The 144,179-nt window shown below is 36.9% G+C and overlaps 7 protein-coding genes and 1 long non-coding RNA gene across 15 annotated transcripts in view; 4 read left to right on the forward strand and 4 right to left on the reverse strand.

Annotated features, from left to right (window-relative positions):
• Positions 1–23,907: 23,907 nt before the first annotated feature.
• Positions 23,908–29,125, forward strand: LOC149703739 (uncharacterized). The gene is made up of 5 exons (XM_089867172.1): positions 23,908–23,963; positions 24,076–24,650; positions 24,822–25,600; positions 25,799–26,435; positions 29,064–29,125. Exons 1-5 carry the CDS (start codon positions 23,908–23,910, stop codon positions 29,123–29,125), a joined length of 2,109 nt encoding a protein of 702 aa, XP_089723298.1.
• A 13,919-nt stretch (positions 29,126–43,044) lies between these two features.
• Positions 43,045–71,805, reverse strand: LOC149703740 (uncharacterized). Its single transcript, XM_089866983.1, has 2 exons — positions 71,573–71,805; positions 43,045–46,082 (listed from the first exon to the last, which is right to left on the reverse strand). Exons 1-2 carry the CDS (start codon positions 71,587–71,589, stop codon positions 44,660–44,662), a joined length of 1,440 nt encoding a protein of 479 aa, XP_089723109.1. The 5' UTR covers positions 71,590–71,805; the 3' UTR covers positions 43,045–44,659.
• On the reverse strand, positions 56,882–58,417 carry LOC149703741 (uncharacterized). The gene is made up of 4 exons (XM_089867059.1): positions 58,314–58,417; positions 57,462–58,243; positions 57,150–57,395; positions 56,882–57,062 (listed from the first exon to the last, which is right to left on the reverse strand). The coding sequence occupies exons 2-4, from the start codon at positions 57,479–57,481 to the stop codon at positions 56,882–56,884; spliced, it is 447 nt and encodes a 148-aa protein (XP_089723185.1). The 5' UTR covers positions 57,482–58,243; positions 58,314–58,417.
• LOC149703742 (uncharacterized) lies at positions 63,404–71,693 on the forward strand. Of its 2 annotated transcripts, XM_089866985.1 has the most exons (8): positions 63,404–63,468; positions 66,314–66,573; positions 66,644–67,215; positions 67,286–67,357; positions 67,424–67,531; positions 67,598–67,757; positions 67,813–67,988; positions 68,071–71,693. In XM_089866985.1, the coding sequence occupies exons 3-6, from the start codon at positions 67,028–67,030 to the stop codon at positions 67,605–67,607; spliced, it is 378 nt and encodes a 125-aa protein (XP_089723111.1). In that variant the 5' UTR covers positions 63,404–63,468; positions 66,314–66,573; positions 66,644–67,027; the 3' UTR covers positions 67,608–67,757; positions 67,813–67,988; positions 68,071–71,693. The 2 variants fall into 2 exon arrangements, with proteins under 2 accessions (XP_089723111.1, XP_089723110.1); XM_089866984.1 differs by lacking the exons at positions 63,404–63,468; positions 66,314–66,573 and having other exon boundaries at positions 66,614–67,215; positions 67,813–71,693.
• A 2,576-nt stretch (positions 71,806–74,381) lies between the features above and the next one.
• Positions 74,382–84,971, reverse strand: LOC149703743 (uncharacterized). The gene is made up of 5 exons (XR_016381932.1): positions 82,714–84,971; positions 78,781–79,072; positions 76,519–78,687; positions 76,265–76,458; positions 74,382–76,115 (listed from the first exon to the last, which is right to left on the reverse strand). It is a non-coding gene; the product is annotated as an uncharacterized LOC149703743 (long non-coding RNA).
• A 13,436-nt stretch (positions 84,972–98,407) lies between these two features.
• On the forward strand, positions 98,408–101,246 carry LOC149703744 (uncharacterized). Its single transcript, XM_089866991.1, has 2 exons — positions 98,408–98,509; positions 99,783–101,246. Exon 2 carries the CDS (start codon positions 99,902–99,904, stop codon positions 101,231–101,233), a length of 1,332 nt encoding a protein of 443 aa, XP_089723117.1. The 5' UTR covers positions 98,408–98,509; positions 99,783–99,901; the 3' UTR covers positions 101,234–101,246.
• A 260-nt stretch (positions 101,247–101,506) lies between these two features.
• Positions 101,507–103,034, forward strand: LOC149703745 (uncharacterized). Its single transcript, XM_089867173.1, has 2 exons — positions 101,507–102,519; positions 102,869–103,034. Exons 1-2 carry the CDS (start codon positions 101,507–101,509, stop codon positions 103,032–103,034), a joined length of 1,179 nt encoding a protein of 392 aa, XP_089723299.1.
• Positions 103,035–136,648: 33,614 nt separating this feature from the next.
• LOC149703746 (uncharacterized) overlaps positions 136,649–144,179 on the reverse strand; it is a 7,863-nt gene continuing 332 nt past the window's right edge. For 2 of the 7 annotated variants that reach the window (XM_089866993.1, XM_089866992.1), the window contains 3 exons: positions 137,657–144,179; positions 137,488–137,584; positions 136,649–137,221 (listed from right to left, as the gene is read on the reverse strand). The exon at positions 137,657–144,179 is cut by the window's right edge. In XM_089866993.1, the coding sequence (XP_089723119.1) occupies positions 138,502–141,741 (3,240 nt within the window). In that variant the 5' untranslated portion in view covers positions 141,742–144,179 and the 3' untranslated portion in view covers positions 136,649–137,221; positions 137,488–137,584; positions 137,657–138,501. The remainder of the gene's footprint in view (positions 137,222–137,487; positions 137,585–137,656) is intronic. The other 5 variants (XM_089866995.1, XM_089866998.1, XM_089866997.1 and 2 more) reach the window with 5 other exon arrangements.

Consider the following 144,179-nt stretch of genomic DNA (forward strand, 5'->3'; position numbering starts at 1 on the left):
TTCTTCCAACGGAGTGAACGATGGTGAATCAGGTCACCAATCGAGCTTATACCACTAAGGGTAAAACGGGAATGTAGAATTCCGCTTAGCGTTTCACCATCCCTATCCCGAATAAAGCGATTGTCAAAAATCGGAAAAGAGAAAACCGTTTCCCGAAGACATAGGTCGAGGGAAATGGTCAATGGTGAGAGTTGCCACGTAGTTAGACATGTGTTATATACCGGGATGGAGCAGGGTGTTAGAGGTTCCATCATGAAAAGGGTACGTATCGTAGTAAAATTGGGAAAACTAAGTCGAAGTAGTGAGTGCGCAATGTCAATATGAGGGGAATCGTTGGGATTTCCTTCAAGTATATTAGCTGCTTGAGCCAACCGAAAAGCTTTCATTTTAGTGGCTACATCCACCAGACCTAGTCCACCAAAACGTTTGTCAAGAGTAAGGGTTTTAAAGGATACCCAATGAACACCATCCCACATGAACCGGGAAAGGCGACTTTGTGCATCTCGAACAAACTCAGAAGGGGGGTCAAGAACTTTTAAGCGATGCCACAAAACAGAGGAGGCCAGCTGATTAATAATAAGGACCCTGCCATAAACCGAGCATAATTGTCTAAGACGGTACCACCGTCCTAGTGTGCGTTGAAGACGCGTCAAAAGTTCCGGCCAATTTCTATCTTCATAAGAACGTTCATTACCGAGATGAACACCCAGGAATTTTCCACCCTCGGCGCGCCAAGGGATATTAAACGGACAATCTAAGCGAGTGCGCCACGCGCCGCACCACAAACCAAAGGATTTAGCATAGTTAACAGAAGCACCTGAGATTTTACAATAAAGGTCTAGAGCGGAGCGTAATACCTGAAAATCTAAGTCTGACCGGATAAAGATGTTTAAATCATCCGCGTACGATGCGCATTTATACTTCCTGTGGCCTTGGACAGCACTGCCCGAAAGCTTATGCCGAATATGTGCAAGAAGAGGTTCTATTGAGAGGGAGAAAAGGAGACCAGATAATGGGCAACCTTGACGGATCCCACGACTAAAAGAGATTGGTGCTGAGAGCGAGTTATTAACTCTGAGTCTAAAAAAGGCACCTGTATAGATGGCCTTTATCATGGCAATAAAAGAGGGTGGAAAACCAAAGCGTCGTAGCATTTCGAATAGGTAATCATGATCTACCTTATCGAAGGCTTTCTCAAAGTCAATGTTAATTATAGCTAGGGTTTCATTAGATTTATTGGCTAGGTATAGTAGATCTCTGAGGGATGCCAAAGTTTGAAAGATTGATCTGCCAGGTATTGAATAAGTCTGACTTGGCCCTACAACAGAGCTGATGACTTCATTCATACGTAGCGCCAATAATTTAGTGAAGAGAGAGAGGTATAGCGCTTTTGAAGCTATAGGAACATTGTCCTACTTTGGATGGTTTATCAGACGAGTAGAAAACTTGGCAAAAAGTGGATTGAACTCTATGAAATGTTTCCTAAAACATTTTGCCCTTTGGGCCAGATGCTAAATCAGAATTGCATTTAATTCCAGGGAAATTTTTATATTTAAAGCAGGATCTACATATATCATCCCAAAGTATTATCCACGTTTAGTATCTGTTTTACTTCTACTTAACGGAAAGGAATAATAGTAGAACATTTCTTTCTTTCTGTATGAACTAAACCACAAGTAAAATAATCTTACTTCAAGTTCCTATGTAAGATTTTTTGCCGTAGCCTCTGGTTCTGAAAGTTCTGACGTTAAGCTTTTTAAAGTTCCCAACGGAGCTCGCGTGAATTGAGAGATAAAATTTCTAAAATATCGGCCACGACCATTGAGTTATAATATATGTATTTCTAGAGTTTTTGTTGAATTTCCACCTCGCGTACTCGGATTCGTCGAATTTCGTTACTTTATCATTAGTCGTTAGTCGCCTTACGTGGGAAGCTTAAAAGAATTTCCCACGATTTTTGCGGGAAAGCGCCCCGCAAAATCGCTGCAGCTTGAGTTTGAAAATTAGGCTTAGGAAGAAGTAAAGCGCGAAATATGAAAGTTAGGTACTTGAAAAACAGTAAGTGGAGCCTAATAAATAAAATTTCCTATTTAATAAATGGAATATTGATCAATTTCTTATTAAATACGTGTTTTTACTTGGGAATTATATGTTATTAGTTATTAAAGTAACACATAACGTGAAAATGTATTAAATTTTAAAATGGGTCGAAAATGCTCAGTATAAAAGGATGTCAACACTGGTAGAAATCAAAATGTTTTGTGACATAAGTATATACGTTAGAAAATTAATAAATATTGAGATAGTTCAACCCTTTTTGAACTTTAAGATTAAGATTACCTACAAAATATTCGGAATTACCAAAACAATGGTGTCAAACCATTAATGGAACTGAATGGACTTAAAAAAAAAAGACATTTGCCGTTATCATTTTTGTCAAGTTGACTATCACGAAAGCTCAAAAATACATATACTATATCGGTTAATGCAGTACCTTCTCTGTTTTTACTCGAATCTAGCAATTTACTTCCATTATCATAGCGGTTTCTAAACATTTCCTATCTATATTAAGAAATTATAGCAGACGCCATAGTAACAAATATGTGTTTTTAAGTGAAATAGATGGCGCCACCACCTAATGATAAAGTTATCCGTCCGTCCCATAATTTCAAAAACGATGGTCGCGCGAGCGCGAAAACCCGATATCCAAATAGAACTCTAGAAGGATATATGTTCTGTACTCAATGGCTACGACCGAGAACGAGCTTTTGAAGCAGCGCTCCACAGCGGTGGAGAGTGAAGTAAAACAGGCTTGGTTATTTTTTTATCCGAGTAAGTTCAAGCATGGAGGGTTCATCCAAGTGCACGGTGTTTGCGTTTTTTATGGCAACGGTGTATCGTGTGGAGTGCAAACGTTTTTAAAGAAAGCCGACGGAATTATATTTTTCTGGCACGGAAATACTCTGAGTTTGTTTTGATAGCCTTTTATCAATTTCTAAATTAATACATTTACACCCAATTCGTTATTCGTAACTTGCTCCACCATAACGTAAACTCCGATCGTCTTATAAGATATCCGTATCTCTATTGGCTGAGTAACTCACCACAAGCGGACCCAACCTCCAATCCAAAAGTTTCGTACATTTTTTATGGGGGGTGGAATTTTTTTAGTGAGACCCAGCTTTCCGCGGCTGATGTTAGTTGGCGCCGAGAAAAAATGTTAGTAGAGAACAAGTTGGAAAAACCAAAATTTCACCTCTCCGAGTCAAGAGTAGGACTACTATTACAAAAATTATTAACCTAGATATAGAATTATTTCTCATTTTTTGAAGTAAAAATTTACGAATTACTATAGCAGTATCCCAAGCATAGCGAATATACAGTAAAGTAGACGACATTTTAATTCCGATAAAGGTATGTCTTGGACACATGGAAATCAGTCAGTGGAAAAAAAATTCTGTTTAAAAAGCCCCAATTGTTTACGCCTCAACTGTTAACCCTATATTCTCATAGCTACATTCACAACTGGTTTGCAGCATAAACACCATTGTCTCGATTCACCTCAACGATACTCTTGAGTGTTAACGTTCAAACTATCACAAAAACTGGACTTGTGGTTAGACCCAATGAAAGTTAATGCGCACCTTAACAAGAATGTAAACTCCGTAGCTACAACCCGATTAGCCCTTTCACCATATAATTGCCACCATGATGCTTTCTTCTATTAAAAAATCTGATCCTTATTATTTAGACGTGTATTTAACTTTCGGCTCACTCTGAACCGTTAATGTCTCTTCATTTCAGACACGAAAATAAACACCCATAGTTTATTTCACCTAGGGCCTCAATAGTTTACTGAGTCCTTTAGAACAATAGGCCTATTACGGATAATACCCAAAGTCTAAGCTTAAGCGTTCTTCTAATAATCACTAAAGCAAAGGATTGTTCTATATAAGCTGTAGTATAGCTTAAGTAATATATAAACAGCCATTTCAAATAATAAAATTAAAAAATATCCTTGGAATATCAAAATGAAACAGAGCTTTATAGCTATAATACAACTAAAGGCATCGTAATTACGAAAAATATTTCAACATGTTCACTTTATATTATGGAAAAAGGGAATATTAAGCTTTGGTAGGATTTCTTTACACATAAACACAAGGCAAACTGCTAACTCAGCGCAATAGTGAAACAACGGACGGACACACACAGACAATCACAAGTTGGGAAAACCAAAATATTACCTCTCCGAGTCAAGACGACTACTTACAAACTTATTTACACAGATATGGAAATGTTTCTTAAGTTAAAATTTATGAAATATTAAAGCAGTATACAAAGCATAGCAAATATACTGTAAATCAGACGACATTTTACATCCAATAATGATATACTTGTACACATTAAAATCATCCGATGGGGGAAAAACGGGAAATGAAGAGATAAAACTTTGGAGGGATATTACCTTTACGTGTTTGTAAAGGCCCAATTTTCTACTCCTCAACTGTATGCCCTCTATGTTCAAAGCCATATTCACAACAGGGTTGCCATGTAAACACTATCCTCTCGTTTCACCTCAACGATTTTCTTAGTTTTGTCAACATGACTGTTAACGTTACATAGCACCAAAGCTTATTTGTGGCTACACACACTGAAAGAAAATGCGCATCATAAAAAGCATGAAAACACGAAGCTATAATCCGATTACGATCAGACCTTTCACTGGTCTGGGCTGCGTTCAGCAGAGCTCACCAAAAAAGACAGCGGATTTTGGAAATGTTTACCGGTGAGCTCTGTCGTCATAGCTTTTCTCCGGTCATCCGCGTTTTATAAATGACGCTAGCGCAAAAAAGCGTGCAAGGTACCAAGGCTTAACAAAAATTGTATGATAAAATATTTATAGAGATAAATAACAACTTTTATAATTAAAATTAGAAACTAACATGTCTCTTAAAATTCTCGCGTGATCAACTGATTTCACGCTAATTAAATAGCTATAGTCCCATCAGAATCATCAAGCTATTTGTATTAATTCCTCCATGGTTTTTTCGCCAAGCTGAGAACTACGCGTTTTACGTCACGTTATCCAAAAAGCTGACTATTTTCTTTGACGACCGCGCTAGCTCAGCGCTGAGCACCATGACGTCTAAATTCATAAATACAATCCCGTTATGTAGGACACTGTTCACAGCGATGGGCTCTGCTGAACGCGGCCCAGTTTTCCACCATGATTATAAAATTTAAGCCTAATTATTTAAAAGTGTATTTAACTTTCGGCTCACTCCGAACCGTTAATGTCTCTGCATTTCAGAAACGAAAACCAAGCGTTTACTTTTTGGTTCACTAGGCCTATTCACAAATAAAAGTTCATTTGACCAACATAGTAGCGTTGCGCTTGTATTCACTTTAGAAAGGATTATGCTATAAACAGATCTAGTATAGCTTAAGTAATATATAAACATCCATTTTAAATAATAATATTTAAAACAATCTTTGGAATATCAAAATGAAATAGAGCTTTAAAGCTACAAAAGTACTAAATGCATCATAATTACGAAAAATATTTCCACATATTCACTTTATATTAAGGATAAAGGGAATATTATGGTTCTGTAGGATTTCTTTACACATCAAAACAAAACGAACTTCTAACGCAGCGCACTACTGTAACAACGGACGGACACACACAGACAAAAACATAGGCTGCTTTTTAACTCTTTCCGTATTAATTTTGAATTGAGAAACAAGATTATCTTAAATATTAAAATAAATATAATTAATATTTAACATTTTCTTCGTTAGTTATTCGCCTTATTGAACGTTACATCGTTTTAAAAAAGAACAATTAAACATTCTTGAGAGACTTGACTAATATTGGCGTTTGAAATGAAGCATACGCCGGTTGCTTCGCCTTACTAAAATAGGTAGTATATAACGGTGTCGAACTACAGTTAAAAGCAAGAACAACCGCAATTGCGAAAACCTTTGGTGGACACCCCACCTTAGGGAGGCTAGACGTTTCTCGTAACCCTAGCTATTCGCCGCGTATGTCTTAACCTTAAGGATGATGTTGGAGTAGAAGCCAGGTGTGCAGACTGGTGTCCATGTGGGATGGACAAAAACAAAGACCAAAGGATGGTGGTGTAGAAGCCAGGTGTACAGACTGGTGTCCATGTGGGATGGACAAAAACAAAGACCAGAAGATGGTGGTGTTAGAAGCCAGTGTGTACAAACTGGTGTCCATGTGGGATGGACAATGACCAGAAGATGGTGGTGTTAGAAGCCAGTAAGTACAGACTGGTGTCCATGTGGGATGGACAAAAACAAAGACCAGAAGATGGTGGTGTTAGAAGCCAGTGTGTACAAACTGGTGTCCATGTGGGATGGACAATGACCAGAAGATGGTGGTGTTAGAAGCCAGTAAGTACAGACTGGTGTCCATGTGCGATGGACAAAAACAAAGACCAGAAGATGGTGGTGTAAGAAGCCAATGAATACAGATTGGTGTGCATGTGGAATGGACAATTGACTTGTCAGATGAAGTAATAGTGGCCAGTTGAATTGTGGATAGCCTGAACTTTTGAATTTTCCGGAAACTGTGAATGCGGTCCGGAAATAGCGAACACATTTGCTTCGATTCGGAAACTGCGAACGCGCTCCCCTGGGATGTAAGTCAATAACAAGTTGGGAAAACCAAAATATTACCTCTCCGAGTCAAGACGACTACTTACAAACTTATTTACCCAGATATGGAAATGTTTCTTAAGTTAAAATTTATGAAATATTAAAGCAGTATACAAAGCATAGCAAATATACTGTAAATCAGACGACATTTTACATCCAATAATGATATACTTGTACACATTAAAATCATCCGATGGGGTAAAAACGGGAAATGAAGAGATAAAACTTTGGAGGGATATTACCTTTACGTGTTTGTAAAGGCCCGATTTTCTACTCCTCAACTGTATGCCCTCTATGTTCAAAGCCATATTCACAACAGGGTTGCCATGTAAACACTATCCTCTCGTTTCATCTCAACGATTTTCTTAGTTTGTCAACATGACTGTTAACGTTACATAACACCAAAGCTTATTTGTGGCTACACACACTGAAAGTAAATGCGTACCATAAAAAGCATGAAAACACGAAGCTATTATCCGATTACGATCAGACCTTTCACTGGTCTGGGCTGCGTTCAGCAGAGCTCACCAAAAAAGACAGCGGATTTTGGAAATGTTTACCGGTGAGGTCTGTCGTCATAGCTTTTCTCCGGTCATCGGCGTTTTATAAATGACGCTAGCGCAATAAAGCGTGCAAGGTACCAAGGCTTAACAAAAATTATATGATAACATTTTTATAGAGATAGCTAACAACTTTTATAATTAAACTAACATATCTCTTAAAATTCTCGCGTGATCAACTGGTTTCACGCCAATTAAATAGCTATAGTCCCATAGAGCTATTTGTATTAACTCCTCCATGGTCTTTTCGCCAAGCTGAGAACTACGCGTTTTACGTCACGTTATCCAAAAAGCCGACTATTTTCTTTGAAGACCGCGCTAGCTCAGCGCTATGCGCCGTGACGTCAAAATTCAAAAACAAAATCCCGTTATGTAGGACACTGCTAACAGCGCTGAGCTCTGCTGAACGCGGCCCAGATTTCCACCATGACCATAAAATCTAAGCCTAATTATTTATAAGTGTATTTAATTTTCGGCTCACTCTGAACCGTTAATGTCTCTGCATTACAGAAACGAAAACCAAACTCAAGCGTTTACTTTTTGGTTCACTAGGCCTATTGACTAATAAAAGTTCATTTGACCAACATAGTAACGTTATGCTTGTATTCACTTTAGAAAGGATTATGCTATAAACAGATGTAGTATAGCTTAAGTAATATATAAACATCCATTTTAAATAATAATATTAAAAAAAATCTTTGGAATATCAAAATGAAATAGAGCTTTAAAGCTACAAAAGTACTAAATGCATCATAATTACGAAAAATATTTCCACATTTTCACTTTATATTAAGGATAAAGGGAATATTATGGTTCAGTAGGATTTCTATACACATCAAAACAAAACGAACTTCTAACGCAGCGCACTACTGTAACAACGGACGGACACACACAGACAAAAACATAGACTGCTTTTTAACTCTTTCCGTATTAATTTTGAATTGAGAAACAAGATTATCTTAAATATTAAAATAAATATAATTAATATTTAATATTTTCTTCGTTAGTTATTCGCCTTATTGAACCTTACATCGTTTTAAAAAAGAACAATTAAACATTCTTGAGAGACTTGACTAATATTGGCGTTTGAAATGAAGCATACGCCGGTTGCTTCGCCTTAATCAAATAGGTAGTATATAAGGGTGTCGAACTACAGCTAAAAGCAAGAACAACCGCAATTGCGAAAACCTATCGTGGACAACCCACCCTAGGGAGGCTAGACGTTTCTCGTAACCCTAGCTGATCGCCGCGAATGTCTTAAACTCAACGAGGACGATGGAGTAGAAGCCAGGTGTGCAGACTGGTGTCCATGTGGGATGGACAAAAACCAAGACCAGAAGATGGTGGTGTAGAAGCCAGGTGTACAGACTGGTGTCCAAGTGGGATGGACGAAGACCAGAAGATGGTGGTGATTAGAAGCCAGTATGTACAGACTGGTGTCCAAGTGGAATGGACGAAGACCAGAAGATGGTGGTGATTAGAAGCTAGTATGTACAGACTGGTGTCCAAGTGGAATGGACGAGGACCAGAAGATAATGGTGATTAGAAGCCCGTATGTACAGTTTGGTGTCCGTGTGGAATGGACAAACACCAGAAGATGGTGGTGTGAGAACTCAAGTAGAGGAGCTATTTCCGTGACTGTGAATGCAGTTCGGAAATGGCGAACACGTTTGCTCCGATTTGGAAATTGCGAACGCGGTCACGTGGGTGTAACAACAGACACACAAACACACACACAAACAAACAAACAAACAAACAAACAAACAGACACACACGATCGTTACAGAACCTCTCCGTGACATACGTCACTCGGAGAGGTAACAACAGACAGACAGACACACACACACACACACACACAGACACACAGACATGCCTGTCGATTTTAGAACCTCTCCGTGACATACGTCACTCGGAGAGGTAACAAATACTGCTTTTAACCCTTTTCGTATTAATTTTGATTTGAGAAACAAGATTATCTTAAATACTAAAATAAATATAATTAATATTAAACATTTTCTTCGTTAGTTATTCGCCTTATTGAGCGTTACATCATTTTAAAGAAGAATAATTAATCATTCTCGACAGACTTGACTAATATTGACGTTTGAAATGAAGCATACGCCTATTGCTTCGCCTTACTCAAATAGGTAGTATATAAAGGTTTCGAATCGCAGCTTTAGGTAAGAACAGCGCAATTGCGTGAACCTTTGGTGGAAGCCCCGCCATTGGGAGGCTAGACGTTTATCGTAACCATAGCCGATCGCCGCGTATGTCTTAACCTTAACGATGGTGATGGAGATAGAAGCCAGTATGTACAGACTGGTGTCCATGTGGGATGGACAAAAAGACCAGAAGATGGTGGTGTTTAGAAGCTAGTATATAGAGACTGGTGTCCATGTGGGATGGACAAAAAGACCAGAAGATGGTGGTGTTTAGAGGCCAGTACGTAGACTGGTGTCCATGTGGGATGGACAAAAGGTCCAGGTGATGGTGGTGTTTAGAAGCCAGTATGTACAGACTGGTGTTCATGTGGGATGGACACAAAGACCCGGTGATGGTGTTGTTTAGAAGCCAGTAAGTACAGATTGGTGTCCGTGTGGGATGGACAAAAGACCGGATGGTAGGGGTGTTGGACAGACTATGGAGTAATAGCATGAATTTATTTATTAACATGAATATACATGTGTATCATTAGCCTTTCTATCATGTTATTCAGGGATGGGAGGGACCTTTCTATTACATACGCGTTTAACGTCATCGCGGTAGCCAATCAAAATCGAGACACCTGGAAGTTCGAACAGCAGACGACCAGTTTAACAAAATTGTATGAGGGATACAATTTTCGGTTAGGTTTATCAAACTGCGTCAACTGAATATTAAAAATGATCGCCGATACGTGAATAAATATATCAACACGATATCCGAAAGTGATATTGATCTTTTAAAGGAAATTATAAAAAGTGCCTGCAATGTTTTTCCTGAAACTAAAAACTATTGGTAAAGTGTTAAGCCTTGGCCATTAAGAAAATTAATGTAACGTAACGGTTGAAAATAAACTACTGACATTTGAAGTCGTGAGAATTGATGATGCTGGTTTTTTTGCTGTTGGAGGTAAATTAATGCGGTAGTTGATCAATTTACAAGCATAATTAACCTTTCGCATGACAAGAGCATTAGCTTTTAAAACAAACCGGCGGAAATTCTCTGACGTCAGGCAAACTAAGCCCCTCCCATCCCCGAATATGTAGTTTAACTAGTCAATGCAGATATATATTCATGTTAATAAATAAATTCATGGTAATAGGCATTGTAAGTGGAATCCAAATTTCCAGTCCGGAATTTGGGAAAACGTTTGCTCCGATTTGAAAACTGCGAACGCGGTCCCCTGGGGTGTAAGTCAATAACAACAGACTGACACACACACAGACAGACAGACACGTCGAAATTAGAGCCTCTCCGTGACATACGTCACTCGGAGAGGTAAAAACTTTGGGTGTTCAACTACCATTTACTTTACAGTAAATACATTCGGCCTAGCCTTGGGATATCAAGTTTTAGGAACACTCGAGATGAGACGTTCATTAGAGAGAACCTGACGCACAGTACCCTCATTCGTTAGCTGGAAAGCTATGTCCTTTTAGATCATCTCCTTTTGGTAAAAGTAATAAAATGCAGTTGACTTTTATTTTATTTATTTTTTTTTAAGTTAATCTTAGTAAAATTCGTTTGAGACTTTGCGCAAAGTATAACAATGGTCAGAAGTGACTTCCAGGGCGCCAACTCTTGCAGAGAAATTTTTAATAGGAAAAATAGGATTCGCCAGGCGAAACTATAGGATTTTATAGGACCAGATTCATGAAATTATAGGATAATATAGGACTCTTAAATGACTAGTATATAACCAGAACCGACCATTTTTAATGAAATACTGCTTAATTTTTCAATTAAAATAGTATACAATGCCTTTGCACTGCTAAAAAAAATATCACCAACTATATCACATACAGGGCTCCCACCAAAACCTCAAAAATAAATAGGGGAAAAAAGGGACTTTTCACGATAAAAATAGGGTAAAATAAGGACCTAAATTTTAAAAGTAGGAACCAAAAAGGGACCACTGGTAAAACAAAATGATATCTATTCTGTGAAAATATCACAAACAGACAGTTAGGAACCTATTACTCTTTTCAATTTTTTCGACAAAATAGGATATTATTTCTGACTTTCTTTTGTTTATATTCTAATTCTAAGGGAGCGGTAGGTAAGACTTGATACTGGCTCAAATGTATAAGGAAGGTTTTCTGATTAAAAGTAACTATTTTCGTATCATGTTTACTGTTTTTTAAAAAATCCACTGAACTAGAATTTGGGCCTTTACGGGGTTCGTAATTTTTGGAATGAAATTCCCTGACTTTTCCAGGTTTTCGCTGACTAAGTTCCACAATTTTCCCTGACCATTTGCAATAACGTACAAGGCGAACATATATGAAAACCAGTCTAAATTCAGTCGAATAATTTTTTCACGAGTTGTTATTGTTATAAAAATTAGCCAATTAATTTGTTTAAATTTAACATTAAGTAAATCATAAATAACCGGAGCGAGCGAAGCGAGCTCCGCAAATTTGGGGCTCTGCTAAAATCTCAGACAAGACATTTTCTGAGGTTTTTCTTAAGGGATTATAATTAATTACTTCAAAATTCTCAAAATATAGGACTTTATAGGACAATTTGTGAAAATATAGGATAAAATAGGACACTTTCCAAAATATAGGATTTTATAGGAATTATAGGACCAGTTGGCGCCCTGGACTTCGGTGAGGAATTATATTCCGAAGAGGATATTCATGAGAAATTAGTTTGTTAAATTTAAAGGGAAGAAGACTTATATAGTCTGGGAATTGTTTGAAGTAGTGGTCGATGATCAAAATTACACTTAATGTCTATTATGACAGCGATCACTTAACAGAAAGTGTGGAAATACTAGAAAACCAATTCCCAATTACTCGATAAATATTCGAATCAAATTTTCCAACTATTCGATAGTCGATTCGAGTACTCGAGACTCGGCTCGATACTCGATAAGGGAAAATTTCAATTTTCGAGACTCGACTTGAAACCAAAAATTCAAGGCTCGCACAGCCCTACTTGGAATTGCAACGTCTTTAACCCTGGGCTTTTTATTTTGGTTGTGGAGGAATTTAACCGAGGTCTGGCTGCTAGTCTGTTTGGTTTCAACATTCTTTAATTTTACAGTTTGTAGCCCCTTGTCTCTTGCAATTTTCACAATTTCCCGGTTACACTAAGTAGCTACAGAAATGAGTTTCTTTGAAGAAGACTTCATGTTGATCCGTTATGAAATTATAGCGTATTTGTTTTGCAGACGATTCGTACGCTAAATGTTTCGATATGTCACGAATCACGATTGGCTAAAATAATTTTTGACGCGCCCTTATATCCCGGTATGCCCTTCTAACGAACGCTGTTTCGGCGAAAATTATAGCTGGTTGTTGTCTAGATGGCGGGATGTGGCCAAGCTACCGAGTTGTGGTCTACATGGCAGGTTGTAGTCTAGATAGCGGGTTGTGGTCTAGATGGACTTAATTTCTCTAGTTGGAGAGACTTAAAGGGATATATTAAAATATATTTTATAATTTTTTACCTAATTAATCGCAAATGAAGTTCAAATTTAAGAGATCGTGGATCCCCAAGCGGAATATCGCCGAACTAGTGTTTTACGTCATTTTGACGTTTTTATTTTGCACCAAGCCCCTACCTTCCTTCTCTTCTCTTCTTATCCTAGGGGTTTTCCTACTGCAGTAGCCTCCATATTTTAGACTATCCTTTGAACATAATGGCTTCTCAGTCAGAGAACATAAAAAGAGCTAGATTAAAGACCCTTCCTATGGAGAGGCTGGCGCCATCTATACTTTAGTTTTACAAACATAACACTTTCTGTGCTAGTTTCCTAAGACTTCGTTTTTAAGTGTTTTTCTAAACGGATTAATCGCGATAATTGTATTAGTAGCCTTTTCATTCGGTTAGCTATTTGTTAATATTGAGCCGCTAAATACGGGGTAAGCTAAAAATAAAACCTGAGCTTGACATTTTTTTTATTAATTTCTCCCAATGTAGCAGACGACAAGATTCCCTCTTAGTAGTTTAGTACTTTCTTCCATGATACTATAAATAGAACCTACTGTTTCTAAGAGCACCAATGAAATTTATGTACCGCATCGACGTAGATACGGGTAAAATATGGCGGACGGTTTAAAGTTAGCCGTTACAGATTCAAATATTTAAACCCAATTATCTCTTTTTAAACGTTTTTTTTTTAAATTTTAGTTTTTCCTCATGTTTAAACGGGTAATTTTCTATATAAAACCGCGTTAATAATTTGTGCTTCTTGGCTAAACATGGAACTATCCCTTTAAGAGGGTTTCCACAGCCCCTGTTATTATGTTCTCCGATGTATATTAATTGAACTCTCACTTAAAATAACATTTTTGGAAATTTGTGACATTTCTATTTTCAAATTTTAATCAAAATCTAAATTAATTTTCTGTATAATTTAAAGTAATGACTTCACGCCGTAGGGCCGGACAAATGGCGTTTTTTTGTTATGGATTTTGAATATTTGAGGGATTTTTTGGACTAAGTTTAAGATTTCATTCTTAATTTCCTCATGGAAAATATTTAGGTATTTTGGGTTTTCGACCAAAATGTACGAGCTTTTGAAAAGTGTCCAACCCCTCGCTTCACGCGGTAATATTTCATGCAAAACCAATTTATCAGTCATTATGTAATGATTTTTTACATTTAACCATCGATTTATTGAAACTGAAAAAGAAATCCTACAATAAACGCCGCTTCAGTCTGAAGGATAACATTTTTCAAAGAGAAAAAACTAAGTCCATCTAGGCCACAACCCGCCATCTAGGCCACAACCCGCCATCCAGAGCACAACCCGCCATCCAGAGCACAAAACGCCATCCAGAGCACAACCCGCCATCTAGACCACAACCAGCTATAATTTTGGCCGAAAAGACGTTCCATGCCCTTCCCCCTAGTTCGAGATTCTCTAGAGAGAAAAAAACTTTGGAAAGGGGGTAGACAATTTCAGCCCTTCAACATAAATGTTTCCTTATCAGAAGGCTCCTATTGAAACTATCACAGAAAATAACTTCGTATGTGTTATTTTACTTCTGTTAATATGAAGGTAAGTTCTTAGTAACATTCATTTGTTCGACGCCTACATGGAAGGAATAAATAGAAATGTGCAACTTGATTGATTAATGTCCTTTGTGTAAAACCACTGGTTCCTTTAAAAAATTTATTAAAAATTACGTGGCCACGTGACTTTTGTACCTCCTTCGAGCATTTTCAAACATTTTTGTCATTTGTTTGGTGATAAGAACTTGACGCTTCATAAGCCTATATTTACAGGTACTAAAAATTTGTCACGTAAGATGTGACGTAATCATCAACAAATTCACCCCAGGTGGCTCAACATGCGATAAAGTCCCCCTCTCAACGCGTCACCCCCACCCATCGCGGAGGAAGGAAAGGGGTAAACGTTTGGCCTTTAAATCGCTAGGCTAGCTCTAATCTCTTAAGTGCAGTTTTCCGATTAGTTGTTCCATTCATCTATATCTATATAAATCAAAGTCCTGACTGACAGACTGACTGATAATCAACGCCCAGCCCAAACCGCTTGCCCTACAAGTCTGAAAATTTCCAGCAACGTTACTCATAAGTAGTAGGCGCGTACTAAGAAAGATTTTTCCAATCCGCCGCCATCTTAAAAAATGGCGCCCAGAAATGTAAAAAATCTTCTCTATGCAACAAAGTCCGCGCTTTTCAATCGCTTTCAAAAATATTTAGTACACTGGTTTCCTTTAACCTATAGACGGGCTGAATGGTCTTTGGATTCGATTTGTTACCATCTTTTTAAATGGCGGCCAAAAACTTAAAAACCCTTTTTTATGGAATGTCCGCTTGAAAAGTAATAAAAAATGTCCCTAGGGGCTGACGGGCAACGCCGAGTGCCTTCGCTCCTAGGGTGCTACACAAATATTAGTCAGCAATAAAATCTACCCATTCTTTATATCATTTTGATGGAAGTTCTTATTTCACGCGAGTAACAGCTAGTTTCCTAATAACATAAAAGTGGCCCAGTTTAAATAATTCATACCGTGCCGATTCCAGCTCGAAGAGTTTCATTGGTAGAAGATGATAGTGACGAGTTCATTTAATCAGAGAACTTGTTAACTATTCCAGATATTTCACAACGTAAAATTCTGTGGGAAAAACAGTTATCGTTGCGTAAATTAATTTAAAATTATTTTTAAATTAGATCGAATGTGTACTTCTTGATCCAAACAGAACGATCAAAAGGAAACCAGTTGATAACGTTTTATGCAATTTTTAGAATATTTCGTGTAAAACCAGCCTGTTTATATAACCACGTAAGCCATAACTAGCATTGTGACTAAAAAGGTACACGCCTAGCAACATAAGCCAGAGAAATTCGTCCTTGATGCAGTAACAGTTAGTGCATGGACGAAGAATTTATTAAATGGACGGGAACTATTCCCTTTTCACTGAGAAAACCTCATGTTACAAATAGTAGGCAGCTCAAGAAATTTGAAAAGTATATCAAATTTATTTAAAGTTTCAAAATATTAGTTTGTTCATGTCAACTAGGTATGCTGTCCCCATATATACGCAGTTCCCAGTAAAATGAACCGTTATCATTTGCAGACTAGCATTACGAATTTTGGGCATATGCTTCAAGATAAAAGCGCCATCTTTCACTCAAAAGTAAATATAGAAACGTTTTATCAAACGGTTTGAAGGCCTATCTGTTTAATGAATTACGATACTGTAAGTAATATCTGAACATTGTGGGTTGTAGTTACTATAAAATAACATTAGTTATTGAGACTACCTTTAAAGAACTTAAAGGTTTTTCAGCACGTAATGTGACCCTTAACGCATGTGTATAACCTCCTTTCTAGAGCTTCATGCAAACGAGTGCACAGCCGACTTGTGGAACCCCTTAATCGCGGGTTTTATTTTTGATAGATTTTTCATGAGAAAGTGAGTAGTATCCAGTTTTAGAGAGTGAAATTTTAACAAACCGGAAATAAACCTTGAAGCATGTGATATTTTTTGGACCAGTCCGCTTTCGGAATCAAGTGTCCGAGGTTAGAAACGAAGCATTTATTACTAGAACACGTCGGTGTGACCGTACGTGCTGTTAACAGCTGCAGATCACGATCGAATGATGCAAGTAAAAATAATTATACGCAGCAGCGTACAAACTTTGAGAGAACCGTTACGAAACCAAAACAGTACCTCTCCGAGTCGAGAAAGCTATCTAGAAACTTATTACCTAGATATGCAATTATTGCTCTTTAAGTGATAAATAACTACAAGCATTGAAATGAATGAATTATTCAAAGTTGTATTCACAATTATGTCCCCTAGTTATATCTCAACTATATTCTTGGTTTAACATTATGACTGTCCATACTAAAGCTGTATTATCTCTACCCGCATTAAAAGAGAATGTTCTTTAAAAGAATGGAATCTGCGAAGCTAGAACCCGATTACAATTAGACCTTTAAGTAACGCGATATAGTTGTCGTTATGACACTTTGTTCTATAAAAGACCAAAACCAAAAGTAATATAAGAAACCTCCCTTCGGGAGGAAAGTATACAAAGGCGAATCTTTCCCGATACATCCTCGTACCGCGAATGTCCCCGCGCACTTATACGGCCGTAAACAAAGTTTAAAAAATAGGGCCGTGCCGCGTAGAGCGTAGGAATACATTCTCTGATCTCGCGATTGCGTCGGCTGCTTAAGTTAAGGCAATTTCACAGACTCATTTTAATTTTAAACTCTTCCAATGAAATAATTCATGCAGCATTTTTAGATTTTGATGATAATCAATCATTAATAAACAGGCAGTGACTCGATTATAGGATTTTCATAGGTATTTGCATAAAATTTGATTTACCTTGCCAAGGTATATCACTAACACTATACATAGATAGATTTTAAAATGGTGTTATTATCTATCTCGAAATTTTTTTCTTGTATTCATAATTTTCATCTTCTTCTTGGCTTCACAACAAACTAGATTTTCGTTTCGAAATAACCGTATGTGAATATTTATTAGCAAAATCAAGAATCTTCTTAGAAGATTCTTCTATTTCTTTACAACAGACAGCTAAGCAGACTACACTAGTTTGAAGCTCTTTTTCCTCTTTCCCTTTCCAACGACCATATCAAAGGACTAAGATCTACCGTACCTTGTCCATGAGCAATAGAGTTTGAATATGGTATTTGGTGGTTCGAGGATGTCTCGCGTGTTTTAACGTTATGCCTATGGCGTCTTGTATACTTCCCTCCCGTAGGGAGGTTTCTTATATTACTTCTGCCAAAACCTATTCATTTTTATATATTTTTTGAAAATTCCATCAATAATTTTGAGCCCAACTGAACATTTTCGGTCCTCTCTTTGCTTGATAGACTGGTAGTGTTTCCTTAATTATTTTTATAATGAAGATTTTGAGTGCAAATTAAGAAACTTCTTAGCTGAAAATAAGTTAAAAAACGTTCGTTTCATCATCATTAAAGCTAAATATCTAATGATCTGTTTCGAAGTACAGCTTATTTTACATTACCCATATAGTTCTATAATCATAAATTATTATTAAATCAATCACAAGAAGTTAATTTACCATCAAGTGCTCACGACTCCCACACTCTTCGTAAACGGCCCATTTGAGATAGTAACACTTTTTATAAGAAATCATTAATATAAATAATTAAAAAAACTACGTAAATTAAGCTGAAGTTACCACGCCGATCTCTGGTGTGAACCTCTAACCGTCTTTTCGCATTTACCATTTCTGAATAATGAGACGTCTGACTCCTCGACTGTACGCCGAAGTAGGTGCGCGTGAGAGCGATATCCGGCTGTACGGCCTGTGCCCTCTTCTATCTTGACTGTCGTTCTCATATGTCTTCACAGGTGGAGGGTACACGAAAAAAAGTATGGTTAGAGTCAAATTGAGGGGAAATCCGCTATCACCTTCGAGTTCATATTGTGAAAGAAAATACACTGGCGCCATCATGTGTGTTTACAGCGCCTTTCGTGGCTTTGGACAGGCAAAAAAAGTTCTTCGGATGACTGGTTATGCTGTTGATAGTTCTGGGAAATAAATAACATTGGCTCTAGCTATGAAAAAACTCACTGTTTTATACAGTATTGTGGCAATTCTCAACTTTTTGTCTAATTTGAATGTTTGATGGACAGATGTATGGAAGCCGAGTTATTGGAAAGTGGATATAGTCGAAATATTTGATTTTGAACACTGGTTTTAGGGTTGGCGTTGGGGATGGAAATACGGGAGATGTGGCTCGAAAGAGAGTCATTTTCAGGATAAAAAGACACTTTTTATAAAGGCTGGTTTGTGTTTTTAAATGCAGTTGTTGAGAACATTTTGTATTTTATAATAAATATAGAGCAGCAATTGGTTTTCGGCTTCGAGATGAAAGACTAACAAATTGTCTCTAGCCGTTCAAAAAGAGAACATACAACCAGAAGTGAGATGAGACTAGAAGTGAAGGGATCTAGCATTGATAGTAGATCCTGGCACTAGTGAACAAATTTGAGGATTTTATGCCGCTTCCCACGCGCTAAAACTAGAGAGAAAAAAATTGGTCGAGTTCCAAAAACATTTCCTACCCCCTTCCCCTCAACCTAAAGCCGCGGATCACGGACGCGGGTGCTGGAATCTAGTTCGGCCGTCTACCGCCACGAGCGTCTCACGTTTTGGAGGGAAAATTCAGAAACCGCTACCAGAGGGCCAACCGTTCGTGTGTTATCAAGAATATTCACTTTCGCCAAGTGAAGAATTTGGTTAGCTCAGTACTTCTGGTCTCATCTCACTTCTGATACAACTAAGAATGGAAGCTAGCCCGATCAGACCTGTAACCGAGGCGATCTAATTGCTGCCATGACTCTTGGTTCTATCATAGAGGATATAATATAATAGAAGATCAGACACTTGATGACTTCAGTTCTCTTTATTTTTTTGGAATACGGTACTCTGTTTCTTGGTGAACTTTATCTAAATATCACTCACTGCCTCCATAAAAGATATACAGTAAAGCAGATAATTAAACTTCTCACACAGAAGTCAATCAGGCAATGAAAATTAACCAAAGTGAATAATACAAATTTGGCAAGATATTTCTTTAAGCATTGGTAAAATTTAGTGTCTACTCCTCTACTGTATATCATCTATTGTCCTATTTAAGACCTAATATTATTATATTTTAAATATTAATTTGTATTTAATATTCGGCTCACACTGAACCTTTAAGACCTCAAAGAGGACACGACACAACGCCATTATTGACTTTGGGCATAGAGTGTCTTCAATTATGAATCCGATCTGAACCGATTTAACGCAAAGAGAGGATTAAAATTAAGCATTATTTTCCATTGAATCTAGCTAAAATTTAATCTTCGTTTAGACTATTTCTAGTATATGTAAATTGAAACGTAAACACCGCAACTGAAATATTAATTTCTAAAGATGTTTTTGAAATATCGATATGAAACAGAGCTTTATAGCTACACAACAACTACATGCTAGGGGGAAACCACTTGTTTGAGGTTTGCTTGGTTTTATTTATTATCATTATTTTTTTTTAATTTCCTCTTCTAAAAGTATTATTTTCAATAGTCTTGGAGTAACGCCTACTCTACCGTGGTTCGGCAGTTTTCGGAGGTGCAATGCTACCAGACCAGGGCCGGAAATACGAAAAAGTTCTTATAGGACACGTGTCCAGTGACCCTCTGTTTGACTGGAAAATTTATAGGACATTAAGACTGGAGTGTGCAAACATAGTGTCGCTCCTCCATAGTTAAGCTATCAAAACTTTGTAAAATTTATTGATCAAACTGTCCATTGGCCCCCTTAGTTTTTTAAAACATTATGACCCTGTACCAGACCCTCGTGCTAAACACTTTTCCCCTGTATTTTTGGCCTTTTTGGACTTATTCCGTTTTCAATGAATATTCGTAAACGATATATTTTTATTTGTGGCGCAGTTTAATTGGCTTAATTTAAACTACTATTTAACTAAATTGGGAACCTTATTTCTAAATGTGGATGAAAATAATATGATGATTAAAATATGGCATAGAGGCTGCCAATTTAAAAATTGTGCCTTCTAGTTATCTGAGTATGAATCAGGCGATAATCAGTTACAAAAACCATTGTTCACGCGTTCACGGACGTGATCGAGTTAGCAAAATCTTCTCTCCGTAAATGGCTGCTTAATGGCAGCCGATCACGTGATCATATCTTTCCCGCGTTAAACGCCGCAGAATTCTTGAGAAGTAGGCGGCAATCGAATGGACCAGTACTATTCGGGCTTGTATCTGCGCCATATAATTTGGCATCGATACTCGCTTTCGGTTGCTCTGCAACTTAGCACTTAATAGCGAAGTATACATATACTTTTTATTTATTACAATTTAATGAAGTCTCGAGAAAAAATAGAAATCGGTTTTAGTCTATACATTCTATTGAAGTCACTTGAAGTCTTTATAAATTAATCAAAAATGTCTTGATTAGAATCAAGTCCTAAAAAGTATCGATAAGACTGAGGTTATCACTTGACTGAAGGATCAGATATTAACTTTTCTTTTTAATTGAAACTTAAAGGCATGCTTAAGAAAAAACAACGTTCCATTACCGTTTTCCGTTGAAATAACTTATTTTACAGGTAATCAATTTCAAAAATTTACTTATCTCGGGTTTTCGGGCACAATTCCATTCCCCCAAAACATTTTATCATTACATTACTTTTGAGAGATAACGTGTCAAAATAAGCTTTAAAACAATAGAAAACTGAATGAGCGGTCTGTTTAGCCATGAGCAAAACCTTCAAATCAGTGTTGCTAATGTTAGAAAGTGGATTTTCCCACTTCCATTTTAAAAATTTGCCGCATTTCCCACACCCCCTTTTTTACAGTCATATTTATCTGGACTATTTTATCATACTAAGTTTAATATGGAATATCACTCCGCATGGCTTTGACAATATGTACAAATGCTATAAAGCTTTAAAATTCTCAAAATATGCTTCTTTTTTTTCAGTGCCAAACTTAAAATCACCGAATTTATTTCAAAATGTCGCTTGAAATTATTAAACCGGATAAAATTTTCGAAAATGCACTAATTTTAACTGTGCAGTTAAAATTAGTGCATTTTTGAAAATTTCGCACTATTAACCCTTGAACAGGAAAATTCCGACATTTGATTGATTTCGGAAAAATATTACTTTTTCCCCACAGAGCCTAAAACCAAACCTAAATCTCCCACGATGTGGGAAATTACCCACACATTGGCAACACTGCTTTAAAAACTTACAACAAGCACACTTTCGAGACATGTTCTGAACAAATTAGTGCTTAACCCGCTAATAGTACGACCACAGAGAATTGATGTAAACTGTAGTTGAAATATATTCATGTGCGACCTGCGGCACTGAATGGTCTCTAACCATTGTTTGAAACTAGAGAGAGAAATAGTGAGCAGCATTAATCATGTCCTGGGCTATGAGAATGAACAGTATGACTGTTGACTGAAGTACACTAGACATTACATCATTTTTCATAACCACGAGTAAAAATCTAACTGTCCCTACTTAATTTTCCGCCATTGTTTTAAAACGTATCCACTGCGAAGCATGCCGGGCACAAATGAGGGAATGTCATACACGTACTCTCTCAAAAGTGATTAATGTAATGATAAAATGTTTTGGGGGAATGGAATGTGCCCGAAAACCCGAGATAAGTAAATTTTTGAAATTGATTACCTGTAAAATAAGTTATTTCAACGGAAAACGGTAATGGAACGTTGTTTTTTCTTAAGCATGCCTTTAAGTTTCAATTAAAAAGAAAAGTTAATATCTGATCCTTCAGTCAAGTGATAACCTCAGTCTTATCGATACTTTTTAGGACTTGATTCTAATTCAAGACATTTTTGATTAATGTACAGAAGTCTTTGCGCGTTGCGTTTTTCGCACATATTTTACTATATTTCAAAAACTATTCAAGCTAGCGCTCTGGAATAAAGTGCGTTATAAAAGTTTTGCATTCCTCTTTCATATTTTATCCGTTCCACAGTTTCCTTTGCATACTTATACCGGAAACCAGAAATGTCAAAATTATCAACTTTGAAAATATTGGATTCTCGAGGATATAAATGCGATTTTCGGATTCCTTGGGGTCGATTCATATTTGAAAAGTTTTCACCAAATTCAATTCGGATGAATAGGTCACGAGTAATCAACCTTTATTAAAAATATGGCAAACTTTTTTAGAGTGGCGATAATTCATAATCGAGTATCGAATCTTTGTCGTAATAATGCTTGTTAGATGTTATGGCACTTTATGCGTATATATATGATTGGTCTTGTGGCGCAATACTTTGAAACAAATCAGACGTTCATTAAAGGGATGGTGAAGTGGAAAATAAAGTAATTTTTTATTGATTCTTCTATAAGACCAATCTGCATAGTGAAACATCCAGGAAATAACAACGAACGATTGAATAAATTTTTCGCGAGACTTGAAAAAATTTGCGCGATGTCACAATTGTGGCGCGAGTCATGGAGCGTGCCACGAGAATTTTATTAACAAAAAGGCACGGCGTTACGCGATTGGTCGGAGTTCCTTTTATGAAATTATTCTTAAAATCTTAACCTAATTTGAATATTAAAATCAATGGGAGGTATTTCCTGAATTTTTCATTATGCATACAGCATACTGGTCTCATGATTAGTAGAAGAATCCATATAAAAAAAAACACTTTAATTTCCACTTCCCTCTCCCTTTAAGAGAAAACTCGCGTCTTTTGACGAGGAGAAGCGGTTTGGAAATATTGTTATTTGGGCCATGATATCATAATATTTAGAACTCATAAAAATTACGTCTAGGTCTTCAGCCCGACTCATTGCAGCCTAGTGAAAATCTCAATAATTTTATTTGGGCCATGATATGCTAGGAACGTTCGCTACGCAACGAAGCCTGGGGTTGCCTATAGCCTCCCGCGTTTAGCGCAAATATCAGGCCATTGAAAGATTTTTATTTTAGAAGCAGAAATAGGGATCAGAGTAATCTGGGCGCGCGTTAAAGTCCCGGACCCCCTTCCTCGGGACGGTGGGATATGAAAGAAGAGGCGGGTTATAGCGACAGAGGTAAAAAGAAATTACGTATTTTTCGCCGTCCCAGTCAGCAACGTCATAAAAACCTAGTTTAAGTGAGCCAATCTGAAATTTTAAACTTTTTATTACGTGTTGGAGGGAGGGGCTCTATACTGGGCTCTGATTCGGACTGAATTAAACGCTAACCGTTCTCTATTCCTACCTCTAATATTAAATCTATCTCTAATGAGGCTTAATAATAAAACCGACCGCAACCAGTGCCATCTTAAGGCAAGGGCCAGGGCCCCGCGTGAATTGGGGGCCCCAACGCTTCGAGGCAATATTAAGTTGTGAACAAACTTTCTGACCAAAATCTCTGCGAACCCCCTTTCAAAAGAGTTTCATAGCCTACACTAAGTACCATGGCTACAACCATCCTTCTCAGATGTTACCGTCAGAGGTGGATGTGTTTTGTACTGTAAAACCCCTCTTGCCGCGTCCCTCAACCGTTCCCTTACATCGCCTAATGTTTTGGCCTGTCAGTTTAAAGTTGGCGACACACTGTTTATTGTCATATGTGTTTATCGCAGTCCTTCTGCGTCCTTGGACTTCTTGAAGATCTTACTAGCGACGATTGAGAGGGCTGCCCGGTTGGCGGACCGCCTGCTTATTTTGGGGGACTTTAACTCGCCGTCGATTCATTGGCCTACCTGCACGACTTCGTTGGGTGTACGATCCGTGGAGTCTCGTCTGCTCACGGTTGTCACTGGCTGCCGTTTACGGCAACACGTCAGTCTCCCCACTCGCAGCCGTGGCGAGCATGTGCCGTCACTTCTGGATTTAGTCCTTACATTTGACTGGGATGTGGTGCATGGGCTTACCCATTTACCCCCTTTGGGTAAGGCGGACCATGATGTCCTAACCTTTTCGTTCCCAATCGACAGTGCTTTGCCGGCTCCATGCCCTCCCCCTGACCGTTTCGCGTATGGTCGCGGTGACTACGAGCTTTTTCGGGCCGCTCTACTTACCAAGGACTGGGATCGTGTGCGCCTGGCTCCCACCGTAAATGACATGGTTGAGCTCTTCGTGGCTCATGTTCTTGCTGCTCGGGCGGATAGTGTTCCCCTCATTGTTGGTCGGGTGCCCACACGCTCTGGCCTTTGTCGTGAGCCTTGGTGGTCCGCCGGTACAGAGAAGTTAATTTGGGCAAAGCGCGTTGCCTTCCGGCGCTACCGTTCATCACCGATTACGGCACATCGTCATGTGTTTGCACGCGCGCGTAATGATCTTACGCGTCATATACGTTCCGCTAAGTTCCGGTATGAATCTTGACTAGTCGCTGAGATTCCCGTCAATCCCAAGGCTCTTTACTCCCACGTCTCGCGTTCGCTGAACCCCAGAGCTCATCTGTCGGTTGTCAACGACCCTGCTGGCGTTACGCTTCGGGACCCCGCTGAGATTGTTGAGGCCCTCAACATTTATTTTCAGTCGGTCTTTAATCCGGAACCCCACGAGGAGGCGGTTTATCTTGGGGACTTTATGTCCCGCGTCGCTTCTGACGAGACCGCGCTCCAAGTCGAAATGGAGCCCTCAGATTTGGGTTTGTCCTATGTGGAAGTTCGCCGCTACTTGCGCCGTTTGCGGCTCGACAAATCTCCTGGCCCGGATGATCTTCATCCACGGCTCTTGCGCGAGGGTGCCACGATTTTGGCTGCGCCCCTGTTTCAACGGTCAATTTTGTCGGGTGTCGTTCCTGCTATTTGGAGGAGGGCAAACATTACGGCTATCAAGAAGTCACCCTCTTCCTGCTCGGTCGCGAATTTTCGGGGCATTAGCTTGACCTGTTTACCGTGTAAACAATTGGAGCTCTATGTCCGGGATGCTCTTGTCTCCCTCCTAACAGCCCGGGATTTCTTTACGCCTGACCAACACGGTTTTTTGATGAAACGGTCGTGTTTCACAAACTTGTTGAGCACCCTTGAGAACGCCTCCCGTTGCCTCGATTCGGGAGCCTCGGTCGACTTAATCTACCTTGATTTGCGCAAAGCTTTTGACACGGTTCCGCATTCGTTGTTACTTCGGAAACTAGAATGGCTTGGCGTGCCCTTCACGCTTGTGACCTGGATTGCGGCCTTTCTCCGCCATCGGCTTCAGCGCGTGGCTGTTCGGGGTGTTTACTCCTCGTGATGTGAAGTGGCCAGTGATGTGCCTCAGGGTTCGGTACTGGGGCCCACGCTCTTTATTGTTTACATCAACGACCTCCCGCGTGCTATCCGACACTCGTTTGTGAGCCTGTTTGCGGACGATTCCAAGGTTGGACGCGGCATTCGCACGACCGCTGACTCTCTCGCACTGCAGCGGGACGTGGATGCTCTCGAGGTGTGGGCCAGCTCGAACGGCATGAGTTTCAACCCCACCAAATCCGTGGTCCTGCATTGCGGAAAAAATAACCCTCGCTTTCAGTACCGTTTGGCGGGTAGGCCAATTGCGGCTCAGTCTGTTGTGAGGGACCTCGGGGTTATGTTGGCTGGTGGTATGGTGGGGGATACCCATAGTAGGGTAGCGGCGGCCCGTGGCTCCCGTGCTCTTTACATTTTAAAACGCTCCTTTTCGCATTTTAGCGTCAGGTCATTCGGCGTCCTATATAAAACTTACATCCGCCCTCATCTTGACTACTGTTCAAGCATATGGTCTCCCCACCTGGTCAGGGACATTGAGAATGTTGAACGGGTCCAGCGCAGGGCCACAAAACTTGTTTCTGGCCTACGAACTTTGCCCTATCCGGAGCGCCTCAGACGGCTGGGCCTTATGTCCCTAGCTGATAGGCGGCTGCGTCAGGATTTGGTGGAAACCTTCAAATTGGTCCATGGCCACTACGACGTGGATGCCACCGCGTTCTTTACCGTTCGCTGGACTGGGAGGAGAGCGCCCACTCTTTCCAAGTTCCGCTGTACGTCCCTACCTCGGCGTGTCTTTTTCACGCAACGGGTAATTAACTCGTGAGAGAGAGTATAGCTGCCAGTATACGGATAAGATATCCGTATAAAGGCGGCATATATATGGAGCCCTAGGCGTTTACCCCCACCCCATTTATTGCCCCCTTTTCTATCTATGTCTTTCCTCTAGGTTGTGCCGTGCTTGAGGGGTGGGGGGCATAACCATTGTCATGCCCCCTAGTTGTGGCGGAAGATCTGGTTGATTATTACTATTTGCCAAGTGTGTATCATGCCTGAGGGGGTGGGGGGTTGGGAGGAATTGGCAACGTCACGTGTCACGTGATGTTGTTGACGGAAAATTTGAATTTATTTTTAGTGTATTGGTATGACGTCATGTGACTTGGTGAAGGCATTCATCGTCCATAGTGTTGTTATTTTGGTGCATCTTTAGGCTATTGTATACATTTAGTGAATGAAAAGGTACAAACTAAACTATGATGATATTCTAGGTGTACTCGTGTTTTGTATTGTTATTATTAGGTGTATCTTTAGGATATTGTGTACATTTAGGATATGATTTATTGGTAATTCTATAAGTTCAAGTAAACCCTTTCTACACCATCCTGTAATGCTATTCTCCGTATGATTTTGAGGTCTCTCCGTGTAGGCTTATGTTGTACTAAAGAACTAGTTTTAATTGAGATATGGTTTACATTGAAAAAGGGTACAAATTACACGCGGTTCTAGGTGTAATCATGTTTTGTTTTGTTATTATTAGGTGTATCTTTAGGATATTACGTTCATTTAGGGCATGATTTATATAGGTTCAGTAGGCCCTTTCTACACCATCCTGTAATGCTGTTCTGTGTATGATTTTAAGGTCTTTCCATGTAGGCTTATGTTATACTAAAGAACTTTATTGAAAATTAAGCTACGACGCGGTACTACAATAGGGTGTTATAGTTAGTAAACGAAATACAAGTTTAGAACAATAGTGCATTTTAATATCATAAAAGGGGAATTACGACAGTTTTTACACAATTTGGTATTTGGTAAGTAGTTAAAATGAAGAAATACTGTTAAAAAGTCAGAAACGGCGATTTACGCTAGTTTTGATAACAAACAAATTTACTAAAATGCAAAATATTACTAATAAAACATCTGAAAATACTAATTACATAGAATAAGCACAATTAGGTAGTTATTAAACTAAACAAACATATAGGATTGACTAAAAATTATATATTTTCCTACGCGCTAAAATATTGATATACAGTTAAAATGGGCAATCATTACTAAAGAACATCCTTAGAAAATACGAATTACAATGGTTTTAAATAAGAAACAAATTTACAAAAATGCAAAATAATACTAATAAAACATCAGAAAATACGAATTACATAGAATACACGGCGAATAAGCACAATTAGGTAGTTATTAAACTAAAATGCTCATAGGATTGACGAAAAAATATATTTTTTCTGACGCGCTATACACGCTAAAATACTGATATACGATTAAGGATAAAAATATGAAAATATTACTAAAAAACGTTACGATAATTATCATAAAAAAAAATTACACTTATACAAAACAATTCAATACTAATTTTTAAACTAAAGTGCTAATATATACTAATTAAAAAAAAGCTTACTAAATGCACAAATATTACTAAAATCGCTGCGTATTCGTTAAAATGTTGTTACATGTTAATAGTTGAAATACAAAAATATTACCAAAAATTATACTTTAAATATTAATTAAAATACTGATACTGGGTGTCTAAAATTTATACAAGTAACTTATGTTAAAAAAGTCAATGATTCTAGTTAATATAACCGTATGGGGCAGTTTTATAATCAGGAAGTATTCTAACTTTATCCACTACGACCTGATATGTTTTAGTCTGAGTGATAGTGATCAGAGTATGATCTGGAAGACGTCTGATTTGTGGGCCAATAGGAACTTGAACCGAGTTCAGTAGAGGTTCACCTTCATTGTTTACCCCCAGTAGATTCTTCATTGTTTCAAAATTTATATAATTTTCAGTAGAGGCGTTTAAATAAAATCCTTTAACTTTAATAATGTTGGTTTTAGTGCCTGTTTTAGGGTCGAGAATGTCCATAGAATAGTTCTTTGGTCCAGCACTCCCCCATTCACAAATATACGCATCTTGTCCATAAGATTCTAACTCATTTTTAAGTTGCCCCAAATAATCGCCTGTGGGTAGCAAATGAGCGCCGTCTGGTGAGAGGTAGACTAAACTATCAGTGTCATAATAAAAACAAAGGTCACCGACCTTTTCAAGATGTTTTAGTAAATGTAATCGCGCCATAGCTGTTGTGTAACAAGCGATAACTACGTTTGTATGTTTGTGTATGATCTCGTTTTCGAGAATGTGTTCGTATTTTACGAGTACTGTGTTTTCGTTAATTGTTAATAGACTTTTAACCTCTATATCAGGATTTAATATTAGTGCGTATAATTTGTGGGCATCTTTGATTATTTCGGTAGAGGTGTGTCTTGTTTTTTGGCCAAATTTACCCCAAAAAGAGTTAAGCATAAGTTTGCTAAGACATCTGAGACCTTCATTTTTCTCTACTTTAGTGATACCCAGTTCTACACCCTCTTCGTCTTTGAAGCTTTTGACATAGTTCTCCTTATCTTCTTGAGTCTGGCAATCTGCTGGAAAGCCGCTAGCTAGGGTTTTATACTCTAAAAAGGTATTAACATAATCTTTAAACAGTCCTCCCTGTTCTGTTTTGGGGTCGTACTGTGTCACTTTGTATGACCAAGCCTCGTACATTCGTGTGATTGTGTAACCATTCTCTACTGCATGACGTAACTCGTCGACTACCCATGTGCCTCTCAATTCTCTTTTTTCAGGAATATGTTAGCAATCGCCTTGAAACTGGGTTTTACAACATGTGTAGCATAACGGAAATGTTAATTTTCCATTAATACGAGCGGGTAGAACGGGATGAATCAGGTTTTGGGCCGGTAATACGTCACACTTTAGAAGACCATCAAACGAAAATATGTCAGGAAAGTTATCTAATATGATTTCAGGATGTCCTATAGGTATCTTGGAGGTTTTGTTAATGAAAGGGTATAAACTTGTGAAATCGACGTAATGAATGCGCTCTGATCCTGTTGTTTTATGGTATAGTTTCGTTGCGCAACATCTCCCCCCGAAGAATGCATCACGGGGGTCTAATCTTTTCACTATTTTTTGCCGTATATCGTTACATTTTAAAAACTCTATTATTTCGGGTTTATTTACTTTTTCTTTCTGCCAGTCACATTCCCACTTGACATTCACTTTATAATTGAGGGATTCAAATTTGGCTAACATGTTCATGCTACTAATATATCTAGAATTCAAAGTCTGAGCAGGGTCTCCATGCAACGGCTTGTTTCTGTTTAGAGGAAAGTGTATTTTACACCCATGATAAAAACACCCCCAGTATTCGAATATTTCCTTGTTGATTTCACAAAATCCGTCTACTCTAAGTTTTTGTATTCTGGTTTCTCTCCCTCTAAAGGAGGATTGGATAGATATATTTCTTTTTTGGGCGGTCCACTCTAACCATTCTATAGCCCCTATAGACTGATTTTCGCTAAGTCTGTAGTAATTAGCCGGTATGATACCTATAGTATCGGGTTTAAGATAATTTCGGCGAAACACGTGAGAGCAAACGCCGGGAAGAGTAATTGCGCCACAATTAAATGGATCTACACCCGTTACTTTAAAGAGTAGTGTACGAAAAGTTAAACAACCTAGGAATAGTAAAACCGTATCGTTCTCACAATAATAATTCAGTTCCTTCAAGAAGTCGAAACCTTTACCTTTACTATCTTCGGAGCTATGCCATTTTAAGAAGATATCTAAATTTTTCCTTGTAAAATATTGACAACCATAAGCTTCGATAGGTGGTAGATTAGTTTCTATAACATAGTTGGTTTCAATCTGTCTATTTACATCAAAATTGTGTTCTATTACATTGAATAAAAAATGTGGAAAATACCCTTTGGCAGTATTGGGTATACCGAAAGTGGCGGGAAACTTTGCTAAGGCTACAGGGATGAAATTATAGGAGTCCAAGAATAGTAAGTTAAACAATTTCATTTCTAAAATTCGAGTTCCGTTAATTTTCAAAGACGGAACGAATTTTTCATCTCCATTTATGATTTCTCTAATTAGTAGTTGATTATCATAATTACTGCCATAGTGAGACAGTATAATGACGTTCTTAACGGCATGCAATTGCATTAAATAATCTAAAAATAAAGCTATTGGATTTCCGCCTGAAAATTGTTGTATACGCTTACCAAACTGACTACACATATTACAGTTAAAATTTAGGGACGTGTCATCTATACAATGCTCGCACACGGTTATACTGACTAACAGGATAGCCTGGTGTTCGTAGGCTCCTAATCTTTCCTGACATACCTTCGTTTGCACGCATTCTATATCAAAGAAAATGTACATAAGGTTTGGCTGATTAGGTCTAGGTTTCTTAACGGAGGGAACTTTCAGCGGTTTGTCTGTGATAACCTGGATATAACACACGTGATTGCTCGGCTGATATTTCTTACAGACCTGGCAAAATATCTCGTCACACGTATGCATCTCGGTTCTTCGGGAAAAATCAATAATATTTAAACAGTCTTTACAGTGAAAAAGACACTCACATAGCGGCTTTTTATTGCTTGAAGATGCTAAGTGGCTTTGATAGCATTCATCGCCTAAGAATTTTCGTAAACAAGACTCACAAGCTATCTTGGGGCCTTGGCAGATAGTGGGTCTCATGCAACTAAAGCAAAAGTCATTACATTTATGCGATTGTATTCGCCAATAAGGGATAAGGCACTTTTCACAGAATCGGTCGTGGTTGAAGAGGGGTTTTAAATTTTTAATAACGTTATAATGGTTATTTTCATTCAATAAAAAGAGGCGGGGCCTAGTATCATCGGGATCGTTTTCGCCTAAAATCAAGATAGGGACGCTATTTTCGAATTTGTAGACGAAAATCGAATATTGATTTAAATAAATTTTGAACCTTTCAAAAGACTCAGCCGTCCCACACTCACTAACTCTTACTCCTGCATCTATAGCTTTAGATATTGATTCGTAATGGGTTTTCAACGCTTTGTTGTTTTTGTTGTTCATGTAGTCACGATGAGAAACAGCTACACAAAGGGCTCTGGCTTGACAGAGATGATCTGAATTGACTATGCGTACAATACCTCGTCTATCTTTACAGAATAGATTAAAAGGTTTAATCCCTCGGGCTACAGAACGCCCTTTACCCACCGGTATTCTTACAATGCTAAAAATCAGTTTAATAGGACCTAGGAAAAATGATTCCATTTCGTCATCATAGAGCATAACACTAAGCTGTTCAAAAAGAATATTGGGGTCGACTTGATCTGCTCTTCTAAAAGATAATTCTAGTTCGGACCTACAAATATTTGCCGCACTCTTTAAAGTAATTTGGACGTGGTCTGTAGGCCTATACTTACTAAGGACGAATTTGGTTACGGTACATACACTAGCGACAGGATCTTCAGTAATTCTAAGAACTACCTCTCTACCATACATGTTAAAATGTTCGTAAAATCTCTCACTTTGACCCAGTATCTCGCAAGAAGGTACGTTGTCAATAGGTATGGGCTGGTCCGTTTCTCCTCCTCCCCATTGTACATCAATTTCTTCGTCAAAATTCGTCTCTTCAGAACCGTTCTCCCTCGGTAAGGTATCGTTCAATAGTATCTCCTCTGCGGGTGGTCCTTGATCTTTTCCGTCTAAAAATGCGGCTACCTCTTTGTCATATTGTGAGCTGTTGAAGTCGGCGATTTGAGCTTCTTCGTGTATACCCAGCTCAATTTCCTCTTGTCGTCTCGCTAGGCGATCTACGTATTCAGTTCTTAAAGGACTCGGAATTAGATTCCTTAAGTTTTCCAATTCTTCTATGGTGGTACAGTCCTCTGGTACTCGTGCAACTGTTTGCATATAATCGAGTAAGTCGAGGCAAGCTCGAATAGCATTTAAGCCACCACGTACTACGAAATGTGGTAGAGTCTGAGGTCCGTACAACGGATCTATTCGCAGATAGTCGCATAGGAAGAAATAAAACTCGTATATCAAACGTAACGGCCAAGGTCTATTTATATTCAGTTCGTTCAAAGTTGTACGGAGAGTTTCAGGATCCATGTTTATCTTTCGGTGCTTGAAGATCGACTGTGTATTTTGATCATTTCCTAAGCCGCTTTTATACTAAATTTCTTAATAAACACGCCCACATTCCTCAATAATTTAACAATAACCTGATTTATTGCTTAACAGTCACCAGATTTTATCTCACAATGCATTTCGGACCCAGGCCTGTTAGCAGTTTACCGAATTTATATCTAAAGAACGTTGGATTTGCTTTTTGTCAAATAAATTGTCAACAAAAGAGTGGCCTATAAATAGAATTTTGTTATAAACACTGCAAATAAGAGACAATACTTTATTGGGAAAATAAATAAAAAACAGGGTGTAAAACGTTTTTAGTGATTCTCAATTGTGACAATATCCTTTGTTATCTTAAAGTCTGTTAAATAATAACGTTCCGAATTTCTCTAATGGGTCATAAAATCATTGTACATTTTTCAAAAAAATGCTACCTTAAGCTAACGAAATTTCTTAATAGACACGCCCACATTCCCCAATCATTTAACAATGTCCTGATTTATTGTTTACCAGTCTCCAGATGTTTTCTCACAATGCATTTCAGACCCATGTCTGTTAAAAGTTTACCGATTTTTATAACAAAAGAACGCTGGCTTTGCTTTATGCCAAATAACTTGTCAACAAGAGAGTGGCCTATAAATAGATTTTTGTTACAAACACCGCAAATAAGGGACAATTTTATTGGGGCAATAAATAAAAAAAACATGGTGCGTAAAACGTTTCTAGTGATTCTCAATTGTGAAAATATCCTTTGTTATCTTCACATTGTACACTTTTCAAAAAAAATGCTAACCTATGACCAGATAGTTTCTTACGGTCATGAATCACAGTATGATTGTGTAGGCTAGAAGTAGGCCTACTCAATTAAAAAATAAATAAATCACAAAATAAATTCCAATGATAACAATGCAATAGCACTGGTCAACCACCTCCTAAAGCCCTTGCCTGAACGTGTTTACGGAATAGGTAATAAAATATTTCATCAGCCCGTTAGCAACTAAACATTTAAATATAACATATTTAATTCCTTAAGAGGCTAAATTTCTAAACTTTTGAAGAAGAGACAGTGGCTCCTGAGCTAGTATTCGTTATGAAAAGGTTTATCAACGGAATGAAATTCTCAAAACAAGTCGAATAGCAAACATTAGGCGTCTTTCGCGGGATTAGAATATTAAATCCTTTCTGCACCGATGTGTATACAAAACTCGCATAACAAAAGGCGTATAACTCCGAAATGCTATTGACTGGGTTAATTTCATAGTACAATGATAATTTTCGCTACTGGCTAGTATAGTGATAGAACTGTAATACCTTTAAAAAGGACACAATTGATTGTGAAAGGTTTGTAAATAAAGAAAGCTAAACCCAGAGCAATTTGGTCCTATATGGACAAATAATTCCAGTATTCCAAAATAAAATTATGGTTTTGTCTGAAAAACGTCACTGTCCGTCTAACGAGGGATTAAGACTTTGAAGCACTTAATTTTAAAAATGTTAACTCGTATCATGGGGACGATAGAGTCAAGGGATTTCTCTTATCATTCAGTAATAAAAAAGGCACACAACGTTTCGTCTTCTAACGTTTATTTGTAAACCCTAATTAAATAAACCTGTTAACCTCACTAAAAAATCAGAGACTTTGTGAGAATGACTGAAACAAACAAGGATTTGAGCATGATTTTTCTACCAAAGTATTCTTAATCTCGCCAAGTTCTGTAAAGGCAAGGACTGTTTTACTCTACCCAACTTGTTAACAATGTTGAACCCCCAACCAGTATTTAAGATCGGCTTAAGAGACTTCATCGAGCGGGAAAATCACAATATATTGTATTGTTTGCGATAAAAAGGTTAAAAAATGTACTGTTTTTTAACAAGTGTTTTGATTAATCCTAGATTGATACAGCGTTTACTTGAGATGTAAGCACTGAAAGTTTTTGATTTAACTGACAGATTGAAGGTAAAATGGGGTATTTAGGATAGCTTTGTTACATTATTTGCTACGTTAAAGATGATAAAAGAGCGTTATTTCCTTTAAAAAAGAACGAAATTAGTCTCCTAGTCTATAGTTCTGGAAAAATACTCATATATTTTCATGGTTTCGGTTAACCCATCAAAAAGGCCTTTCAAACTTGTCAGGATAAGGCCTTCAAGGCAAACACCTAGAATTAAATGTTTCGTGGCATGAAGAGTCACCAACTATCACAGCAATAAATCACAAAATAAATTCCATTCATAACAATACAAATGGTTCGGCCATGCCCCTAAACCCATTAAGACACGTCTTTATAGTAAAAATAAAAACGGATGGGGATAAATCCTTTTGTTATGGATCAAGTTCGACCTCTTCCCCCTAACCCTCATAAAACCAAGTGGGTGGTTAAATTAAAGAAAGGACAATAAATTCCAATGTAACTAAAAAAAATCTATGAGCATCAGACAACAATCGAGGGAAGCACCACCCTAAAGTCTGAACATCTCAATAATAAGCGACCCTAATAATAGTGTTATATTAAATTTAATCAAAGATGGCGTCAAATTTTGTAAATATTGGTGTAAAAACCCATATTTTTCATGATATTCAAATTTATTAGTAAGGAACATTTTTAATGACGTGACTGAATGTTTAAACTTAACCATTTCGTAAGATTTCTCTCTTTTGTTAGTTCGTTTGTACGTTTCTGTTTGTAATATTCCCCCGTTCGTATATACTCTCGTATTGTATCTAGACTCTTGTGCCATGGAGGAGGGTCGTACCCAAGCCCTGCCGGCTTCACGACCCTATCCCTCGAGCCTTATTAAATAAATAAATAAATTGCAACGATAAGAGTAAAGTTAGTTTTGAGGTATAGAAAATTAAATTCCTTAAGTCTGCAACACCATCTAGTTATGTATTGAAATTAATGATTCTGAACTAAATGAAAATATGCTTTTCATCGAATCATTTTGATAAATATTGCGAAAATCATCGCAACGTTTTTAGTCATGTGAACTGTTTTTCAAATGACTCGTTTCGTCATTTTAAGGCAACTAATGAAACAAAGTGAGTTGGATTAACTGAAGTCAGTAGTTAGTATAGGGCGCTGTCGGTTAGCTGTGGCATAGGGGCTAGCCACCACCCCTCTATGCATTGTAAAGGCGTTAGATAAGTGGCAATAAGTCGCAAGATGACTTGGCCCAATTAGCTAGCTAGCTTTAGCTTTAATTCTTTGGGGAATTTAGGAAACCCAAATAAGCATTTTTATAGAAAAATGTTGCGTACAATATTTCCTTCTAGCTAAATGACACTCTGTGCTGTACTTTGAACTTTTCGCTGGTGCTATATTCTGTTTTAGTATATAGGGATGTATGTCTTTTCTATAGGTGTTAGTTAAAAATCTGTGTTTTTCCCTAGAACAGTGTAAATAGCAGTGAAATTCTAGTGTGAAACTATGTAAATGATTCGGCATTGTAAACATATACTTTGGTATTTTAATACTCGCGCTCGAATTGATTGACGTTTCCCAAGAAATAGTTTGGTTAACTAGCTTAGTCTTTGTTATAGTAAAACATTGCTATACTATTTTCTGCGAAGGGGGGGGGGTCAAGAGGTAATAAATTTTTATTTAAATAGAAAAAGATTTGTGGAATTTTGCTAAATCAAATGTGTTTTTGGTGAAACAGAGTAATTTTGATAAATTTAGCTAAAATTTATCGAAACGTTTTTAATCATTTGAAATGTTTTTCGAATGACTCGTTTCGTGTTGCTAAATTGCCACGTACATGACTGATTTCGATTCGATGGTCTATTCATTTTCCCATGTATTCCTATGGGGTTTTAAGAATTTTACAAGATCAATTTCGTTTCGAAAAAATGTAACGTAGTTGATCAAAAACGTTTCGATTGTTTTTTACTTCTAACACGAAATGCGTTGTGAATGATGCTTCTTTCAATACCGTTTTACGTTTTCCAAAAATTTTTGATTACGAGGTTGGTAATTTTGATAAATATAGTACGTATTAGGTTAATGCTTCGGTCTAATGATATATTGCCTTTCTGTTATCGCAACGGAAACATCTTAAACTTGTTGAGACTTGTCCTAATAATGCCCTCGGGGCAACCACCTGGAATCAATTAAATGCTTGAACCCCCTTGTAGGATGTATCACCGCCCCCCTCAATGACATAAACTTGGACATAACACATTTGTGTGAGTTATAAATCACTCTAAATATAAATTCCATTGATTCAATACAAATGGTTCGACCCCCCCCCCCCAAAGCCATCGCGGCTTAGCGTGGTTACGTATAAATAAAAACTAGATGGGGATAAAGGTTTAACCCCCCCTCCTTTAATAAAACCTGGTGGGTGGTCCAATTAATAAAAATAAATTACATTGATAGCAATGCAAGGAATCTAGTGGCACTGCCACCCCCCCCCCAAAGCCCTTTAGACACGTTTGAACGTGTTTACGTATAAATAGAAACAGATGGGGATAAATTCTTTTGTTATGAATCAAGTTCTACCTCATCCTCCCCCTTAATGTCATATAATATATACCTGTTGGGTGTCCAAAAGGGAATTTTGTAAACTATAGTGAGTCATTTCACTTCCGAACTCTGGAGAGAAAGGTTGTTGACAAGGTTTGTAACAAATCATGTTATTATGTAATTCTTTTTTGGTTAAAATGTCACTTAAAATGTGTGCTAAATAGAAAATATACGAAACAGTCAAGCTATATTCGAGTATACTTTTGTTTGGATCAGTATTTTAACTACTCATAAACTACCAAATCGTATTAAAACTAATGTAATCCTTATGTTCTGAGTTTTTTTTAGTAATATTTGTTCATTTTAACTAACTACCAGCTACCAAGTTGTGTAAAAACTGCCGTATTTCTTCTTTTTTGATACTAAAATGTACAATTGTTCTAACCCAGTAACTTGATAACCAATACACAAAAGGAGTACACCTAGAACATCATCGTAGCTTAATTTTCAATAAACTACGTTGACCTTATCTCAATTAAAACTAGTTCTTTAGTATAACATAAGCCTACATGGAAAGACCTTAAAATCATACACAGAACAGCCTTACAGGATGGTGTAGAAAGGGCCTACTGAACCTATATAAATCATGCCCTAAATGAACGTAATATCCTAAAGATACACCTAATAATAACAAAACAAAACATGATTACACCTAGAACCGCGTGTAATTTGTACCCTTTTTCAATGTAAACCATATCTCAATTAAAACTAGTTCTTTAGTACAACATAAGCCTACACGGAGAGACCTCAAAATCATACGGAGAATAGCATTACAGGATGGTGTAGAAAGGGCCTACTGAACCTATAAAAATCATATCCTAAATGTACACAATATCCTAAAGATCCACCTAATAATAACAATACAAAACACGAGTACACCTAGAACATCATCATAGTTTAGTTTGTACCTTTTGTAATGTAAACCTTATCTCACTTAAATCTAGTTCTTTAGTATAACATAATCATACATGGAGATAAATTAAAATCATACAAAGAACAACATTACTGGAAGGGTAGATGCAGAAAGGGTCTACTGAACCTATAGAATTACCAAGAAATCATCCACTAAATGTATACAATAGCCTAAAGATGCACCAAAATAACAACACTATGGACGATGAATGCCTTCACCAAATCACATGACGTCATACCAATACACTAAAAATAAATTCAAATTTCCCGTCAACAACATCACGTGACACGTGACGTTGTCAATTCCTCCCAACCCCCACCCCCTCAGGCATGATACACACTTGGCAAATAGTAATAATCAACCAGATCTTCCACCACAACTAGGGGGCATGACAATGGTTATGCCCCCCCCCACCCCTCAAGCACGGCACAACCTAGAGGAAAGACATAGATAGAAAAGGGGGCAATAAATGGGGTGGGGTAAACGCCTAGGGCTCCATATATATGCCGCCTTTATACGGATATCTTATCCGTATACTGGCAGCTATACTCTCTCTCTCGTGGAATGGTCTCCCTAGTGAGGTGAAGCGGAACTCGTCCGTACATTCGTTCAAGGCCCGGTTAGACAAATTCGTCCACTGAGTCGCGTCATTGTATTTTTTTGTGTTTTGGTTTTTTATTTATTTTTCACTCTGTTCTGTTGTTTGACACTTGTTTTGGTTTTTAATTTATTTGTTTGTTTTTTTTTATTATTATTATTATTATTATTTCTTTTGTTCACCTCATTGTTCCGTTCTTATGTATTTATTATTTTTATTACTTTTTTTTTTCAATTTGTTTGTAACTGAGTCGGGCCACAATAAGCCTCTGGCTTTCTTTTTACCCGTCAATAAACATTATTATTATTATTATAGATAGATTTGCACATGTGTACAGAGAGAAAAATATACTTAACCCAAGCTTCAGCCATATCATCCTTCTATTCTCTTACTCCGTTGACTTTTAATTTTGGAGAGCAAATTTTTTTTTAGTGTTCCGACCAATTGAAAAATCAAAACATTAGTTTCCGTTCGTAACACCAAAGAATCAGTCTGATCAGTAACAAGTCACCCAATTTTGCTTTAGCGGTTAACCGAATTCAAGCGGTTTATAAAATCCAATCAACTTAATGTCTTTCAATCTAAACTGTCTTTTCACTTTACTTAATCTGTTACTTAATATGTTGCCTACGTTAATCAAGGCCTGTGCGCGGCGCCGATTTTCATTTTTCGTTTGGCAATTTAAGTTGCCGAATTTCCTCACCCGGGTCCCGAGAGCGCTGTTAGCTCGGCTTATGCAATTTGAAATGTTAATTTTCTCGCGCTTGGAATTTGAAATGTTCATTTACCCCCGCGCTTCGAATTATAAATGTTCATTTTCGCGCGCTTGGAATTTAAAATGTTCATTTTCGCGCACGTTTTGGTCCAGCTCGCAATGCCATCTCGCGGTATAATAGATAGAAGACCCTGAGGCTCTCCGATATCTATGCTTAAAAGTTTTTATACTTTTATTCTCGTGGGAACTGGTCCCTTAATTCATGTATTTTTTAGGGACATATTCGGACGATTGGGATTTCGGTCCATCGGGAATATAGCCATTGGGCTGGAAATCTAAAATCATTGCGGGATATTCGGTCGAATGGGATTTCGGTCCATTGGGAATTCGTTTGAAAGAGAAGATACCAACGCATTCTACCCTCAATCTTGAAAAACTACTCGGGGGGGGTAAACGTAATAACAAGGACTCGCGGCGGAAATATAGCTATGAAATTTTAAACACCCGCTGAAACATTCAAAATTCTCATTCCAGGATAGAAAATTTTTTCAAAAAACCTCCAATTTTAAAAATAAACAAGGATATTTTGCTAAAATGCGTAGATTATTTCGGAAGTAAATGAAGATAAACAGCAAATTAAGGAAAAGGCGTAACATTATTTGGGAAGTAAATTAAGATAAACCACAATATTTTGGAAAAGGCATAATATTATTTGGGAAGTAAATGAAGATAAACCACAATATTTTGGAAAAGGCATAATATTATTTGGGAAGTAAATGAAGATAAACCACAATATTTTGGAAAAGGCGTAACATTATTTGGGAAGTACATGAAGATAAACAACATATTTTGGAAAAGGCATTATATTATTTGGGAAGTAAATGAAGATAAACCACAATATTTTGGAAAAGGCGTAACATAACCGAAGATGATGTTGCATATAATAACATCAACATAACGCTATTTTGACCGAGGCTTAGCGAAATTGCTTAATAGCTGGTGATTTTTACGTTTGAAAGTAATTCTAGTATTCTAGTAATGTTTAAAGACATTTTCTTACGAAAATAATAAAAAATCAGACCCAACTAGCCTCCAGTTCAATTCCTAATCCAAAATTTTGGTTTTAGTCGAGAGCTCAAACGCCAGGTTTTTATTGCTTAATATCCCTGTAACGGTGTGAATCACGACAAAAACGCCGTAAGTCCATCATAAAAAACTAGGGCTAAAATGCGTGTCTCTAACAGTGGTAAAACGCCGTAATTCCAATACCTAAAACAACGTAAGTCAAAGTACGTGTTAATAATGATAAAAATCAATACTTAAACTTAATTTATCTTAATAAAACTAGGGGAAGGCACATCTATGGACTGTTGTCTTTCATTTAAGATGGTTCCCAAACGCAACGAATGAACAGTTTTCTTTATATGCCTTCCTAGAGAAGGTCACTTTTCAAAAAAATCCCATGCTATCTCTATGGAAGAATATAGTATTTTTCACCAAATGTCGGATTCATTTTATGGATTCTAAAACCACCCTTAACAACTTTCTTCTTTATAGAATTAACTATTAGATGGATCTCTTTGAAATTTTAACCACAAAATTAGGGTCGGAATTTCAGTTCACTGGAAAAATTTCAAAGCAGCAAACACAATACGAAAAAAGTTACGGTCAATGAAAAAACCACCCTTATACTTTAGAGGCAGTATCAAGTCTTATCTAAGAGAGCGACCGCTCTCCTAGAATTATATTGAAGTCATTTGAAGTCTTTACAAACTGTATTGAAGTCATTTGAAGTCTATAAATTATATTCAAGTCATTTGGAAGACTTTATAAATTTTATTGAAGTCACTTGAAGTCATATGAAATTAAATACAGTTAGTGAAGTCTTTAAAGTCAAATGAAGTCTATGATAATTGGGCCTAGGATAACTTGACTACATTTATGAAAGGCCACGGGTTTTGGTAAAGACAATTGTCGTAGATAATAAGTAAAAAGATGGTTATGGGTGATCTGTGTAGTGTGTAGTCACGCCATGCAACTGTGATGACGACGTGGTAATGGCTTTGCCGGAAGTGAAATATTTCAAGTGTTAAGCGCCTATAGGAATTAACACATCAACAGATCTTGATCCTTCAGTCTTCCCTTCAATTGTCTATTGCCATTCAACATAGACTAACTTAAAGGAATAGTTCGGGTTAGTTTTTCTTGGTGTCAAATCATTCGTCAAGGCTTAAAATGCATAGATCGAAGATATTTTTTTTTCAAATGAAAATTAATTAAGTTATAATTAGCCTTAATAATAATACTATGATGGTTTCCATTACCCCTGGAAGTAGTCTTTCCCGCAGTCCAGCGGGAAAGGTTCCTATTGGTTAGTTGTCTAAGCCAACCCGAGGTCTCAAAATTTGATCGTCTGCTCTATCGGAAGCTTACAGTTTAGCGATCTTCAAATGAATCGATGCATTATAGAAGGGTGTTAGACACGAAAGATACCAAATGGTCCTAGCCTTTTTAGAATTACTAATCCCAATAATGATTTAGAAACGGCAAAAAAAAAAAGGATTCAATACGCTGAAATATCCGTGAAAGAACGCTTTGAAGCAGCAATAATAAGCCGCGAAACTAAGCCTTCCCCTAATAGTGAATGGAACAAACTTAGCGATAATTTTAGAGTGTGCCAGGATCATTTTCCACCGGAATGTTTTAATATTCGGTTTGGTGGAACTGCACATAAACAAGTGGTACTGTTGAGATCTGGTTCTGTACCAACTTTAAACCTACCAATTGTGGAGGGAGGAGTGATAAACATTCCAAATGTTGAAGAATATCCCTGTTCAAGTGGTACATCGGAGACAGGGGTTAAGACAATGGAAATTGGAATACAAACTGATCTTCTGATGTTGAAAAGTAATGGAATTGCTATTCAGACAGACTCGTATTAAGTTATCGATAGAGCCACAGAAACATGTACCGAAGAAGAAATAAGGAATGAAATGTTAACAGTACATGACGAGACATTAAAATCACTGTCAAGAGACCATCCATACTCCGATAAGATAGTACATACAACACCTAGAAAGTCCATTTCTAACACGATATTGTTCCGCCATAGTAAAACGGCGGCACACTCACCATTTATCGCGTTAACAGAAGTAAATTCATCTCCCGCATCAATAAACACTATTTCAGAGGTTTCTCCTTTAAACTCTCCAAATATTTCTCAAATTCAAATTCAAAAATCTTGAAATCTACTCCAAGATTTTAAGATTTCGGGATTTTCAATGAAATTTTCAGATTTTGAAGGAGATTTCGGGGTTTTGTCCAGGATTTTCTGATTTTGAAGGAGATTTTCAGATTTCGAAGAGATTTTCAGATTTCGAGGAGATTTTCAGATTTTGAGGAGTTTTTCAGATTTCGAGTAGATTCTCGGATTTTTGATGAAAATTTGGGAATTTGCAGGGGATATCAAGATTTACAATTAACTTCCGGTGTTCAAAGGATATTTCGAGATTTTGAAATATAGGTTTAGGTTTTAGACTATAAATTTGTTTTAATTTACCGTAATGAATACGGGAGAAAAAATAGTCTAATTTGTAATACAGTACTCTTATAGCGCAGGCACCAAAAATCGAGATGGAAGGCAGAGTTTAAAATATGTTTATTTCAATTAACTTTTTAAAAGATTCTAGTAGCCTACATAAGTTTCTACACTTGACTCTCTCTATCCAGTATACTTCCTTTTATAGTCCTAGTCTAAGATTAGCTTATCTAGTTGAGCCTTTGACCTCACTATCGTTATCTAACAATGTAGTTTAACAATAACACTAATGATTCAAATAACATTAAGACTGGTCAGGTTAGGTTTGTAAATTACAAATAAATATGTCAAATATGATGTGTCATTAAATGTTAATTTCCAAATTAACTTTGATACATTATTATTATTTTATTAGTACATTATGTTTTTCAATTTAGTATGTATATCAATAATGGTTAAATTTAACATTAAAACAGGAAAGGTTGGGTTAGATTTGGTTAGGTTTGTGAACTAAAAATAAATGTAATTCGCATTCGGGTAGTCCTATTACTAATTTTTTGCCATCTTTCCAAAATATTGACCCTAAGAATTAGTTGCTACCTTTTCCAAAATATGTCAAAAATTATTGGTTTTCACCTTTTCTAAAATTAATGGGAATAATAATTAGATATCATGTTTTTCAAATGTACGACGAAATAACTAGATTTCACTTTTTTAAAAATATTTTCTTTAATAATGGTAATGGACAGGTTTTCAAAACTAGTTGAGACAACAAGGTCTAGAATTAAATAGAAAGATGACAAATTATATATATTAAAGCCATTGTGAAAAGACTGTTGGGCTGTTTATATAAAGTACAGGCAATCAATTAAAATACAAATGCGCATACCGACAATTGGTAATAAAGTGTGAATAATATACAAATTGAGCACAAAGAAGTTAGGAGCATAACTGAGCAACCCTCTGAGCAAAAAACGCGATTTTTGTCATCACAGTTGCCATTAAAGCGGGATAAATTACGAATATATCCACGTTTATCTTAAAAGAGAACGAATTTGCTACAACCTATCAAGATAAAACGGTTCAAAAATATTTTAAGTTGAAGACTGAGTTACGCTCATTGGTTTAGTAAGAAAATAAACTCGGTTTATATCAGACGGCATTTTCATTTCCACTGAAAGTTTTCCATCGATTCCCGAAGGAAAAGTTTAAGTTACCTAACATTAAAACTTAAACGAAAGACCTGGTGTAGAAGGTATCGAAATAAATGATAAAAATGATGTTTTGGTGTCACGTGAAAAACTCGCACACGAAGTGATTGATGGCTGGCCAAAATTTCTAGTGAATTGAAAAGCTAGATTTCTCTATAGGAAACAAAGCCATTAGATTTTTACGCTCAGCCTTGAATTTCCAATATGTATATCGGAATACGCTTATCAAAATTCTTCATACATTTTTAGAATATGCTGAATTTATAGTAGGAATACTTCTATTTGAAGCAGTTTGGACCTACTGACATGTTGCATTTTACAAAGTGAGAATTTAACATGTGACACAAAAATATAGCTGCGATACTTTTCCATTGTATGGAAAATAAGTTGGATTTTAATCGTAATTTGGGGAAGCATAAATTTCATTATCATCGATTTCGAAATCTTCTAAACTAGGAGCATTATTTAAGGTCTAATATTACTTAAACTGATCTTATTATTTTTCTTTCTTCTTATGACCATTGATGATTACACCAAATGGTTTAGCATTGGACACAAACTTGAGCGTTAATAGACGAATGATCTTCGAATCTTGCTTGGAAGGATGTAAATTCAAATTCTCGTTCACCTTCTTATTCCAAATTTTCAATGTGGTAAAAGAACCGTTTGTGTCAGATATTTCAAAGGGAATCTCAACAATTTTTGTTTCGGAAATAGAAATATTTTCAACGTTTCTGGTTGAATTATGAGGTTTTTCTCCAGTAGTTGGAGGAATCTTCTCATACTTGTTTGTAGGAGGAATTTTCTCACCTGGACTCTCTTCAATATTGGTTGCAGGAGTAGCTTTCTCAGCAGGACTCTCTTCAATATTGGTTGCAGAAGAAGTTTTCTCAACAGGACTCTCTTCAATATTGGTTGCAGGGGTAGTTTTCTCAACAGGGCTCTGATCAATATTGGGTGCAGGAGTAGCTTTCTCAACAGGATTCTCTTCAATATTGGTTGCAGGGGTAGTTTTCTCAACAGGACTCTCTTCAATATTGGTTGCAGAAGAAGTTTTCTCAACAGGACTCTCTTCAATATTGGTTGCAGGGGAAGTTTTCTCAACAGGACTCTCTTCAATATTGGTTGCAGGGGTAGTTTTGTCAACAGTGCTCTGATCAATATTGGGTGCAGGAGTAGCTTTCTCAACAGGATTCTCTTCAATATTGCTTGCAGGGGTAGTTTTCTCAACAGGACTCTCGGTTGCAGCGGAAGTTTTCTCAATAGGACCCTCTTCAATATTGGTTTCAGGAGAAGTTTTCTCAGCAGGACTCTTTTCAATTTTAGTTGCAGCAGTAGCTCTCTCGGCAAGAAAATTTTCAACTGTAATAGCTGTTGTTTTCTCAACCGTTACCTTCTCAAATTTGTTCGAAATTTTAGTAAAAGGAATCGTTTCAAATTTAGTATACGTTTGATCTATAGCAGCCTTCTCAAAAGGATTTCTATCTGGGTTAGTTTTAACAGTGGTTCTTATAGGTTTAACAGTAGGAATAACTGGAATTCGACTAGTTTTCGTCGTAACGTCATCAAATCTTCTAGAAGGGGGCGGAGAGATGGTAAAAATGTTTATTTTTAAATCACTATTGGGTTTAGGAAGCTCTATTCTTGTGGCCCGGCCGAATTGGCTGAAGTTCTTGACAGTAGCCATATCGGGCAGTAATTGGGTGGGCAGACGGTAAGCTGGTTGAAAAATGGACAAGGGTCCTTGAAAAAAGTATCGAGTCAGTTGAGACAATCGCATCAAGTTTTCTAAATCAGTTTCGTTGCTTTTTTTGTAAAACTCCGCGTGAGGTACTTCGTCTTCCGTTTTTTCAGTAACTGGTGTCGAAAAACCCCCTCCGAGCCAGTACGTCAGAAGCAATATTGCAAGAGACCATGACCTGAAATTATCAAAAAAAAGTTAAATCAGGCCTAGCTAGTTCTAAATGGTATTGCAAGTCGAAAATTATTTTGTTTTGTTTCTAAAAGAATTGTTTTAAAGTATTAAATTAAGACATCTTTGTTCAACAATTATGATGAGAAAGATCCAGCATAATCTCTGTGTGTTTCTACCTGTTTGTGCTGGAGACGATTAGTGATAGGAAAGTAACTACTAGGGGATTGCTTACCACTACGCTATATCATCCTTTCTAGGCAAGAGCTGTTCCCGAAGTAGCACCGGGGCATATTTCAAATTGCCTGTTTTAGAAATAGCGGCTACTGTTTTGGGTAATAGCAGTGTTTAACTTCTAAACAATTTTAAACATATAGTTTTTCTTAAATATTAAAGGAAAGGACCACCACTTTTAAATTTTAAATCAAAGGCCGTGCTATGAGGATCTAAAATTTGCTAGTAGTTTGTGTTTTCAATTAATTTTATTTAATAATAAATTTGAAACCATAATATACATGGTTATATGGGGCATCATTGTGGTTTTAATAAAAACTGAGACGTTCTATTATTCGTCAATGTCGTTTCGTGGTCACGTGATGGCACTATTGCTGAATTATTGGTCTTTATAGAGAGGTAACAATAGACGCAACATAGAGAATGATTTGAAAGAATTTTCTAAGCTGCATTATCCGCATGGGTACGTGATTTTAAAAAACAACGGAGCAGACGAACGAAAATAAAGAAGATGGCCCAAGAGCTGGGCCACAACGTACCGTACTTAACAGGCGCAAATAATATTTATGTGAATAGCCTCGCGATCCGCTACTTTCAACTGTGCTAAAATTATTACCCGTAAATTCATCTAATATAGCGCAACACGAAGAGAAAACTTGAGTTAGTAGCCCCTCGATGCACTACCCTTAACATTGCTAAATTTATTACCCACAAGACCATTCTAAAAACCTGGTGTTAGCTTTAACAATGCTTAAATGATTACACACGAGTAACCTCACAAGACCATTCTAAAAACCTGGTGTTAGCTTTAACAATGCTTAAATGATTACACACGAGTAACCTTTAAGAACAGAAAGTTTTAGTGATTATCCCCTTGATGGTACTTAAAATATAGACTTATGCCGACGCATACTTCTCGCATCTTATAAATTTCTAAAGCCTGGTTTTCACTGCCGAAAATTTCACGGAAGAATAAAAAATAAATGAGCAGAATGTTGCGGAAAATTCGTTAAAATAAACGGCAGCAAACCTTTTCACTAAAACTTCTAATATGATAGGGTGCGAGCTCGTGGAGACCAAGGCTTACCAGTTATGCTGCAAATGCACCAATAGCAATCTATCGATTTTCTTAGAATTTATTGCCTTTGTAAATACGTTAATTTTTATCACATGATTAACAATTAGGCCAAACTTCTTTAACAAATCGATAACTATATATTTTTATAAATTTAACTCGACAACACAAACGTCTTCAATTTAAAAAAAAAAATGCCGTAGAAAAAAACCTCCCGAGCTGACCAAAAACAAAGCCTATGACGTCACGCATTCGTCGATTCCTATTGGCCACTGCTATCCTTTCCGTAAAAATTTGCGGAAAAATAGAAAACCAATCCCGTGCTTGCCGCCCAGAAAACGCAAAATTTTAATGCAATTACCTCTGAAAAACGGCGCGGAACGTGGTTTTTCCTGCGTTTTGGGTCAATGAAAACCAGGCTTAACACTATGCACAGAAGCCTTTGAAAGAGAAAAAATTAGGAACACCCAATAATTGTAATACCCCGGTGCCTTTAGACCGTTCTAAAAAGAACCTCAGTAACCCCTCGATTTCTTTAAATGTCTAAAGCCTGGTTTTCACTGCCGAAAATTTCACGGAAGAATAAAAAATAAATGAGCAAAATGTTGCAGAAAATTCGTTAAAATAAACGGCGCCAAAACTTTTCACTAAAACTTCTAATATGATAGAGTGCGAGCTCGTGGAGACCAAGGCTTACCAGTTATATTGCAAATGCACCAATAGCAATCTTAAAATTTATTGCCTTTGTAAATACGTTAATTTTTTATTAGGGAGCGGTATTGAAAGCGTGAAATCGTGTTGTCGACGGATGAGAGGAATTTTAAAGGGAGAGTATATAGCTTAACCTTCCCAACAATTCCCATCCTTTTAAGTAGGCGAACGAAAAATATCACCTCAACACAAAATTCTCTCCCTTTCACTTTCCCTTCAAGGACGAAGGAAAAATTTTATACTGCCAAAGGCGGGTATTCTGGCAAAACGGGAAATACAACAGCAGGGCGCGTCAATCTAATAGCCTCATCGTAAATGTGCATCATACAATGTGGCTAAAAATTAATATAAATCGAGGAAGGAGAGTAAAGGGACATGAATTTGAGCCAGAGCATACGCCAGAGGAGCTTGAAAGATCGCGAAATCCGTTAACAAGCAACCGGCTCCTACACGACGCCGTGAGCTGCCGACTGCTGCAGTGTGTCAGAGACTATGGCGAACCAAGCTGTTCGCTCCTTTCCTTTCATTGGACGTAATGCTAGCGAATCCAAACGTTATACGCATGTGATATTATAGTCTCTTTAAATTATTATAAAAAAACGTCTTGGTTTGGACCAAGGCCGAAAAAACAAACGATATGTGTGATGTTTATCATTTGACTGAAGTTTCAGATATTGCAATTGTTTTAGTTATTTTTATCCATTTAATCCTTAATCAATATTAAATTCAATCAAATGATTTTACTGTTAATCGATCTAGTCCCTCTAAATTAATTGAAAAAATTACATATCTACGCTTTTTCAAGAACAATTACATTTTCCGAAAACATTTTATCATGAAATTAATTATTTTGAAGGGAGTACGTGTTGAGCTATCAACATAGAATATTTGAAATATTCTATTGACTTTCTAAAAAGAGCAAGCGAACTTTGACATAATTCGAAAGGAAAATGTAAAAATTTAATCGAAATGCTACATTTCTATTGTCGCCTCTATGAAGAAAAGATTGCACTGCAATTTTCCTCTCCGTGCTTTAGAATTTCTTGGTCATAACTCAGTCTTCATTTGAAACGTCACCACCCCTTTCTACATTGTTGGCGCTACTTGTACACCGGTTACGTATTACGCGTAATCATTTTAGCACGCTTAAAGACCATTTCGGAAAACACACAGGGGCGAGGCCAGCATTGGGGTATTATCCCTCGCACCAAGGGTCACCACCGCCAGACGGAGTCAATTCGCTCTGCCTATAGCGGTGCTTCTAGGCGAGAGAGAGAAGACCCCAATGGCGGCATCACCCTTGTGTTTTAGTTTCTCTGTATGTAATTTCTAAAATGGTCTACTCACTTACAAATGTACACAAATTACACTGAGTGATCGGTCCTTCAGGCGCTAGTGAGTGACAAGCCACAACCATAATCATTCATGTACAGGAATGTTTTATAGTTTTAGGTTATTAAGGTTGGCGGGCAAGTCCGGAGAGTCACTAATGTGAAAAGGTTTCGAACTATATGGTATTATTGGCTGAGTGTGTTGCGACGGCTCAGATGACCCATACACTTGAACCACTGGTGCTTTTAAAAATTTTTATATTGGGAAAATAGAGGAAGGGGGGTCGGAGTAAAGTGTGACCTTCGCATAACTGGTAATGAATAATGTGTATACCCATATTATTTCCGCATGAAATGAATATAACAAGTCATTGGTACTGAGAAGTATTTCTTTTTATGTAATCTTTACCCTTACCTTTGGTTATATCAGAAGTAAGATAAGGGTCTAGAAGTAACGAGGTAACCAAACTCTTCACTTGGTGATGGAAGCGGCATAAAATCGTCAAATTTGTTCACTAGTGCTAGGCTCTATTACCAATGCTAGGGCACTTTAATTCTAGTCCCTTATCTTACTGCTGGTTATATTTATACCGATATCATATTTTTCCTGTGCTACAGAGAGCCACCTACTAAACGAAACCACACAGGATAAACATTGTTGCTTTGTCTCAAGAAGACGACATTAGTTTGAGAAAAAAAGTTCTTTATCATATTTTCTCTAAAATCAGTCTTCTCAGAAACTTACTACAGATTTAAACTTTTTTGGTGCAAACTTGAAAATTTGTTAAGCCAGCAACAATTAATACTATGTCCGTCAAGGTGCTTACAAGTTAGTGAGCAACGACACGAAATCCCTTCAAAATAATTAATTTCATGATAAAATGTTTTCGGAAAATGTAATTCTTCTTGAAAAAGCGTAGATATGTAATTTTTTCAATTAATTTAGAGGGACTAGATCGATTAACAGTAAAATCATTTGATTGAATTTAATATTGATTAAGGATTAAATGGATAAAAATAACTAAAACAATTGCAATATCTGAAACTTCAGTCAAATGATAAACCTCACACATATCGTTTGTTTTTTCGGCCTTGGTCCAAACCAAGACGTTTTTTTTATAATATCTGTCACTTCAGTCTTATTGTAATTAAAATTTGAATAATTTTATTTTTGCTTTACCGTCATACATTTGGGGTTGATCTATTTCTAATTGCTTAAAGAAGTACTTAAGTATCGTTAATTACATTTAACTTATATTCAAAAACATTGATTTCGATAAGCAAATAATGTTGTACTTTATTTATTAAAGAAGTTTAAAAACGACGGTATTTGAAATATGGAAGAAAAATATTTGTTTCGTACACTGTATTAAGCGAGGCTCTTCGAAATAATTGATAAAGTCACGAGCCCGAGCCGAGCCCGAAAGTTTATGAAAAAGATTTCTGAGCTTGAGCCCGGGCTCACAATACGTCACAAACAAAGTGAGCCTTGAGCTGAGCCCAGGTTCAACTGTAAAATCAACGAGAGCTTGGGCTGAGCTCTCTTACAAATGTTTTGGCTTTCCTGAGCTCGAGCGAGGCCAACTGAAAACTATGAGACCGCTCATTTTGAAAGGGCGCTCACTGTTTTGAGACTGCGCTCAGCTTGGCTCAGCGCCGTATTCAGTGTCAACAGAAACTAGCGTAACTCATTGGTACATGAAGTTTTGAAAATTTTTTAATACAAATGTAGTGCAAGTCATTTGGATAGTAAATATGTATTGTAGTTTTGCATTTATCGCGTAAAAATAGCTGCAAAATTATTTATTTCAACATCTACACTGTTTGGAAGAAATATTCTCCGGAAATATGAGACCAAGCTCGAGCTTGAGCTTACTAAATTGAATGAGCCCGAGCTCGAGGTGAGCCTCAAATTCTATCGATTTTGAGCCCGAGCTGAGCCCTCGAAAGATATTAGAGAGAGATTGAGCTCGAGCTTAGCCCATCAAAATTATGCGAATGAACCCGAGCCCGAGGCGAGCTCATTTATAAAAACTAACTGAGCTTGAGCTCACATTGAGCTCTAAGGAAACATTGTTTCAATTTTGAGCTTGAGGTGAGCTCGTTGTCAATTTCTATAAAGTAACGTGAGCTGAGCTGAGCCCAAGCGATTGTGGACAGGTATGTTCTCTTAGAACCTGGGTCTCAAATTGCAACCTCTAAACTGTTTGGTAAACAACTCAACGTAAATATTCAAAGTGTCTACCATTGTGGTTGAGGCACTCTTCCAGAGGATTGTCCGTGTCTTACATTACTTTTGCAACCACTAAACTCATGACGCATGGTAAGACTAATGGTATTGCCGTTAAGGCTTGATGTAGGGGGATATGATTATGCCGGTAGTAATGCCCTTGTAAACTGGCACGAACAGTAGAATGGTTTAGTGCAACTTCATGTTCCACCGCTCTACTACTAGCATGAGATTGGCTTCAAAACTATCTACGATGTCAAAGTCTCTATCCTCATTACAGACTATACAGTCTCTACTACGTTCACGATCTTGCACTACCGAAATCACGAAGGTGCTCGCACCCGAATGTTGTCGGTGTGGAGACCGTTTGGCATAAAGCACTGCCTTTAGTTGAACGTTACCGCGACCTTCACCCAAAATAAACGTGCTGTCCAATTTGTCCTGGTTAGAATAGGTTGGCATTTTGCTAGGAAACGAGACTAACTACTGTAATTCTACTACTTAGCTGCGACACTGAAAGACCCTGTATATCTAAAGAGACCGGAAGTTCCTCAAAGATTGCCAGCTTGAGCAGGTCATGGTGTGTATAGTGGTGAAGGTCGCTTTAACGTTCGATACGTGACACCACGGTATGTTTGGTCCTCCAATGTCCTGACCCGATAGGTCCAAACAATTACCATCTTGGTTTTTCGGATCAGTGTTGCGGTATTGCTGGTCCCATTAGAAATACAAGGTCTGTAGTGTTACAATTGTAACAATACGTCTGTTAAAAAGGCACAAATACTGTTAAAAAACCATTGTAATAATGGTTGGCCAATTTTTAAACACCCCTAACCTTAAACTTTGGACAAAATAAGGAAAACATAAAGGTTTCTTTGGGAATAACTTTGAAGAAGGTCCGAGTTGTCTGTGGAACCGAGAAAAAAGGCCGTAGTTAAAAGTAATCGTCGTTACGTAGCAGTTAGGATCGAATTTAATTAGTCTCGTCTCTTAGCAAAATGCCAGTGTATTCAAACCAGGGCAAATTGAGCATGATGTTTACGAGGATTACCTAAGACGGCAAAACCTTTGCGTGAACTAATTGAAGCCGATCCATTATTTTTTAGAAAGGTACTGTTCTCTGACGAGGCTATTTAGGGATGGTACCTTAAACCTTCATAACGTGCATTTTTGGGAGGGCGTTCTTGGAAACCAAATTATCGGACCCTTTTTCTTGATAAGAAAATCTCTGAAGGCATTTAATTGGACTTCCTGCGTCATGAGTTCGTTGCTTGAAAAGTTATTGCAAGACATGGGCAGATGAAGAGTGCCTGCACCACAATGGTAATCACATTGAACATTTACGTTGACGTTGATGTGTACCAAACAGATTAGAGGTTGTAATTTGAGGCCCAAATTCCAAGACTAATCGCAAGACTGTGCTTTAAAATTTTATGTTGCTCCCCCCACTTGACTGGTATGCTAGGTGATATTTCAGAAGAAGAAAATTTATTGAATTAGGGATAACGAGAGATGGCTAGCGATGTGGCTTAGTTATGGGCTAGACGCCCTTGTTTTATTGGTAACATTATTACATTGAATGTTGCCAGATTAAATTGTTGCTGGTGATTTTGCGAACTATGTTAATGATACTCGACTCGAGACTCGAAAATCAAAATTTTAGGACTTGAAAATTACAAGTCCAAAAATATTTTCTCGGTGACACAGAATTTTAAGTTGAGTGCCGCATCTAGTGGGGTTTAATCGATTTAAAGTTTAGAATAGACCGGTGATTGGACAAAACTTTGATTTCAGCTAACCAGAACCAAAAGTTAAAATTATTGTTACTCCGCGTCATTTTCGTCGTGAAATTTATACTTTGCTAGTAAAATTTATCCTTATTAGAAATTAATTTATTATAATTCTTGTATTATTAATTATGTAAAATTAAAGTAAGTAAATTAAAATAAAAATAGTATTAATAAAAATTATTTAATAGGACTCGAGCGGGACTTGCCATAAATTATCAGGACTCGACACTGGACTTGAAACCTAGTTCTTAAGCTGACTTAAGGACTCGAGGACTCGATACCAATTAAAAGACTCGACTCGAGATTCTATGAGAGCTTTTTTAAGGACTCGAGACTCGACTCGAACCCTAAAAAACTTGACTCGCACAGGCCTAATTAAAATTTAAATGGAAAAGTTTCATTTTGACACATTCCTTACCCTAAAATTTTGTATTTGGAGCCTATTAATGTATTATAGTGATAATGTAATTAATTTTAGTGTTAAATAGGAAAACATTTAGGCTGAAAGAACAACTCGCGTAGTTTGATCTTATTTTATTATTTCAGTTCAGGGTTATCTATAGTTACCCAAAAAACGTATTGTTTTCGATTAATTTCACGTTAAATATGGTTATTAAGTTGAAATTAACGGCTTATCTTCTTTTACTAGTCTTATTTCAGTTTATTATACGAGTTTGAACAAGAAATTGTCCCTTACTGCAAACTTTAGAGGCGTGACTGTTTGACTCTTGCGGAACAATCACTATTTTGCCCCAAAACTTTTAAATATCGCTCCTTTTCAATGGCTCTCTTTTCAAAATGTGGAAAAATGCTTTTAAATGACAATTTAATTAATCGTAAGAATTAAACAGGAAAGTGGAGGCTGGGTGAAAGATAAGTGTAGTTTTAATTTTAATTTGTTAGTTTAATTATAAGGTATCCATGAATTTACCCAAAACACGAATCTTTCACATTAATTATACTTGATTGAGTTTAATTTAACGGCTTATCCTTATTATCTAGTGTGGATTTAGTTTATAATACAAGTTTCAATAAAATATTAACTTTAATTGCAATTACCCTAAAATTTTAATGTATGCGCTTTTGATATATTTTAATGATCATTTAAATTAATTTGAAAGTGAAATAGGAAACTACTGTGGCTGTACGAAAAACTTGTGAGGTTTTAATCTTAATTTGAGCGTGGTTCGTGAGAGTGGATTAAGCTTAAAATTTATTTGAGTTTTTTGCCCTAATTGCAATGTTTAGTGCAGTTTAATATTTTTGCCATATATTCATCATTATGGTACCCTAAACTTTTGAATTTCGCGGCAATTAATGTACTTTAAAGATAGTTTAAATTAACTTAAGTGTGAAATAGAAAATATTGGGCTTTACCAAGGGCTTGGGTAGTTTTAATCATAATTAAACAGTTTATTTAAAAGTTATTTGAGCTTTTTTCCAAAAATATATATTTTGGTTTAATTTCACGTTAATTATATTAAATTGAGTTAAAATTAACGTAGGATTGTGTTTTGGCAGTGTACATATAGGTTATAAAATGAGTTTAAATGTATGCATCACCTTAATTGCAATTTTTAGTGGAGTTTTCGATTCTCGTTTTACGCTAAACTTTTGAATTTCGCGCCTATTATGGTACTTTGGAGATAATTTAAATTAGCTTAAGCGTGAAAGAGAACACATGGGGCTTTACTAACGGCTTGGGTAGATACAATCTTAATCAAGAACATCATTTAAGAGTTATCTGAGTTTTCATCCAAAAAATGCATATTTGGGGTTTAATTTCACGTTAATTATACTTAATTACGTTGAAATTAACTTTTCGTCAGTGCTCATTAAGCTTATAAAATGACTTTCAACAATTAATTCACCTTAATTCTAATGTTTAGAGGAGTTTTTGATTATTTCCAACACATTGCGTTCAATTTTTATCATATCCTGTTCTAGGTTTGTGGTAAGGTAAAGATTATCTATACAATATGTTAATGAATGATGTTATTCTATAGTTTAGCTTAAATACCAGTAATTAAATCAAATACATATACAATTCATAGCAATTTAAACCAATAAACAAACGGCAATATGGACTATGGAAATAGCAAACAACGTAACCCTCCGTTTCTAACGTGGTTACGTTGAGAGAATCTGTGATGTAAACCTGAAAATTATTTCACCAATTAAATTATATAACGACACTGTCCTCCTGGATTAACCAGTACCACTGTTAATTATGAATTAAACAATCCACTGTTGGTAACAAATAGATTATATCCAATCAAAAGGTTTCATAAATGCCGGTCCCAAAACAGTACAGGGGAGGATGGGAGGATTGGAGGATGGTAGGATTACAAGATGGCGGATGAGACTTTGTACGTAAGCCTTTTGATTGACGCACCCCTCTCTCAGACCTGCAAGAGGGCGTTTTTGATTGACGCACCCCGCTCTCGCACCTGTGAGGGGTGTTTTTGATTGACAGGTCAATGAAGCTCGTGGTAAGCCTCGTTTTCAACTACCAATCGAATCCGAATTTAATCAGCTCATTGTTTATGACACGTGACACTCGAAAATATTTGCATTTTAGTCAACCGATTTCAGAGTTGAAATTATCATTTTCGAGAACTGCATTTCAGAGTACTGAACATTAAGCAATGAATTTCAGAGTTGCCTCCAAAGATCCGTAAATGTGAACTAAACCTTCTTACTTCCGCTTAACAGAACATTGTTTCGGGAAACAACTTTTTATTCGGCAAACCTATGAACCAAGTCAGGACCAATTGATTTTAATTTTTATAACGGCATTATAGGAGTAGTACATAAATGCCGATCCCAAAACAGTACAGTGGAAGGCAGGGGAGGATAAGAGGATGGGAGGATTGGAGAATGGAGGATGGGAGGATTGGAGGATGGAGGATGGGAGGATGGGAGGACTGCAAGATGGCGGATGAGACTTTGTACGTAAGCCTTTTGATTGACGCACCCCTCTCTCAGACCTGCAAGAGGGCGTTTTTGATAGACGCACCCCGCTCTCGCACCTGCAAGGGGTGTTTTTGATTGACAGGTCAATGAAGCGTGTTCGATTCTCGGATGTAGAAGTACATACATTGAAGTATGAAGATAGGGTGAATTATGATTTAAGAAATAAACAGTATTTTAATATGTTAATTAGATTAAAATTTGAACCATTAATTTCTCCCGTATTAATCAAATGGTTAAGGGGGGGATGAACTCCAGATGACGTTGAGGGAAATAAAGATTCCCCAAAAAAACCCTACTGGGGAAAAATGGTACCATAGTACATGCAATACCGTACGAAGATGGGTGAATTATGAATTAAGAAATAAATTGTAAATACTGATTTAGGAGACGAATAAAAATTAAATTCAAATTGTAACTTTTAATTAATTTACTTTTATTTTTCCTACTTTTTTTTCATAATTAATGGTTGATGAAAGCTACCTCTAAATTTTCAATTACATTATTTGTTATTAAACCACTGATTTGTTTAATTATGTTAGTCTCCAGTTCTGCCACCTGCCTCATTCCCTCTCCATCAGTTGAGTTTAACTCCCGAGAATCGCGTCTACGTAAACAGTACGAATACACTGCAGTCTGGATGCTAAAGATAATACAAGTTAATTTAAAGTTATTGGAAATATAAGTCTAATTAAATTGTTAGTCAAAACTATGGGATATGTTAATATACCTGTACCCGTCGCAGTTCGGAACAAAGTACGTTCCAGTAGGAGAATAAACCCCATCCTCGTTTCTTTCAGGGCTGAATAGAAATAACATATAAATAATCTCGATAACACTAACTATATAATTTAGCAATTTAACGTGCGGATGGTGTATTTGTCCCGCTACAATGTCCTCGAGGGACATTAAAACATGAGGAACTCCTTCCACCCCAACGCTCGGAAACAGAAGTTGACGGATTAAATTAATTATTCTAAAATACACAATAATTAGCACTCTAGAACCGAACACCATAAATATATAACAGCGATATATTTACTTGAACCCGTCACAGTTCATAACGTAAGAATTAATGAACGCATTGGAGTTTTGATAGTCCACTAGCTCCACCCTAATTGCATTTAAATAATGTCTAGTGTTAATGCTAATTTAGATAACAAGGATTATTAAAGTCAACTCACAAGTCACAGGGTGTTAATATGGAGTCTGCTTTGGACTCATTGTCTTCATTTTCAACCACAAAGTTAAACACGACATCATCATCATCGTCGTCATCGCTAATGCCGATGAAATTTGGAGTATTGACATCCTCGGAGTTATATTTCTCCGTGGGCCATTCGGAATACAACGGAAATCTTCCCGCGACCATATTGATAAATTTTGTTTTAATTGCGGAAAAAATCTATTCTATCCCCTTGAGGTAAAAAGAACGTTGTGACCAAATTTTCAAAATTGTCCATGTCCCATGTAGTGTGTGGTATGAAAACCTCTGAACCTTCCACGATTTTTCTCCAAAATCATATTAGAACTTCAAACAATTAGTATGAATTGTAGTGTTAAAAACTCTACACTTACCAATTCCTAACCCCTTGTGGGGATAACCCAAAAAACCCGAAACGATAAGAAATCAGACATCTTTAAATAGGTGAATACCCACTTGTTTGAATTATATTGCTAACTGAAAGAATACGGTACAGAAAAAGAGTACGTATCCGACCCCTCGTTTTGAACCACCTTGGCGACGAAGCCGCGTACGTCATCATTCAGCAGGACTTCCCACGTCGATTTAACTTCTCGACCGAGAGGTTAAACATCCTTGACCTATGGCACATATCACGCTTGGAAATCAGGTGGTAGCCCGCCGATGGGCAAGGTATTAAGAGAATCGTACCTATTACTGTGGTTTAAGATGGGGGAGCTTGGGTTTTTTAAAGTAGAGCGTAGTTTTGACAGAGGGAGTTGACACGTCGAGGAATCATGTTGTGTTTACACTACCTAGAAAGTAATCCGAACTGAGATGAAGTTCTCAATGACCTTAATACAAATACGATGCTCTTTTCGTATTACACCAAGTTTGAACCAAGTGAGATGGATGACGTCAATGTGAAATCCGTGATACTGTGTTATATTGCGACGTAAAAACTTAAAAACCTGGAAAACATACGTAGAAAGACACTGTTAAGGTTGACAATATTTTTAGCCAATGAGAAAATTAGGAAAGGATGACAAGGCATAAACAACGCTGGGAAAGATTAAAAAACCCGTAAAATACGCGAAGAGTTGAAACTATTTTAAAACAAATAGAGTTGCTAAAAGGGTAAAACATTGTCGAAAGTGTTGTTAAATGACTAAATCTGGTTAAATGACTAAATCTTGGTTGAAAGTGTTGTTGAATAACTAAATCTAGGTTGAAAGTGTTGATAAATGACTAAATCTTGGTTGAAAGTGTTGTCAAAAGAATAAAAAGCGGTTAGAAAGGGTTGATAAATGAGGAAAAATATGAATGAATGTGTTTATAAATGACTAAAGGGTAGCCGAAAATGCCGTTAAATGACTAAAACATTAATGAAAATGTCGTTAAATGACTATAGTGTGATAGAAAATGTCGTTAAATGACTATAGTGTGATAGAAAATGATGTCAAATGATTAAAAAGTGGTAAAAAAATGTCGTTATATGACTATAGTGTGATAGAAAATGATGTCAAATGATTAAAACGTGGTAGAAAGTGTCGTCCAATGACTTAAATATGAATGAAAATGTGAATAAACGACTATAATATTAAGAAAATGATGCTAAATGACTGAAAAGCGCTTTGAAGTGTTGTTAAATGACTTAAAGGGCTAGAAAATGTCGTTAAATGACCAAAACGTGGTTGAAAGTGTCGTTAAATTAATAAAAAGTGGATTAACATTTTGTTAAGTGAACATTGAGTACCTGAAAATGTTGTTCAAAGACTAAAAAGTGGTTGGAAGTGTTGTCAAATGAGTAAAAAGTAGTTGTATGGGTTGTTAAATGAATAAAAAGTGGTGGAAAGTGTTATTAGATGAATAAAAGTGGATTGATTGTGTTGTTAAACAAATAAAAAGTGTTTGAAAATGTTGTTCATAGACTAAAAAATGGTTGACAGTTTTGCTAAATAAGTAAAAAGTGGTTCAAAGTGTTGTTAAATAAATTAATCGTGGTTGAAATTGTTGTTAAATGAATAAAAAGTTGATGGGTTGATAAATGAGAAAATGATTGATGAGTGTGTTGATGTACGACTAAAAAGAGGTCGAAAGTGTAGTTAAAGCACTATAGTATGATAGAAAATGATGTTAAATGACTAAAAATAGTGGTAGGAAGTGTCGTTCAATGACTTAATATGAATGAAATTGTGAATAAATGACTATAATATAAAAGAAAATGATGCTAAGTGACTGAAAAGCGCTTTTAAGTGTCGTTAAAAGACCAAAATTTGGTTGAAAGTGTCGTTAAATTAATAAAAAGTGGAAGAACATTCAGCTAAATGAAAATTGAGTGCTTATTATATGAATAAAAGTGGGTTGATTGTGTTGTTAAACGAATAAAGGCTCTTTCAGACGATCCAACTTTTTGACTCAGCTCGATGGGTCAAAAAGTTGTATCAACTTGTCCAACATTTGAAGGGAAAAGTGAAATAAATCCTTGCTATTCACATGACTAAACTTTTACCGCCAAATGGAACTTTTTAAGCGCCACCTACCTTGGCACTTACGAAATAAGCCGCGAAAAAGGATTTTTTGTAATTAATTTTGATTGGATGGAGAAATGTGTTGTTAAATAACCAAATAGTGATTGAAAGTGTTGCAAAATAGCCAGATAGTGATTGAAAGTGTTACTGGATGATTAACCAGTTCTGATCAGATATTTTTTATAAGGAGTGAAAATTTTCATTTTGATGGGCATCGTCCACCTAGACATCACTAATTTAAATAGTGATGAAGTCGTCGGAGATGGAAACGTTAAAGATTTCTATCAATAAAATATGGTTGAAAACGTTGTTAAATACTAAATTTCATTATAAAGCGCGGATAGATGACAAATTTTTATTAAAAAAATTCGGTTGTATAACCAATTTCAATAAGAAGTTCTGCTTTTTGAAAAATATGTGCTTTAAACTCTTTTTAATTGAATAACAATTGTTGTTAATTGAGTAAAAAGTTGTTAACAAAAGATTAAATAGTGGTTAAAAGTTTTGATTAATGAGAGAAATGGTTGGAGTGTTGATAAATGACTTTAAAGTGGCTGAAAGTGTCGTTCCATGACTAAAACTTGGTTAAAGTGTAGTTAAGTGAGAAAAATATGCTGTTGAAAGTGATGAAAAATAACTAAAAAACTGTTAAAGTGTTGTAAAACGACTAAAAAATATAGGACGAAAGATATTTCAATGATTTTAGGCATGTATAAATGGAGGATACAAAAACATCTCAACAGCGAGTGAATTTTGATCACACGAATACAACGAGAAATTGGTCCATTAACGTAACAGATGTGGACTACCTAAAAAACTATTTGAATTAAATCAAGATTAAACGATATCATAACGTTTCGAGGAGATTTTTGACAGTTGATTTTAGTCAAAACCCATTGGTGAGAATTTAACGTTTGGTAAACTTGTTTGCAATATTAACCAAGGCTTTGAATGCAGAATTTATCAAACCTAGATTATTTTATCAGTAAAAATCTACTCAAGACAAACTTCCTTATCAGTTTGATAAATACAAATTTCATTGGTGATAACGTTGAAATTGCGAAGCATACCAAAAAGCTCAACTCTTTTATCAGAAACATAATATTTTCAAAATTACGGTGAAATTTCAAAACATACGTATTTTCTCTAGAGTTTTAAATACCACAGTCACTGGATTGAAGGGGCAAAGCTCCGACCCCAGGACTGGGAGCGGGCCAACACATGTATATTTTCGCTTTTCCCCGGCAATATATATATATAATATTTAGAAAATATTATGTTTCTGATAAAAGAGTTGAGCTTTTTGGTAGGCTTCGCAATTTCAACGTTATCACCAATGAAATTTGTATTTATCAAACTGATAAGGAAGTTTGTCTTGAGTAGATTTTTACTGATAAAATAATCTAGGCTTGATAAATTCTGCATTCAAAGCCTTGGTTAATATTGCAAACAAGTTTACCAAATGTTAAATTCTCACCAATAGGTTTTGACTAAAATCAACTGTCAAAAATCTCCTCGAAACGTAGTGATGCACCCAATGTTTGGTTATGATATCGTTTTATCTTGATTTAACTCAAATGGTTTTTTAGGTAGTCCACATCTGTTACGTTAATGGACCAATTTCTCGTTGTATTCGTGTGACCAAAATTCACTCGCTGTTGAGATGTTTTTGTATCCTCCATTTATACATGCCTAAACCATTGAAATAACTTTCGTCCTATATGTTTTAGTCGTTTTACAACACTTTAACAGTTTTTTAGTTATTTTTCATCACTTAACTACACTTTAACCAAGTTTTAGTCATGAAACGACACTTTCAGCCACTTTAAAGTCATTTATCAACACTCCAACCATTTCTCTCATTAATAAAAACTTTTAACCACTATTTAATCTTTTGTTAACAATTTTTTACTCAATTAACAATAATTGTTATTCATTTAAAAAGAGTTTAAAGCACATATTTTTCAAAAAGCAGAACTTCTTATTGAAATTGGTTATACAACCGAATTTTTTTAATAAAAATTTGTCATCTATCCGCGCTTTTTAATGAAATTTAGTATTTAACAACGTTTTCAACCATATTTTATTGATAGAAATCTTTAACGCTTCCATCTCCGACGACTTTATCACTATTTAAATTAGTGATGTCTAGGTGGACGATGCCCATCAAAAAGAAAAATTTCCACTCCATACAAAATATCTGATCAGAACTGGTTAAATCGATCTCGACGTTTATAATTACGTTAATGTACACAGAAGGGTGATAATTTACAGGGGGTTAAGACAAGGCTTTTGTAAAAATGTTATAATGTAACAATTAAGGGCGTGGTACAACGTGGGCAAAGGTAAAATATAATTTAGAGTAAATCGGTTCTCACATGACCTATTTAAAAATCTTGAGCGCAATTTGAAGAATTGTTAAAAGCCTTGTCTTTGGATCTGAGCAAAAACGGATTTATGGGATCCCATAAATCCGTTTTTGATCTGAGTCTTTCTATGATACGATAAATTCGACCATTCACGTACACGCTGCCGTATCTTCTTATCCGTATATTCTATCAGGGAGTAAGGATACTAAGGAACGTTAGAGGGAGCGTTGATCTAATGCTAAAAAACCGTCATACAGTGGCAAATGGGAAAGAAAGTGGGGGGTAGGAATTTTTATCTCCGTTCCTCAATTTTAGCTAACGCACAGGCGCGACTGACGTCGTTTACTACCACCAGCAGAGAGAATTTTTAAATGCCGCCAGCGCCAGCTTCCGCTTCCATCGACTGCTGCCCCACTCACTCCATTCAACCATAGCCCACTTGATCACGCTGGCTGCACTCGCTGTAGAAGCCCGCTCAATCGACCCTAAGAATGAGAATAACATAGGTTCGGTCTAAAATTCAAACCCGTCTGGTTTTAACATGGGCGTCTATGAAAGGGGACCAGTTTTATCAAACTTTTTGGCCCAAATAGTGCATCCACTGGTTCAAATCTCTTGAATTTTTAATGAGACGTGTATTGAAAGGTTTCTCATTAAAAATTCAAGAGATTTGAACCAGTGGATGCACTATTTGGGCCAAAAACGTTGAAAAAACTGGTCCCCTCCCATAGACGCCCATGTTAAACCAGACGGGTTTTAAAGTTTAGACCGAACCTATGTGACGCGCCGCATTCGCAAGTTAACATGTAAAAAAAATCGTTTGGACGGGCTTCTAGAGCGTGTGCAGCCAGCGTGCGTGATCAAGTGGGCTATGGTTCAACCAACAATCAACGTCTGTTGGGAGGAAACCGAGGCTTAATAAAAATGCCAAATTGTTTTTGTAACGGTTGTAAGAATTTACTCAAGGTATTCGCTTAAAAATATACGAAAGGAATATCCTTCCACGCGTTTCCAAAGCCATAGAGCCCAAGATAGGACATTTATCAATTAATCACGCTTTAATTATTTAACAGCACTCTCAAACCCCCTCAGTTTTCTTTCCTTTAACAACACTTTGACCCTTTTTTAATCATCTAGTAACACTTAAAATCACTATCTGGCTATTTTGCAACACTTTCAATCACTATTTGGTTATTTATCAACACTTTCAACCACTTTTAAGTCATTCAACAAAATTGTCAACCACTTTTTATTTCCCTTTGAACAACATTTTCAACTTTTTATTCGTTTAACAACACATTCAGCCCTCTTTAATTCCTCTAATGACACGTTCAACCACTTTTAATTCATTTAACGACACTTGCAACTACTTAGAACTCATTTAACAAACCTGTGAACCAAGTTTCACTTTTTAAACAACATTTTCAGGTATATATTGTGCATTTAACGACATTTTTAAAAACAGTTTATTAATTTACCGACACATTCAACCACTTTTTGTCATTTAACGACACTTCGAACCGATTTTCAGTCATTCAGCATCATTTTCTTTTATATTATTGTCATTTAACCACATCTTCATCCATATTTTAGTTATTTAACGACATTTTCTTTCACATTTTAATCATTTAACGACACTTTCAACAACATTTTTAGTCATTTAACATCAATTTCTATCATACTTTAGTGCTTTAACTACACTTTCGACCACTTTATAGTCGTTTATCAACACACTCATCCATCATTTTCTCATTTATCAAACTATCGACTTTTTATTCATTTAACAACAATTTCAACCACGATTAATTTAATTAAAAATACTTTGAACCATTTTTACTTTTAACAAAACTGTCAACCACTTTTTAGTCTTTGAACAACATTTTCAAGCACTTCTTATTCGTTTAACAACACAATCAACCCACTTTTATTCATATAATAACACTTTCCATCACATAGTATTCATTTAATAACACATGCAACTACGTTTTACTCATTTGACAACACTTTGAAGCACTCAATTTTCATTTAACTGAATGTTCTTCCACTTTTTATTAATTTAACGACACTTTCAACCACATTTTGGTCTTTTAACGACTTCCAGTCACTTAGCATCATTTTCTTTTATATTATGTTCATTTATTCACAAATTCATTCATATTTAAGTCATTGAACGACACTTCCTACCACTATTTTTAGTCATTTAACATCACTTTCTATTAGGGGATGAACCGGTACCGATACCATATCGGTATCGGCACCGATACTCGGGGTTTCCCGATAGTATCGGATCGGTTGGTTCGATACCGATACTAAACCGATACTCGTTTAAAATGCGTTATATGGCGCTACATGACAGTTTTAGGTCTTTTAGTAACGTAATGATGGTGATAATATCTCATTTCTATGAATTTCAATCGTGACGAGTTGTCATTTATATAAAAAGTACCGGAATTCAGTTTATCTAACAACTAAAAAGCGAAAATCTTTCTTAGTACGCGCCTACTACTCTAGGGATGAACCGATACCATATCGGTATCGGTTGAAATATCGGGTTTTGGATCATAGAGAGTAAATATCGGTATCGGTTCATGTTTGTACCGGTATCGATCGGTATCGGGTTAAGCCTGGTATCGGCCATCTCTATTTTCTATCATACTATAATGCTTTAACTACAATTTCGACCTCTTTTTAGTCGTACATCAACACACTCATCCATCATTTTCTCATTTATCAACCTATCGACTTTTTATTCAAATAAACACAATTTCAACCACGATTAATTTATTTAACAACACTTTGAACCACTTTTTACTTATTTAGCGAAACTGTCAACCACTTTTTAGTCTATGAACAACATTTTCAAACACTTTTTATTCGTTTAACAACACAATCAATCCACTTTTATTCATCTAATAACACTTTCTACCACTTTTTATTCATTTAACAACCCATACAACTACTTTTTACTCATTTGACAACACTTTCAACCACTTTTTAGTCTTTGAACAACATTTTCAGGCACTTAATGTTCACCTAACAAAATTTTAATCCATCTTTTATTAATTTATCGACACTTTTAACCACGTTTTCGTCATTTAACGACACTTTCTAGCCCTTTTAAGTCATTTAACAACACTTCAAAGCGCTTTTCAGTCATTTAGCATCATTTTCTTTAATATTATAGTCGTTTATTCACATTTTCATTCATATTTAAGTCATTGAACGACACTTTCAACCACTTTTTAATCATTCGACATCATTTTCTAGCACACTATAATCATTTAGCGACATTTTCGGCGACCTTTTAGTCATTTATCAACACATTCATCCGTATTTTTCTCATTTATCAACCCTTTCTAACGACTTTTTATTCTTTTGACAACACTTTCAACCAAGATTTAGTCATTAATCAACACTTTGAGACTAGATTTAGTTATTTAACAACACTTTCAACCAAGATTTAGTCATTTAACAAGATTTAGTCATTAATCAACACTTTGAACCTAGATTTAGTTATTTAACAACACTTTCAACCAAGATTTAGTCATTAATCAACACTTTGAACCTAGATTTAGTTATTTAACAACACTTTCAACCAAGATTAGTCATTTAACAAGATTTAGTCATTTAACAACACTTTCGACAATGTTTTACCCTTTTAGCAACTCATTGTATTTTTTTTAAAATAGTTTCAACTCTTCGCGTATTTTACGGGTTTTTTAATCTTTCCCAGCGTTGTTTATGCCTTGTCATCCTTTCCTAATTTTCTCATTGGCTAATATTGTAGTGTCTTTCTACGTGTGTTTTCCAGGTTTTCAAGTTTTTACGTCGCAATATAACACAGTATTACGGAATTCACATTGACACCATCCATCTCACTTGGTTCAAACTTGGTGTTATGCGAATAGAGCATCGTATTTGTATTGAGGTCATTGACAACTTCATCCCAGTTCGGATTACTTTCTAGGTAGTGTAAAATCAACAAGATTCCTCGACGTGTCAACTCCCTCTGTCAAAACTACGCTCTACTTTAAAAAACCCAAGCTCCCCCATCTTAAACCACAGTAATAGGTACGATTCTCTTAATACCTTGCCCATCGGCGAGCTACCACCTGATTTCCAAGCGTGATATGTGCCATAGGTCAAGGATGTTTAACCTCTCGGTCGAGAAGTTAAATCGACGTGGGAAGTCCAGCTGAATGATGACGTACGCGGCTTCGTCGCCAAGGTGGTTCAAAACGAGGGGTCGGATACGTACTCTTTTTCTGTACCGTATTCTTTCAGTTAGCAATATAATTCAAACAAGTGTGCATTCACCTATTTAAAGATGTCTGATTTCTTATCGTTTCATACTAATTGTTTGAAGTTCTAATATGATTTTGGAGAAAATTCGTGGAAGGTTCAGAGGTTTTCATACCACACACAACATGGGACATGGACAATTTTGAAAATTTGGTCACAACGTTCTTTTTACCTCAAGGGGATAGAATAGATTTTTTCCGCAATTAAAACAAAATTTATCAATATGGTCGCGGGAAGATTTCCGTTGTATTCCGAATGGCCCACGGAGAAATATAACTCCGAGGATGTCAATACTCCAAATTTCATCGGCATTAGCGATGACGACGATGATGATGATGTCGTGTTTAACTTTGTGGTTGAAAATGAAGACAATGAGTCCAAAGCAGACTCCATATTAACACCCTGTGACTTGTGAGTTGACTTTAATAATCCTTGTTATCTAAATTAGCATTAACACTAGACATTATTTAAATGCAATTAGGATGGAGCTAGTGGACTATCAAAACTCCAATGCGTTCATTAATTCTTACGTTATGAACTGTGACGGGTTCAAGTAAATATATCGCTGTTATATATTTATGGTGTTCGGTTCTAGAGTGCTAATTATTGTGTATTTTAGAATAATTAATTTAATCCGTCAACTTCTGTTTCCGAGCGTTGGGGTGGAAGGAGTTCCTCATTTTTTAATGTCCCTCGAGGACATTGTAGCGGGACAAATACACCATCCGTACGTTAAATTGCTAAATTATATAGTTAGTGTTATCGAGATTATTTATATGTTATTTCTATTCAGCCCTGAATGAAACGAGGATGGGGTTTATTCTCCTACTGGAACGTACTTTGTTCCGAACTTCGACGAGATATAATATGGAACAGGAAACTTGTGGCTTATCGCTACACTGATTTAAAAGAGAATAAATGGATGGAAGTAGCGACGAAAATGCAGATGAATAGTAAGCCTTGTTGAGATATAGGTGTTTTTTTTCAGCTAAAATGTTCATTATTTAGAAAGCGAATGTAAAAAAATGTGGAAGAACCTGGTGGATCATTTTCGTAATACATTCTACGCAGTAACCACAACAAAAAGTGGTCAAGAATTTGAAGAGACCCAAGCGGATAGAATAAAGTGGGCTTACTTTAAGCCGCTTCTTTTTTTGAAAGATGTGCTTGCGCGAAGAGAGTATGTAAATATTTCTCATTGTCGCAACTTCAATTATGAAAATATATATTTAAATGACGTACAACTTCTTCAAACTTCGACGAAAGTCAAAAACAAGGGGAGAATGATGTTTCTACATCTCCAAAATATGACGATAAAGAAAATGACGTGGATGAAATGGTATTTTGCGCAACTTTGGTAAAAAATTCAGTTATACAAATGAAAATAACTTCATTCGTGCGAATAAGGTGATAGAGGCAGGCAGCTTTTCAGTATTTGTTTAGATCTAGGTGCGATGTAACGTTCATTTAAAGAATTTCTAAATCTAATCATTTGTGAGTCATGTATAATCCTATAATTTGATTAATCTGTTCCAATATAATGCTATAGGTTTGCGATGAGAATCCTATTTTCGTATTAAAATAGCCAACTCGAAGAGAGGGTCACATTTACACTATCTAAGAAGTCAATCGCGGCAAGTGTCCCTATTGACAGAAAAGGTTTAATAACTTTCTTAGTTTGGAGACTATTGAAATGGTCTAGATCTTCAAAACATGACGGACAGATGATATATCTTAGCCCACTTGTGTAGATATCTCCTTGCTAAAGGGATGAATCCTTGGAAACCCATATCTCCATGAGTATACGATGTAGACCTCACGATCTTTGACTTTTTTAACTCAGTTTCACAAAACGAACACAAATGTTATATTATGGCAGACTTATCAGAAACACCCTGTATAAAGGTTCGAAATATTTTACTTTTCAGTGTTTGTACAGAACAATAGGGAACGAGGGCAGGGAGAGAGTACTTGTTGCTGGAATTAACGCAACGACGTTTGTATTTGTATTGAAATTTCAAAAAAATCTGCAACGTTAAATATTATGAAGTGATATTTTCTAGAGTTACACTTTTATATGTAGCTATTAAAATACGTAACTGTTATTTTTTTAAGAAATCTATCTATTGAACGCCTTTTTTAGCCACATCGTATGTTGTACATCTACTATGAGGCTCTTAGTTTGACCTGCCCTCTTGTTGTAGTAGTAGTAGTAGCAGCAGCAGTAGTAGTAGTAGTAGTAGTAGTAGTAGTAGGGGTACAAGGTGTGTACAGTACATTCGCTATATGGTAGGGGTAGGGGTGTCACAGTCCTGCCTTTGGCAGTATCAAATTTTTCGTTCGTCATTTTTGAACGTCGAGAGAAAATATTTTTCTTTTTAGTTAACGTTACAGTTCAGAGGTGGAGTTTTAAACTTAATACAGGGAAGAAATTATTTATTTAACTTTTCTTCCTCCACAGAGAATCGAACCGATGACCTTTCACTTGCTAGCCCAGTACTATACAGCCTCGCCTAATATCGCTTGTTAAGAAACGATCTCGAATAAAGCGCTATACTCGGAGAGAGAGGTTTGTCACAGGCACCAGGGAGTAGTCGGGAGAGTCGACTCAGCCTAGAACAGGTGAAAGTTAGTTTTTAAATGGAGATCCAATCGCCCCCTAGCTGTCATACGGAAAAACGTCGTCTGCTGCATAAAGATTGGCGGGAAATTTAAACTTTAAAAAATTGGCGCATTACATTGAAATGTTTTCATTAGTTATCTATTTAATGACATTTATTAATTATTATAGTAAACGCGTAATACAACTTTTTAAATCATTCGTTTCTCAGTTTTTGTAGCTTTTTTGCCCCTGAATCTTTTTTAGTTTTAGGTGATGTATGCCTACTTGCAAATAATTTTTCTCTCTCCCTAATTTTTTTTTTTCTTTTCATTTTCCTTCCGTTTTCGTTCTTTCGCCTCAAAAACTTCTCTGTTCTTCAGACGAATATTATGGTGGATTCTGAGTCGAATATAAAGTTTTATAATTTTTTTCTATTGTTGTTGGACACATTTCAGGATATGATTTTAAATTACGTAGCCCTTGAGCCAGTTTTGCCGCTATTCCCATGCTTAAAAGGCACCTTGGCCTTAACGTTAAAAACTGGTTCTTCTTGAAGTGGTCACTACAAACTTTATATTTTTTTGGAAAACATGCTCTTCCCTCCCCATTAAATCGTCTCTTCCTGATTGAAGTAACGTAGCAACCATTGTTTACACCTGTAACCAAGGCTTATGTAAAATGTGTTCCTAGATAATTTTCCCATAAAATTTTGATAATAATCTCGCTAAATTCACCTTATAATATCTTTCGGATAGTTGAAAAATGAAATATCACCCTTGGATTTGCCTTGGGAATTTAAACATTTCAAAAAAGAGCAGCTTGAACCACCGTTGTGATGCCATGATTCCGCCATGATTTTTAGCAGTGATTTTTCCGTACGACAACCAGGGGCGCTCATGTCAGCAAGGCTACCAGCCACTTTTCAAAAAAAAAGGCTGAGTCGACTCTCCCGACTACTCCCTGCAGGCACGGTCCCCTTCTCTCTATCTCTTCAACTAGGAGTCATGATCTTATCCGAGGCCAGGAGATATAACTTCGCGGTTGGAGAGGCAAAAGCATATTAAATAAATTTTTACCGACCGGGCAGAAGTTTTTATCACTGTTTAGGGTAGGGCATCGAGGGGCTATTCACTCTGATTTTATGCACGGTAAATCATTTAAGCATTGTAAAAGATAGCGTTATTCACTCATTAGGGTAAGGTATAGAGGGGTTATCCACTCATTAGGGTAGGTATAGAGGGGCTATTCACTCGTACGATGTGGCTACTATTACGAGCCCTTGGGTCGTCTTGTTTCAGTGTGGAAACCATATTTTATTCCCATTCATTGTAAAAATAATTCCAGTTATTTTTTAACCATTTATTCAAACCTAAAGTTATGCAGTTCCAACAAATTGCCGACCAATCTTATTCTGAGGGCTATTTCGCAAACGGCTCTTAATGGGACAGACTTAGCAAAATCTACAATTTCCAAATTCAATCACTAAACTACTATCTGAAAGAAAAAAATCTTACCGATTCAGGATATACATTCTAAATTCCAATTTTTTAAATCTTCTAAAAGCAATACTTTCAAATTATTAATAAAATACCTCATTGAAACCTTTAATTTTGATTTTTAACAAATTTTCCAAGTAGCCAAATTAGGCCTGAAAGATCCGAAATGAGTTTGTCTATTTTTACTCTGATTATCATGCAAAATACCGTTTTCCAAAGTTTTAGTATGCGTAATATTTCTTTCATTTTCGTTTGAAATGAGGCAAAACTTGAATTACAGGCAAAATTAAAAAAAATTTCGTTTGAAATGAGGTAAAAAGACAAAAAAACTGAAACTTTTCCTAACTGCCCGATCATTTGAAAATTGTGTTTCATTGATGACGTCACTATAGATAGCGTGAGGACGCAGCTAACTCGCGTCAGAAGTTTTAAACTACAATACAGAATTTGAATTTTAGGCTTTTCATGCAGTAAGCATTACGCGCTTTAGTGGTGGACTCTCCCTAATGACGAAAAATTTAATCCAATTTTGCATTTTATTTTTCATATTACAAAAAGAGAAAATAACCCAATAGATTTTTTAACATTAAAACTAGCTACCTAAAAAACGTGCCTCTACACGATTAACGTCTCAAATTAGAGAATTATCTTTGAAAAAGTGACAACTGACCTTTTATTACAATCCATTCTTGAAACTTTTCCCAAATGACAATACCGATTTTAAACTAAGGTATAATTGAATCGAAGTTATCTCGAATTCGCGCTTGTTAATGCAGTAATGTGCGCTCAAATGCCGTTAAGTGCGAGCATCGGTTATGATCCTATCCGAAGAGGATCATGAGATTGGAATGTTTACACTGGCGATTTCAGGAAAAATATAAAAAAGTTGCTCATACGATCGTGCCCGCTAGTCGAAATGAGATATTATAAGAGATGGGTGGTTATACCACGAATTTACTTCTTTCTATAATGAATAATGACTATAGTTTGACTAGAAATTCGCTAACGATTGTATCATAGCTTAAAATTTAGCGTCATATAAAGAAATATTACAAAAATATTTTATTACTGGTACTTAACGCAGATTAAAAACGGTACAAACATTAAAAGTTGTAAATTAAAACCAAAATGCCAGAACTAATTGCACATAAGGATAATATTCGAAGGGCGAAGGGAAATTCTTACGTAAAATAAGGTATTGTTAGAGAACTTTTTATTTTCATTCCACTTTAGTCAAAGGAAGCGTGAAATGTTCAACCATTTGATTTTTTTTCTTAAGAATGGTAAAAATATACTTCATATTATTTATAAAATACTCTAAAACCTTTAATTTCTAATAGATCTTCAAATTAGCCAAAATTAGGGATGAAAGATCTGAAATGAATTTGCCAATTTTTACTAAGATTATCAAGGCAAAGTTTTAGTAGGTTTATTACTTGTTTAATTTTCGTTTGAAATGATATTGGAACTTCTACTAAAAACACAATAAAAATATTATAAAAAATTAGAGGAAAAACTTTACTGTCCCGACTAATGTTCACATGTTTTGTCTAGTGTACCAAATAGCTCAATGAAACGCATTTTCTGTCAGGGCCAATATTTCAGAAGGTGCCTGTCCTAATTCTTCTTCTCTAAATTTTATGAAGCTCTAGCTCTATATTCATGGTGAAAATGATAAAACTGTTGTTTCTACCACTAAAAACTTTCAGTGAAATTTGGATAGCTCATGGTTAGGTTAGTAATACTTACGAAATTTTGAAAGCTGTTTTTTTTTCTTCTTCTTCTCATGGTTCTTTAGTAACTATTCAAAATTTTCTTTTATATATTATTTCATCTTTTTATTCCGGTCTTCTAAGTTCTAAGACGCGGTGAAAATAAGGTGGGCCAAGGTCTCAACACCAATTTTCAAAAATATTATTAAAGGATGATGTGCCGCCAATCGACCAATACAGCGGGAGGGTAGTGCTAAGGAGTTTTTTTGTGGATGGTTAATTATGAGTCGGTGGTTTAAAAAAATATTTCTCGTTTCGACTGTGATTTTTCAATTGCACAAGGTTTTTAATTTTACACGGAATTTTTCCGTTTAAAATTTAAGAAACGGCACCAAAACCCCTGTCCCTGTCCCTGTCCCTGTCCCTGTGCCGGACCGAAACGTACGCTTACGATGAGAGAGAGAGATCGCTAGCGTACGCGGTGGCGATACGAAGCCCCGCGTAGAGAGAGAACTGCCTGCCTGGTATATTAGTGAGAGGGGTAAGAGGGAGAGGGGGCATCCCGCTCGGAGAGAGAGGAAAGAAAGGTAGTTTAAATCTCGCGGGCTTTTTTGAGTGAAGGGAAACAAGATGATAATTTTCGTGCACTACTGCACTTTTTTAATTTTACACGGAATTTTATTCCGTTAAAATTTAAGAAACGGCACCATGCGCGTGATACATCAGAGATTATGCTGAATGGTTAGGTTAGGTTAGGTTAGGTTTCGTAAAATAGAGGGGACGGTTTACGGTCATAGTGATTTCTGGTTTAGGGGATCCAGGATTTGGTTTTAGATACATTATTTGATTCGTATGGTTTTGAAAAATTATACTTTAGTGGGGTGCACAATTTAGTTTCATTAATATTATTTGAAATGTGACGTTATTAGAAATTAAGGGGATACACGATTGCGTTTCAGAAATGTTTTTAGTTGTACGATTTATTGGAGATCAACTATACGGGGGGTCACGTGAGCCGTGTAAAATTACTATTAAGGCCCAGCCCTTGGGCCATCTTGTTAAGTTTGCAACTGATATAATAATCACGTTGTTACTAAAACGCTTGGAATAAAAATTTGCAAACTGGAACATATTTTGTTATTTTTACCGAAATTCACGGTGCGTCACAGTTCGATTGGCCTTGTCATTTTTGAGTTGATGTTTGATCAAAATTAAATTTAAAAGAATGCGATTCAATGCGCTGCCACCTATATCTATCAAGGCCCGTGCCTGGTAATATTTTTAGGAGGGACTTTAGCTTGTATAGAATTGCACATCTTTAACCTAGATGGCGTTGGGTATCAGCAGATACTTGCGCAATTTGGATTACGCGTGCTTTATCAGCGATGGCGTATAGGCAGAATACGAAAAGAGACGTCATTTCGCACGAATTCGCACCCCTTAAAAAAGTCTGGTAATTCTAATTTGTACCCTTTTCTGGGTAGAACTTGTTATGCTGTTCATATACTAAACTGAATTTCGGTAGTGGTATGGAAATGGTTTAATTCTATGGTTGATTTAGGTAATGGTTGGAAATGAAAGAACGTTTCATAATTTGGAAATGGTAATGGTTGGCATTTTTAAAGCACGGATCGGTAAAGGATTTGGGAAGTAGTTCTGTGCAAATAGTAATTTTTATGGTATTCGTCAAATACCAAATTACAGTGTTTTTGGAGAAATCTCTCGGCTAGGAAGAAGAAAATGACGAAATAATTCGACCAAATATGTGGGGTTTAAAAATTCAACCAAAATTTAATGTCTATAAAACTATTCAACCAAATTTCAAATTTATAAATGATGGAACACGGAAAGGTACTTTTTAACGCCTAATTTCTTTTGCTTTTAAAAAATATTCTCGATTTGTGGAGAAATAGACGCAACTTGTAATAATAAACAACGCCTTACTACTTCTCGGAATTAAAGACTGCACATGCTAGTAGACCAGTATATAGAGTCAACGAATTCAAATAATGTGATCTAGTCCTTCTTGCTAAGACGAAGCTGTCAATACACAGCTGGAATATGGGCCACATACAACAACGTTTTTAGCCATATCGTAGTATACGATGAGGCTCTTAGTTTGACCCGAGCCGTGGTGGCCGGGGTTGTCGCTTTCGTTATCGTTAGATTTTAGCTTAAAAGGAACTCGATAGTACAGTCGCCGCAATTAAAAACTTTCTCTCTCGCGACGTCTTGTTTCAATCATAAGCCGCAAATTATTGATCTGATACAATGGGTATTAAACAAGATGGCCCAAGGGCTGGGCCTTAATAGTAATTTTACACGGCTCACGTGACCCCCCGTATAGTTGACAACTAAAAACATTTCTGAAACAAAATCGTGTATCCCTTTAATTTCTAATAACGTCACATTTCAAATAATATTAATGAAACTAAATTGTGCACCCCACTAAAGTATAATTTTTAAAAACCATACGAATCAAATAATGTATTTAAACAAATTCCTGGATCCCCTAAACCAGAAATCACTATGACCGTAAAGCGTCCCCTCTATTTTACGAAACCTAACCTAACCATCCAGCATAATCTCTGATGTATCACGCGCACAAAGTGCAGTAGTGCACGAAAATTATCATCTTGTTTCCCTTCACTCAAAAAAGCCCGCGAGATTTAAACTACCTTTCTTTCCTCTCTCTCCGAGCGGGATGCCCCCTCTCCCTCTTCCCCCTCTCACTAATATACCAGGCAGGCAGTTCTCTCTCTACGCGGAGCTTCGTATCGCCACCGCGTACGCTAGCGATCTCTCTCTCTCATCGTAAGCGTACGTTTGGCGGACGCGACCGGTTTCCCTCTCTTATCGTAAGCGTTCGTTTCGCGGACGCGTCCGGGACAGGGACAGGGACAGGGACAGGGACAGGGGTTTTGGTGCCGTTTCTTAAATTTTACCGTAATTAAAATTACGTGTAAAATTAAAAACGTATCTTATATTGTTGTTTCAATAATTTTTTACCAAGCGTTTTCTTTTTGCACTCTCCACTTTCCATTTCCAACTGCTAAATAGGGGGTTTTGAATGATTGGGATGATTTTAAAGAGAAGGTGAACAGTTGAGCATAGCTCGTCCGAATTACCGAATGACATTCCAGTAAAGGGCAACACATATTTTTAAAATAGAACAAATATGTGTTAGAATATATTTTTTACCTTAAATTGTTATATAAAGAATATCAGTTTGTCTCACTCTCTCACCAGTCAGTATGCCAAGATTATCACAGGAAGAACGCAATAGGCTCGTTGCGTTACATGAGGCTGGTCGGGGTGTTCCTTTTATTGCGCAGCAACTGGGCTGTTCAAAGCCAACCGTGAGGTCATGGCTAGCCGCTTATGGTGAAAATGGGCGATTGACAGACAAACCAAGACCGGGAACTCCACGCGTTACCACTGCAGAAGAAGACGACGTTATTGCTGCTCTTGTTGTGAATAATCCTACCACCACTGTTCGATCTGTAAAATCCATCATGGAATTGGAAACGTCGGAAACAACGATTAGAAACCGATTACGTGACGTTGGGCTACACAGTCGTATCGCCGCGGAGAAGCCATATCTCAAACCAGAGCACGAACAAGAACGCCTAGCATTTGCGCGCGCTCACCTTCACTGGAGGAACGAATGGAATGAAGTTGTCATCAGCGACGAATCAACATTTTGTTCATCTACGGACCATCACGTAAGAGTGTGGAGAGAGAAAGGGACCCGATATGATGCGGCTAACATTCATTCAATCCAGAAGAGCGGACGGTTTTCTGTGCCAGTGTGGGGTTATATTTCAAAACATGGAATTGGCACCTTAGCGCGAATAGAAGGGAACCTTAATTCCGATAAATATATTGATGTATTGGAACATACCTTTTTTCCTCATGTCGTAGACAATCATTTTCCGGACGGTAAATTTATATTTCAACAAGATAATTCGAGTATACACAAGTCACGTGCAACCATGGCGTATTTGAATGAGAATCATCCGGAAATAGATGTAATGAACTGGCCAAGAAATTCACCCGACTTATCTCCAATCGAAAACGTCTGGGCGATTATGAAAAGGATTGTATCCCAGAACAATATAATTCCCAATGATAAGGACGAACTATTCACCATCATCCAGGCCGCATGGGAAGAGGTTGGCGAGCGGCCCGATTACATAAGCAATCTGTTTTCATCAATGCCGCAGAGAATGCAACAGGTTGTAAACGCCAACGGGAAAATGATCAAATATTAATCGCATAATGAAATTAAAAATGAAAACGTATAAATGTATTTATCCTAAGCATGTTCATAATTAAGAATAAATGTTGGATAGTAATTAGCAAAGTGTCTTCATTCTTTATTTAACTTGTTATGTTGGTTGGGTTTTTCTCAATAAAATATATACACACTCTGCATTAATTGCGTCCTTACTTAACCTTCAAGGATTTAATACTTCGTGCAGCTCAGCAGATTCCATTGATTGTCAAAAAGACCATAATTTGCCATCGGATACACTGCTAAGACTAGTCTAACTTTAGTATAATACTAATTTCGCATTGTAAATAAAGGGTTTCTTGAGAAAGGTTCGTCATCTTGATTATGGCGAATCCCAATTAGTTGAAGACAATGAACACAACCACTTTCTCAAATGTAGGCACCACTTTGTGACCCATGCTATACTTTGAATGTGGGTATTCTCCTTTTCAGTGAACCTTTATTTCCTCCATCAAGCGGTTTTCAATGGGTGACATATTGAGGGAATTGGTTGGCCATTGAATTTCTAGATGGTTCTCTCCGAAATGCGCCGTTTTCAACCAAACGTTCGTGCAGACTTATGTTGAATCTGACATCAAGAATCGCCCACTAATCTAGATAGAATTCTTTCTCCACCCCCTGGCATTTGCGAACCATAGTGGAACAGAATGTCGCACCCGTGGCCATATCTTCACCGGAGGAAGATTTTAAGTTTCATTCCACAATTGTTGATTATATCTTTGTGCAATATGGCTCAAGGCATTGATTCCGTGGGGGACGTGTATTCAGAAAATTGCAATTAACATCACTCTCCCTTTACTGGAATGTCATTCGGTAATTCGGACGAGCTATGCTCAACTGTTCACCTTCTCTTTAAAATCATCCCAATCATTCAAAACCCCCTATTTAGCAGTTGGAAATGGAAAGTGGAGAGTGCAAAAAAAAAAACGCTTAGTAAAAATTTATTGAAACAACAATATAAGATACGTTTTTTAATACCCATTGTATCAGATCAATAATTTGCGGCTTATGATTGAAACAAGACGTCACGAGAGAGAAAGTTTTTAATTGCGGCGACTGTACCTCAACCCACGCATAGAGAATTATTTTAATTACAACTTTTCTTGGTCGCAGCCGGGATTCGAACCCGCGTCGCTCGCGCAGCAGTAAAACACTTTACCACAGGGCTTGACAGAAGTATCGAGTTTTCTTCCTTTAATTTATCTCTAAAGGGTCGAGAATGAGGGAGGGCCCAATTTTTTTTGTATTTCTGTATTTTTGGTGTCGGATACTTCTGAATTTGTGTCTTTTGGTCTTTATATTTCTTTTCTTTATGTGTATGTGCTAATTAAATTGATAACGATGTGGCTACTATTAACGCCATCTTGTTTCTTTTTCTTTTTTCGTTTTCAATTAGGAACCAGGGCTTTCTAGCCATAACAGCTCCGTTCGGTAAAAAAATATAAATTTTGCTTTTAGGGATATTTAAATATATACATTGTCATTAAGTTTTGTTATTAGGGAAATAAAATTTATGTTTTAATTAAGTGATTTTTAAGTTTAAGTTTAAAAATTTTCGTGGTGGAAGAGTCAATTATGTCCGCGGGTAAGCAGTTCCAGAGGGGAACTATCCGATAAAAAAAAATGAGTTTTTAACCAACTTTATACGTGGGAGCCTAGGAGGAGCGGTAGGAATCTAACTTCAAGGAGAGACAATGATACGACGGGCTTTACAGGTGTTTCTCATTGATGAACTGTGTCCATCGTGGGTAGGATGTTGCAATTTCACGTCACGAGCTGAAATAAATATAAACCACATGCACTAACAAACCTTACTAATATAAAACTAAGTCTTTGTAACTTAAATGTAAAAAGGGAATTAGGTCAGACCTTGTCTCTTGTAACAGGAGTACATAGATTTTCTACTTGGAATCTTTAAGAGGCCATAGACCCCAAACAAATATCTGATTGACTGTGAAGGGAAGCGTCGAAAAGTTTTAAACCATCTGTTCCTCCTTCCTCGCGTCTCATTGGGTATGCGAATGTGTGGGACAGATCTAGATCATGACCTTTTAAGCTGACGTCTGCATCATTTTCGGCTTGGAAATGGTCGGGAAGTGAGAGAACTTGGAATAGTTTGACGTTAACGACGTTTTTGAAGCGGAAATTTCTCTAACTGTAACTAAAGTCAACGATTTAGAAGTTAGTTGTTGTGTACGTGAGTTAAATAATAAATACATTTACAACTAAAATACGAGTTTAATGATAATGATATAACGAGGATGATCAGGTACAATAAGTAGTGAAGCTCTGGAACAAGAATACCCGTCTTCTAAGACTTTCTGATAAAACTAGGGAAGGTAGTATGGGGCGCCATAAGCGGTTAAGAGTGGAACTAACTACACTGTAAAAAATAATGGTGCATTCTTACACCATATATGCTGTTTTTTTGCGGTGCCAAAAATGACACCATTTAAGGTGTACTTCAACACCATGTTTATGATAAATTCACGCCATTTACAAAAATTATTTTGCAAGTATTAAGGAAATATTAGGCATTTATGCACCATTTATAGTGCTTTTTAACATCTTTTTCAGGAAATCTGTTGGTCTCTAATATTACTACTTAGTTTAATGGTGTTAAAAGTAGGCAAGGTTCCGCCACGTATATCACATTACTATACCAAATGAAGTGAAAAAGGTGTTAAATATTTTTTCTATATTTAGCACCACGTTTAAGGTGTAAAACAAACCCATTAATACACCATTTTAAGTCCCTTTTCACTCCATTTCAAAACCCTATTTACCCTATTTCAAAGCCCTATTTATTCCATTTCAAAGCCCTATTTACACCATTTCAAAGCCCTATTTACTCCATTTCAAAGCCCTATTTACTCCATTTCAAAGCCCTTTATACTCCATTTCAAAGCCCTATTTACTCCGTTTCAAACCCCTATTTACTCCATTTCAAAGCCCTATTTACTCCATTTCGAGGCTCTATTTACTCCATTTCAAAGCCCATTTTACTCCATTTCAAAGCCCTTTTAACCTCGTTTCAAACCCCTATTTACTCCGCTTCAGACCCCTATTTACTCCGCTTCGGACCCCTATTTACTCCGCTTCAGACCCCTACTTACACCATTTCAAGCCAATATTTAGTCTAATTCAAGTCCCAGTTTAAGCCATTTCATGCCCCTGTTCACCCCATTTCAAGTTGATTTTACTACGGCCAATAACCATTCGGGTAAAAACCCCCGCAATTTGGCGGATTTTGGATTCGGTATATTATTATTGAAAGTTCCCGATGGAAGTGCAGTAATTCTCGGGAACAAGAAGATTCTATACCCTCGACAATCTGATTATCTAATGAAGATTGAGTGGTTTGGTAAAATGAGCAATAATTCCATGTATTTTTTAAAATATTAAGCAAAATTTAGAGTTTAGAAGAACGAAATATTTTCAAATCGAAGAAATTTACCTTGATATAGCGATTAGCAAATTGTAATACTTAAGTCTTATGCATTATGTCACACTGTAATGAAGTTTGAACATAGAATGAGTACCCAAAAACAATTTTCTAACGTAATATAGTGCCTTTAAAAAACGACATAAGCAAATATCTCATTTATACATCTCAGAGTGACGATGACGTCACGGAGAGGTTTTACACTGGACGTGTCTGTCTGTCTGTCAACGCGTTCGCAGTTGGCAAATCGGAGCAAACGTGTTCGCAATTTCCGGACCGGGTTCGCGGTAAACAGAAATTCCGAAAACTCTACTTTATTGCTTATTTAACGCCAATCGTTAGCTAGTCGTTATTCACCTTCATCTGCTGACTAACAGCCAATTCTTTTACTCAATACCCTCAGTATTTATTGGCTTCAAACAACAACACCATGCACTCACTAGTCCTTTGTGTATACCACATAGACACCAATCTCCAACATTGGCTTCTAACACCACCATCTACTGGTCTTTCGTCTATACCACATAGACACCAATCTGCTACATTGGCTTCTAACACCACTATCTACTGGTCTTTCCGTCTATAGCACATAGACACCAATCTGCAACATTGGCTTCTACTCCATCATCGTCGTTAGGCTTAAAATGTACGCGGCGATCGGCTAGGGTCACGAGAAACGTCTAGCCTCCCAATGGCAGGGCTTCCACCAAAGGTTCAGGCAATTGCGCATTTTCTTATTCCTTGACGTGAATCAATCGCCTTATATACCCTAAATTTACAAAAGTTCTGAAATAGGTGTTCGCTAGAAGTCAAACGTTAAAAATAGCTATGTTTAAAATGATTTTAGGAATAAAGTTTCTTAAATCGACTTAACTATAGTTAATATAAAATACTGACGATTAAAATAATATCAGTTATATTTATTTAATTATTTAAGATAAACGTCTCTCTTTGAAGTGACACAAGTGAGAGTTTATATAGAACGAGTAATGAAGATTGCATCTGAATTGAAACATTATACGCATATCTAAGTTAATATAGAACGAGTAATGAAGATTGCATCTGAATCGAACGCTATAGGCGTATCAAAGTTAATATAAAGCGAGTAGCATGAAAAGATCTCTTACAAAACGATAACAATTTCTTTTTGCAGAATTCTAAATGAAAATATTTTAAATATGTTTCGGCATTACGATTCTTTTAGTAGTTGTGTAGCTATAAATCTCTGTCTCATCTCAATATTCCAAGAACATCTTTTGATATTAATATTTCAAATTTGGTGTTTAATTTTTAATTCAGCTTTACTACATTTATATATAGTGTAAACGTAAGGTTAGAATCCACTAAATAATATGGATGTTAATACACTATCTTTCTACCAGTTTTGTTACGATTTGGTCTATGTATTGAGATACCGAAATTGGCCTTCTTTCGTGTAATTTTTTAGGAGGCCTTAACGGCTTAGAGTGAGCCGATTGTTAAATACACATTTAAGTGATAGATATTATGTCCTTTGAAGGAATGATTGTGGTTATGTAGGAAAAGAAGTGACAGTTTAACCTTTACAAATGCACTTGGCGTGTGTCACCAAATTTGTGATATTTATTTCCGGTTTTTCTCATTGGCTGATTGAATTTTGTTTAAGAAGTAATTTATTTATTGAAAATGTTAGCCCACGTCTCGACTGGGAAAGGTTTATTTTGGTTTCCCAACTTGTTAAACGCTGTCACCGATAATAAGTTTATTATTATTGAAATTGTTTTTCAATTTTTACCATTTATAGGTTATGAATATATGCATACGCTTACTATCAAGAGGTCAAATGTTTAAATTTGGAACCGTAGGTCTCAAAGACACCTAAGCAAAACTAACCTATGCCTTTCCTAACCCTAACCTGATCTATATAAAAAGAGCAATATTTGGAAAAGGAAGATGCTTATTGTTCAAAAACCTTAATGAATATAGCGTTATCAGAGGTGAATTAGGGGAAGTTACGAAAGAGGCCGAATTTCTGGATGGGCAAATGCTTTATAAAAGCGATGGGGGAACATAGAGCTACTCTTTATTTTTAAGCCCCCCCCCCAAAAATGAGAGAGAATTCGCGAGGATAGCAGGGTAACGATATCGCCACCTAAGGGATGGAAAATAGCGTCTGCTTTAGTGTATGATGTACAAGGCTTGCTCAGTCAAGAGTCGTTTATAGTTAGAAATGGAACAATCGTCGGGAGGCGCGGACTTTCCCATTATTAAGAAGTTAATAGAACAATTAAAAAATGATCTCAGCTATTTTGTGACTTCCTCTGAAACTAGAGTAGCGTTGGTGGCCCATTTTTTAAGTTTCAAAGCAGGGTAAATACCTTTCCGTTTAACATCCGATTTCTTTGGTGGTATTGTGACGGGGTTTATTAAAGTCAAGCACTGGGTTGAAACTGATTTAAAGCGCGGCAAAGGCTTAGCCATATTTTCCGATTTTTCGCTACTTTTTGTCGGTTTTTTTACCTATGTTACAACCTACAGACTTATTTCTCATATTTTGTTTGACCATTAAATAAAAATTACATTGAGTTGATACTTCTTAATAACTTTTAGAGCTGTTAATACTCATAATAGGTCGCGAAGAGTTTTGAAGCTTAACTTCGGAGGCCATTTTCTCAATTTCCCGTGTTACTTCTCTTAACATCCACCAGGTAGAGACCTTAATCTTACTCCGTTGATAGAGGGGAGGAATTTTAACCCACCCAGCCGTTCCTCTTCCTCTCTCTCGTAAATAAAATGCCCCCACAGTGAGCCCTATGGCTCGTTCATAACTTCCCCTAATCCACCTCTGGCGTTATTGTTCAAGGACCTAAAGAAATAAAGCAATTTTTCGAAAAGGCCCGCTTTTATAATGCAATGACCTTATATTAATCTCGATCTGTAGCATAAAAATAACAATTCTTATGTCATGAAATATTTTCGAATGAGCACTAATTGAAATCATGCATTGAATATATGTATTCTTTTAAAAATTGTGCTTACAGACCTAAGAAAGGTCGTGTTTAAAAAGTAAAATGTGCTCTTTATTAACACCAATCTGACTACATTAGTTGTTACCATGAGTTAATAATATGTTAGCTCCCTATAAGTTACTCAGGCAATTCATTTTTATACTCCAGCGTTTTCTCCCGCGCCGTCGGCTTCCCAATTATATGCGACGCTCTACGGCCGCCACGTGAACGAAAATCTTATTTACTCTTCTTTCCGGTTAAGCGGGTGTAGTGCAAGCTGGCCAATGATATCGGAGATATTTAAGTAGCCGAATATTTCGCTCAGTAACCTCGGTTAAGAAAACAGTTAAGAGATCAGTGGATTGGATTTAGCTCAGTTGTATAATTTTCTGGTTTCAAGTCACAATAACAACTCTTATCTTTAGCATTCTTTATCCATATCGGCAAATTGCATTAAGTTCCTGCACATTTTTGTCTCAGTACTGACACAAAAGCCATGATTTAATGTTAAATTGTTAAAACATAAACATTCACGAGTTCACGACTAAATCACTCCCTGGTGAAAAAGCAGCCGGCGACTCGAGGTCGAGCCATACGAGCGGGACTTTTTTTTTCGACAAGAGAGAGCGCAACGTTCGGATTTTTTTCCCGCGCGGGCGAAATGAGCAGAAATCGCTGGATACATTACGCCTATGGAGCCTGAGTAACTTATAGGGAGCTAACACATTATTAACTCATGTTGTTACCCAAGAGAGTTCATTTGGATAATTTTAACGGAAACAACTCATAGTCGTGTTAATTCGAGCTTGATATAATAGAAAAGCCTTCAACGTGTATATACACAATAGGAAAGGTTGTGAAGTCCCACTGAACACGACAATAACGATTTCAGTAAATGGGGTGAATAGGGTTTTCAAATGGGCAAATAGTGACAAGAAATGTGGTAGATAAGGACTTGAAATCGGGTAAATAAGGACTTGAAAAGAGGTAAATAAGGGTTTTGCAATGGTGTAAATAGGGCTTGAAATGGGGTAAATATGCACTAGAAATGGGGTAAATTTAGACTTGAAATGGGGCAAATAGGGACTTTGAATGGGGTAAATATAGACTTGAAATGGGCTAAATAGGGATTTTACAATGGGGTAAATAGGGCTTGAGACGGGGTAAATAGGGACTTTAAATGGGGTAAATATAAACTTGAAATGAGCTAAATATATACTTGAAATACTTCATAGACAAAGCTTAGATAATTATTATTATTATTATTATTATTAGTTGATTTCTATTATGCTTCAATCTCTTACTTTCCCTATATAAATCTCTAGTCATGTATAAATTATTAATCGGTTGTACATAATATTTATGTAAATGTGTATTTTCTCGTGAACCACTACGGTTCTTTTTATGCACAATAGACAAGCTATTCATTCATTCATTATTAGATTATTATTATTGAAATGGTGTAAATGAGGACTTGAAATGAGGTAAATAGGGGTTTTGCAATAGTGTAAATAGGGCTAGAAATGGGGTAAATATAGACTTGAAATGGGGTAAATAGGGGTTTTGCAATGGTGTAAATATAGACTTGAAATGGGGTAAATATGGACTTGAAATGAAGTAAATAGGGGTTTGCAATGGTGTAAATGGGAGCTAGAAATGGGGTAAATTTAGACTTGGAATGGGGTAATTAAGGACTTAAAATGGGGTAAATAGGGATTTGCAATGGTGTAAGTTTTTTTAAAAATTAGCTCCATTTTCGTATTATTTTAACCCCATTTAATGGTATAATCGAAGGTGTTATTTTAATCCATTTAGGTATAATTTAAGCACCTTTTATCGAATGATGTTTTTTGAACCCTTTTTTGCACCATTCATTTTCGCTAATGGTGTTAATAAAATATCGCACTATTTTCATACCATTTCACCTTGCTAAGGTGTACAAATAGTGCAGAATTAATTTTACACCACTACAACACTGTTCAGGTACCTTAGTTTAGAGTGCATAACTCCATTTTCACATCATTTCAACATCTTTTATATGGGCCTTGCGAAGGTGTTATTTTATATCAATTGCGCACCTTTTCGAGGATGAGGTTTTTTCAGCCCTTTTTTACACCTTCTATTTAGACGAAAAACCCCTATTTACACCATTGCAAACCCCTATTTACCTCATTTCAAGTCCATATTTACCCCATTTCAAGTCTATATTTACCCCATTTCAAGTCTATATTTACACCATTGCAAAACCCCTATTTACCTCTTTTCAAGTCCTTATTTACCCCATTTCAAGTCTATATTTACCCCATTTCAAGTCTATATTTACACCATTGCAAAACCCCTATTTACCTCATTTCAAGTCCTTACTTACCTCATTTCAAGCCCCTATTTACCTCATTTCAAGCCCCTATTTACACCATTGTAAACCCCTATTTACCTCATTTCAAGTCCATATTTACCCCATTTCAAGTTTATATTTACCCCATTTCAAGTATATATTAACCCCATTTCAAGTCTATATTTACACCATTGCAAAACCCCTATTTACCTCATTTCAAGTCCTTACTTACCTCATTTCAAGCCCCTATTTACCTCATTTCAAGCCCCTATTTACACCATTGCAAACCCCTATTTACACCATTGCAAACCCCTATTTACCTCATTTCAAGTCCATATTTACCCCATTTCAAGTTTATATTTACCCCATTTCAAGTATATATTAACCCCATTTCAAGTCTATATTTACACCATTGCAAAACCCCTATTTACCTCATTTCAAGTCCTTATTTACCCCATTTCAAGCCCCTATTTATCTCATTTCAAGCCCCTGTTTACACCATTGCAAACCCCTATTTACACCATTGCAAACCCCTATTTACCTCATTTCAAGTCCTTATTTACCCCATTTCAAGTCTATATTTACCCCATTTCAAGTCTATATTTACACCATTGCAAAACCCCTATTTACCTCATTTCAAGTCCTTATTTACCTCATTTCAAGCCCCTATTTACCTCATTTCAAGCCCCTATTTACACCATTGCAAACCCCTATTTACACTATTGCAAACCCCTATTTACACTATTGCAAACCCCTATTTACCTCATTTCAAGTCCATATTTACCCCATTTCAAGTATATATTTACCCCATTTCAAGTCTTTATTTACCCCATTTTAAATCTTTATTTACCCCATTTCAAGTCTATATTTACCCCATTTCAAGTCTATATTTACACCATTGCAAAACCCCTATTTACCTCATTTCAAGTCCTTATTTACCCCATTTCAAGTCTATATTTACCCCATTTCAAGTCTATATTTACCCCATTTCAAGTCTATATTTACACCATTGCAAAACCCCTATTTACCTCATTTCAAGTCCTTATTTACCTCATTTCAAGCCCCTATTTACCTCATTTCAAGCCCCTATTTACACAATTGCAAACCCCTATTTACACTATTGCAAACCCCTATTTACCTCATTTCCAGTCCATATTTACCCCATTTCAAGTATATATTTACCCCATTTCAAGTCTTTATTTACCCCATTTTAAGTCTTTATTAACCCCATTTCAAGAATATATATATACCCCATTTCAAGCCTTATTTACACATTTGCAAAACCCCTATTTACCCCATTTCAAGTCCTTATTTACTCCATTTCAAACCTGTATTTACATCAATTCAAACCCCTATTTACACCATTTTTCAAACCCCTATTTACACCATTTCAAACCCTATTTACCCCATTTCAAACCCTATTTACCCCATTTCAAGCCCCTTTTTACCCCATTTCAAGCCCCTTTTTACATAATTTCAAACCCCTATTTACACCATTGTAAAATCCTATTTACACCACTTCAAACCCCTATTTACACCATTGCAAACCTCTATTTACCCCATTTCAAGTCCTTACTTACCCCATATCACCCCATTTACTGGAATCATGATTGTCGTGTTCAGTGGGACTTCACTATCTTTCCTATTGTGTATATGCACGTTGAAGGCTTTTCTATTATGAAAGCGTTTAAAAATGAAATTTTTACTCATATTTTTACTATGAAATATAGTTTTTATAGGCACTATATTACTTTAGAAAATTGTTTTTTGTACTCATTCTATGTTCAAACTTCATAATGCATATGACTTAAAAATAACAATTTGCGAACCGCTTTATCAAGGTACATTTCTCCGATTTGAAAATATTCCGTTCTTCTAAACTCTAAATTTTGGTTAATATTTAAAAAAACACAAGGAATTATTGCTCATTTTACCTAACCACTCAATCTTCATTAGATAATCAGATTAGCGCGTGTATAGAATCTTCGTGTTCCCGAGAGATACTATATTTCCATTGGGAACCTTTAATCATAATATACCGAATCCAAAATCCGCCAAATTGCGGGGTTTTTCAGCCGAATGGAAGACACTATGTTAATTACCTTAGTAAAATCAACTTGAAATGGCTTAAACGGGGACTTGAAATGGAGTTAATAGGGTGTTTGACTTTGAAATGGAGTAAATAGGGTGTTTGAAATGGAGTAAATAGGGCTTTGAAATGCAGTAAATAGGGCTTTGAAATGGAGTAAAAAGGGCTTTGAAATGGAGTAAATAGGGACTTGAAATGGTGTAATAATGAGTTTGTTTTACACCTTAAATGTGATGCTAAATATAGAAAAAATACTTAACACCTTTTTCACTTCATTTGGTATAGTTATGTGAAATAAGTGGCGTAATTTTGCCTACTTTTATGACCATTAAACTAAGTAGTATTATTAGAGTCCAACAGATTTCCCCAAGAAGATGTTAAAAAGCACTATAAATGGTGCGTATATGCCTACTATTTTCTTAATACTTGCAAATAATATTTTCAAATGGCGTGAATTTATCATAATAATGGTGTTAAAGTACACCATAAATGGTGTCATTTTTGGCACCGAAAAAAACAGCATATATGGTGTAAAAATGCACCATTGTTTTTTACAGTGCACTGTAAAAAATAATATGGTGTACTTCAATACCATTTTTATGATAAATTCACGCCATTTACAAATATTATTTGCAAGTTTTAAGCAAATATTAGGCATATATGCACCGTTTTAAGGAAATATTAGTCATATATGTACCATTTATAATGATTTTTAACATCTTTCTCGGGAAATTTGTTGGACTCTAATATTACTACTTAGATTAATGGTCTTAAACGTAGGCAAAATTACGCCACGTGTGTCACATGACTATACCAAATGAAAAGAAAAAGGTGTTAAATATTTTTTCTATAGTTAGCACCACATTTAAGGTGTAAAAAAAACTCATTATTACACCATTTCAAGTCGCTATTTACTCCATGTCAAAGCCCTATTTACTCCATTTCAAAGCCCTATTTACTCCATTTCAAAGCCCTATTTACTCCATTTCAAAGCCCTATTTACTCCATTTCAAAGCCCTTTTACCCCGTTTCAAAGCCCTATTTACTCCGTTTCAAAGCCCTATTTACTCCATTTCAAAGCCCTATTTACTCCATTTCAAAGTCCTTTTTACTCCATTTCAAAGCCCTATTTACTTATTTCAAAGCCCTATATACCCCATTTCAAAGCCATATTTACTCCATTTCAAACCCTCTTTACTCAAACATACCAACGTTAACGCTACGGTTCGAAAAACCGGCACGCTACGCCTGCGCCACCGAATTCTTATAGAGCTATTTCAGAGGGGGTAATGGCTACGTCACCAATGCTATTTGCCCATAGAGAAAATCTGCACAAAATGGCCGCCCTGGTCCGCCAAAGGCAGGCCCAATTTTCGTAGCAGACGAAATTTTTCCCCCACTGAAATAGCTCTATAGAGCCCATTGCTTTTATAAGATAGGAGCAGGGAGAGACAAATCCATCTCGAGTCTTGCCGCGTTTCGCGCTAAGAGAGAGAAATTAAATAATCGCCCACTGCCACGTTAATATGACGTTAAGTCGGCCTCAAAGTCACGTCTGAAGCTTAGAGTTCTTTTCCTAAAACCTTATCAGTCTTGAATGTAGAGAGAAACAAATTAGCAGGCAAAGTTCACCATGAGTTAACCAATGATATCGTCTCTTGAAAACTCGTCTGCTTAAGCGAGCAGTCCACGTTCGCAAGTGAGATTAATGATATCTTTGTAAATAATGATGTAGTTTAATTAAGTTTAAAATTAACCGATTGAGGAAGTTACAATAGTTCAATATATATTATTCCGTAATTTAATTAAGATTAAAATAAATATATATTCACGAGTGAGATTAATGATAATTATAAACAATGATGTTCAAGTAAGTTAATTGAGGAATTTACTGTAGATTAATTAATATTATACTTTAATTTAATAAATATTATACTTTAATTTAATTAAGATTATACTTTAATTTAATTAAGATTATACTTTAATTTAATTAAGATTATACTTTAAATTAATTAAGATTATACTTTAATTTAATTAAGATTATACTTTAATTTAATTAAGATTATACTTTAATTTAATTAAGATTATACTTTAATTTAATTAAGATTATACTTTAATTTAATTAAGATTATACTTTAATTTAATTAAGATTATACTTTAATTTAATTAAGATTATTCTTTAATTTAATTAAGATTATACTTTAATTTAATTAAGATTATACTTTAATTTAAGCCCTGGCGGAAGAATCGGGTATCAATTCAGCTCTATGTATCCGACTAAAGCCCAAACATCCGGGGGCGAATCATTCATCATTTTATGTCTCTTGCACGGATGCTAGCGAATTTGATAAATTATCTGATTTATCAATCTGGCCATTAGACTGCATCATTACTGACTTTCATGGTGAACCACAGGACGCTCATAAACACGCATCGGAGTTCTGTTCTACCACCGAAGACGATGATCTGACTACTGTACCAACTAACACTTAATGATCCAAATATCTATAGCCTATCAAAATGTTCGTGGTCTCCGTACCAAATCAAAAGAATTTTTAAATAATATTATAGCCCAGGATTTAGACGTCATCTGCCTAACAGAGACGTGGTTAAATAACACTAATTTCACTCGTGACTATTTTCCTTCTACTTACCAGGTTTTTCGGGCTGATCGCCCTGATCCATTATTTAAAAATGTCCGGGGAGGAGGGACTTTGATCGCCATTAAGAAATCGTTGTCGCATTGCAGACGTCAAGACTTTGAAGGAACTCCAGAATGTGTGTTTCTGGAAATTAATCTTGACAATTCGCGCTCAATTATATTGGGAAATTGTTACTTTCGCCCATCTAATGATGATTTACAATATAAAAATTACAAAGATTGCTTACTTGCGGCTACCCTGAATACTGATTGCGACATTCTGCTACTCGGCGATTTCAATCTTCCAGGGATTAACTGGGAGATACTTGGCGATCACGGTTGCACCTCCCCTGTTAAACATAAAGCAGCCCACGTCTTTGAAATATGCTATAGCTTAAATTTACACCAAATCAATAAGTGTCCAGAAAACAAAAATTTACTAGATTTATGCCTTACAAATATAAACGGTATAGAAATTATTGATCTTGAAGATCCTTTCGTCCAGATTGACCCTTATCACCCGCCCTTTTGCCTGAAACATACCGATACCTTTGGCACTACTTTACCATCTATCAGCCCCGTCTTTAATTATAGGAAAGGAGATTATTTTCGACTTTATAATTCGCTGTACAATACGGATTGGACACCAATTCTGGGATCTGATGATGTGGAGTCTTGCGTTAAGTATATAACGGACCGTATATGCTCTGCCATGTCCACGTGTATACCTGAACGTGGTCGACCTGGTGGAGGAAAATTTCCCCACTGGTACTCATTAGAACTACAACGGGCAATAAAAAATAAAAAATACCTTTATGGGAAAAAGCTTCGCACTGGGTTATTGCAGGATGCTGTTGCATTTCGTAAGAGCAGGGCCATTGTCAAGCGTTTGGTAGCTCGTGACAGAAAATCTTTAACAGAACAGATTTGCGAAAACGCATTAGCCCACCCTAAACAATTCTGGCGTTTTGTCAATGGAAACCTCAAGGACTTTAGCTCTACTATTACGCTCAATATAGACAAACGGCTCGTTTCTGAACCGACTAAACTGGCTGGTTGCTTCAGAGACCTATTTTCCAAGGTTTCCGTAGACAACACTGACCAGAACGAGACCTATTCCCTTGACTCCCATGGCATTGCTGCTCAGAGTTACGTAAACCAGATTATAACCCAGTCTGACATCTTTTGGGCCATAAAACGCCTGCCAAACAAGTTTTCGACGGGGGTTGATGGTATTCCCGCGTTCATTATCAAGGGATGTGCGGATGTCCTTTTACCCCTACTGGAACATATCTTTAATCTGTCAATACAGCAGCATTGCTTCCCTAGCCTCTGGAAAACAGCTGTAGTGGTGCCCATTTTCAAAAATGGATCGTCTACAGATCCCAAGAATTACCGTCCTATTTCCCTTTTAAGCGTCTTGGCGAAGATTTTTGATATGATAATGCATAAATTTATACGGGGTTGGTTCGAGTTCCTTCCCAACGAATGCCAGCATGGCTTTTCAACGGGAAAGAGCGTTGACACCAATCACGCTTCCTTTATGGATATGGTGGCTCCTGAGGTAATAAATAGAGGGCAGGTCGATGCAGTTTATCTGGATTTGGCGAAAGCATTTGATAGGGTTTCCCATCGGTTCTTAAGAGACAAGCTAAAAGCTCTGGGTATGGGTGGCAATCTTTTATCCTGGGTAGTAGACTACTTGGGCTCTCGGGTCAATGTGATAAAATGCAACGGTGAACTAACAAATGTGATATATCCCGTCCAATGTGGAGTTCCCCAAGGGTCATCATTGGGCCCACTTCTATTCAATGTTTACATTTTTGATTTGCAATTTGCCGTACATCATTCCAAGCTTTTCCAATTCGCCGATGATAATAAAATATGCAAGAGTATAAATTGTAAATCTGATAGTGCACTATTGCAACAGGACCTTGATTCGTTAGCCCTTTGGTGCTCTAAGAATAACTTACCCATAAATCCAGTCAAATCAGTCCATGTGACCTACACGAGACGCATTTGCCGAAGAGTGATCACGAATTACGTCATCGATTCTAACAAAGTACCTCGAAAAGATCTTATTAAAGATCTGGGCGTACAGTTTGACCACCGACTTTATTTTTATGAACATATTCACTTCTGTGTCAACCGTTGCCGGCGAACACTAGCGGTTTCATACAAATTAACTAAGAAATTGCATTCTCTTTCGCATTTTCGGCTTCTATTTCTAAGTCTGGTCAGGTCGAGACTAACATTTGGCTGGATTGCTTGGGGGGGTTGTAGCGCCTACCTTCTCGCTAAAATAGAGGGAGTTCAAAAAAAATTTGTCGAGTATTGTTTTAGAAATTATCTTAAAAATTTAGACTATAACTATGAAGGTATCCTTAATCTCCTTGGACTCCCTACTATAAAAAGTCTCTGTTTACTCACTGATTTCAAATTTGTTTTCAAATTGTTACATAATTTTATGCCAATACCGTCCCTACTAGAAAAATTAAATTTTAATGTTCCCCGACTTTTGCGAATCAACCCTGATACATTTTATGTAAACAGCTCAAGCCTAATACCTATTAACAGGATGCAAAGATCTTGCAATCTTCTAAAAGGAAAGTTTGACATATTCTCTGTCAGTATTAAGCAAATACATAATTTATAATGAAACTGTTAATTTATCGAGTTAAACGTCTTGTACATATGTAATATTTTTGCGATTTTGCCATGATGTTTTCACTAAGTGTATATTCTCGTGAATCTTTGTATGATTCTTTTTATACACATTAAACAACTTTTCAATTCAATTCAATTCAATTCAATATTATACTATAGTTTACGACGCGTTCGATCTAAGTTAGACGCTTCATATGCGCTCCGGTTTATGTTCTCGTTTATCGGTTCCTGGATCTTTCTGTCTCCGGTTTTATATACCTAAGGACATCTAACAACTTCCGTTTCCGGTAATTAAACTTAATTCCCAATTATTTGTACTATTTCTCGTGTATTCGAAGTCTTTAGTTTGATTCTACTGGCACCGGTTTGCCATATTGATAAGCTCGTGTCGTTTGTTCCGCCGGACTCATGACTGGGTTTATTCCTATAACTGTATTTGAGACCTATCAAAATTCTAGATTTTTGAGCTCATTGTTGCTTAGCCATTGGCTCATTCTAAGGATACTTGCGTTATCTGTTCGGCTTTTTTTTCGGGAAACAACGGTTGTTGTTTGCTCCGCTGGTTGCGGCAGACGGGCTCATCAAAAATGTCACTCGGACAAAACTCTAACTTGTACTGCTTGTAAATCTCAAAATCGAGTCACCCACAGATCCACTGGTAACACCAGTGTTGGTGCAGATAGTCACTTAATGGAGTCGGAGTGCGATCCCTCAACGCCTGTTCCACTAAATGCTATACATGATGCATTGAACCATTTTTTGAAAGCTGATAGTCTTACTCGGGACCCAAACTCTGTTTTGGATCGTATCATCGCAAAATTGGAAGCCGCTGAAGTATTCAATGCATCTCTTCTTGCACGTATTGACACTATAGAAACCAAGGTCGCTGCCTTGGAGCGTGAGAAATTAGAACGAAGTGCTCCACAGTCCTTTGCAGACGTCACCACCCATCACCGATCTCCACGATTGTGCACCAACTTTACTGTCCCTCCTGCTCGGTTTCCTGGTGCTACCGCATTTGTTTCTGCTGCTAACTTGCCCCGCGATGGACGTTTGGCTTCAACCAAAAAACCATCCAAGCCTGTGCAGACTGGGTCTGCCACTACCACTAAGCTCAAAGCGGTAAATCGCCCGATGGGGGGCCGTGGCCGTGCCCCAAAAGCTACTTCCCCTAATCCACCTCTGGAGATATATCAAGGGCAACCTCGGGGTAAGGTCTGACACCATTGCTTTAAAGCGGGGAAAAGCTTTTGTAATGATTTAGGGTTCTTGGTGGGATCAAAATAATACGTCTTTCTCGTTCGCCATCTTTATTTTCTCTGAATCTTTACACACCTCATAGTTTACATTACATTCCATCTATACTGTCGCATATCTTTTATAGATGGCACTAGTGATAACATTTTAACTTTTACGCGGTACATTTAAATCCACAACTGGTAGATTCTACATTCCTCCCCTTTTTCAAATTTTTGATATAACATAGATTAATTCTTAAACAATGTTATACAAAAATAGCAATATTATCAAAGAACAAAATTTGTAACATTAAAGGGATACTTTCTTTTAATTTCATTGCAATAAATCCCTATAAGGTTAATTTATTTCGATAGATAGACAAATAAGGATTCTGAAAATATATATGTTTTTATATTTTAGTTTAATTAATGATTTTTAAATTACGATTTAAAGATCCAAAATGCTATTGTTTTGCGATCATGAGGACACCTGGTGATACAGAGTCGAACCACCGAAAAACGTTACTAGTTTGTCTCTACCAATTTCGACTTCATAAGTCTCTTAGGTTCCGTAGTGTTTTTCCTACTGGTTGGGGGATTCATTCTGTGAGCGCAGTATGATACAGATTGACGGGAGTGACAGAGGCTCGAAATGGTATGACTGCGCACCAAATTCTTCTACTTCAGAAGAACTACCCTCAGATTCGTTTATTATAAATTGTTCCGAATTTTCTGAATCCAAAGAATCAGAGTTCGAACTTTCATCCTCAGATTCAGGACCGAAATGATCAGAAATACTTTCTCGTCTGACATTCTTAAGCATATAAGCAGACGACGATTCACCAGGCAAGCTGACCTAGATTCTCGTTCCTCCTACTTTTTACTCCTAAAACGACAGTTTTCATTCCAACTACTAGCAACCAATCAGATGCCGAACTTGACCTACGTAGGTAATGGGTTGAAAATGGTGGCCGATTTTAAATCTGGCGTTCAAAATTTTAATTTTTATTCACGTTTATTTTAATTAATAAATGTTTCTCGCGATTTCTACTGACTCCCATGTTTTTAGGGGTGGTTAATTTATAGAAAACCAATGTTAGTTTGACCAACTCAGATAAATCCGATTCTATCCCTTTAAGGTAAAGTTCAATTGCATTTCGTCAATTAAGAATCGACGGCGTTGTCTTTGAGGATATCTGCGTTCTCTTGCAGGTTGCTCTTCCCTGTGAAGTTCAGCAGGTGCTTCTGGCAATTCGGCCATAGGTGGGATTGGTGAAATAGGAATTCCTACAATTGGCGGAGGTACCACATCATCTAGATCTTCTTTGTTATATTCTTTCCATTCGTGTATTTTAGATCCATGAAATTGTTTGAAAAAACTTTGGTTTCTGGTTACTGATCGGTGATCATTTTCAGCAGTTATCATCGAACCCTTTATTTTTACGACTACTAAAGGGTCAGCAGCAAAGACTGGAGTAAGCTTATTTTGTCTTTTCGTTTGAACTAGAACTTGATCTCCCAGATTGAAATGTTGAGATGTATGACGCAAACGACGATCAGCGTTTATCTTCATTCTGGATTTCGCATGTGCGTCATTAAGTTGTATTTTGATCATAGCTTTGTCCTGGGGATAATTCATGTGTACTTGTGGTAGCTTACAATAGATATCTCTACCAAAGAGAATACTTGCTGGAGACAATTTCGTTGACGAATGGGGAGTAGATCGATAGTTCAGTAGAAATTGGTGAAGCGCGTCTCTCCAATCTACTTGTTCAACCGCAGATGTTTGTAGAGATTTCTTGAGCGTTCGATTTAGTCTTTCAACTAGTCCGTTAGCTTGCGGCCATAGGGGTGTTACTCGACGGTGTTCGAAACCCATTTCTGTGGCGAATGCGGCAAAGTCGCTCCCGTTAAAAGGCGGACCGTTGTCTGAACGGACTATCCGTGGAATACCAAATGTGCAAAACAACTTCTTGATGATTGGGATAACTCTATCTCCTGCCGTTGACCTTACGATTTCCACTAGAGGGAAACGTGAGAAATCATCCACCAAAACTAATAGATAGTCATTGGTAGGTAAGGGGCCAGCAAAATCTACAGATATGGAATGCCATGGATATTCCGGTAGTGGCGAAGGTACGATTGGATTTCGTTCGCTGGGTAATCCCGTTGTTTGGCAGGGTAGACAATTTTTAATTACTCTTTCCACCATTTCATCCAAATGGGGAAACCAGAGTTTGGAACGAAGTAATTGTTTGATCTTAGTTGTCCCTTGATGCCCTTCGTGAGCAAGGTCGATGGCTAATGCACGAAGTGAGGAAGGAACAACGATTCTCGATCCTCGCATAAGGATGTTATGCACAACCGATAGTTCGTATTTGACTGCTTGTAGTAACGAAAGTTCATTCTGCGGAGAGGTATTATTGTTTTTGATTGGCCATTTCTTAAAAGAAAGTAGTCTCATTGCTTCTTGTAAGACTGGATCTTCTTTGGTGGCTTGTTCTATTTGGTCCATTGTCATAGCTTTTGGTATAGCTCTTTGTAGCGCGTGTAAAGCGTATAATTCTTCTTTGCTTTCATCTTCGCGAGGTTGCGCTTGTAGATGGTTTGGTGATCGGGAAAGGAAATCCGCTGGATTGTTGATGCCCTTTTCATACCTGGTGATGTAATATCGCTGTAAGCGCAGTCTCCGTCGTTCTATTCGTGCAGGAGAATGTGGATTTTTGGATTTGAACACAAACTCCAGGGGTTTGTGATCGGTTACGATCGTAAAAGACTTTCCAAAAAGGTATACGTGGAATCTTTCACAACCCCATACAACTCCCAAAGCTTCCTTTTCTATTTGGGAATATTTGGCTACAGTTGACGACAACGAATGACTGGCGTATGCTATGACACGACGCTTCTGATCTTTGTCCACTTGTACCAAAATGGCACCTAAACCGACTGGACTTGCATCGGTATAGAGTTCTGTAGGCAGTAGTGGGTCAAAAAATGCAAGGCTTTTCGCTGAGACTAGCTCTTGTTTAAGCTGTTCAAATGCTTCCTCTTGCTCATTCCCCCAAGCAAATATAGCATTTTTCTTGGTTAATCTCCTTAGTGGTTCGGAGATGGTAGCATATCGTGGAAGAAATCGAGAGCAAAACGTAACCATGCCCAGAAAACTTCGTAACTCTTTCGCTGATTTCGGAGGCGCAATATTCTGGACAGCTGTGATCTTACTAGGATCTAAGGTCAGGCCTTGTCCGCTCAGAATCATTCCGTAAAACGATATCGACGATTTATTAAAATCGCATTTGTCCGGATTCAGGGTTAATCCACTTTCAGATAGAGCAGATAACACGGCCGATAAAGTTGCATCATGTTCAGCTTGATTCTTACCACCCACAACAATATCGTCTGTGAGATTCATGGCATGGTCAATACCACTGATGACTTCACGAATCGCATTTTGGAACACTTCTGATGCAGATGATATTCCAAAGGTCAATCTTTTATAGCGATATAATCCTCGGTGTGAAGCAAATGTTGTGATATAGCGAGAGGCAGGATCCAATTCCAACTGATGATATCCACTACTACTGAGATCTAACTTCGAGAATATATTGCAACCGTTTAAGGTAGCTACAATATCATCGATAGTGGGAGAGGGGTATCGCTCTCTGGTTATAGCTGCATTTGGCGCTCGCATGTCTACACATACTCTTATGGGCGGTGGCTCATTTGGATTTCTTTGCGGTTTTGGCACGATTACCAATGGTGAAATCCATGGAGTTGGACCTGTAGATGGTTCAATGATGTCCAACTTCTCTAAGCGATCGAGTTCCGCATCTAACGCTTCTCTGAGGTGAAATGGTACTTTGCGATTCGTTTGTGCGATGGGTGTAACCAATGGATTGATATGCAACTTGATTACTTTGCCTTTCAGGAGTCCAATTCCTTTAAATAGGTGAGGATATTTGGTCAGAACGCTTCTGGTAGATTCGGACATAGAATGGACGATCACGATTAAACCAAGACTTTCGCAGGTTTGGTAACTGAGGATTGGTTTCGTATGCGATCCTTGATTCGGTACAACGATAATCCGAGCAGATATAGTAATATCCTAAAAGCTGAGGTTGGCGGTGAACATTCCAAGGCTTTTTAATGGTGTTTTCGACGAGTAAGGAAAGACAGCATTTTCGTATGGTGATAAGGTTGGTTTTGGAATGATTGTATTAAAGCTTTCTTGATCAAGGATATTAACTGAAGATACCGTATCGATAATCCATGTGATGATGCTATTTCCAATTGGAATGGTAACTTTCGGCGTTGGTTTATCCGGAAGCATAGCATTTGATGTTACGGTTAAAAACGATTCATCCGAATCTTCTCCGTTAGGTGGTTGTAGGGATAGTTGTGATGATGAGCTCTCCCTAACAGACTGTATTGTGTTGGCACCTGTAACCCTCGGTGTTTCAGTTACAGACCTTATACCCCTTGTGTTTCTGTTCCCTCTTTTATTTCTACCACCACCTCTGACATTTTGGAATGGCTGCTTCTTCGGTTGATTGGTATTTGGTGATTCTTGTCTTGTCATTGATCTGCAACATTTCGCAAAATGCCCAATTCTCTGGCACTTCATGCATACTTGATTAAAAGCGGGACACCCTTGCCTTCCTTGGGGATGCGGATAATTGCCTACACACAACCCACATACAACAGCTGCTGAGGTTACGGCTGGACGAGTTGTACGAGGATTGTTGGGACCTTTGGTGATATTGAAAAGAGGTTTTTGGTTATGATGATGTGTGCCTGATGCACTCTCGATTCCTTTCGTTTGCGATTCTGCGAGTTCATGAGCTCGGGCCAGTACCAGTGTCTGTTTCTGTGGAAAAACGTATAATTTACGGTCAAAATTTGAACTTTAGTGCATTTATTATTTGTATTTATATTGTATTTAAAATCAGTGTATATCGCGTTTGTCACCTTGTATATATTTAAGCCTACAAAAGTGTATTAACCTCTGAACCTAAAATAAATAAAATCACCCAAAAAGCGAGGGCTAGGTTCTAGGGATTAACGGATTAAAGAAGAGCTCTTTTGAAATGGAAAAGAACCTTTCAAAAAGAGTTCACGGTGGTTCCAATGAACCTGGGAGAGGCGTTCCCAAATAATTGAGGAGCGTGAACCTCTGACAAAGATGGTCAGAGGGCTAAAAAGAAATAATCAGAACGATTTCGAACTACGAAAAGATAGGACGCGGGTAAAGAACCTAGCCCCGAAATAGTGGGAAAAATATCTAAAATTCGTTTTCAATCCTTTAACTAAATAAGGAACCTTAAAAAATACTTAGACAATAATTTCACGTGAGCAGTTTATAATTGTTTCAGTCCGATTATAAACTGAAAAATTAGCTCTCCCAAAAACAATTAACCGGAAGATAAGTTCCCAAATTAAAAGCGCTAAGGAAAATTATCCCAAACGCAGGAGCCTTCTTCACGGTCATAGAAGCTTTTCTTCATGGTGCCGAAACCCGGGATTAACCGTCTTTAAATAATAAAAACGTACGTGAAATTAATTAATAAAAACAAAAAAAATAAAATAAAATGTCGAAAGTAAATGATCCAAACGCGGCGGCGGCAAATAACACCATCGCGGCGGCTGGTGGAAACAAAGACTTAAAACTAGCAAAAGCTAGTCGGAAAAGCGCGCGGGCGGCGGCCACAAGAAAAATTAATCTAATCAAAGATTTAATTAAACATTCCAATACAACCGTGGAAGAATATGAAGACAGCTTAGTAATATTAGCTGAAAAAGAGGACGATTTAATCAAAATCGACGCACGTGTTGAAGCGCTCATCGAAGACGAGGATGAGATGGAAAAGGAGACCGAAGCGGCCATACTATGCCGAGAGGAGATTTCTGAGATCCGAACAAAAACGCTCCGGATAATCCAGAAAGCGAAAAATGCCCTCCAAAGCCAAGGAGCATCCAACTATTCTGCGTCTACAGCCAACGCTCCGACGCAAGGTCTACAGATCATCACGCCGCAAAATCAGCAACCGAACACGGCATCAAGTGGACTACCAACGTTGCCACCAGGAAATTCGAACCTGCAAACGCCGGCAATCTTGCCTTCGCCTCAAGCAACCTTGACTTCAGCTCAACCAAACGCTGGAGTTTCAAATGTCAATCCAACAAGCCTCAACGGATCGGAAATGAGACTACCTTCATACACCGTCCCGATATTTCGGGGAGACCATTCAAAGTGGAATTCCTTTTGGTCTCGATTTAAGTCGACCGTAGAAGCCAACAATTGTCTTACTAAGGTAGAAAAGTTTATATACTTGAACTCTTTTTTGGCAGGGGAAGCTTTTGAACATATTGATGGACTAACTGAGTGCGATGATTCGTACGACATAGCTGTAGATTTACTTAAGGAAAGATTTGAAAGAAATGATTACGCAATCCATATGCATATGAATAAACTTAGGGAACTTCAGCCCGTAACTAGCTCTAGTGACGTAGACGGACTTAGATCCATGTTAAATACTTGTCAGAAAAATCTACGTTGCTTACAAGCTCTTAACGTAAACATAGCCACGCACGTATCATTTCTTTGTCCCACATTGTTAGAGTGTATGCCAGATGACATAAGAACCGCATTTTGCGTAAAAAAGGGTTATGTGGGTAATCAGGAAAGTCTAGACGCCGATGAAATAATCGCGTTCTTAAAAGAACAAACTGTTAGTAGGGAGATGGCTCGCTTGCTTGGCGCTAGAAAAAATACTTCGGGAAAAACCGAGAATTCCAGAAAAATGGAAAACAATAAGAAATTTGAAAATAATTTTCAAGAAAAAAATAGGAACGGGGGAAGGTCTCAAACTAGGTATCAACCCTCAGCTTCCGCGCTTAGCGTTGGAGCTAAGAAAAATTAAAATGAACAAATTGTAGGAAGCCTATACTGTGTATTCTGTCAAAATGACACACACAAGACCGGAAATTGCACAAATCATACATTAGCAGAGAAAAAGGTGCTAATTAGGGATAGCGGTCGTTGTTCTAAATGCTATAGACAGTCCCACCAATCTAGCGAGTGCTGGGCAGTATTCAGAAACTGCAGGGCATGTAATGAAAAACATAATTACGCAATTTGTGAGAAAAACCCCGCAAACGCCGAAAAAACGGCAGTAGATAATCAGAGCTGACCGATGGTCACCGCCGTAGTCCCCCTAGAAAAATTGGGAAATACGGTTTTTCTACAAACAGCCATAGCTGTAGTTAGAGATCCCAAAAATCCACAAATTGTAGAACTAGCTAAATGTTTATTAGATGGGGGTAGTCAAATTACATTTGTTAAAGAGGAATTTTCAAGAAAATTAAATTTGCCAGTTGTGGGGTACAAAGACGTAGATGTATACCATTTTGGAGAGGAGGAACCTACTCAAAAAAGAGCTAGGAGGGTAGTCTTAACAATAGAAAACAGGGAAAATCCAGAAAAAAGCCTAAAAATAATAGCTTTAGAAACCCCATTTGTTTGCTACGCCTGCACCGACTCCGTTAATAATAACCAAATTAAGTGTATTATGAAATCTAAAAACCTACAATTAGCGGATGAACCTAACAATTCTAAACAAAACAATGATTTAGTAAGGTTTAAAATTCCAAAAAATGGGGAGAACAAATTAGAACCCAAACAAATTAAAAATGACATCGATTTATTAATTGGTGCTGACTACTATTGGGAACTGGTAACTGGAAAAATAGAAAGATTCGGGCCAGCCTTTGTAGCCACAGAAACGACCTTGGGTTGGTGCATTCAAGGGCGGGAAAACTATGAAAACCTAACTTGCAATTCAGTCACTACCATGTCAATAGGATTAAAACGTTTAAATGAAACCCTTAGCAAGTTTTGGAGTTTGGAAGGATTAGGGATAGATAAAAAAGAAATAGAAGAAAATAGCAAGGATAGAACTATCACCACGTTCTTTGATGACGTCAGTCATAACGGGGAAAGGTACAGGGTAAAATTCCCCTGGAATACCAGTAAAGACATACTACCCGATAACAAAGGGGCCGCGGAAAAAAGAATGAGGACCCTAGTTAATAGATTCGAAAAAGATCCAAAATATTACGAGGAATATAAGAAAGTCATAAATGACCAGCTAGAAAAAGGAATAGCCGAAATTGTGCCCTTAGAGCAGCTAGAAAAAAAAACCACCTGGCACTTATTATATTCCACATCAAGGGGTCATAAGAGATAACGCCGTTACTACAAAACTTCGCGTAGTGTTTGACGCATCCTCCCACGCGTACGGCGCCCCATCCTTAAACCACTGCCTGTCCCCAGGTCCCAATCTAAACCCTGATCTATTAATGCTTCTACTTCGATTTCGAAACAATAAAATCGCCGTAGTATCTGACATAGAAGGAGCCTTTTTACAAATAGCTTTAGACTAACCAGACAAAGATTCTGTTAGGTTCTTATGGGTAAAGGAAAAGGATGGGAAACCAATTAAAGATGAGTTTGTAACCCTACGAATGACCCGCGTGCCGTTTGGCGTAACATCTAGTCCGTTTCTTTTGTCTTGCACCATAAAATATCACGCGCAAGAGTCAAGGGACGTTGACGAAAATGTCAGAGAAAAAATTAACAAGGATCTATACGTAGACGGTCTTATGACAGGGGATGACAATGTAGAAATAGCATTAAAAACTCAGTACTTAGCTCCGCCCTAATGAAAGAAGCGGGAATGAAGTTTCGTAAATGGGAAACAAACTCTCAAGAACTTAGAGAAATGTGGGAAACCCAAAATTGGGAAGATGGAAGCCATATGTTCGAACAGGTGAGCACGGAAGACTTAACGGTATTAGGTGTAAAATGGAACACAAACAATGATTCCTTCTCCATTGACGTTTCCAGTTTGACAAACATGTTAGATACGGAAAAAATAACAAAACGTCAAATGCTAAGCCACGTGTCTCAGATTTTCGACCCAATGGGATTTATAGCACCCTTTACTATTCGGGCAAAACTATTTTTCCAAAACTTATGGGAAAGTAAGGTACATTGGGATAGTGATTTACCCCCTGAATTTAAAGATCCATTTCTAGCCTGGTGTCAAGAGATACCAAAATTGGATAACCTTGAAATAAGAAGGCATTATTTTTACAATGGATCCCAAGAAGAGATTAGAGAAAAGGAGTTGCAAGCAAAAAAGCGCATGGGGCAGTAGCCAACGTTAGGTTTAAAACTATAAACAATGACGTACACTGTAAAAAATAATGGTGCATTCTTACACCATATATGCTGTTTTTTGCGGTGCCAAAAACGACACCATTTATGGTGTACTTCAACACCATCTTTATGATAAATTCACGCCATTTACAAAAATTATTTGCAAGTATTAAGGAAATATTAGGCATTTATGCACCATTTATTGTGCTTTTTATCATCTTTTTTAGGAAATCTGTTGGTCTCTAATATTACTACTTAGTTTAATGGTGTTAAAAGTAGGCAAGGTTACGCCACGTATATCACATTACTATACCAAATGAAGTGAAAAAGGTGTTAAATATTTTTTCTATATTTAGCACCACGTTTAAGGTGTAAAACAAATCCATTAATACACCATTTTAAGTCCCTTTTCACTCCATTTCAAAACCCTATTTACCCTATTTCAAAGCCCTATTTATTTCATTTCAAAGCCCTATTTACTCTATTTCAAAGCCCTATTTACTCCATTGCAAAGCCCTATTGATCCATTTCAAAGCCCTATTTACTCCATTTCAAAGCCCTATTTACTCCATTTCAAAGCCCTATTTACTCCATTTCAAAGCCCTATTTGATCCATTTCAAAGCCCTATTTGATCCATTTCAAAGCCCTATTTGATCCATTTCAAAGCCCTATTTACTCCATTTCAAAGCCCTATTTACTCCATTTCAAAGCCCTATTTACTCCATTTCAAAGCCCTATTTACTCCATTTCAAAGCCCTATTTACTCCATTTCAAAGCCCTTTTTACTCCATTTCAAAGCCCTATTTACTCCATTTCAAAGCCCTATTTACTCCATTTCAAAGCCCTTTTTACTCCATTTCAAAGCCCTATTTACTCCATTTCAAGGCCCTATTTACTCCATTTCAAGGCCCTATTTACTCCATTTCAAAGCCCTTTTTACTCCATTTCAAGGCCCTATTTACTCCATTTCAAAGCCCCTTTTACTCCATTTCAAAGCCCTTTTTACTTCGTTTCAAACCCCTATTTACTCCGTTTCAAACCCCTATTTACTCCGTTTCAAACCCCTATTTACTCCGTTTCAAACCCCTATTTACTCCGTTTCAGACCCCTATTTACTCCGTTTCAGACCCTATTTACTCCGTTTCAGACCCTTATTTACTCCGTTTCAGACCCTTATTTACTCCGTTTCAGACCCTTATTTACTCCGTTTCAGACCCTTATTTACTCCGTTTCAGACCCTTATTTACTCCGTTTCAGACCCTTATTTACTCCGTTTCAGACCCCTACTTACACCATTTCAAGCCAATATTTAGTCTAATTCAAGTCCCAGTTTAAGCCATTTCATGCCCCTGTTCACCCCATTTCAAGTTGATTTTACTACGGCCAATAACAATTCGGGTAAAAAACCCCGCAATTTGGCGGATTTTGGATTCGGTATATTATGATTGAAAGTTCCCGATGGAAATACAGAAATTCTCGGGAACAAGAAGATTCTATACCATCGACAATCTGATTATCTAATGAAGATTGAGTTGTTTGGTAAAATGAGCAATAATTCCATGTATTTTTTAAAATATTAAGCAAAATTTAGAGTTTAGAAGAACGAAATATTTTCAAATCGAAGAAATTTACCTTGATATAGCGATTAGCAAATTGTAATATTTAAGTCTTATGCATTATGTCACACTGTAATGAAGTTTGAACATAGAATGAGTACCCAAAAAATTTTCTAACGTAATATAGTGCCTCTAAAAAACGACATAAGCAAATATCTCATTTTTACCTCTCCGAGTGACGATGACGTCACGGAGAGGTTTTACACTGGACGTATCTGTCAACGTGTTCGCAGTTGGCAAATCGGAGCAAACGTGTTCGCAATTTCCGGACCAGGTTCGCGGTAAACAGAAATTCCGAAAACTCTACTTCATTGCTTATTTAACGCCAATGGTTAGCTAGTCGTTACACCTTCATCAGCCAATTCTTTTACTCAATACCCTCAGTATTTATTGGCTTCTAACAACAACACCATGCATTCACTAGTCCTTTGTGTATACCACATAGACACCAATCTCCAACATTGGCTTCTAACACCACCATTTACTGGTCTTTCGTCTATAGCACATAGACACCAATCTGCAACATTGGCTTCTACTCCATCATCGTCGTTAGGCTTAAAATTTACGCGGCGATCGGCTAGGGTTTCGAGAAACGTCTAGCCTCCCAATGGCAGGACTTCCACCATCGGTTCACGCGAGTAATGAAGATTCCATCTGAATCGAACACTATAGGCGTATCAAGGTTAATATAAAGCCAGTAGCATGAAAAGATCTCTTACAAAACGATATCAATTTCTTTTTACAGAATTCTAAATGGAAATATTTTAAATATGTTTCGGCATTACGATTCTGTTAGTAGTTGTGTAGCTATAAATCTCTGTCTCATCTCAATATTCCAAGAACATCTTTTGGTATTAATATTTCAAATTTGGTGTTTACTTTTTAATTCAGCTTTACTACATTTATATATAGTGTAAACGTAAATTTAAACTCCACTAAATAATATGGGTCTTTATATTGTATCTTTCTACAAGTTTTGTTACGATTTGGTCTATGTATTAAGATACCGAAATTGGCCTTCTTTCGTGTAATTTTTTAGGAGGTCTTAACGGCTTAGAGTGAGCCGAATGTTAAATACACATTTAAGTGATAGATATTATGTCCTTTGAAGGAATTATTGTGGTTATGTAGTAAAAGAAGTGACAGTTTAACCTTTAAAAATGCACTTGGCGTGTGTCATCAAATTTGTGATATTTATTTCCGGTTTTTCTCATTGGCTGATTGACCTTTGTTTAAAAAGTAATTTATTTATTGAAAATGTTAGCCCACGTCTCGACTGGGAAAGGTTTATTTTGGCTTCCCAACTTGTTAAATGCTGTCACCGATAATAAGTTTATTATTATTGAAATTGTTTTTCAATTTTTTCCATTTATAGGTTATGAATATATGCATACGCTTACTATCAAGAGGTCAAATGCTTACATTTGGAACCGTAGGTCTCAAAGACACCTAAGCAAAACTAACCTATATCTTTCCTAACCCTAACCTGATCTATAAAAAGAGCAATATTTGGAAAAGGAAGATGCCTATTGTTCAAAAACCTTAATGAATATAGCGTTATTGTTCAAGGACCTAAAGAAATAAAGCATTTTCTCGAAAAGGCCCGCTTTTATAATGCAATGACCTTATATTAATCTCGATCTGTAGCATAAAAATAACAATTCTTATGTCATGAAATATTTTCGAATGAGCAATAATTGAAATCATGCATTGAATATATGTATAGTTTTAAAAATTGTGCTTACAGACCTAAGAAAGGTCGTGTTTAAAAAGTAAAATGTGCTCTTTATTAACACCAATCTGACTACATTAGTTGTTACCCAAGAGAGTTCATTTGGATAATTTTAACGGCATCAACTCATAGTCGTGTTAATTCGAGCTTGATATAATAGAAAAGCCTTCAACGTGTATATACACAATAGAGCTATCTCAGTTGTGTCGTCAGTGCCTAGGTAAAACGTCACGGGCTTAGCTTTGGCAGTGGGCGGCCATGTTTGGTACCACTTTGGTTCTATGGGCAAATAGCATGGGTGACGTCACACAAAAGCTTCTGAGATAGCTCTATAGGAAAGGTTTTGAAGTCCCACTGAACACGACAATAAAGATTCCAGTAAAAGGGGTGAATAGGGGTTTGAAATGGGCAAATAGTGACAAGAAATGTGGTAGATAAGGACTTGAAATGGGGTAAATAAGGACTTGAAAAGTGGTAAATAGGGGTTTTGCAATGGTGTAAATAGGGCTTGAAATGGGGTAAATATGCACTAGAAATGGGGTAAATTTAGACTTGAAATGGGGTAAATAGGGGTTTTGCAATAGTGTAAATAGGGCTAGAAATGGGGTAAATATAGACTTGAAATGGGGTAAATATAGACTTCAAATGGGGTAAATATAGACTTGAAATGGGGTAAATATAGACTTGAAATGGGGTAAATATAGACTTGAAATGGGGTGAATAGGGACTTGAAATGGGGTGAATAGGGACTTTAAATGCGGTAAATATAGAGTTGAAATGGGGTGAATATGGACTTAAAATGGGGTAAATATAGACTTGAAATGGGGTAAATAAGGACTTGAAATGAGGTAAATAGGGGTTTTGCAATAGTGTAAATAGGGCTAGAAATGGGGTAAATATAGACTTGAAATGGGGTAAATATAGACTTGAAATGGGGTAAATATAGACTTGAAATGGGGTAAATATAGACTTGAAATGGGGTGAATAGGGACTTTAAATGCGGTAAATATAGAGTTGAAATGGGGTTAATATGGACTTCAAATGGGGTAAATATAGACTTGAAATGGGGTAAATATGGACTTGAAATGAAGTAAATAGGGGTTTGCAATGGTGTAAATGGGAGCTTGAAATGGGGTAAATATAGATTTGGAATGGGGTAATTAAGGACTTAAAATGGGGTAAATAGGGGTTTGCAATGGTGTAAGTTTTTTTAAAAATTAGCTCCATTTTCGTATTATTTTAAGACCATTTAATGGTATAATCGAAGGTGTTATTTTAATCCATTTAGGTATAATTTGAGCACCTTTTATCGAATGATTTTTTTTGAACCCTTTTTTGCACCATTCATTTTCGCTAATGGTGTTAATAAAATATCACACTATTTTCATACCATTTCACCGCCTTGTTAAGGTGTACAAATAGTGCAGAATAAATTTTACACCACTACAACACTATTCAGGTACCTTAATTTAGAGTGCATAACTCCATTTTCACATCATTTCAACATCTTTTTTATGGGCCTGCGAAGGTGTTATTTTATATCAATTGCGCACCTTTTCGAGGATGAGGTTTTTTCAGCCCTTTTTTACACCTTCTATTTAAGCCAATGGTGTTCGAAACATAACTCTATATTCACATTATTTCTACACCTTTTATATTGGCCTTGCAAAGGTGTTATATTACATCGTTTAGGTATGATTTGTGCGCCTTTTAATGAATGAGGCTTTTTCAACCCTTTTTCACACCGTTTATTTAAGCGAATGGTGTTTAAAAAATATCGCACTAATTCTATGCCATATGACCACCATTTAATGGGGTATTCGATGGGGTTATTTTATATAATTAAGGTATCATTTGCACACCTTTTAAAGAATTATGTTTTATAAACCCATTTCTACACCATTGGTTTAAGCTAATGGTGTTTTTAAAATATCGAACTATTTTCGTATAATTTCAGCACCTTGTCAAGGTGCACAAAGAGTGCACATTGTTTTAACACCATTATGGCACTATTTAGACACCACAATTTTTTACAGTGTAGGTGTATCTTTCGTGGCAGCAAAAACTAAGGTCACGCCCATTAAGGAAGAAGCAATGACCATTCCTAGATTAGAATTAATGGCGTGCCTGTTAGGCGCGCGTCTAGGCAACTATGTTAAAGAAGCATTTAACGACCCTTCAATAGAAACATACTATTGGACGGATTCAAACGTAGCCTTAGGTTGGGTGAAAAGCGACCCCCATAACTGGAAACAATTCGTTAGTAACCGAACCACAGAGATCAGAAATCTAACCAAAACACAAAATTGGGCCCATTGTCCAGGCAGCGAAAATCCCGCTGACCTCCCCTCTAGAGGTATACATGGAAAAATTGATTAACAATGAATTGTGGTGGTACGGGTCCCCTTGGTTAAGACTATCAAAAGAAAACTGGCCAAAAGGTGAATGTAAGGAGGTTAGCCATGAATCTGTAGAAATAGAAAGGCGCCACTTGACACTATCAGTGACTGCCGCAGAAACAGGCAACTTATATAACATAATAGACCTAAATAAGTACTATTCAGTAAAGAAAGCATTTAGAATCACCTCTTATGTTTTAAGATTCATTAAAAACATTAGAAAATACGCCCCAAAAATAGTAGGACCTATAAGCGCTGTAGAAATAGAACATGCGGAAACAATATGGGTGAAGGCATCTCAAGATTTAGAATTTTCAACAGAATTAAAAGCCCTCAAAAGGGGGGAAAACGTTAGCAATAGCTCAAAAATAGCATCGCTAAAACCGTTTTTGAATAACTCTGGTGTGATTTGTGCAGGCGGTAGATTAGAAGAAGCTTCGCTATCATATCAGGAAAAACATCCAATAATTTATAAGAAGCCACTTAGAAATTGGACACGGAGGGATTAACGATACCTTTACCCAGCTAAGGGAGAGGTATTGGATCCCCAGTGGCAGGCAAATAGCTCGCACTGTTGTTAAGAACTGCAGCACGTGCAAGAAAATAAGCGCGAAGCTGGGAAACGCCCCTACCGCCCCCCTTCCTAGAGATAGAATGGAAGAATCGCCACCATTTTCTATAATAGGCCTGGATTTCGCTGGACCTATTCTAGTTAAAAATCACAATGCAAACTCAATGAAAAAAATCATATATTTGCTTAGCAACGTGTGCTGTAACAAGAGCAGTGCACCTTGAGCTTGTTCCATCCCTATCAACAGATGAGTTCTTGTTAGCATTTAGAAGAATAATTGCTAGAAGGGGTGTGCCAACAATTATATACTCAGATAACGCAAAAACGTTTAAGAAAGCAAATACGGATCTTAAACTCATCTGGCAAAACTTAGATACTCAAAAATTTGAGGAATTTTTCGCGATTAGAGGAATAGAATGGAAGTTCATAGTGGAAAGGGCAACGTGGTACGCGAGGGGTCCGTCATTGCCAAAAAATCCCGTACGCTCGGGGAAAAATCCAAAAACAAATCCAAAATTCCAGTGAAAATACAAAAAGGATTTTGTATTTTTTGAAAAATCCGAAGATCTTTCAAAAGTTTCAAAATATATAAAATTATGTAAAAAATCCAAAAATCCACCGAAAATCCAGAAAAAAATCCAAAAATACCGAAAATTTTTTAGAAATCCAAAGTAACATGTTAAATCCGGGAGTGTGTTCGAATTTTTTTAGAAATCCAAAATTTTGTGAAAATCCACAAAAAAATCCAAAATTTTGTGAAAATCCACAAAAAAATCCAAAATTTTGTGAAAATCCACAAAAAAAATCCAAAAATTTCGTGAAAATCCACAAAAAATCCAAAATTTTCAAATTCACAAATCCAGGAAGACGATAAAAATTACAGCTAAAAATACAAAATCCTAAAAAAAATACGAAATCCCAAAACAAATTACGAAATCCCGAAAAAATACAAAATCCCCGAAAAAATACAAAATCCCGAAAAAAAATACAAAATCCCCGAAAAATACAAAATCCCGAAAAAAAAATACAAAATCCCGAGAAAAAATACGAAATTCCATGAGAAAATTCAAAAATACAACGGTTTTTTTGAAAATCCTACTGGATTTTGGATTTTTATAAAAATTTGACAAATCCATATAAATAAAAAAAATACGTAAAAATCCATAAATTGACGGACCCCTCGGTGGTACGGGGGTTGGTGGGAACGATTAGTTCGTTCCGTAAAAATTTCGTTAAAAAAAACCCTAGGCCACGCCTCCCTGACCCACACCGAACTTGAAACCACACTCCTAGAAACTGAGGGAATTATAAATTCTAGGCCCTTAACTTATGTGTATAACAATCAAAACGAGCCTAATCCGTTATCACCATCGGAATTCCTAATTGGTCGTAGGAGAATATTTTGGAAAAGGTGGCAGCTAACTATTAGGAGAATATTTTGGAAAAGGTGGCAGCTAATTAATATGAGAATATTTTGGAAAAGGTGACAGCTAACTATAAGGAGAATTTTTGGAAAAGGTGACAGCTAACTATAAGGAGAATATTTTGGAAAAGGTGGCAGCTAATTAGTAGGAGAATATTTTGGAAAAGGTGGCAGCTAATTAATAGGAGAATATTTTGGAAAAGGTGGCAGCTAATTAATAGGAGAATATTTTGGAAAAGGTGGCAGCTAATTAATAGGAGAATATTTTGGAAAAGGTGGCAGCTAACTATTAGGATAATATTTTGGAAAAGGTGGCAGCTAATTAATAGTAGAATATTTTGGAAAAGGTGGCAGCTAATTAATCGGAGAATATTTTGGAAAAGGTGGCAGCTAATTAATCGGAGAATATTTTGGAAAAGGTGGCAGCTAATTATTAGGAAAATATTTAGGAAAAGGTGACAGCTAACTATAAGGAGAACATTTTGGAAAGGTGGCAACTAATTATTGGAACCATTGTTTTGGAAAAGGTGGCAACGATTAATTAGGAGAATATTTTGGAAAAGGTGGTAGCAAATTAGTAGGAGAATGTTTTGGAAAAGGTGGTAGCAAATTAGTAGGAGAATGTTTTGGAAAAGGTGGTAGCTAATTAATAGGAAAATAACCTAACCGAACCGAACCGAACCGAACCTAACCTACCCGAAACCAAAATATTAAAATTTTAATTTAAAACTTAAAAATTGATGGAACTACCATTAAGATTATACTTCATTTTAACCACAATTTGTTTATTAATTCAAAATATCTCTTGCCTTGAAAGGAATGAAAGTGAGCGTTTTAATTAGTATCACGAAACATTTAATTTTAATATTAAAAAACTACACCACCGAATCGCTGACGGCTATCGGGTTTCAAGTTATATTGATGTATTTTTAGGGCATATTCGGACGATTGGGATTTCGGTCCATCGGGAATATAGCCATTGGGCTAGATTTGAAATTCTAGCCAAACATTTTCTGTCGAATGCGATTCTGTCCATTGAGATTCGGTTGAATGGGAACCGCCCGGTTTCATTTCCAATGCCAGAGCATTGTTGGTTTACTCGATTTTTATGAACAAACCGTTTATGATATATTTTTAATGAAACCATTTTCAAACTATAATACACTATTACTTGTATGACGTCCTACTTAAAACCATGAAAGACCATTTTTAGACCCCAAGTTTTTACAGTAAGAAATAAGACTGAAGACACAGATATGCATAAAAACCGTCTTTGTAGCCTTAGTCAAAATAAATGATAAGCGGACAAAATGAGTTGGTGGTTGATGTAAAAAATATTAAAAATTTCAGGCTTAAAGACACGATTTGGAAAAGAGTGCCTTATATTAATTTTCGGTAAACAAAGTTTTCAAGAAATTAAACTATGATATATTTGAATTTAATTAACCCTACACTCTAAGAATATGGGGTGTGCTTTAACACCTTTAAAAGTAGTTTATATGGGTTCAAATTTGACAGCATTACAGGTGTGTTCATTTACACCAATGAAAGGGTTTAAAAACACTCATTTAAAAAGATAAGAATAGAATGGTGCAACAGAGGTGCAGTTTAACACCTTTTTAACAAGGATCTAAAAGTAAATTTTTACTCTCATGTGAGTGTTGTGCAGCTCAGAGTGTCGCAAAACACCCCCTTCAGAGTGTCGCATGCAGAAAAATCCAGCTTGTTTTTTTTTAAAGTTTCGAACTCCTTTTCTATTATAAGCGCAGTTCGGTTTTTCCCATAGTAACAGAGGGTCCTCTCTTTTTTTGGCTTTCTCATTGAGGAGGGAAATGTTAACTCGATTTAATCAATTTTAATTGAAGTTCATCAAAAATAATTTGAATGAGTCAATTTTAATTGGAATTAGTCAATTTTAATTATAATTAATCAAATTTTAATTTTAATTAATCAAATTTTAATTTTAATTAATCAATTTTAATTTTAATTATTCAAATTTAACTGGAATTAATTCATTTTAATTCAAGTTCATGAAATTTAATTTCAATGAGTCAAATTTAGTTTGAATGGGTCAATTTTAATTTTATTTAATCTATTTTAATTTGAATGAATCAATTTTAATTTTATTTAATCAATTTTAATTTTATTTAATCAATTTTAATTTTATTTAATCAATTTTAATTTTATTTAATCAATTTTAATTTTATTTAATCAATTTTAATTTGAATGAATCAATTTTAATTTTATTTAATCAATTTTAATTTGAATTAGTCAATTTTAATTTGAATTAGTCAATTTTAATTTGATTTAATCAATTTAATTTGATTTAATCAATTTTAATTTCATTTAGTCAATTTAAATTGGATTTAGTCAATTTTAATTTGATTTAATCAATTTTAATTTGATTTAATCAATTTTAATTTGATTTAATCAATTTTAATTTGATTTAGTTAATTTTAATTTGATTTAATCAATTTTAATTTGATTTAATCAATTTTAATTGGATTTAATCAATTTTAATTGGATTTAATCAATTTTAATTGGATTTAGTCAATTTTAATTGGATTTACTCAATTTTAATTGGATTTAGTCAATTTTAATTTGATTTAATCAATTTTAATTTGATTTAATCAATTTTAATTTGATTTAATCAATTTTAATTTGATTTAGTCAATTTTAATTTGATTTAGTCAATTTTAATTTGATTTAATCAATTTTAATTTGATTTAATCAATTTTAATTTGATTTAATCAATTTTAATTTGATTTAGTCAATTTTAATTGGACTTAGTCAATTTTAATTGGACTTAGTCAATTTTAATTTGATTTAATCAATTTTAATTTGATTTAATCAATTTTAATTTGATTTAGTCAATTTTAATTGGATTTAGTCAATTTTAATTGGATTTAGTCAATTTTAATTTGATTTAATCAATTTTAATTTGATTTAGTCAATTTTAATTTGATTTAGTCAATTTTAATTTGATTTAGTCAATTTTAATTTGATTTAGTCAATTTTAATTTGATTTAGTCAATTTTAATTTGATTTAGTCAATTTTAATTGGACTTAGTCAATTTTAATTTGATTTAGTCAATTTTAATTCGATTTAGTCAATTTTAATTGGATTTAGTCAATTTTAATTTGATTTAGTCAATTTTAATTTGATTTAGTCAATTTTAATTGGATTTAGTCAATTTTAATTGGATTTAGTCAATTTTAATTTGATTTAATCAATTTTAATTTGATTTAATCAATTTTAATTTGATTTAGTCAATTTTAATTTGATTTAGTCAATTTTAATTTGATTTAGTCAATTTTAATTTGATTTAGTCAATTTTAATTTGATTTAGTCAATTTTAATTGGACTTAGTCAATTTTAATTTGATTTAATCAATTTTAATTTGATTTAGTCAATTTTAATTTGATTTAGTCAATTTTAATTGGATTTAGTCAATTTTAATTGGATTTAGTCAATTTTAATTTGATTTAGTCAATTTTAATTTGATTTAATCAATTTTAATTTGATTTAATCAATTTTAATTTGATTTAGTCAATTTTAATTCGATTTAGTCAATTTTAATTGGATTTAGTCAATTTTAATTTGATTTAGTCAATTTTAATTGGATTTAGTCAATTTTAATTTGATTTAATCAATTTTAATTTGATTTAATCAATTTTAATTTGATTTAATCAATTTTAATTTGATTTAATCAATTTTAATTTGATTTAATCAATTTTAATATGATTCAATGAGTTTTAATTTTAATTATTAAATTTTTTATTTTAATTATTTAAATTACTCAATTTTATAATATTTTTGAAAAGCAATTTTTTGGTGTTTTCCTTTTTCTATTGAAATAACATTACCCGCCTTTGGCTTCATTGGCTTTTCTTAAACAATCTTTTGGACGTTAGGCTTAATTTGTGACCAAAATCCAGTCACATTTTACGCCATAACTTTTGAACGGCTGGACCGATTTTAAAATTTCAAAAAGGGTTCGTTTCCAAATGACGCGAGCTATGTGATGCATCTAAAAAATGTCACATGACGCGAAGATTTTAATTGGTCGAAAAGTGATTTTTTGGTTTTTTAGTAGTCACGAGCGCAATAATTTTCTGATTTTCAAAAATAAGGTGTTGACCTATTCTTGACATTCACACTTAACTAATAATGTCAAAAATTTTGCGATACGACGATCCATCATGAAATTATCGTCGATTGAAAATGATCCGAAACTTATTTCCGCGACTGTACAAGAACGAAAGTACACTCTAAGAAAAAAGGTTCTACTTTGCCGAGAAAAGGGTTCTTAACGCTTGTCCCCTATTTTAAACCCTTTTTTGATCTACATAGAACCCTTTGATATGAGTTCTCTATAAAGCCCTAAGGAGTTCATCTACGATCCGAGCTGGGGTTTTTCTTTGAACCAAGTTAGTTTCTTTTGGAACCGTATTAGGTTCCTAGCTGAATCATGTAGCGTGTGCTTCAAAACCTTGTTCAGTTGTAATCGGAACCATGTGTAGTTTGACTGAGAACCGTGTTGAGTTCGACTCTGAACCTGGTGTAGTTCGACTCTGAACCCCACTTCGTACGGTTAAGAACCGTATTGCGTTAAACCCAGAACCCGGTTTATTCGACTCAGAACCCGGTTTAGTTATAATCCGAACGCTGTGTAGTTTGACTCTGAATCATGTCGAGTTCGAATCTGAACCCTGTCGAGTTTGGCTCAGAACCCTGTCGAGTTAGCCTAAGAACCCTGTTTCGTACGGCTAAGAACCGTATTGAGTTAGACCCAGAACTCCATGTAGTTTGACTCTGAACCGTGTTGAGATCGCCTAAGAACCGCGTTGCAATCAACCCAGAACCAGTGTAGCTCGACTCTGAACCCGGTTTAGTTCAAATCTGAAACTGATTTATTTTGACTCAGAGCCCTCGTTTGTTTCAACTCCGTTGGAATTATATTATATCATATGGCCACCTTATAGAGGTTCTTATTTCAACAGTGTTAGGTTGCATCATAACAATGATTTTCAATTTTTCTCTCTCTTCGTGACTTTTTTAAAACTCTTCACCGTGAAATATAAGTTTACACTATATATAAATGTAGTAAAGCTGAATTAAAGAGTAAACACCAAATTTGAAATATTAATATAAAAATAATTTCTTGGAATATTGAAATGAAACAGAGCTTTGTAGCTACAAAACTACAAAAGGAATCGTAATGCCGAAACATCTTTAACATATTTTCATTTAATATTCAGCAATAAAAAAATGTTATGATTTTGAAAGAGATCATTTCATCCTACTCGCTTTATATTAACCTTGTGTTTCTATTCATATGCAATCTTCATAACTCGTTCTATTTAAACTTGCACTTGTGTCGTTCCGTAGAAAAGATGATTATCTTAAATAATTAAATAAATATAACTGATAGAAATTTTTTTAATCGTCAGTATTTTTCCTTAATTCTAGTTAAGCCGTTTTAAGAAACGTTATTCTTAAAATGAATTTATACATAGCTATTTTTGACGTTTGACTTCTAGCGTACACCGTTTTCACAAGTTTTGAAAATTTAGGGTATATAAGGCGATTCATTCACAAATTATAAGCATAAGCGCGATTGCGTGTGCATTCGGTGGATGCCCTGTCATTGGGAAGCGAAACGTTTCTCGTAACCGTAGCCGATCGCGCGTGCATCTTAACCCCAACGGTGATAATGGAGTAGAAGCCAATGTTGCAAGTTGGGAAACCAAAATAAACCTCTCCGCGCCGAGACGATTTTACTTTTTAAACATAGTTCAAATTGGCGAGATATTGCCAATGTCATTTGTAAAGGTTAAAGCGCTTAATAATTCCCTGTGTATCCTCAATAAATCTAATGAGGACCTAATATCTATCACTTAAATGTGTGTTTAACATTCGTCTCACTCTGAACCGTTAAGACCTATAAGAAGACACGAAACAAGGTCAATTCTTGTTTAAATCTAGGGTATCTTATTTAAATGACCCAATCGTTTCAACACTTGTGGAGAGATGAAGTATTAACATCCAGTATAGTATAAAAATGAAAGTTACGTTCACACTATATATAAATGTAGTAAAGCTGAATTAAAAAATAAACACCAAATTTGAAATATTAATATCAAAAGATGTTCTTGGAATATTGAGATGAAACAGAGCTTTATAGCTACACAACTACTTAAAGAATCGTAATGCCGAAAAATATTTAAAATATTCCCATTTAATATTCAGCAAAAAGAAAATAATATCGTTTAGTAAGTGATCTTTTCATCCTACTCGCTTTATATTAACTTTGATATTCGTGTAGTGTTTCGATTCAGATGCCATCTTCATTACTCGTTCTATATAAACTCTCTCTCTCTTGTGTCATTACATAGAAAGAAGTTTATCTTAAATAATTAAATAAATATAACTGATATTTATTATTTTAATCGTCAGTATTTTACGTTAATTATAGTTAAGTTGGTTTAAGAAACTTCATTCCTAAAATAATTTTAAACATAGCTATCTTTAACGTTATACTTCTAGGGAACACCTATATCAGAACTTTTGAAAATTTAGAGTATATAAGGCGATTGATTCACACTAAGGGAAAAGAAAATGCGCAATTGCGTGAACCTTTGGTGGAAGCCCTGTCATTGGGAGGCTAGACGTTTCTCGTAACCCTAGCTGCTCGCCGCGTACATCTTAAGACTAACGACGATGATGGAATAGAAGCCAATGTTGCAGATTGGTGTCTATGTGGTATAGATGAAAGACGAGTAGATGGTGGTGTTAGAAGCCATTAAGAACAGATTGGTGTGTATGTGGTGTACACGAAAGACTAGTGCATGGTGCTGTTGTTAGAAGCCATTAAATACCGGTTGGTATTGGGTGAAACAATAGACCTTTTCACCGGTGGAGCGGGGGTGAAAAGGGGGGAATTTCGAGAGGTGAGCATGCGTAGAAAGCATGTTTGGGGGCAGTGCAGTACTTTTAACCATTCCTTTTGCCTTATTTGCTACGCATTCGAGTTTATTTTTATAAAACAGTGTTGTATTTCTTGTTGTAAAAGTATTAATTGAACTTCCGAGGTGAAATTTTATCAAATTCAATTGATAGACGTAAAATTAGGGAATTTAATGAAATTCTACTCACTAAATTGGGCGCCAGGGCTTACGGGCATTTATACACAGCGCTTTCGGCACGGCATCGGTGGACATCGCCGTCTATTCGGCGATGAAGCGATGATCCCGTACCGTCGCCAAGGCTTAGTGAGTTATAGCGGCCTACTAATATCAATGCACCGTTTCCATTAGAACTTAAACACTTTATTTCTTAACATGATTTTAATTGTACTATCTAGGTTTTAAATACTAGGCATTTTATTTTAATATTAAATTTCAAAAGGTCTCCCATACGTCCATCGTAGTTTAGTTTACACGTTTAACTCCATAGAAGCGCTATAACTCATGCCCCCAAACATTGCAACTTCTCATGCGCGGCCCTTAATGTGAATAGGTCTATTGGCGGTTAGACAGCAGATGAAGGTGTAACGGCTAGTTAATGATTGGCGTCAAATAAGAAGGATAGAGCAATGAAGTAAAATTTTCCGAATTTCTGTGTACCGCGAACGCGGTCCGGAAATTGCGAACACGTTTGCTCCGATTTGCCAACGGTGAACGCGGTGACAGACACACACACACAGACACCCACCCACACACACAGACACGTCCAGTGTAAAACCTCTCCGTGACGTCATCGTCACTCTGAGAGGTAAAAACCTAAAGGTGTTTCTACGTACCAGTGAATCGCCATTTCCTTTAAAAAAATACCTAAAAAGAGTGAACTAGCACCTTTTTACGGAGAAAACACCGTCTCAGTTACAAAACACTCTAAAAAGAGTATATAAACACCTCAAGGTATTTCCAAACACCCACGAAACACCTATTTTTCTAACACTGTTCTTTCGCGAACCTTTAAGGATCTTTCAAGAACCCGCATTTTTTTCATGAACCCTCAAGTATCTATCGAGAACCGAAATGTTCTTTCACGAACCCTCAAGGATCTATCGAGAACTTGAATGTTCTTTCACGAACCGTGAAGGCTCTCGCAAGAACCCAAATGTTCTTTCAAGAACGTTCAAGGATCTTTCAAGAACCCGAATGTTCTTTCTAGAACCTTCAAGGATCTTTCAAGAACCCGAATGTTCTTTCAAGAACCTTCAAGGATCTTTCAAGAACCCGAATGTTCTATCAAGAACCTTCAAGGATCTATTAAAACCCCACACGTTATTACAAGAACCCTTTTAATTAGATACGATCTGCTAAGAACCTTCCTGTTCTACTGTGAACCTTCATCCACCTCTGGGAACCTTTAGAGTTCCAACAAGAACGTAAGAGTTCTATTGAAAACCCTCGAAGAACCCTTTTTTTTTACAGTGTACAGCGCGTATGCGATTTTTGCGACGACTGCAGAACGTTATCGAAACCGCTCAGGAACGTTAGAACGAGTACGCCAAAAGAGTCAAACGAACGCTGTTCAGATAAACAGAACGACGAAACTACTCAAAAAAGTACGACGAGCGAAAGAAGCAACCGTAAGCAGACCTCTATAATTGAGCATCCTAAACCCCAAAACGCAGTATTGTCCGAAAGGGTTACGCCCAACGTGAACGAAATCGTCGCGCCTTCAGAGAACGACAACCCCACCCCAAGAACGGGAAATCTAGGAGAGAACGTGCAAGATCCTATTTTCGAAATGGCTGAAGGTGGTGAAGGTAACAGGGAAGGCGACAGAACGTCCGACAGAGAGAGCGACAGAGCGTCTGACAGGGGAAGCGACTACCCCGATGAAAGCGGCAGCGAACGGGATGATTTTCGAGATCCCGCATATAATCCGAACGTAGACCACCGCAGGAGAGAGAACGCCCGCCGTCACAGAGCGAACGCAAGGCACGGGGTGAACGAAGTACCGCCCGATTTCATTCCGATAGCTGCTCTTAATCAAGCTATCCAAGCGGCTGTAGCGGCAGCTTTGCAAGTACAACAAGTGGTGCCACAAGCGCGGCAAATGCACGATGCCGAAAAGTTAGTTCCGGAATTTGATCCGCAACAACCCCAGTAGACCGTTACCATGTGGCTGAGGAAGGTTGAACAACTGGCCGAAACGTACGTGTGGGACGATAGAGATAAAATACGATACGCACTGCCTAATTTGAGAGGGACCGCTAAAATATGGTTCGAAAGCCTCGATACCGTCACCCATACGTGGCCTGAATGGAAAGATCTGCTGACGAAATGGTTTCCAGCCACAAAAGGAACCATGCACTTAATGAAGGAAATGGAACGCAGAGTACGAGACCCCTCTGAACTTGATGACGAAACGATGATTGATTACCTTATAGCTGGCTTAAACGATGAGAATATGGCCACAGCGTTAAGCGCGAGAAACTTCGAATCAGCGCACGAACTACTACAGAGCATCAGTCAAATAGAAGAACGACGGGCGTTGACGAAGAAAAATCGAACGAACTTTCACCTTAACGAACGAACGAAGCACGTAACGAAATCGGAACGCACTTTTGAACGACAAACACCAGAAACGAACGATCGACAAAGTACTGCCTATAAACCTAGTCGAAACTCGAAAGGTGAATTCTTATGTTTTAATTGCCTGGAGTACGGACATATGTCAATTGAATGCCCTAAACCTCAAAGAAAATTAAGGTGCACGTCTTGCCAGAGAACGGGGCACACGGCCGACAAATGCCGTTGGCAGGTTTCCCGACCGAATAAGGACTCCCGAACAAACACTCAGACTCAACAACTTCACGTTGACACTAAGAACGCGTCTAGCCAGTCAAACGAGAAATATTTTAAAGACGCATGGTTGGATGGAAAGCCCATACACAGAAAAAAAAGTGTTTAGGTTTGCCACATCTGAACATGTTATAAAGTTAAACATTGCTTCAATGTTGATGTCTAATTACATCTCTGTTTCTCTAAGGATCCTTAAAATGTGTTCCAAATAGGAACACTTCTTATTTTATCACGTTTAAGAGGTAAACACAGAATAATCTTAACACTAAGCTAAACATCAACGCTTACCAGGTGTTATTTAACGTAACATGTTTTTAATACGTTGGTATATAGCTTAAATTTTTTTAAATCTTCATTTTAAGAAGAATTATAATATTTTAGAAAAACAACTAAAAAGTGGAGGTATATTTTACCACAAGGTGTTAGATTATTCACCTTGTGGCTATATTCATAATGTAAGTCACAATGGCTTTCATTTTATATTGAGAAAAGGACTTCCTTGACTCAAATTTTGAGCAAAATATATATGTTTAAAGTGATGGTTTGACATGAAGAATAAATAAGCTTTCTTGGCTTTCATAATAGAACAACGTTTCCAACAGGTCGGCTAGATTTGTTTAAATAGGTATATTCCCATTGCGCAGAATTCCATTAGACCGAATCCCGCCAAAGTTTCTAATGAACTTAGCCCAATCGCGGGTTTGGTATTTACAATTCAAACGACGCTATTTGTCGAATTAAGCGACCCCAAGAGTGCTAGCGTTTTCAATAAACATTCTTACTGCCTTGGAAGCGCCACTATTTGACGACTGTGCAACAAGATGATAATAATAATAAAAAAAAAGACCTCGGTGATTTTTTAACACCGTGTGATACACAAAAAGTGAAAATTGGACTTGGGTTAAGCATTTAACAAAAGCACTTTCGTCCAATAAAGCCTCTTTGTTCAAAATCAGGTTAGGTTAGTAATATTTTTTAAATCATTTAACATTGTTACGCTTTTTCCAAAATATTGATGTTTATCTTCATTGACTTCTCAAATAATATGCCTTTTCCAAAAAGTTACTGTTCGGTTAGGTTTGGTTTGGTTTGGTTAGGACGTCTCTTCCTCTTTGGGGCGGTTATACACTTCAAGTACAGTAAAACGGCTGGCTTAAAGTATTTTCATAATGAATATAACATAAAAAATAAATCAATATTAGCAATTGATTTTATTATTTCACATATTGCTGATTTATTACTATTTCGTTCTAATAATCCTAAGTTCTAAAATAATAATTTAGAAAATGTTTGGATCTAGTGTTCATTTTACGTAGGCCGTGAATTGTTTTAAGTTAATTACCTCTCCGAGTGACGTATGTCACGGAGAGGTTCTAATTTCGACGTGTCTGTGTGTGTGTGTGTCTGTCTGTTGTTATACCCACGTGACCGCGTTCGCAGTTTGCAAATCGGAGCAAACGTGTTCTCAATTTCCGGAAATTTCGAAAATTGTATTACACTTACAGGTTATTACTCCATTGCCTGTCTAACATCACCAGCCTCTAGTCTTTGTCCATCCCAAATGGACACCAGTCTGTGCACACTGGCTTCTAATCACAATCGTCTGCTGCTCTTTGTCCATCCCACATGGACACCAGTCTGTACACACTGGCTTCTACTCCCCACCCTCTTGTGGTCTTTGTCCATCCCACATGGACACCAGTCTGTACACACTGGCTTCTAATCACCACCGTCATCTGCTCTTTGTCCATCCCACATGGACACCAGTCTGTACACCTGGCTTCTAACACCACCATCTTCTGGTCTTTGTTTTTGTCCATCCCACATGGACACCAGTCTGTACACCTGGCTTCTACTCCATCATCATCGTTAAGGTTAAGACATACGCGGCGATCGGCCAGGGTTACGAGAAACGTCCGGCCTCCCTAAGGTGGGTCTTCCACCAAAGGTTCACGCAATTGCGCTGTTCTTATCCATAGCTGCGATTCGACACCCTTATATACTACCTATTTGAGTAAGGCGACGCAACCGGCGTATGCTTCATTTCAAACGCCAATATTAGTCAAGTCTCTCAAGAATGTTTAATTATTCTTTTTCAAAACGATGTAACGCTCAATAAGGCGAACAACTATCGAAGAAAATATTTAATATTAATTATATTTATTTTAATATTTAAGATAATCATGTCTCTAAACTCAAAATTAATACGGAAAGGGTAAAACTGTAGTCTATGTGTTTGTCTATATGTGTCCGTCCGTTGTTACACTAGTGCGCTGCGTTAGAAGTTCGTTTTTGTTTTGATGTGTAAAGAAATCCTTCAGAACCTTAATATTCCCGTTTTCAATAATATAAAATGAATATGTGGAAATATTTTTCGTAATTATGATGCATTTAGTACTTTTGTAGCTTTAAAGCTCTATTTCCTTTTTATATTCCAAAGATTTTTTTTAATATTATTATTTAAAATGGATGTTTATATATTACTTAAGCTATACTACATCTGTTTATAGCATAATCCTTCCTAAAGTGAATACAAGCGCAACGCTACAATGTTGGTCAAATGAACTGTTGTTTGTTAATAGGCCTAGTGAACCAAAAAGTAAACGCTTGGGTTTGGTTTTCGTTTCTGTAATGCAGAGACATTAACGGTTCAGAGTGAGCCGAAAGTTAAATACACTATTAAATAATTAGGCTTATATTATATAATCATGGTGGAAATCTGGGCCGCGTTCAGCAGAGCCCAGCGCTGTTAGCAGTGTTCTACATAACGGGATTTTGTTTGTGAATTTTGACGTCACGGTGCTTAGCGCTGAGCTAGCGCGGTCTTCAAAGAAAATAGTCGGCCTTTTGGATAACGTGACGTAAAACGTGTAGTTCTCAGCTTGGCGAAAAAACCATGGATGAATCAATACAAATAGCTCTATGGGCTTATAGCTATTTAATTGGCGTGAAACCAGTTGATCACGCAAGAATTTTAAGAGATATGTTAGTTTCTAATTTTAATTATAAAAGTTGTCATCTATCTCTATAAATATGTTATCATACAATTTTTGTTCAGCCTTGGTACCTTGCACGCTTTATTGCGCTAGCGTCATTTATAAAACGCCGATGACCGGAGAAAAGCTATGACGACAGAGCTCACCGGTAAACATTTCCAAAATCCGCTGTCTTTTTTGGTGAGCTCTGCTGAACGCAGCCCAGACCAGTGAAAGGTCTGATCGTAATCGGATAATAGCTTCGTGTTTTCATGCTTTTCATGGTACGCATTTACTTTCAGTGTGTGTAGCCACAAATAAGCTTTGGTGTTATGTAACGTTAACAGTCATGTTGACAAACTAAGAAAATCGTTGAGGTGAAACGAGAGGATAGTGTTTATATGGCAACCCTGTTGTGAATATGGCTTTGAACATAAAGGGCATACAGTTGAGGAGTAGAAAATTGGGCCTTTACAAACACGTAAAGGTAGTATCCCTCCAAAGTTTTATCTCTTCATTTCCCGTTTCTCCCCCATCGGATGATTTTAATGTGTACAAGTATATCATTATTGGATGTAAAATGTCGTCTGATTTACAGTAAATTTGCTATGCTTTGTGTACTGCTTTAATATTTCATAAATTTTAACTTAAGAAACATTTCCATATCTGGGTAAATAAGTTTGTAAGTAGTCGTCTTGACTCGGAGAGGTAATATTTTGGTTTTCCCAACTTGTTTAATTTAAATTCGATCGGAAAACCCGAAGTGAGGGTTTTTCGGTGTAATCGTATTGTCCCATTTTGCAGCATCGTAAATCCTCCGAAGTGAGAGTTTTTCTGTCGAATGGGTTTGGTTCGGTTGAATGGGACTCGGCACAATGTTACTAAAGTGTTTAAATTAAGCTAAGTTGAAGTTCAACGGAAATTGTGTTTTCCCACGAGGAGCGGCACGGGTTTTTCTGAAAACAATGTATCTTATTTCACAGCAATTATTTCAACCTATGTATTTAAAGCGACGCAGGTCGTAATACCATTCAAAATAATTCAAGATAAACCTGCAAATATCTTTAAAACTAAGCTTATAAACCCTTAAACTTGATAAGAAGCTAAGCTTATAAACCTTTAGTCATGTTTCAAACCTATACATATATTCCTGAAAACATGTTAAACAACTAGGCATATAATCGTGTAAACACGTTTTGTTACTAAGAATTATAGCACAATAACATGACATATACCATCTTAAACATGTTTAAATACTAGATATGACAAGCGATCAACACATTTTGAACCAAAACATAAGGTGTTGCAAACCTAAACACCATTCTTATTTAAACATGAGTGTTTTTAAACATGATAAAATATCTGTTGCATTTTCGTGTTTAGGCAAGTGTTTAGTTTCTAAACACTTTTTTCTGTGTACGATGGAAAGCTACGACCAAGGAAGTAGATGCGTACTCAGGTAGCAATTCACCATGTAAATTACGTGTATTTGGAGTGTTCTTAGTGTATATAACGTGTTTGGGTTTTTCATAAGTGTAAACACGTGGAGTATACGTTGAATATATCACGTTAATAGAGCTGATGATTTAGGGCGTGTAAAACACGTGGAGTATAGGTGGATAATATCACGTTAATTGTGGTGTTGATTTAGGGAGTGTAAAACTCGTGGGGAATAGGTTGAAACTATCACGTTAATTATGGAGTATCTTTAGACGTGTAAAACACGTGGAGTTTTGGTTGAACACATCACCTTAATTTGGTGGCGATGTAAAGCGTGTATAACACGTGGAGTATAGGTTGAAAATATCACGTTAATAGAGCTGATGATTTAGGACGTGTAAAACAAGTGGAGTATAGGTGGATAATATCACGTTATTTGTAGTGTTGATTTAGGGAGTGTAAAACACTTGGGGAATAGGTTGAAACTAACACGTCAATTGTGGAGTATATTTAGACGTGTAAAGCATGTGGAGTTTTGGTTGAACACATCACGTTAATTTGGTGGCGATGTAAAGCGTGTACAAAACGTGGAGTATAGGTTGAAAATATCACGCTAATTTTGGTGATGATTTAGGGCGTGTAAAACACGTGGGCAATAGGTTGAAACTATCACGTTAGTGTGGTGTATATTTAGACGTGTAAAACACGTGGAGTTTTGGTTGAACACATCACGTTAAATAGGTAGCGATTTAAAGCGTGTACAACACGTGGAGTAAAGGTTGAAAGTATCACGCAATTAAAACACGTGGAGTTTTGGTTGAACTCATCACGTTAATTTGGCGGGGATTTAAAGCGTTTAATACACGTGGAAAATTGGTCGAAAATATCACACTAAGTTTGGTGGTGATTTAGGCCGTGTAATACACGTGAACATGAAGTTGAATTTAACAGTTACTCAATATGCCTAAATCACGTGACAATGAGGTTGAAAAAACAAGATATTTGTACTTGTGGTTGGAGTTGATTCTAACAAAGTAGTTGAAATATATACTATTTCTAATATATGAAATTATTTGTTACTTTATAGTATCACAATGTATTTAAATTTAAACTTATAGTAAATCAAATTTCAACACATACAATTGTTTTAATATAATTTTTAGAAAGGCAAGCACAGGTGATATGTATGGGTACAAATAAATAAGTGATTATTGTATAGACTTCATCGTTGTTAAGACCGACCGTCATTCACAGCAAATTGTTGAAGCCCACATTTTCTTTCTCTATATGACACCTACCATCTAGTACCGTTTTCTATTGACATTTTCCCTGGAGTAATATTATAGGATTAAAAATAAACGTTGCCTTATAAGTGCTTTAAAATACAGCTAGGTCTCCTTCAGTATAGTGCTCCTAAAAAATAGGTAGCGTGTTCGGCCGTTCGCTTTTTTAAATCTTTCATTTTAAATCGAGGTCTAACAAATATTAGACCTCCTTATCTATCGCAATGTTTTAACCATTTGGTTTTCGGTCGGCTAGCTGGAGGTTAGTTTCTAGCTTTGCGTTTAAAATTTAACCTGGACATATTTTGGACTTCAACATATAACATCAAGTTAAATGATCATGTGCCATTCATTTTCAACCATTTAAAGTTTATCTTATGATATTTATTAGTAACAACAACGTGATCTTCACTGTTGGTTAACGTGAACAAGACGGTGCTTAGAGGTGACATGGTATGGGTATTTTACACGTTCATAATTACGTTTACCGTACACCGCTTTTAGACGGGTAAATCACGGGTTTTGGGTACCCGAGAAACGTTGGGTACACGTGCTACCCACGTAAATTGCACGCTACGAATATTTAATTAAATTACATTCTTTTCACGTGAATTCTGAGTGCAAATATTGTTTACATATTTAATAAAAACAACGTGATCTTCATTGTTGGTTAACGTGAATAAGACGGTGCTTAGAGGTGACATGGTATGGGTATTTTACACGTTCATAATTACGTTTACCGTACACCGCTTTTAGACGGGTAAATCACGGGTTTTGGGTACCCGAGAAACGTTGGGTACACGTGCTACCCACGTAAATTGCACGTTACAAACATTTAATTACCTTACATTATTTTCACGTGAATTTTAGGTGCAAATATTGTTTTTATATTTAATAAAAACAACGTGATCTTCACTGTTGGTTAACGTGAATAAGACGGTGTTTAGAGGTGACATGGGATGGGTGTTTTACAAGTTCATAATTAGGTTTACCGTACACCGCTTTTAGACGGGTAAATCACGGGTTTTGGGTACCCGAGAAACGTTGGGTACACGTGCTACCCACGTTAATTGCACGTTACGAACATTTAATTACCTTACATTATCTTCACGTGAATTTTGACTGCAAATATTGTTTACTTATTTAATAAAAACCACGTGATTTTCACTATTTGTTAACGTGATTAAGACAGTGTTTAGAGGTGACATGGTATGGGTTTTTTACACGTTCATAATTAGGTTTACCGTACACCGCTTTTAGACGTGTAAATCACGGGTTTTTGCTACCTGGGTAACATAACAGAAGACTGTTGCCGATACAATGAATATTGCGTACGACGAGCCACCTGCAGTTTCTGTAATTAGCGGGTTTGGATTAGGGAAGACCGTACCTGTAGGCTTTTTACAAGGCGAAGTCAAAGTAGACCAAGCGAACGCTGTCGTAGATATCTATGTCGTGGAGGACCACATACAATCAATACCTCTTCTTATCGGTCAACCACTAACCGATCAACCCCATGTCACTGTCGTTAAGAGACAAAACACAGTACGACTGTTTAACGAGAAGCACGAAAACGAGGAAGAAGATAACTGTCTCGAGCGCATTCACATACCTGCCTTACCTAAGGAAAAGATAAAACTATGGGCTAAGGACGCAGTGGTAATTGCACCAAACTACGTTGGTTACATAAACCTTATGACGCACGATGCCGAAGCCATGGATCAAAACTTGTTTGTCGACGCTCAACTTCGACTCCATCCGGGGCAATAACATTCCCTCCCACGTAGTCTTATCTCAGTTGATTCCAAGGGGAATTCCGTAATGACCGTAGCTAATGTATCAGAAAAAGAGTTGAAGATTGAAAAGGGACAGAAGTTTGCTAAAGTAGAAGTTTGTTTAGCAGTTCCGAACGACGAAGAGCCACAAACTGTTCTGCACATAAACCTTCATAAGCGAAAAGCACTCGAATGGGAAGCTATTCATGCTGGTTCAAAGGTTACGAAAAAACAGAAGGACGAGTTGGTTGCATTATTGAACGACTATCGCGATTGTTTCGCCGAAAACCTTCATGAACTCGGTCGAACGAATAAAGCCGAGCTGAAGATCGAGTTGACCTCAGACGAGCCGGTAACGTTTTGTCCGTATCGTTTGTCTTACGCCGAACGAGAAACGGTTAGAAAGAAAATCGCTGAACTTAAAGAAACGGGTGTCGTTGTCGATTCGCATTCACCGTACGCAAGTCCGATCTTACTTGTGAAGAAGAAGAACGGAGAAGAAAGAGTTTGCATCGATTTTCGAGCGCTCAATAAACTTACAAAACGAGATGCATTTCCGTTACCAAGAATTGACGACCAACTATAGTCTGTCAAACGAAAGAAGAGCCCTGAGAAATTTGTCCAAATTGGTGTCACCACCATCGGCCCCATAGCACTTTATCAACTTGTTTTGTTTTGTCAATAGTCGTCTGTAATATAGTCTGCTATATACAGATACTTTAACTTATGTCATTAAAATATATTGCAATGCTAGTTCAACAAAGATAAAACTGGTGTCTTGTCGTTAATTTTGTTTTATATTCTTTAATACTCGATGATCGTAAAAAACCATGAAACATAAACGTATTAAATATATATTGCAAAATGTTTTGGTTCTATTGCGATTAAGCCTATCTGTATATAGCAGACTATATTACAGACGACTATTGACAAAACAAAACAAGTTGATAAAGTACTATATGGTCGATGGTGGCGACACCAATTTGGACAAATTTCTCAGGGCTCTTCTTTCGTTTGACAGACTATAGAGCGCCTTCAAGGAGCTCAATTCTTCACTACACTCGATTTAGCGTCGGGATATTATCAAATCCCTGTAGAAGAAAATTCCAGAGAAAAAACAGCGTTTGTGACCCCAGATGTTCACTTTGAATTTAACGTCATGCCATTCGGCCTTACAAATGGCCCTGCAATTTTTCAACGCTTAATGAACAATATTTTGGGACCACTTCGTTATACCATTGCAATGGCGTACCTGGATGACCTGCTCCTGCCCAGCGTCACCGTTGAAGACGGACTTAAGAATTTGAAGCAAATTTTAGAAGTTTTGAGAAATGCCGGACTAACGCTAAACCTTAAAAAAAATGTTTTTTCCTGCAAAGTAGAATAGACTTTCTGGGTTTCGAAGTAAGCAAAGACGGTATACAGCCGGGAAAAAGCAAAACTGATTGTGTACGAAATTTTCCCTGCCCCACGAACGTGAACGAGGTCCGAAGGTTTCTTGGCCTAGCGAGCTATTTTCGCCGTTTCGTAAAAGGTTTCGCCAGTCCTTTGAACGCTTTACTACGGAAGGACGCTCCCTGGAATTGGGGAAAACCAGAGGAAGACGCATTCGACTGCCTAACAACGTGTCTGGCAAGCAGACCAGTTCTGGGACTTTATAATCCTACAGCGGAAACCGAAGTTCATACCGACGCGTCCCAACTAGGTCTAGGCGCAATTTTGCTTCAAACCGGGGCAGACCACAAGAAGCATCCAATAAGTTATGCCAGTAGGTCAACCACAGAAGACGAACAAAAATATCATTCGTATGAGCTCGAAACCTTAGCCGTGGTATGGGCGCTTGAAAAATTTAGAACGTTCCTTATTGGAAAATAGTTCACCGTCGTAACGGACTGTAATTCTATGCGAAACACACACTCCAAAAAGCACCTAATTCCAAGGATTGGACGATGGTTTCTAAAACTAGAAGAGTTTACGTACGAGATAGAGCATCGACCTGGAACCATAATGGCCCATGTGGACGCTCTCGGTCGAGCTCCAGTAGACGAAGCTTTGGCAACAGACATTGCCACTGGACTGGAAGTTTTAAGTCTTCAACTGACCACCGAAGATTGGTTAGCGGCAGCTCAACACTCTGATAAACGACTCCGTAGAATTAAAGATCACCTTCTGAAGACAGAGAACTTGACTAAGGCCGATCGACAAGTGAAGACTGAATTTACATTAAAGCACGGGCGCGTTTTCCGCCAAAACCCGAACGCCGACGCATTGGAAGCGAAATTTTTATGGGTCGTTCCAGACAACGCTCGATGGAGAATTGTTAAGTCGTGCCATGACGATGTCGGTCATTTCTCCGTTGACAAAACGTACGCTAAACTGAAGTCCGAGTACTGGTTCCCTCGCATGAAGCGGTATGTACGTCGTTGTATTTCTTCATGCTTGCCATGTTTATACCATAAAAAGCCCGCCGGAAAACAACCAGGGATGCTTCACTCCATTGAAAAAGTCGGAGAGCCATTTCACACGATCCACATGGATCGCCTTGGACCTTTTACTCGCAGTTTAAAGGGTAATACTTACCTGATAGTCGCGGTAGATGGTTTCACCAAATTCACCTTACTGAAAGCTGTACGAAATGCGGGAATGAACCAGGCTAAACAGTTTTTGGAGGAAATTATTGCTATTTTTGGTGCACCACGAAGACTGATAACCGATCAGGGGACATCGTATACAGGCGGAAAATTCAAACAACTTTGTAAAGACGCAAATATTTGTCACGTGCTAAATGCGACCGCTACCCCAACAAGAAATGCACAGGTAGAACGTTTTAATCGCACAATTACGCCGTCAATCGCCAGCTTGTGCGAACGTGACGATGAAAAGGACTGGGATGCCAGATTATCCCAAGTTCAATGGGGATTGAATAACACAATTCGCAAGGCAACGCAAACGACGCCGTTCGCCCTGTTATTCAATTATCAATCACGATCTCCAGTAGGCAACGAAGTAACGAATGCCATACGGGACAGTTTCGACGAGGAGTTTCTCAAAAGACGAGCAACTGCTATCGCGAGAATTCGAGAAGATCAAAAACGCCAGCGAGAACGTTACAACTCTAAACGATGTGAAGCTGAGACATACAAACCGTGTGATTTTGTAGTCGTCCGCCGAGAAACACCTGCAAGCGGAGAACCCCGCAAGACCAACGCTGCCTACCGTGGCCCTTACGTGGTCTCTCAGAAGCTCGATTATGACCGATACGTAATAGAAGACTTGCCTGAAACGTCAGGCAAAGATTTTACCGAAACACGGCGCCCGCTGACAAACTGAAGCGATTTATAGTTCCTGATAACAGTGACGATTCAAGTTCTGAACAGTCAGAGGATGAAGAGTTAGAACGAGACGAGAACGGGAAACATTTAAAAGCAAAAACCAATGTAATACGAACAACCCTAAAGAACGATAAGACGAAGAACATCCCCACGATGAACGAATCCGAGTCACTTCCGCCAACCGAAGGAGAAGTGCAAACGAGGCCAAAAAGACAGGTGAAACGGCCAAGACACTTGCAAGAATATCATTTGAATTTTTAATTGTAAAAAAAACTGACGTTGCAAAAAAAAACCTTAATTTCTACATTAGTATTGTGTACCAAACATATTCTTGAATTTAATTTGAGTAACAATTAATTAATAAGTTTCAAATAACCGGGAGATTAATAGTAACGGATGGCCGAATATTAACGTTTTCATATACTTTTACTATCTTTTATTTTCGTTATATTTTTTGTACGAGTTTGTAACGCCCGCCAAAAGGAACCGTCTCTAGAGTAGGTACGAGGGGACTAGCCCCAAAACCAGTTATTTCTGCTTTTGCATCCCCATCAAAGCACGTTGTCGGGATATTTCGCGCGTTCGCGTATCTGCTCTCGTAATGTACGGACGTACGATACTTTTCTCAATCAAATGTTAACGCTTTATCAATAAATAATGATTTTCTATCAACCCTCAACCGTAATTTCTTCCTGACTCAAACGTCAAAAGATCAGACGACCAAAGAAAGCTAATAACTATTTCAAATTGACATTGAAATACTCAAACTATTAGAAAGCAGAGTCAAGACCGTACCGAACAATGAAAAGCTCTTTTAAGATATGCTGAAGAAATAGGAAAACAAGATGAAATAAAACAAAAAAGGTACTAAGAATGGGCTGAAAAACAATTGCAAAAACAGAGGGAATGGGAAGATGAACGGATGACACGATTTAACGAAGAAACCAAGATTCAAATCTTTTCAAGCTATGGTGCGTCAATTAATTTCAGCACAGACGGATAGATCGGAAAGAGCTCCAAGTCCCCCCCCCCCCGAAACAACATAATCCGCTTGGTGCTGATCAGATTAACTTCGAATCTGAAAATCGAAGTTCAAGGCGACATGGAAGGACAGCATTGGAAACCTTAGCCCAAGGATCTGACTTACCAACGTACGGAAATAATAGACCTCGAGTATACCATACAATGCTCTCAAGTCGTATAGCTACTCAAGTCTCGGAGGTTAAAAACACTGCCAATAATCTATCTAACGGATGGCCGAATATTAACGTTTTCATATACTTTTACTATCTTTTATTTTCGTTATATTTTTTGTACGAGTTTGTAACGCCCGCCAAAAGGAACCGTCTCTAGAGTAGGTACGAGGGGACTAGCCCCAAAACCAGTTATTTCTGCTTTTGCATCCCCATCAAAGCACGTTGTCGGGATATTTCGCGCGTTCGCGTATCTGCTCTCGTAATGTACGGACGTACGATACTTTTCTCAATCAAATGTTAACGCTTTATCAATAAATAATGATTTTCTATCAACCCTCAACCGTAATTTCTTCCTGACTCAAACGTCAAAAGATCAGACGACCAAAGAAAGCTAATAACTATTTCAAATTGACATTGAAATACTCAAACTATTAGAAAGCAGAGTCAAGACCGTACCGAACAATGAAAAAGCTCTTTTAAGATATGCTGAAGAAATAGGAAAACAAGATGAAATAAAACAAAAAAGGTACTAAGAATGGGCTGAAAAACAATTGCAAAAACAGAGGGAATGGGAAGATGAACGGATGACACGATTTAACGAAGAAACCAAGATTCAAATCTTTTCAAGCTATGGTGCGTCAATTAATTTCAGCACAGACGGATAGATCGGAAAGAGCTCCAAGTCCCCCCCCCCGAAACAACATAATCCGCTTGGTGCTGATCAGATTAACTTCGAATCTGAAAATCGAAGTTCAAGGCGACATGGAAGGACAGCATTGGAAACCTTAGCCCAAGGATCTGACTTACCAACGTACGGAAATAATAGACCTCGAGTATACCATACAATGCTCTCAAGTCGTATAGCTACTCAAGTCTCGGAGGTTAAAAACACTGCCAATAATCTATCTAAAGTTACTGCGGCTAAGCATTCTCACGAAAAAGCCGAGACGTTTTCAGCCGCCCTTCCACCAAAAACCAATGCTAAAATGCTAACAAAAAATGCTGCAGAGGGAAGCAAAACCCAAGAGACTAACTCTGTGAGCATTTCCGAGATCTTTAATCACACTAATGAGGCCTTGGATGAGCTCGTTAAAGAGACCCAGGATAAAACCATTAATGACACCCAGGATAAGACCGTTAATGAGGCCATGGATGGGCCCATGAATAAGACCCTGGATAAGACCGTTAATGAAGCCCAGGATAAGACCATAAATGAGGCCCAGGATAAAACCATTAATGAGGCCCAGGATAAAACCATTAATGAGGCCCAGGATAAGACCATTAATGAAGCCCAGGATAAGAACATAAATGATGCCCAGGATAAGACCATAAATGATGCCCAGGATAAGACCATAAATGAGGTCCAGGATAAACCATTAATGATGCCCAGGATAAGACCATAAATGAGGCCCAGGATAAGACCATAAATGAGGCCCAGGATAAGACCATAAATGAGGCCCAGGATAAGACCATAAATGAGGCCCAGGATAAGACCATTAATGAGGGCCAGGAAAAGTCAGTTTCCAAAATCTTCTTTAATCCCGTTAATGAGGCCTTGTATGGGCCCGTGAATCAGGCCCCAGTGGCGCCGCCAGGGGGTAGGCTGGGTAGGCTACAGCCTACCCGTAAATTTCAGAGGGGCCCCGAAATGAGGTAACCATAATACTAAAATACCATTATTACAATATTTTGACCTACAAGGCAATTTACTTTAGACAAAGTTTCATAAAGATGATGACCCTTTTAGCATTTGATTTTTACAATATTCTACAAAATGGGAAATGGGTTAACACACTCGTGATAAAAGTTTTTGACTAGCCTGTAAAGTTATCTCGCTTTTTGATTTTTAGCCACATCGTATGATGAACATCTACGATGAGGGTATTAGTTTGGCCTGCCCTATTGGCGGCATTGTAGGCGACGTTGTAGTGTACAGTAAATGCCTTTGGTAGTATAAAATTTTTCGTTCGTCATTTGAAGGGAGAGTAAATGGGAGAGGAATGTGATGAGGTGATATTTTTCGTTCGTCATTGAAGTGAGACTGAATAGGATAGGATTAAGCATTGCATTTAATTGTGCTAGTAAGGTTAAGCATTGTGAATTGTGTTTTACCTTTGCTCGATATATTTAAGGCGAGAGATAGGATTATGGTATTGCCTTGATTTAAATGGGAGGTTTCCTACTCCCTTTAAAATTTCTGTCAGCCGTCGACAATAAGGATTTCACGCTTTCAATCCCGCTCGCCTATTTCAACGTTCAAAGAAATCGAGGGCAATTTTTAAAGCAAAAGGAACTATATACTGATGTTATTTTTAGAATGGTCAAGACGGTGTTTATTATTTTCGCAAAGTATAGTTTATGTAATCAGGGATAGATTTAATTTTAGAAGTAGGAATGGAGAATGGTTAGTATTTACTTCAGTCCGGCTCATAGCCCAGTAAGAGCCCCTCCATCTAAAACGTTAACGAAAAGTATAAATTATCTTTTTGGCTCACTTAAACTACGTTTTATGACGTTGCTGACTGGGACGGCGAAAACTACCTTATTCCTTTTTACCACTGTTGCTATGACCCGCCTCTTCTTTCATACTCCCCCCTTCCAAGGAAAGGGGTCCAGGAGGGGATTACTCTGTTCTCCATTCCTACTTTTAAAATTAAATCTATCCCTGATATAATAATATAAATTTTCTATTGTCTGATATACTGAAATTTTATACATTAAACTTCTCTATATGAATAATATGATAAAAATAGTTGTTAATTTAATATTTTCAAAGCTGTGGAACTAATTTTTTCTCTTGAAATTTTATAAGGGGCCCCCCAAATCTTCTTTAGCCTATCTGCAAAAAAATCCTAGCGGCGCCACTGTCAGGCCCAGGCTGAGTGCGTTAGGTAACGCTAAGGTAAAGATTAATCGTAAAGCCCCTTCTAAGCGTAAAACTAAAGGCAGTACCAAAACTGTTTCAAATGATAATAGTGACCAACCGAGTACTAAAGTCTCCTCGATGATTAATCAGAGAATTGGTACTACTCTACCAACTCATTATTATCAAAACACTAGTACACCAACACATTTTCATCAAAACACTAGTACACCAACACATTTTCATCAAAACACTAGTACACCAACACATTTTCATCAAAACAGTGCTCCACCCATCAATTATTATCAAAACAGTACTCCTACGACGTTCTTCAGCCAAACCAGACCTACACCAGCCTTTAATAACCACAACAGCACTGCATATGATTTTAACTACTGCTCCAGTTCTCCATTAACATTTCAAACCAGCACTCCATATGCTCTTAACTACCGCTCCAGTTGTCCATCAACATTTCAAACCAGCACTCCACAAAATCCACATTTGAATTCCGAAACAGGCCTGCCCTTGGGAGTCAAGTTAATTTGGCAATTTTTAACACAAATCCAAACACGTTGACACCGCAAAACCGATATCTTTACCCCCAATAAAGGCCAGAAATACCTAAAAGTCCATTTAATTTAAACAATTTATAAAATGTAAGTCCTTTTGTGATTCAAAGAAAAGATAATGTTTAAAGAATGGATTTAATCTTTATTTTGATGTAGTAATTTAGAAAGAGATGAAAAATTAAAAAAAAAATTCATCATGAATAGTTCAGAATCAATTTAGCATGCAAATTGTGAACTTTCTCTTAAGGGAAAATTATCTGCCAAATAATCCTTCAAAGCTAAACGAGCGGCAATTGCATCAGCGTTTTCTGCAGTGACATCTCTAGATTTGGGCTGAGGGTAAACCTTTTTTTTCAATTTCTGCAATTTCATCAAGCCATCTTGGTTGAAAGTTATCCTTTTTCAATCCTTCCACAAAATTGTGAAGGGCACAACACGTGGCGGTTACGTCAGGAGCCAGAGAATAATGCACATCCATTCTTTTCATCACCATCCTCCATCTTCCTTTTAGTCTGCCGAATGTAGTTTCCACTGTCATGCGAGCAGAACTCATAAACACATTGAACGACTCATGCTCTTTTGTTAAAGAAGCATCGTTTTTAAACGCTTTCATTAACCAGGGTAGCAACGGGTATGCTGGATCCCCCAAAATCATTAATGGAACGTTTACTCCCTTAATTAATCGGGTAGTCTAGAAATATGGCAAAAATAGCCAGTTTTTATAACTGATTCAATGAATATTAAAATATTAATGAACTAAAGCTAGTTATATCAGAATTAACCAACATATATGTTGGTCTATCTAAAGTTTTCGCTATTCGAACACCTGATTTTTTAAGAGGCTACCCCCTCGTATCTCCCTTTCGGTCTACTGTGGCAACCTTTCGACCCATCTTTTAATATTCGTTTATTTATCAAATACTCTAATATATTTATAAGATATTTAAAACTACAAACCTTTGGTAAGAGATGAGATTGTTTGAAAAGTTCAGATTCTTTCAAAACTTGGGCATCATGGGCACTACCTGGCACTTTACAGCTAATATTTCGAATTCTTAATTCGTAAAATCACATTTTCTTCTTAAGAAAACAATTATTGGGGGATGGAAATCAGAAATAAATTTACCGTAATCTATTTTCCACGACTGCTTGCAAAACATACGATGCATTGTGACGGGAAGTTTGGTGTCGAGGGTGCTCAAATGGGAGAACTAGGGTGAATCGCCTTTAAATCCCGACTGAAAAAGATCTAAAGGTTTGGGTCTAATTTCGCGAGAAATTAAACCTACTTCGATGGTTCGATTGGGCGTATAATTTACTGTGAAATGTTCATGGACTCGAGTTTAAATAAAAACAAAAATATTAAGTTTATTAAGATAATTAAAGTTCAACCGAGTTACAGAAAAAGGTTCTATAAATTCGCCCATCCCGTGATGGGTCCCTTAGGCGGGAGGAGAGAGAGGTTTCCCGAAGTTTACAGGGCTAGCGAAAGTTTGCAACTACTCGACTTTTAAGCGAGAATTTCTCTCCTAGAGTTTCAAGATATTTTCAAAAAAGGGAGGCCCATTTCTCATTGGTCAGTAGCTTCTTGTGCCTCCAAAATTTTACCTTATATGGTCATGAAAAGGACTGAAGAGAGGCTTCACGAAGTGTTTTTAGCAACTTTCCACTACTAACCGATGAGCCAAGAAGATGGGAAAGTACCGAGGGGCGTTTTGCTTGGTATTGAAAGAGGTAAAAAAAAGATCTTTATAGATAAGGGAATATAAAATTGTAATGCAGTAACACTTTAAAGTAAAGTTTCAATAGAAATACATTTAAATTAATTTAGTTTAGAGGTTGCATTGATTTCTTATTTAGATACATACATTTGAGGTCTTAATCAACATTGTTTTTCAAAAAATCATACGAACACAAAAATCATTTAACACAAAGCTCCCCCCTTGAACCATAATGGTTCAAGAGTTTTAGTTAAGTTCTATATTGAATAGAAGAGGGACTGGTCGTACCATCCGATAATCTAAGAAGACAAGACCTACCTATGCCGACGCGACCACGATAGGCTTCCTCTACCACTGCCATTTTCCAACACAGACGAGGCTGTTTTGGCTCTTCGGTGAGTACCACGTCACCTGCTTTCAATTCTTTGGTTGGGTCGTTGGCTACCCTGTGGTGGGCTGAGCGGAGTTCAAGAAGGTAGTCCTTCTTCCAGCGAGACCAAAAATTATCCATTAGTCTTTGTCGCAGCTTGAAGCGTTTGGTCAATTGTTTACGAGTGGTGGGTATGGAGGGATCATTCTCTGGGAATGTCCTCGATGGTAGAGCTGTGAGGCGACCACCTACCAAGAAGTGAGAGGGCGTCAAGGGTGCTGGTTCTCCAGCGTCTTGGTAAATGTAGGTTACTGGCCTCGAGTTGATCACGGCTTCGGATTCAGCGAGAATAGTGTTTATCTCGTCTGTGGACAGACGGGCTTGTCCCATGACGCTTCGTAGACAAGTCTTAACGGAACGGACCAGCCGCTCCCAAAAGCCTCCCCACCAGGCCGCTCTTTCGACTATATAATGCCATGAAATTTTGAGTTCGCCGAAGTGCTTGCGAACTACAGGGCTTCTGACGTTTTCAAATAAGGCTTTGAGGTCGGCGTCGGCTCGTTTGAATGACTTGGCATTATCCGAGTATATGGCTTTTACTATTCCACGTCTAGCAATAAAGCGGCGAAAAGCGAGCAGAAAGGCGTCGGTTGACATGTCTGGTACAAGTTCCAAGTGAATGGCCCTAGTAACGGCGCAGGTGAACAAGGCTATATAGCACTTTTGTCCGTTTTGATCGTATAGAGGACCAGCGAAGTCCAGTCCACAACTTTCAAAGGGAGGTGTTGGAGTGGTTCGAAATGGAGGTAAGGGTGCCATTTCAGCGGTAGTTCTACGGGCACGTGCCCATTTGCAGTGGTAACAGTGGTCAATGACGCGTTTTGTTAGTTGGCGTCCGCTAGGGATCCAGATTTGTTCCCTTACTTCGACAAGTGTGTCATTGACTCCTGAATGCATCAACCGTTCATGTTGATTGTACGCGATTAGTTCTGAGAGCGGATGTTGTGGCGCTAAGATCCAAGGGTGGCGTTCTCTGTACGAGAAATAAATTGACGTGATGCGTCCGCCTACACATAGTAAGCCATCCTTCAGAAAAGGCTGAAGCGAGAGAAGTTTCGACTTCTTGGAAACTTCTTGACCATTTTCCAGGCTAGCTACTTCTTCAGGGTAGCTATCAGATTGAGCTCTTTTGATCCAGAATTTCTCGGCGCGAAAAATTTCTTCTGCTGAAATCTCTTCAGTTTCTATTTCTAATTTAGGCTTTCGGAAATTGTCTATAAACCGAAATAGATAAGCGGTTATTCTGTAGACAGATACTAGATATTGGTTTCTGAATCTCTTTAAGTCCAGTGGAGGTTCACTCGTTGGCTCTATAACGCAAACAGCTTGCGAAACGGCTTTGAAAGAGTTTCTAAGTTCTTCTTGAGCTTGGTTATCCAATACTTTTCTAGTCGTAATATTCATGGGGTGAAATTCTTCGTTTAAGCTGAGCCATTCTGGCCCTTTCCACCATAGCTCGTTGCTAGCCAGATCGGAAACGGTTCGACCTCTGGTTGGCAAGTCGGCTGGATTATCCTTACTCTTACAATGATTCCAGGACTCAGGATTTGTCAGGGTTTGTATGTCCCTGACACGGTTGGACACAAACGGTTTCCACTGGGTTACCGAGCTCTTAATCCAGTGGAGTGCAATGGTTGAGTCTGTCCACATACGGACAGCAGAAGGTTTGACAGAAAGCGTTTCAAGTAGATGCTTTGCGAGTCTGGCCCCAATTACGGCTCCCATTAGCTCCAGTCTGGGAAGAGAGAGTTTTTTCAATGGAGCGACCCTAGTTTTCGAGGATACAAGAGAGGTTCTTATAGCTCCATCTTCAGTTTCGAAACGTAAGTACGCAGCCGTGGCGTAAACTTTCTCGCTTGCGTCAACAAATATGTGTAACTGGATGCATACTATCTTGCTATCTAGAGCTTCAGCGTAGTAGGAACGTTGAATACTAATTTTACGGAGATCCGTGAGTTCAGCGCACCAGTTATTGAAAGTAATTGCGAGATCGTTGGGAAGTTTCTCATTCCAGTCTAATCCTCTTTGCCATAGTACTTGAAAAAGCATCTTAGCTCGTACTGTGAATGGAGCTAACATTCCAAGTGGATCGTAGATTCTTGCGACTGCGCTCAGAACGCATTTCTTTGTGTCGTCCTTAGAAATCAGAAATTCTAATAAGGCATCCATGACGAAGATTAGTGCGTCTTTTTGGGTATCCCATGACAGACCTAGCACCATTTGAGTTATCGCGCTTGACGTTAAGCTTTGAGACTGCTGGATTCCTAGTTCTGGAAAGTCACTTCCCCACATGTCTCTCAGTTCAGAAGAATTTGTCTTGAATTTTCGAAGATCCATTGAGGCATTTTTCAAGATTTCCGTTGCCTTCTTAGAGTTTTCATAGGCGGTTTCTACGCTGTTATCGCTGTGGACTAAGTCGTCGACAAATAAGCTTTTGTCTAAAATCTTGCAGACTTCGGGTTCCTTTTCCTTGTATTGAGCAACATGGTGTCGGACAGTACCGGCCAATAAGAAAGGGCTACTTGTAATTCCAAATGGAACGCGTGCAATGCGGTAAGTTTCTAAGGGTGAGTTTAGCTCATTTACGTCTATCCAGAGGAACCGGACAGCATCTCTATCTTCTTCGGAGATAGCGATTTGTAGAAAGGCTTTAGCAATGTCAGCGGTGTACGCAATTCTTCCTTCTCTAAATCGGATAAGAACGTCATAGATCTCAGGGTTGAGATTCGGTCCAGACTCCAGGCAGTCATTTAAGGACGGAGAGTTCGACGCGTGGGCTGATCCGTCATGGACTATACGACGTTTAGAAGTTTCGCTAGAAGCACGAAATACGTCTCTGTGTGGAAGATAGTAGATGGTTCTTCCCAAGTCCATACACTGTAAAAAATAATGGTTCATTCTTACACCATATATGCTGTTTTTTGCGGTGCCAAAAATGACACCATTTATGGTGTACTTCAATACCATTTTTATGATAAATTCACGCCATTTACAAATATTATTTGAAAGTTTTAAGGAAATATTAGGCACATATGCACCATTTATAATGCTTTTTAACATCTTTCTCGGGAAATCTGTTGGACTCTAATATTACTACTTAGATTAATGGTCTTAAACGTAGCCAAAATTACGCCACGTGTGTCACATAACTATACCAAATGAAAAGAAAAAGGTGTTAAATATTTTTTATATTTAGCACCACGTTTAAGGTGTAAAACAAACCCATTAATACACCATTTTAAGTCCCTTTTCACTCCATTTCAAAACCCTATTTACCCTATTTCAAAACCCTATTTACCCTATTTCAAAACCCTATTTACACTATTTCAAAGCCCTATTTACTCCATTTCAAAGCCCTATTTACTCCATTTCAAAGCTGGGATACTTCCGCTAAGTTTTGGTGATACTATGGCTTCTACGGTTATGCTTCGAGTGTCAAACAGGCTTCTTAGAGACAATTGTACCTTTGGACGCTCAATCCTTTTATTCCTTCCTTCAAACACTGTCAAGTTCAACGACTCCCTTCCAATGATGGGCAGCTTTAACTTTTATCATATATCAGATGATACATATGTACGGTGGCTTCCGTCATCCAACAGACATCGTACGATTTCTTCTTTTCCATCATGATATACACTGTAAAAAATAATGGTGCATTCCTACACCATATATGCTGTTTTTTTCGGTGCCAAAAATGACACCATTTATGGTGTACTTCAATACCATTTTTATGATAAATTCACGCCATTTACAAAAATTATTTGCAAGTATTAAGGAAATATTAGGCATTTATGCACCATTTATAGTGCTTTTTAACATCTTTTTCAGGAAATCTGTTGGTCTCTAATATTACTACTTAGTTTAATGGTGTTAAAAGTAGGCAAGGTTACGCCACGTATATCACATTACTATACCAAATGAAGTGAAAAAGGTGTTAAATATTTTTTATATTTAGCACCACGTTTAAGGTGTAAAACAAACCCATTAATACACCATTTTAAGTCCCTTTTCACTCCATTTCAAAACCCTATTTACCCTATTTCAAAACCCTATTTACCCTATTTCAAAACCCTATTTACTCTATTTCAAAGCCCTATTTACTCCATTTCAAAGCCCTATTTAATCCATTTCAAAGCCCTACTTACTCCATTTCAAAGCCCTATTTGCTCCATTTCAAAGCCCTATTTGATCCATTTTAAAGCCCTATTTACTCCATTTCAAAGCCCTTTTTACTCCATTTCAAGGCCCTATTTGCTCCATTTCAAAGCCCTTTTACTCCGTTTCAAACCCCTATTTACTCCGTTTCAAACCCCTATTTACTCCGTTTCAAACCCCTATTTACTCCGTTACAAACCCCTATTTACTCCGTTACAAACCCCTATTTACTCCGTTACAAACCCCTATTTACTCCGTTTCAAACCTCTATTTACTCCGTTTCAAACCCCTATTTACTCTGTTTCAGACCCCTACTTACACCATTTCAAGCCAATATTTAGTCTAATTCAAGGCCCAGTTTAAGCCATTTCATGCCCCTGTTCACCCCATTTCAAGTTGATTTTACTACGGCCAATAACCATTCGGGTAAAACCCCCCCGCAATTTGGCGGATTTTGGATTGATGATTGAAAGTTACCGATAGAAATACAGTAATTCTCGGGAACAAGAAAATTCTATACCCTCGACAATCTGATTATCTAATGAAGATTGAGTGGTTTGGTAAAATGAGCAATAATTCCATGTATTTTTTAAAATATTAAGCAAAATTTAGAGTTTAGATTAACGAAATATTTTCAAATCGAAGAAATTTTCCTTGATATAGCGATTAGCAAATTGTAATATTTAAGTCTTATGAATTATGTCATACTGTAATGAAGTTTGAACATAGAATGAGTACCCAACAAGTTGGGAAAACCAAAATATTACCTCTCCGAGTCAAGACGACTACTTACAAACTTATTTGCCCAGATATGGAAATGTTTCTTAAGTTAAAATTTATGAAATATTAAAGCAGTATACAAAGCATAGCAAATATACTGTAAATCAGACGACATTTTACATCCAATAATGATATACTTGTACACATTAAAATCATCCGATGGGGTTAAAACGTGAAATGAAGAGATAAAACTTTGGAGGGATATCACCTTTACGTGTTTGTAAAGGCCTGATTTTCTACTCCTCAACTGTATGCCCTCTATGTTCAAAGCCATATTCACAACAGGGTTGCCATGTAAACACTATCCTCTCGTTTCACCTCAACAATTTTCTTAGTTTGTCAACATGACTGTTAACGTTACAAACACCAAAGCTTATTTGTGGCTACACACACTGAAAGTAAATGCGTACCATAAAAAGCATGAAAACACGAAGCTATTATCCGATTACGATCAGACCTTTCACTGGTCTGGGCTGCGTTCAGCAGAGCTCACCAAAAAAGACAGCGGATTTTGGAAATGTTTACCGGTGAGCTCTGTCGTCATAGCTTTTCTCCGGTCATCG

The sequence above is a fragment of the Phalangium opilio genome, unplaced genomic scaffold (genome assembly GCF_054372755.1).
Source record: "Phalangium opilio isolate 3A_F unplaced genomic scaffold, DU_Popi_V2 ptg000017l_1, whole genome shotgun sequence".
Taxonomy (NCBI): domain Eukaryota; kingdom Metazoa; phylum Arthropoda; class Arachnida; order Opiliones; family Phalangiidae; genus Phalangium; species Phalangium opilio.

Coding starts and splice junctions, on each gene's coding strand:
- LOC149703744 (XM_089866991.1), top strand. CDS start 99,902: ATGTCGAAAGTAAATGATCCAAACGCGGCGGCGGCAAATAACACCATC.
- LOC149703739 (XM_089867172.1), top strand. CDS start 23,908: ATGGCTACAACCATCCTTCTCAGATGTTACCGTCAGAGGTGGATGTGT. Junction 25,601..25,798: donor TTGGCGTGCCCTTCACGCTT/GTGACCTGGATT, acceptor GACGATTCCAAG/GTTGGACGCGGCATTCGCAC. Junction 26,436..29,063: donor CACTCTTTCCAAGTTCCGCT/GTACGTCCCTAC, acceptor TCGTCTTTGAAG/CTTTTGACATAGTTCTCCTT.
- LOC149703742 (XM_089866985.1), top strand. CDS start 67,028: ATGGTCGCGGGAAGATTTCCGTTGTATTCCGAATGGCCCACGGAGAAA. Junction 67,216..67,285: donor ATATTAACACCCTGTGACTT/GTGAGTTGACTT, acceptor AAATGCAATTAG/GATGGAGCTAGTGGACTATC. Junction 67,358..67,423: donor ATGAACTGTGACGGGTTCAA/GTAAATATATCG, acceptor TGTGTATTTTAG/AATAATTAATTTAATCCGTC.
- LOC149703745 (XM_089867173.1), top strand. CDS start 101,507: ATGGTCACCGCCGTAGTCCCCCTAGAAAAATTGGGAAATACGGTTTTT. Junction 102,520..102,868: donor CTAGAAAAAAAAACCACCTG/GCACTTATTATA, acceptor CGTAACATCTAG/TCCGTTTCTTTTGTCTTGCA.
- LOC149703741 (XM_089867059.1), bottom strand. CDS start 57,481: ATGAACTGTGACGGGTTCAA. Junction 57,396..57,461: donor ATGAACTGTGACGGGTTCAA/GTAAATATATCG, acceptor TGTGTATTTTAG/AATAATTAATTTAATCCGTC. Junction 57,063..57,149: donor CCGAACTGCGACGGGTACAG/GTATATTAACAT, acceptor TATTATCTTTAG/CATCCAGACTGCAGTGTATT.